Source organism: Nerophis ophidion, linkage group LG05 (assembly GCF_033978795.1).
Source record: "Nerophis ophidion isolate RoL-2023_Sa linkage group LG05, RoL_Noph_v1.0, whole genome shotgun sequence".
Taxonomy (NCBI): Eukaryota; Metazoa; Chordata; class Actinopteri; order Syngnathiformes; family Syngnathidae; genus Nerophis; species Nerophis ophidion.
The window spans coordinates 78,273,528-78,417,706 of NC_084615.1; the positions used below are offsets into that span (position 1 = coordinate 78,273,528).

A 144,179-nucleotide genomic window follows, 5' to 3' on the forward strand; every position below is an offset into this window, starting at 1 on the left:
TTGAAAAGGGTGTGGTGTTGGTTCATTTGCAATCTGGTAACGACTCCACAAATGTACATCTTGAAGACATACAGTCTAGTAGGCTTAGATTAAAATAATCATAGATCCTCTTTTATTAAAAGAGAAAACATGCAGCTAATAAAAATAATACAATGTTACAAAAGAGGTGCCTATTGCGGTGTACACTAGACCATAAATGACATTTTTTTTTATATGACACAAGGTTACTGACAATAACACCCTAATGATCATACATGATAGGTACGCTAAAAACACAATGGCTAACAATGACTGAACACAACACGGCTATTTACCCATCATTAATTTTGCAGTGTCGGTTACTTCTTCTGTACTTGTTTTCTCGTTCACTACTGTGCGAATCCCGCATCTTTCGTTTGCGAAAGTCCATTCTTTCCTCCCAGCTGTACTCGTCAAGCCAAACACCCGGTGAGTGCAGCTGTGTACAATGGCGCATCTGAAAAGAACACGAAACATTGGGGTCAGATTCTTACAAAATGGTATACACGATTGACAAAACCGTGACAGCAAAATATTTGGGGAGATTTTCATGGTCCAAAAAAAAAATCTTGAAAAACATGTAAAGTTGGTCTAATGCAGTGTTTTTCAACCTTTTTTGAGCCGCGGAAAAAAAATGTTTCATTGAAAAAAGTCCACCAGCAAAAAACATTTAAAAAATTAACTCAGCAGCCAATAGACAGTAAAAAGTTGTTCTTGCAATGATAGGATATTAATTCAAACCATAATCAACCATGCAGCACTGTAGCTTGTCTCAAAGTAGGTGTACTGCCAGGACCTGGCATATCACGCTGCGACTTATTTAAAGTTTGTTGGCGTTTTCCCATGTGTAGTGTTTTTAGTTCTTGTCTGGCGCTCCCATTTTGTTTATTGTCATGTACTTTGTGGATGCTGTCTGTTCCACGCGCTGCAAGTCTTTGTTGTCATACAGCATTCTGTATATGTTTACTTTGCAGCCAGTTCAGCCATCCCCAAGATTCAATGCCTACTGTTAATTTTTTTCTTTAAGCATTAGATACGATGGAAGAGGGGTCAGTGCGTCTGCCTCACAATACGAAGGTCCTGAGTAGTCCTGGTTTCAATCCCGGGCTCGGGATCTTTCTGTGTGGAGTTTGCATGTCCTCCCCGTGACTGCGGCTTCCTACCACCTCCAAAGACACGCACCTGGGGATAGGTTGATTGGCAACACTAAATGTGCCCTAGTGTGTGAATGTGGTCTATCTGTGTTGGCCCTGCGATGAGGTGGCGACTTGTACAGGGTGTGCCCCGCCTTCCGCCCGATTGTAGCGGAGATAGGCTCCAGCGCACCCCATGACCCCGAAGGGAATAAGCGGTAGAAAATGGATAGATGGCATTAGATACCTTATTTACCTGCACGCGGCCTCCCACTGTCATTTGCATGTTGTGATCAGACAAATCATGTTCCTGAAGACACTTGTGATTTAGGGCTATATAAATATTGATTGATTGATTGAAGTCTACAAAGTGATTGCCACCTACTGATATGGAAGAGTATTAGTTACTCTGCCGAGCTCTTGGCAGCACAATTACTGGTTTGCAAAAAAAATATGATTAACCCAATTAGGTGAAATTATACATAATTTCCCACGGAGCACCAAACAATATCTCACGGTACACTAGTGTGCCGCGACACAGTGGTTGAAAAACACTGCTCTAGTGGTATGTAGGGTTGGGTATCGTTTGAATCCGAACGATTCCGATTCTTTGTTTCGATTCCAATTCTTTGTTTCGATTCCAATTCCTGACGAATCTCGATTGCGATTCTTTCTTTAAAAAACAAAACAAAAAAAAGGCAGTCCAAAAAAAGTTTAGGATATTTTAAACGAGCGAGCTAACCTACAGTCATTCTGAATGAAATAGTCTGACATTCTCCATCAATTTTAATTCTATTAACTTTTTATGAACTTCACTATAAATTCCTCACAGGGCTGTTTTCAACTAGAATATAAATATCAAATCTATGAACTTGAATATAAATATTACAAATTATGAATACATTTTCACAGGGGTAGTACACTTTCATGAAGAGAGCTTTATTTTTGAAAACCTCATAAAAACACATTTACACGTAAGTGTGTGATGCTGCAGGTACTTAAACATGTTACCGTGCTCCCACTGATGGGCTAACCTGGTGCAGAAAAGCAAATAAACTAGGGATGCACCGATTAATCGGTAACCGAATATATTCGGCCGAATATGGGAACAAAAGCCACATTCGGCCTTCGGTGGAATGAGTTAAAAAGAAGGCCGAATAGTGGCGTGTGACGCAATTTTTTGACGCGGTGACGTTGGGATATGTTGTGTACCTGTATAAGTGTATGAGGTTACAAGCACACACTTATTGAGATTTACTTGAGCCTTCTGTTTACATTATTAGCATATCTACTGTGGCTAAGCAGACTTTTGCCAAAAGGACAATTCATTTGATTTGGGTTTATCCACTTTAATGCACTTTATTTTTTTTTTTGAATGCATGTTTTGTTTGAAGGCCTAATATAAATGAAAAACTTTGTGCTTTTGAAAAGCAAAGGCAACTGGATTATTAAAAAAATGTCAATATTCAATAAAAAATTACTTCATTTGAAAAACATGTCTAAATATTTATTCTAGGCTATTTATGCAATATAAAAAAAATTGTGAAAAACTACATTCATTATTCGGTATTCGGCCAAGCGTTTAAATTTTATCCGGCTTCGGCCACAAATTTTCATTTCGGTGCATCCCTAAAATAAACAATAAGAAACTTGCAAAACCCAGTCCAGATTAGCAGCAGGTACAGTATAAAATCAGAGACAGTTCTTGTTTAGGAAAATGACCATAACACGCTCAGGCAGGATGCGTGAGCGTTCTGGACAGATAGTGTCTCCTGCCGAAGACGGGACACGCATTTATTTGTACTCCATGAACTCAGAGGTGCTTCATCATGTTCGACGTGTACCCTCCTAAACACGAAACAGTCCTGTCGCACGTGTTACATTTCGCCGATATTTCATTTTTTTTTTGTAAAATAAAGCCACACTTTCGACCGCCGACGCCCGCTATCCATGCTTGACTGACTCGCTCGGCTACATAGGCTCGGCTATGCTAACACTTCCGGCAGTGGGCGCTTCTTCTTTGGTGTTCAGCGGCTTCTTCTTCCGTTTCGGGCGGACTGGGTATCGAAACTAGGAATCGAAATTTAAACTTTGGAACGATTTTGGGAGAATCGGAAAGTTAGTCCCGGTTCTAATCGATACCCAACCCTATGGGTATGTAATGTGAAAATATGTACATTTCCATAAAGGCACGTATAGTGCACTATAATTAAATACAAAAAATAAACTTCACGTCAAAATACGGTAAGTATCTTAAAGGCCTACTGAAAGCCAGTACTAGCGACCACGCAGTCTGATAGTTTATATATCAATGATGAAATATTAACATTGCAACACATGCCAATACGGCCGCTTTAGTTTACTAAATTGCAATTTCAAATTCCCCGCAAAGTGTCGTGTTGAAAACGTCGCGGTATGATGAAACGTGCGTTTTACGTCTCGGGTTGTGGCGGACATTACTTTCCAGCCCGATCCAAGCTATAAGTGGTCTGCTTTAATCGCATAATTACACAGTATTCTGGACATCTGTGTTGCTGAATCTTTTGCAATTTGTTCAATTAATAATGGAGACGTCAAAGAAGAAAGATGGAGGTGGGAAGCTTTTAGCCTTTAGCCACACAAACACAGCCGGTGTTTACTTGTTTAAAATTCCCGAAGATGAAGCTTTACTATGGATCAGAGCGGTCAAGCGAACATGGATCCCGACTACATGTCAACCGGCAGTATTCGGTGAGAAATTTGTGGTAATAAGTCGCCTCTTACCGGAGACATCAGCGGAGCTTCCGTCCTGCTGCAGCTGCCGGGACTTCCCTCAAGAGACTCTATCGTCAACACACCCTTCTGACTTTCAGGTACTATTTAATCTCACTAAAACACTAGCAACACAGTAGGCAGATAAGGGCTTTTTCAGAATTATCCTAGTAAATATGTCTAATAACATCTGAATCGCTCCCACTGCAATCTCCCCCCTCCCTCCCCGCAATCTCTCCCCCCCTCCCCTAGTCCATCACAAATCTTTCAACGTCGCTCAAATTAATTGGGAAATCGTCTATTTCTCGGTCCGAATCGCTCTCACCGCTAGTGGCCATGATTGTAAACAATGTTCAGATGTGAGGAGCCCTACAACCCGTGACGTCACGGGCACATCGTCTGCTACTTCCGGTAAAGGCAAGGCTTTTTATCTTAGCAACCAAAAATTGCGAACTTTATCGTCCATTTTCTCTACTAAATCCTTTCAGCAAATATATGGCAATATCGCGAAATGATCAAGAATGACACATAGAATGGACCTGCTATCCCCGTTTAAATAAAAATGTCTCATTTCAGTAGGCCTTTATCGACCACTGGGAGAACTGCGTGTTCTTTCTTCACAAAGACGGCCATGATACGCATGCTATGAACACCCTTTAACTGCAACACATATTGCGTTTGTCCAAAACACTCATGAGGCTTAGAAACAGAAATAAACAGTTAATAACTTTCGTAAAAAAAACAAATTAGCACGAATACAATCGTACTTATGTGGCGTGCTTGGAACTGGTTGAAACCTGATCGTGGCTGACGTCATCTATTTTCTAGGCCCACCTAGACCAGCACGACAATTTTATATTGTGCATTTCAACCCAATTTGTATAATTATTCGATGTTCAAACTACTAATATTAATGCACGTAAATAACTTACATAACGTCAATGTTGGCCGTTAGTATTTGTTGTAAACGCCACCATGTCGGGGCCTTGTCGTTAACGCTTGGAGAAGCTAACTGGCTACATCTAGCCGTCCCGAGTGAGCGTACATCATTAATTACAAAAACGGGTACTCAAAAAAATCATCGATGTGTCAACCTTACCTCTTTTAAATGGACACTATGTCCCGGGAATACACCTATCAGCGCTCCAAAGACAGGATTTCCTCAGACGTCGTCGACGAAAGTCTTATCAAAGATGGCGAATGCTGTGAACACCGACGGAATGCTTTTTATGGTCACGTGATTCAGGGACTAACCACGCCCATGACAAGTGACCCGAGTTGTAATACCCTGAGTTTAGTCTTCCAGGTCATTTCGTTTTCTGTGTTATGTTACAAGTTTGAGCAATAAAGTATTTTACAGTGTAGTACAGTGGTTCTCAAATGGGGGTACTTGTACCTCTGGGGGTACTTGAAGATATGCCAAGGGGTACGTGAGATTGAAATTATTTTTAAAATAGCAACAATTCAAAAATCCTTTATAAGTATAATTATTGTATAATACTTCAACAAAATATGAATGTAAGTTCATAAAGTGTGAAAATAAATTATATTCAGTGTTGAAAGCTAGATTTTTTGTGGACATGTTCCATAAATATTGATGTTAAAGATTTATTTTTTTGTGAAGATGCCAAAGAGGGCACTTTAAGTTGATGATTACTTCTATGTGTAGTTATTTTTTTTTTTTTCAATTCTATTTTTTATTGTTATTGTGATATTTCTCTATTGTGTTTCCATTTAAACCCCCATTATTTACTTTTTACTTTTATTTAGATTGATCTCAACTCTGTACACTGCTGCTGGAATTTTAATTTTCCTGAAGGAACTCTCCTGAAGGAATCAATAAAGTACTATCCATCTATCTATCTATCCATCTATCTATCTATCTATCTATCTATCTATCTATCTATCTATCTATCTATCTATCTATCTATCTATCTATCTATCTATCTATCTATCTATCTATCTATCTATCTATCTATCTATCTATCTATCTAGACATCTTTAGTTATAATTGAATCACTTGTTTATTCTTCAACAAGTTTTTAGTTATTTTTATATCTTTTTTCCAAATAGTTCAAGAAAGACCACTACAAATGAGCAATATGTTGCACTGTTACACAATTTGATAAATCAGAAACTGATGACATAGTGCTGTATTTTACTTCTTTATTTCTTTTTCAACCAAAAATGCTTTGCTCTGATTAGGGGGTACTTCAATTAAAAAAATGTTCACAGGGGGGTACATCACTGAAAAAAAGGTTGAGAACCACTGGTGTAATACTTAAAGGCCTATTTAACGGTGATAGCAGGTCCATTCTATGTGTCATACTTGATCATTTTGCGATATTGCCATATTTTTGCTGAAAGGATTTAGGAGAGAACATCGACAATAAAGTTCCCAACTTTTGGTCGCTAATAAAAAAGCCTTGCCTGTACCGGAAGTAGCAGACGATGATGTCACCTGTATGTGGGCTCCTCACATCCTCACATTGTTTATAATGGGAGCCTCAAACAAAAAGAGCTATTCGGACCGAGAAAGCGACGATTTCCCCATTAATTTGAGCGACGATGAAAGATTTCTGGATGAGGAAATATAGAGTGAAGGACTAGGGGGGAAAAAAAAGGAGATTTCTGTGGGAGCGATTCAGATGTTTTTAGACACATTTACTGGGATAATTCTGGGAACTCCCTTATCTTTCTATTGTGTTGCTAGTGCTTTACTGAGATTAAATAGTACCTGATAGTCGGAGGGGTGTGTCCACGGGTGTCTTGACGCCAGTCTCTGAAGGAATTAGTCACGGCAACAGCTGCACGACAGAAGTAGTTTTAACCACAATTTTCTCACCGAAACCTGCCGGTTGACAAGTGGTCGGGATCCATGTTCGCTTGACCGCTCTGATCCATAGTAAAGCTTCACCTCCGGGAATTTTAAACAAGGAAACACCGTGTGTTTGTATGGCTAAAGGCTAAAAGCTTCCCACCTCCACCTTTCTACTTTGACTTCTCTGTTATTAATTGAACAAATTGCAAAAGATTCAGCAACACAGATGTCCAGAATACTGTGTAATTATGCGATGAAAAGAGACGACTTTTAGCCGTAAGTGGTGCTGCACTAATATGTCCCCTCCAACCAATAACGTCACAAACACGCGTCTTCATTCCGCGAGGTTTTCAACAGGAAACTCCGCCGCAAATTTAAAATTGCAATTTAGTAAACTAAAGCGGCCGTATTGGCATGTGTTGCAATGTTAATATTTCATCATTGATATATAAACTATCAGACTGCGTGGTCGCTAGTAGTGGCTTTCAGTAGGACTTTAATAAGGAATGCATAATAGATTTTACTCAACAAAATGGGCTCTGTCACACCCAATGTCTTCCCCCCTACAAACCCCCCTCCCCCATTTACTTCCGGGGTCATTAATACAGACGTTTTGTTAACGCTTTATTATAAAAATCTAACGCTCTATTATAAAAATACAGACGTTTTGTTAACGCTATATTATAAAAATCTAACGCTCTATTATAAAAATACAGACGTTTTGTTAACGCTATATTATAAAAAAAAATTTAAAAAACAATTTACAAACACAAGCTATGGGATGACGTAAGAGGAAACGTGAGGAAACGTGACCCCAGAAGTAAATGCGTCATCCCATAGTTTGTGTTTGTAAATTCCATCCATCATCTTCCGCTTATCCGAGGTCGGGTCACGGGGGCAACAGCCTAAGCAGGGAAACCCAGACTTCCCTCTCCCCAGCCACTTCGTCTAGCTCTTCCCGGGGGATCAGCAGGGAGACATAGTCTTCCCAACGTGTCCTGGGTCTTCCCCGTGGCCTCCTACCGGTTGGACGTGCCTTAAACACCTCCCTAGGACACGAGGTGTTTAGGTGGTTCGGGTGTTTTTGTAAGTTGTTTTTGAAATTTTATTTTTTATAATACAGCGTTAACAAAACCTCTGTATTTTTATAATATAGCGTTATATTTTTTATAATATAGCGTTGATAAAACATCTGTATTTTTATAATATGGCGTTATATTTTTTATAATATAGCGTTAACAAAAACTCTGTATTTTTATAATATAGTGGTATTGTTTTATAATATAGCGTTAACAAAACATCTGTATTTTTATAATAGAGCGTTATATTTTTATAATATAGCGTTAACAAAACATCTGTATTTTTATAATATAGCGGTATTGTTTTATAATATAGCGTTAACAAAACATCTGTATTTTTATAATATAGCGTTAACAAAACATCTGTATTTTTATAATAGAGCGTTATATTTTTATAATATAGCGTTAACAAAACCTCTGTATTTATATAACATAGCGTTATATTTTTATAATATAGCATTAAAAAAACATCTGTATTTTTATAATATAGCGTAATTTTTTTATAATATAGCGTTATATTTTTATAATATGGCATTAACAAAACATCTGTATTTTTATGATATAGTGGTATTGTTTTATAATATAGCGTTAACAAAACATCTGTATTTTCATAATATAGCGTTAACAAAACATCTGTATTTTTATAATATAGCGTTATATTTTTATAATATAGCGTTAACAAACATCTGTATTTTTATAATATAGCTTTATATTTTTATAATAGAGCGTTAACAAAACATCTGTATTTTTATAATATAGTGTTAACAAAATATTTGTATTTTAATAATAGAGCGTTATATTTTTATAATATAGCGTTAACAAAACATCTGTATTTTTATAATATAGTGTTAACAAAATATTTGTATTTTTATAATATAGCGTTATATTTTTATAATAGAGCGTTAACAAAACATCTGTATTTTTATAATAGAGCGTTATATTTTTACAATATAGTGTTAACAAAACATCTGTATTTTTATAATAGAGCGTTATATTTTTATAATATAGCGTTAACAAAACATCTGTATTTTTATAATAGAGCGTTATATTTTTACAATATAGTGTTAACAAACATCTGTATTTTTATAATAGAGCGTTATATTTTTATAATAGAGCGTTAACAAAACATCTGTATTTTTATAATATAGTGTTAACAAAATATTTGTATTTTTATAATAGAGCGTTATATTTTTATAATATAGCGTTAACAAAACGTCTGTATTAATCATGACCCCGGAAGTAAATGAGGGGGAAGACATTTGAGGTGACAACTCCACATTTGCTCCTTGCAGACAGAATTCAGGACTTAATCACGTGCTGGCCTCGCGTTGCCTTGTGCTGCAAACATGGTGCGTTGAGGTACAGTTGAACCCACCGGACATTTTGTTTTTGAAGGTGTTTTCCAAACCTGGAGGATGTCGGACGACGACTTGCAGGAGAGCGTGGCGGCTAAGACGCACTCAAAGTCAGCGATCGCCCAGCTACTGGAAAACAATATTCAAAATCTGCCCTACTTCGAGCAGAACATCTTGTATTACGGACCTTTGTACATGGGCATGAATTCCGCTCTGTCGGGAATATTCACCAACAGTTTGTACCGCCGGGTCCTGAACATCACACAGGGGTCTTTGGCCTCCGGCCTGCCGATGGCCGTGTTCCCCTTCGTGTCCACGTGCGTCTTCTACAGCGCCGCGGTGACCGCCCCGCTCCTGTCGGGGGAACCGCAGTGCCCGGGCTGCGTGCTGCTGAGGGGCGCCCTGGTGGGGGTGGTCGGCGGCCTGTACCCCTTCATGGTGGCCCTGCCCCTCAACATGAGCCTGGCCTGCCGCTTCAACACGGCGCCCATGCCGGAGAAAGGCAACCGCCTCCGCTTCTGCATCGACCTCTCCAGGCCCGTGATGAGGAAGGCTAAGCCGGCTCTGATCCTCCAGGTCTTCTTTAGTATGTTCCTCAGCTCAAGGACCTTTGAAAGTTACCTCAAACTCTGTGAAGTCGCCTTGGGTTCACGGAACGCGGGACTGCAAAACTGAAATGTCAGATTTACTACTTCTATGCTTTTCCATACTATTGTGTGTTCTAGTACACAACTTCCAGACACTCTAAAGGATCAACACGCAACATTTGCAATGGAAAATATTCACAGAAATGACAAATAAAATGCATAAAAGATCATTTAGACTTTGTTCGCTCCTATGTTTTGTATCGTTTTCTTTACCTCAGTGGTGTCCACACGGAAATATTTAAAGGCCTACTGAAATAAATAAATGATAAATGGGTTGTACTTGTATAGCGCTTTTCTACCTTCAAGGTACTCAAAGCGCTTTGACACTACTTCCACATTCACACACACATTCACACACTGATGGAGGGAGCTGCCATGCAAGGTGCCAACCAGCACCCATCAGGAGCAAGGGGGAAGTGTCTTGCTCAGGACACAACGGACGTGACGAGGTTGGTACTAGGTGGGAATTGAACCAGGGACGCTCGGGTTGCGCACGGCCACTCTCTCCACTGCACCACGCTGTCCCTAAATGAGATATTCTTATCTAAACGGGGATAGCAGGTCCATTCTATGTGTCATACTTCATCATTTCACCATATTGCCATATTTTTGCTGAAAGGATTTAGTAGAGAACATCCACGATAAAGTTCGCAACTTTTGGTCGCTAATAAAAAAGCCTTGCCTGTACCGGAAGTAGCAGACGATGTGCGCGTGACGTCACGGGTTGTGGAGCTTCTCACATTGTTTACAATCATGGCCACCAGCAGCTAGAGCGATTCAGACCGAGAAAGCGACGATTTTCCCTCTAATTTGAGCGAGGATGATGGATTTGTGGATGAGGATAGTGTGAGTGAAGTACTAGAAGAAGAAAAAAAAGACGAGGGCAGTGGGAGCGATTCAAATGTTATTAGACACATTTACTAGGATAATTCTGGAAAATCCCTTATCTGCTTATTGTGTTACTAGTGTTTTAGTAAGATTATATAGTCATACCTGAAATTCGGAGGGGTGTGGTGACCGTCAGTGTCTCTGAGGGAAGCCATTGAGGAGCCAAAAAAGTCGCAGCCGCCTCTTTGACAGCTGCAGGAGGAACGACACAAGCTCCGCTCATGTCTACGGTAAGAGCCGATTTATTACCACAATTTTCTCACCGAAACCTGCCGGTTGACATGTGGTAGAGAACCATGTTCGCTTGACCGCTCTGTTCCATATTAAAGCTTCACAACAAACAAAGAAACACCGGCTGTGTTTGTGTTGCTACAGCTGGCTGGTATACACCGTTTTCCACCAACGGCATTCTTCTTTGACGTCTCCATTATTAATTGAACAAATTGCAAAAGATTCAGCAACACAGATGTCCAAAATACTGTGTAATTATGCGATGAAAAGAGACTACTTTTAGCCGTGAGTGGTGCTGGGCTAATATGTCCGCTACAACCAATAACGTGACAAACACACGTCATCATTCCGCGACGTTTTCAACAAGAAACTCAGCGGGAAATTTAAAATTGCAATTTAGTAAACTAAAGCGGCCGTATTGGCATGTGTTGCAATGTTAATATTTCATCATTGATATATAAACTATCAGACTGTGTGGTCGCTAGTAGTGGCTTTCAGTAGGACTTTAATGGAGAACATTATCAGCAGACCTATGTAAGCGTCAATATATACCTTGATGGTGCAGAAAAAAGACCATCTATTTTTTTAACCGATTTCCGAACTCTAAATGGGTGAATTTTGGCGAATTAAACCCCTTTCTGTTTATCGCGCTGGAGGCGATGACATCAGAATGTGACGTCGCCGAGGTAACACACCCACCATTTTCAACACCTTACAAACACCGGGTCTCAGCTCTGTTATTTTCCATTTTTTTGACTATTTTTTGGAACCTTGGAGACATCATGCCTCGTGGGTGTGTTGTCGGAGGGTGTAACAACACTAACAGGGAGGGATTCAAGTTGCACCACTGGCCCCAAGATGCCAAAGTGTCTGCCGCCAGACCCCCATTGAATGTGCCAGAGTGTCTCCACATTTGACCGGCGATGCTAAGACAGACATGGCACAGAGATGTATGGATAACCTGCAGATGCATTTGCAACGATAGTCAACAAAATCACAAAGGTGAGTTTTGTTGATGTTGACTGCCAGCTAATCGATGCTAACATGCTACGCTAATCGATGCTAACATGCTATTTACCGGCGGTGCTATAGCAGACATGGCACAGAGATGTATGGATAACCTGCAGATGCATTTGCAACTATATTACGTTTCCTTCCACCCACATTTAATGCGAAACAAACACTTACCAATCGACGGATTTAAGTTGCTCCAGTGTCAAAAGATGCGAAAGTCCTGATCGTTTGGTCCGCACATTTTACCGGCGATGCTAACGCAGCTATTCGGCCATGCTATGGCTATGAATAGCGTCAATAGCTATTCGCTCAATAGCTTCAGTTTCTTCTTCAATACTTTCATACTCCAACCATCTGTTTCAATACATGCGTAATCTGTTGAATCGCTTAAGTCGCTGAAATCCGAGTTTGAATCCGAGCTAATGTCGCTATATCTTGCTGTGGTATTCCCATTGTTTGTTTACATTGGCAGCACTGTGTGACGTCACAGGGAAATGGATAGTGGTTTCGAAGATAGCGAAAACCGAGACCGGTAAAATTTTGAAAAAAACTTAAAAAAATACAACAAGCCACTGGGAACTGATTTTTTATTGTTTTTAACCCGTTTGAAATTGTGATAATGTTCCCCTTTAACTTTCCTGCAGGGGTTCCAACACGCACCCGACGAGACAATAAATGTTAAAAAAACAAACAAACAAAAAAACTACAGGGAACAACCCAGAAAAAATACTCATTACCATAATTTTTTATATATCGTATACATTGTATTAAAATATAAACATATATTAAAAAAATATTGAGATAAAAATGATATAGTATATAATATATCAGTATATATTTTACACATTATATAAAATGTGTAACTATGTTATAGTTTAAAATCTTAGCAAAGTATATCTACATAGCGCTTTTCTCTAGTGGCTCAAATAACTTTACATAGTGTTTTGCCACACTTTGACTTTTACCATGAATTGATTAACGTGGACCCCGACTTAAGTTGAAAAACTTATCGGGGTGTTACCATTTAGTGGTCAATTGTACGGAATATGTACTGTACTGTGCAATCTACTAATAAAAGTTACAATCAATCAAAAAGTGAAACCCAATATCAAAGTTACATTTTTAAAGCAGTGTGGGTGGCACTGGGAGCAGGTGGGTAAAGTGTCTTGCCCAAGGACACAACGGCAGGGACGAGGTTGGCAGAAGCAGGGATCGAACCAGGAACCCTCATGTTGCTGGCAAATGCAGAGGATCATTTCAGCACACTATATTTAAACTTTTTAAATAAAGTTCTGGAGCAGTCAATCAGTGTTTACTTACATAGACACTTAATCACAAATGTCTCAAAGGGCTGCACAATCAATCGATCAATGTTTACTTTTACTTACATAGCCCTAAATGAGGATTGTCTCAAAGGGCTGCACAATCAATCGATCAATGTTTACTTTTACTTATATAGCCCTAAATGAGGATTGTCTCAAAGGGCTGCACAAGCCACAATGGCATCCTCGGCTCAGATCCCACATCAGGGCAAGGAAAAACTCAACCCAAAGGGACAATGAGAAACCTTGGAGGGGACCCCCCCAGGGGATTTAACATAATAGTGAGAGTCCAGTCCATAGTGGGGCCAGCAGGAGACCATCCCGAGGGGAGACGGGTCAGCAGAGCACAGATGTCCCCAACCGATGCACAGGCGAGCAGTCCACCCCGGGTCCCGACTTTGGACAGCCAGCGCTTCATCCGTGGCCACCGGACCTGTGTCCCCACCTCCACGAAGGAGAGGAGAGGAGAAACGGCAGATCAACTGGTCTAAAAGGGGGTCTATTTAAAAGCTATAGTATACAAATGAGTTTTAAGGTGAGACTTAAATGCTTCTACTGAGTTAGCATCTCTAACTGTTACCGGGAGGGCATTCCAGAGTATAGAAAACGCTCTATAGCTCGCAGACTTTTTTGGGGCTCTGGGTATCACTAATAAACCCTAATACGGAGTTCTTAGAACACAGATTTTTTGCCGTGACATATGGTACAATACAATCAGCAAGATAGGATTGTGCTGTGGACCTAGACGAGTGTTTGACTGTCCGCTTGGATGGATGGAACTTTATTTTTATTGCGCTTAAAAAGTACACCGAAATGACATTTTCACTACAAACCTGTCCAAGAACAGACATAAATTCAGTTGCAGGGTGGATAGAACGTAAATACTGATCTGTAAAAAAGGTTGGGGAATTGGTAAACATGGAGGAAGAAGAAGAGTACAAACAGCAAGTCCTAAACTAAACTTTGTGTTCTTTGATGTTTCCCTCCTAGACACATGTAAGAGGGATGTGTGCTATGACTATGAGTTGTTTTTTCCCTTGGCCTCAGTGTGGACCCCCTCTCCAGGGACCCAGGCTTAGACCGATTTTATTTCTTCTCACCACCCCCATTGTTTACCTGTATCTCACCTTTTCTGTAAGGGGCGCCGGAAGTTTGCAGACCCATCAGCGATCCTGTTCTGTCTCCCTGTAATGTTCGATCCTGTTCCGTCTCCCTGTAATTTTTGTCTGATCTTGAATGGGATTGTGCTGAAAATTTGAATTTCCCCTTGGGGATTAATAAAGTATTTCTGATTCTGATTCCAAACTCGTGTGGGGGCTTAATTTGAGACCTGGAAAAAAAACCTTCCATGTTGCAGTAGAATTGTTAGGCATTGCCTTGTTTTTTACCCAAACAGAAAAAGGCTGTGTACTTGCACTTCACCTTCCTTGCTTTGTGTCCTGCGGTCCAGACTAGAGAACATAACAGTTACCCTCTATCAAAGAGTGTTGTTAGCAAGAAGAGAGGGTAGACCCACACTGACCGCACCTTTTGTTTTTTGCCATTAGTTTTTCATTGAATTAAATAGTGTTTCTCAGCATTAATGTGCTGGCACTCACAACTTTCTCCGGCCCCACATGTACACGATAACACAGGAGTCTGAATTGAACCAAACCAATTGGCTACATTTTTCGTTAAATATGTTATCATACTAAAACTGGATGAAAACCAGGGACCGCTGTAACGTATCTACAGTGGGGCAAGAAAGTATTTAGTCAGCCAGCGATTGTGCAAGTTCTCCCACTTCAAAGGATGACAGAGGTCTGTCATTTTCATCATAGGTACACTTCAACTGTGAGAGACAGAATGTGGAAAAAAAATCCAGGAATTCACATTGTAGGAATTTTAAAGAATTTATTTGTAAATTATGGTGGAAAATAAGTATTTGGTGACTTCAAACAAGGAAGATCTCTGGCTCTCACAGACCTGTAACTTCTTCTTTAAGAAGGTCTTCTGTCCTCCACTTGTTACCTGTATTAATGGAACCTGTTTAAACTCGTTATCTGTGTAAAAGACACCTGTCCACAGCCTCAAACAGTCAGACTCCAAACTCCACTATGGTCAAGACCAAAGAGCTGTCAAATGACACCAGGAAAATAATTGTAGACCTGCACCAGACTGGGAAGAGTGAATCTACAATAGGCAAGCAGCTTGGTGTGAAAAGATCAACTGTGGGAATAAATATCAGAAAATGGAAGACCTACAAGACCACTGATAATCTCCCTCGATCTGGGGCTCCACGCAAGACTTCATCCCGTGGGGTCAAAATGATCATGAGAACGGTGAGCAAATATCCCAGAACCACACGAGGGGATCTGGTGAATGACCTACAGAGAGCCGGGACCAAAATAACAAAGGTTACCATCAGTAACACACTACGCCGACAGGGAATACAATCCTGCAGTGCCAGACGTGTCCACCATCTGAAGTTTGCCAGAGAGCACATGGATGATACAGCAGAGGATTGGGAGAATGTCATGTGGTCAGATGAAACCAAAATAAAACTTTTTGGTATAAACTCTACTCGTCATGTTTGGAGGAAGAAGAATACTGAGTTGCATCCCAAGAACACCATACCTACTGCGAAGCATGGGGTGGAAACATCATGCTTTGGGGCTGTTTTTCTGCTAAGGGGACAGGACGATTGATCCGTGTTAAGGAAAGAATGAATGGGGCCATGTATCCTGAGATTTGGAGCCAAAACCTCCTTCCATCAGTGAGAGCTTTGAATGGTTGACCAAATACTTATTTTCCACCATAATATACAAATAAATTCTTTAAAATTCCTACGATGAGAATTCCTGGATTTTTTTTTCACATTCTGTCTCTCACAGTTGAAGTGTACCTATGATGAAAATTACATAAGTGACATGACATTCTCCCATGTGCTCTCTGGCAAACTTCAGACTGGTAACAAAGGTTACCATCAGTAACACACTACGCCGACAGGGAATCAAATCCTGCAGTGCCAGACGTGTCCCCCTGCTTAAGCCAGTGCATGTCCAGGCCAGTCTGAAGCTTGCCAGAGAGCACATGGGAGAATGTCATGTGGTCAGATGAAACCAAAATAAAACTTTTTGGTATAAACTCAACTTGCCGTGTTTGGAGGAAGAAGAATACTGAGTTGCATCCCAAGAACACCATACCTACTGTGAAGCATGGGGGTGGAAACATCATGCTTTGGGGCTGTTTTTCTGCTAAGGGGACAGGACGATTGATCCGTTTTAAGGAAAGAATGAATGGGGCCATGTATCGTGAGATTTTGAGCCAAAACCTCCTTCCATCAGTGAGAGCTTTGAATGGTTGACCAAATACTTATTTTCCACGATAATTTACAAATAAATTCTTTAAAATTCTTACGATGTGAATTCCTGGATTTTTTTTTTCACATTCTGTCTCTCACAGTTGAAGTGTACCTATGATGAAAATTATATAGGTGACATGACATTCTCCCATGTGCTCTCTGGCAAACTTCAGACTGGAAACAAAGGTTACCATCAGTAACACACTACGCCGACAGGGAATCAGATCCTGCAGTGCCAGACGTGTCCCCCTGCTTAAGCCAGTGCATGTCCAGGCCAGTCTGAAGCTTGCCAGAGAGCACATGGGAGAATGTCATGTGGTCAGATGAAAACAAAATAAAACTTTTTGGTATAAACTCAACTTGCCGTGTTTGGAGGAAGAAGAATACTGAGTTGCATCCCAAGAACACCAGACCTACTGTGAAGCATGGGGGTGGAAACATCATGCTTTGGGGCTGTTTTTCTGCTAAGGGGACAGGACGATTGATCCGTGTTAAGGAAAGAATGAATGAGGCCATGTATCGTGAGATTTTGAGCCGAATACTTATTTTCCACCATAATTTACAAATAAATTATTTAAAATTCCCAAGAACACCACACCTACAGTGAAGCATGGGGGTGGAAACATCATGCTTTGGGGCTGTTTTTCTGCTAAGGGGACGGGACGATTGATCCGTGTTAAGGAAAGAATGAATGGGGCCATGTATCGTGAGATTTTGAGCCAAAATTTCCTTCCATCAGTGAGAGCTTTGAATGGTTGACCAAATACTTATTTTCCACCATCATTTACAAATACATTCTTTAAAATTCCTACAATGTGAATTCCTGGATTTGTTTTTTCACATTCTGTCTCTCACAGTTGAAGTGTACCTATGATGAAAATTACATAGGTGACATGACATTCTCCCATGTGCTCTCTGGCAAACTTCAGACTGGTAACAAAGGTTACCATCAGTAACACACTACGCCGACAGGGAATCAAATCCTGCAGTGCCAGACGTGTCCCCCTGCTTAAGCCAGTGCATGTCCAGGCCAGTCTGAAGCTTGCCAGAGAGCACATGGGAGAATGTCATGTGGTCAGATGAAACCAAAATAAAACTTTTTGGTATAAACTCAACTGGTGGTGTTTGGAGGAAGAAGAATACTGAGTTGCATCCCAAGAACACCAAACCTATTGTGAAGCATGGGGGTGGAAACATCATGCTTTGGGGCTGTTTTTCTGCTAAGGGGACAGGACGATTGATCCGTGTTAAGGAAAGAATGAATGGGGCCATGTATTCTGAGATTTTGAGCCAAAACCTCCTTCCATCAGTGGAGCTTTGAATGGTTGACCAAATACTTATTTTCCACCATAATTTACAAATAAATTCTTTAAAATTCCTACAATGTGAATTCCTGGATTTGTTTTTTCACATTCTGTCTCTCACAGTTGAAGTGTACCTATGATGAAAATTACATAGGTGACATGACATTCTCCCATGTGCTCTCTGGCAAACTTCAGACTGGAAACAAAGGTTACCATCAGTAACACACTACGCCGACAGGGAATCAGATCCTGCAGTGCCAGACGTGTCCCCCTGCTTAAGCCAGTGCATGTCCAGGCCAGTCTGAAGCTTGCCAGAGAGCACATGGGAGAATGTCATGTGGTCAGATGAAACCAAAATAAAACTTTTTGGTATAAACTCAACTTGTCGTGTTTGGAGGAAGAAGAATACTGAGTTGCATCCCAAGAACACCACACCTACTGTGAAGCATGGGGGTAGAAACATCATACTTTGGGGCTGTTTTTCTGCTAAGGGGACAGGACGATTGATCCGTGTTAAGGAAAGAATGAATGGGGCCATGTATCCTGAGATCTTGAGCCAAAACCTCCTTCCATCAGTGGAGCTTTGAATGGTTGACCAAATACTTATTTTACACCATAATTTACAAATAAATTCTTTAAAATTCCTACAATGTGAATTCCTGGATTTTTTTTTCACATTCTGTCTCTCACAGTTGAAGTGTACCTATGATGAAAATGACAGACCTCTGTGATCCTTTGAAGTGGGAGAACTTGCACAACCGGTGGCTGACTAAATACTTTCTTGCCCCACTGTAAATCATCCAGCCACACATTTCCTACATTACTTGTCCTCATTAGGATTTCAACGTGGATTTACACAGATCTCCGGCCTGTTGGGCTGACGGTTTAACCACTAGTCCACTCTACAGCCCATAATTCACCATAGTTTAGCTTTACTGACAACCATTGTGATGAGGTCTTTGGGCTTCTTCCCAGTGACATGTGACTGGGTAGGGTGACAAAAAAAAAAAGTGGCATCCAATTTCAAGATAGTTCAAAAAACTTTTCAATTTCTTTCAGTATGTTGGATAAAACTTACAAAAATGGAAACTTTTTAAAAGATGATGCATGAAATAATTCTTCACTTGCACTTTGCAAAACTTGAAATTAAAATGTCCCAACAGTCTTTCAAGGCTTGTTAAAATTCACACCCTGTAGAACATCGATGCATAATTGCTGACTTGCCGTTCTCCCTGACATGTTTGCCTCCTAGTCAAAAATTAAAAAAAAGGAGCAGGGTGCCGTGCATAAAGAGCAGACCGACAACTGAGCATGGCTTACTTTTATTAAAGGTTTTTTTTCTGAACACACATTTTGCAGCGATGCTCGTTTTGACCTCAGAAAAACACTGGAGCACGCTCAATCCTTCATATAGCGATGTCAAAACCAGTCAAACCGATGTTTCGTAGGCGATTGTCATCAGATAAATCGAGCGGAATCTGGACATCTTAGGTCATGTGTCATAATCTGCTGGCTTGTCATATACAGGGAACGTTTATGGATGAGGAGCAGATCCTTACTGGAAGGGAAAGGTGCTTCTTCAGAGATAATATTCGACATCAAGCTATTAGAATGATAAAATGCTTCTAAATACATCACTTCCGCACTTTCCAAACACCTCATAAATAACCCCGAAAAAGCACGGTAAAACGGCCCAAAACAAAGCTGATTGACTGACATACCTCACGTAAGATATGGGCCTGAATCGTCATGACAACCGGTAAACTCATATGGCACAACCCCCGCCCGATATGTAACTTTGTCCGACATCTTGTAACAGTAGTCAATACACGGTCCCCTTTCGGGACAAATAACCCATCGTAACATGCTGTGTCACTTCATATGCAGTCAAAGGACAAGGTACAAGAGAAACAATACATCTGTCAGCACAGAAATCTCCATAAATATAATCGTAATAACTGAACGTCAGTCGAGAGAGAACTTCCTGAAGGGCAGGAAGACGAGGGGACGAAGGGCTGCTAAACCACACGGCAAAAATGTTCAAATGAAGTAAGATGAAATATCTCAAATAAGGGTGATATTTGCTTATTTTCTGTCTGATAAGATCGTTCTTCTCGTTTAGCAGATATTATGTAGGAGTGTTTTACTTGTTTGAAGGGTTTTGGTCCTAAATGATCTCAGTAAGATACTACAGCTTGTTGCTGAGATTTGATGACCTACAGTGGGGCAAAAAAGTGTTTAGTCAGCCACCGATTGTGCAAATGTGAAGAAAAAAAAATCCAGGAATTTTAAAGAATTTATTAGTAAATTATGGTATTTGGTCAACCATCCAAAGCTCTCACTGATGGAAGGAGGTTTTGGCTCCAAATCTCAGGATACATGGCCTCGTTCATTCTTTCCTTAACACGGATCAATCGTAGCAGAGAAACAGCCCCAAAGCATGATGTTTCCACCCCCATGCTTCACAGTAGGTATGGTGTTCTTGGGATGCAACTCAGTATTCTTCTTCCTCCAAACATGACGAGTTGAGTTTATACCAAAAAGTTCTATTTTGTTTTCATCTGACCACATGACATTCTCCCAATCCTCTGCTGTATCATCCATGTATCCATTTTGGTATCAACTCAACTGCTGGTGTTTGGAGGAAGAAGAATACTGAGTTGCATCCCAAGAACACCATACCTACTGTGAAGCATGGGGGTGGAAACATCATGCTTTGGGGCTGTTTTTCTGCTACGATTGATCCGTGTTAAGGAAAGAATGAATGGGGCCATGTATCCTGAGATTTGGAGCCAAAACCTCCTTCCATCAGTGAGAGCTTTGAAGGGTTGACCAAATACTTATTTTCCACCATAATTTACAAATAATTTATTTAAAATTCCTACAATGTGAATTCCTGGATTTTTTTTTCACATTCTGTCTCTCACAGTTGAAGTGTACCTATGATGAAAATGACAGACCTCTGTGATCCTTTGAAGTGGGAGAACTTGCACAATCGCTGGCTGACTAAATACTTTTTTGCCCCACTGTATGTTGAGTAAAACATGCTTGAAACTATTTTTGTCCAAATGTCCAAAACACGCCCACCAATGGTGCACAGGAAGTCCCAATTTTGTCCAAAATAGCTCCCCGGGTTCCAGTTCCACGAGTCTCGCCGCCGGCTGCAGAGGTCCCAGGATGCAAAAAATGTCCAAAACGCAAAGTCCCACGGGAAGTGGGGGGGGGGGAAAGTCGGCAAAGTCCCAAAAATGTTCAAAATATCGACCCAGGTTCGAGTCCCACAAGTCCCGTCGCCGGCCGCGCAAGTCCCGGGATCCCCAAAATGCCCATAACACCCAGCCGAGGCCCACGGGGAGGGGGGGTAAAAGTTGAAAAAGTAGGCAAAAGTCCCCAAAATTTTCCAAATACCTACCCAGGTTCGAGTCCCACATGGGTTTTTGAACATTTTACCAACTTTTCTCTCTTTTTTTCCCCGCCTTCCCGTGGGACTTTGCTGGGTACAATTTGGACACTTTGGGCATCCCGACCGGCGGCGGGACTTGTGGGACTCGAACCTGGGTAGGTATTTTGAACTTTTTTGGGACTTTTTCCAACTTTTCCCCCCTCCTCCCCGTGGGACTCAGCTGGGTGTGTTATGGACATTTTGGGCATCCCAGGACTTATTTTTAGGTCCCGCATGGATTTTTGAAGATTTCACCGACTTTTCTCCCTTTTTTTCCGCGCCTTCCCGTGGGACTTTGTTGGGTAAGTTTTGGACACTTTGGGCATCCCGACCGGCGGCGGGACTTGTGGGACTCGAACCTGGGTAGGTATTTTGAACTTTTTGGGGACTTTTTCCAACTTTTACAACTTTTACCCCCTCCTCCCCGTGGGACTCAGCTGGGTGTGTTATGGACATTTTGGGCATCCCAGGACTTATTTTTAGGTCCCGCATGGATTTTTGAAGATTTCACCGACTTTTCTCCCTTTTTTTCCGCGCCTTCCCGTGGGACTTTGTTGGGTAAGTTTTGGACACTTTGGGCATCCCGACCGGCGGCGGGACTTGTGGGACTCGAACCTGGGTAGGTATTTTGAACTTTTTGGGGACTTTTTCCAACTTTTACAACTTTTACCCCCTCCTCCCCGTGGGACTCAGCTGGGTGTGTTATGGACATTTTGGGCATCCCAGGACTTATTTTTAGGTCCCGCATGGATTTTTTAAAAATTTTACCAACTTTCCTCCCTTTTTTTCCCCGCCTTCCCGTGGGACTTTGCTGGGTACAATTTGGACACTTTGGGCATCCCGACCGGCGGCGGGACTTGTGGGACTCGAACCTGGGTAGGTATTTTGAACTTTTTTGGGACTTTTTCCAACTTTTACCTCTTCCTCCCCATGGGACTCGGCTGGGTGTGTTATGGACATTTTGGGCATCCCAGGACTTATTTTTAGGTCCCGCATGGATTTTTGAAAATTTTACCAACTTTTCTCCCTTTTTTTCCCCGCCTTCCCGTGGGACTTTGCTGGGTACAATTTGGACACTTTGGGCATCCCGACCGGCGGCGGGACTTGTGGGACTCGAACCTGGGTAAGTATTTTGAACTTTTTTGGGACTTCTTCCAACTTTTCCCCCCTCCTCCCCGTGGGACTAAGCTGGGTGTGTTATGGACATTTTGGGCATCCCAGGACTTATTTTTAGGTCCCGCATGGATTTTTGAAGATTTCACCGACTTTTCTCCCTTTTTTTACCCGCCTTCCCGTGGGACTTTGCTGGGTAAGTTTTGGACACTTTGGGCATCCCGACCGGCGGCGGGACTTGTGGGACTCGAACCTGGGTAGGTATTTTGAACTTTTTTGGGACTTTTTCCAACTTTTCCCCCCTCCTCCCCGTGGGACTCAGCTGGGTGTGTTATGGACATTTTGGGCATCCCGGGACTTATTTTTAGGTCCCGCATGGATTTTTGAAGATTTCACCGACTTTTCTCCCTTTTTTTCCCCGCCTTCCCGTGGGACTTTGCTGGGTAAGTTTTGGACACTTTGGGCATCCCGACCGGCGGCGGGACTTGTGGGACTCGAACCTGGGTAGGTATTTTGAACTTTTTTGGGGACTTTTGCTGACTTTTCCAACTTTTACCTATCCTCCCCGTGGGACTCGGCTGGGTGTGTTATGGACATTTGGGGCATCCCGGGACTTATTTTTAGGTTCCACATGGATTTTTGAACATTTTAACAACTTTCCTCCCTTTTTTTACCCGCCTTCCCGTGGGACTTTGCTGGGTAAGTTTTGGACACTTTGGGCATCCCGACCAGCGGCGGGACTTGTGGGACTCGAACCTAGGTAGGTATTTTGAACTTTATTGGGACTTTTGCCGAATTTTCCAACTTTTACCCACCCTCCCCGTGGGACTCGGCTGGGTGTGTTATGGACATTTTGGGCATCCCGGAACTTGCGTGGCCGGTGACGGGACTTGTGGGACTCGAACCTGGGTAGGTTTTTTGAACTTTTTTGGGACTTTTGCCGACTTTTCCAACTTTTACCCCCGCCTTCCCGTGGGACTCAGCTGGGTGTGTTATGGACATTTTGGGCATCCCGGGACTTATTTTTAGGTCCCGCATGGATTTTTGAAGATTTCACCGACTTTTCTCCCTTTTTTCCCCCGCCTTCCCGTGGGACTTTGCTGGGTAAGTTTTGGACACTTTGGGCATCCCGACCAGCGGCGGGACTTGTGGGACTCGAACCTGGGTAGGTATTTTGAACTTTTTTGGGACTTTTTCCAACTTTTACCCCCTCCTCCCCGTGGGACTCAGCTGGGTGTGTTATGGACATTTTGGGCATCCCAGGACTTATTTTTAGGTCCCGCATGGATTTTTGAAGATTTCACCGACTTTTCTCCCTTTTTTTACCCGCCTTCCCGTGGGACTTTGTTGGGTAAGTTTTGGACACTTTGGGCATCCCGACCGGCGGCGGGACTTGTGGGACTCGAACCTAGGTAGGTATTTTGAACATTTTGGGGACTTTTGCCGACTTTTCCAACTTTTACGCTCTCCTCCCCGTGGGACTCGGCTGGGTGTGTTATGGAGATTTGGGGCATCCCGGGACTTGCGTGGCCGTCCGCGGGACTGGTGGGACTCGAACCTGGGTAGGTATTTGCAACATTTTTGAGACTTTTGCCGACTTTTCCAACTTTTACCCCCTCCTCCCCGTGGGACTCAGCTGGGTGTGTTATGGACATTTTGGGCATCCCGGGACTTGCGTGGCCGGTGGCGGGACTTGTGGGACTCGAACCTGGGTAGGTATTTTTAAAATTTTTGGGACTTTTGCCGACTTTTCCAACTTTTACCCTCTCCTCCCGTGGGACCTGCCTGGGTGTGTTATGGAAATTTTTAGGTATTTTTGGGTTCATTGAGGTTAGCTAATTTTACTTGTTTTGAAAAGTCTTGACAAGCCAAATGTTCTTGTTCTATTTGCAGATAATTTTTCTTACATCAAATAAAATACCCATCATCTTTGTATTTTTTCCCTTGTTTTTGAACACTGACTTTTTGCAGTGTAATTGGGAGTTGTCTTGCGTTCATGGCACAATACGTCTTAAAAGGAATAAGGAGTAAACACTTTTGCAACAGCTCATATCCCCCCCCCCCGATACGGCAAAATAAAATACAATAAATAACATGAATGCTCCACGCGCACAAACACGACAGAACCGTTCGAATGCTTCCCAGGCACACACTCAATCCTTCAGTAGACCTGCAAAAGTTAACAACGGGCTAGCCAGCGCCCTTAATGTCATTAAAGTACATTACAGAGTAAAGAGTCAAATAAAATATCTATCAAGGCTTTGGACCGAAGAAGACGAGAAAGGGGAGCAAACACAACAAAAAAAACAAAGGTGTTCAAAAGTGGTCTTCCCTGTAACTGCAATCTCCGTGGTCGTAAACGGGTCTTCACAGAGTAAACGCATCAGGGTGTTATGATTACATCATTTGTTCAGTAGCTTCATGACTTTTTCACATCGTAGGACCCCCCCCCCGTACACCTTCTCGATGAAACCTGTTCATCATTTTGTCTTCATAGAAAAAAACCACCTAAGTACCAGCTTGGTTCCTTCACAGTTCATGGTAGTGCAATGAGAGCGTGCGCTCCCTTCGCCGGCGTCAGCGCCTCATGTCTTCCCCAGAACGTTTGACCTGAGGGGGGAAGAGGATGGAGATGTCAGCGCCAGGGGAAGCGATCGCACTCGTTCGGATTTGAGTCGTTCACTGACCTGAGTGCTTTCCACCTGTCCTTCTCGACCTGGTTCTCTGGACTCTCGCTCTCGTAGGAAGCGAGGTAAAGTCCTAGGGGGAGGAAAAGGGATAAAGGATATATAGTCACCGGACACGTGCACTTGCGTCCATAGCTGGGCTGTACAAATCCGGCCCTGGATTGGTTCAGTTCAGATTTTGGGAGACAAAAATTATTGTAGCAAATTCCTACAAACACTAGAGTACTCTTGTTGTGTGGTTCTCAACCTTTTTTCAGTGATGTACCCCCTGTAAAAGTTTTTTTTAATTCAAGTACCCCCTAATCAGAGCAAAGCATTTTTGGTTGAAAAAACGAGATAAAAAAGTAAAATACAGCACTATGTCATCAGTTTCTGATTTATTAAATTGTATACAAAATATTGCTCATTTGTAGTGGTCTTTCTTGAAATACTTGGAAAAAAAAGATATAAAAATAACTACAAACTCGTTGAAAAATAAAAAAGTGATTCAATTATAAATTGAAGCTGCAAGCAGCGATGGACGGGACCTCTTTGGCTGCTGCCCCCGCGACCCAAGCCCTGATAAGTGTGTAGGAACATTTTCTTTTGAAGGGGTTTTTGCCAACTTCCTGTTGATTTTTGCTGAAGAATGTCATTTATGAAAATGTAGGTGTAAGTGAGACCTACATAGAGGTTTTTGTTTCATATCTCTTCGACATTCCTACTGGAAGTTATTAGATCGCAATTATTCGCCAGTCCTGATGTGTGTGTCCAGTTTGGTGAGATTTGAAGCATTTTAAGGGGGTCAAATTACAGCTCAAAGAGGCAAAAATGAATTTTTTGGGGGAAAATGTTTTTTTGAAGGGTTTTTTGACAACTTCCTGTTGAATTTTGCTAAGAGAAGTGAGTGTATGACATCTAGGTCTAAGTAGGACCTACATAGAGGGTTTTGTTTCTTGTCGCTACGACATTCCTAACGGAAGTTATTAGATCGCAATTTTCGCCAGTCCACATGTGTGTGTGTCCAGTTTGGTGAGTTTTGAAGCATTTTAAGGGGGTCAAATTACAGCTCAAAGAGGCAAAAATGAAAATTTTTTAGGAAAATTTAGTTTTGAAGGGGTTTTTGACAACTTCCTGTTGATTTTTGCTAAAAGAAGTGAGCGAATGACATCTAGGTCTAAGTCAGACCTACATAGAGGTTTTTGTTTCATGTCGCTACGACATTCCTAACGGAAGTTATTAGATTGCAATTTTCGCCAGTCCTGATGTGTGTGTCCAGTTTGGTGAGTTTTGAAGCATTTTAAGGGGTCAAATTACAGCTCAAAGAGGCAAAAATGAATTTTTGGGGGGAAAATTTTGTTTTGAAGGGTTTTTTGACGACTTCCTGTTGAATTTTGCTAAAAGAAGTGAGTGTATGACATATAGGTCTAAGTAGGACCTACATAGAGGGTTTTGTTTCTTGTCGCTCCGACATTCCTAACGGAAGTTATTAAATCGCAATTTTCGCCAGTCCTGATGTGTGTGTCCAGTTTGGTGAGTTTTGAAGCATTTTAAGGGGTCAAATTACAGCTCATAGAGGCAATAATGACATTTTTTGGGAAAATTTTGTTTTGAAGGGGTTTTTGACAACTTCCTGTTGATTTTTGCTGAAGAATGTCATTTATGAAAATGTAGGTGTAAGTGAGACCTACATAGAGGTTTTTGTTTCATATCTCTCCGACATTCCTACCGGAAGTTATTAGATCGCAATTTCTATCAGTCCTGATGGGTGTGTCCAGTTTGGTGAGTTTTGAAGCATTTTAAGGGGGTCCAATTAAAGCCCAAAGAAGAAAAAATGAAAATTTTTTCGGAAAATGTTGTTTTGAAGGGGTTTTTGACAACTTCCTGTTGATTTTTGCTGAAAGAAGTGAGTGTATGACATCTAGGTCTAAGTAGGACCTACATTGAGGGTTTTGTTTCTTGTCGCTACGACATTCCTAACGGAAGTTATTAGATCGCAATTTTCGGCAGTCCTGATGTGTGTGTCCAGTTTGGTGAGTTTTGAAGCATTTTAAGGGGCTCAAATTACAGCTCAAAGAGGCAAAAATGAAAATTTTTTAGGAAAATGTTGTTTTGAAGGGGTTTTTGACAACTTCCTGTTGATTTTTGCTAAAAGAAGTGAGCGTATGACATCTAGGTCTAAGTAGGACCTACATTGAGGGTTTTGTTCCTTGTCGCTCCGACATTCCTAACGGAAGTTATTAGATCGCAATTTTCGCCAGTCCTGATGTGTGTGTCCAGTTTGGTGAGTTTTGAAGCATTTTAAGGGGTCAAATTACAGCTCATAGAGGCAATGATGACATTTTTTGGGAAAATTTTGTTTTGAAGGGGTTTTTGACAACTTCCTGTTGATTTTTGCTGAAGAATGTCACTTATGAAAATGTAGGTGTAAGTGAGACCTACATAGAGGTTTTTGTTTCATATCTCTCCGACATTCCTACCGGAAGTTATTAGATTGCAATTTCTATCAGTCCTGATGTGTGTGTCCAGTTTGGTGAGTTTTGAAGCATTTTAAGGGGGTCCAATTAAAGCCCAAAGAAGAAAAAATGAAAATTTTTTCGGAAAATGTTGTTTTGAAGGGGTTTTTGACAACTTCCTGTTGAATTTTGCTAAAAGAAGTGAGTGTATGACATCTAGGTCTAAGTAGGACCTACATAGGAGTTGTTGTTTCTTGTCGCTACGACATTCCTAACAGAAGTTATTAGATCGCAATTTTCGCCAGTCCTGATGTGTGTGTCCAGTTTGGTGAGTTTTGAAGCATTTTAAGGGGTCAAATTACAGCTCAAAGAGGCAAAAATGAAAATTTTTTAGGAAAATGTTGTTTTGAAGGGGTTTTTGACAACTTCCTGTTGATTTTTGCTAAAAGAAGTGAGCGTATGACATCTAGGTCTAAGTCAGACCTACATAGAGGTTTTTGTTTCATGTCGCTACGACATTCCTACCGGAAGTAATTAGATCGCAATTTTCACCAGTCCTGATGTGTGTGTCCAGTTTGGTGAGTTTTGAAGCATTTTAAGGGGGTCAAATTACAGCTCAAAGAGGCAAAAATGATTTTTTTGGGGGGAACATTTAGTTTTGAAGGGTTTTTTGACAACGTCCTGTTGATTTTTGCTAAAAGAAGTGAGTGTATGACATATAGGTCTAAGTAGGACCTACATTGAGGGTTTTGTTTCTTGTCGCTACGACATTCCTAACGGAAGTTATTAGATCGCAATTTTCGCCAGTCCTGATGTGTGTGTCCAGTTTGGTGAGTTTTGAAGCATTTTAAGGGGTCAAATTACAGCTCAAAGAGGCAAAAATGAAAATTTTTTAGGAAAATGTTGTTTTGAAGGGGTTTTTGACAACTTCCTGTTGATTTTTGCTAAAAGAAGTGAGCGTATGACATCTAGGTCTAAGTCAGACCTACATAGAGGTTTTTGTTTCATGTCGCTACGACATTCCTACCGGAAGTAATTAGATCGCAATTTTCACCAGTCCTGATGTGTGTGTCCAGTTTGGTGAGTTTTGAAGCATTTTAAGGGGGTCAAATTACAGCTCAAAGAGGCAAAAATGATTTTTTTGGGGGGAACATTTAGTTTTGAAGGGTTTTTTGACAACGTCCTGTTGATTTTTGCTAAAAGAAGTGAGTGTATGACATATAGGTCTAAGTAGGACCTACATAGAGGGTTTTGTTTCTTGTCGCTACGACATTCTTAACGGAAGTTATTAGATCGCAATTTTCGCCAGTCCTGATGTGTGTGTCCAGTTTGGTGAGTTTTGAAGCCTTTTAAGGGGTCACATTACAGCTCATAGAGGCAAAAATTAAATTTTTTTAGGAAAATTTAGTTTTGAAGGGGTTTTTGACAACTTCCTGTTGATTTTTGCTGAAAGAAGTGTGTATGACATCTAGGTCTAAGTCAGACCTACATAGAGGTTTTTGTTTCATGTCGCTACGACATTCCTACCGGAAGTTATTAGATCGCAATTTTCGCCAGTCCTGATGTGTGTGTCCAGTTTGGTGAGTTTTGAAGCATTTTAAGGGGGTCAAATTACAGCTCAAAGAGGCAAAAATGAAATTTTTTTAGGAAAATTTAGTTTTGAAGGGGTTTTTGACAACTTCCTGTTGATTTTTGCTAAAAGAAGTGAGCGTATGACATCTAGGTCTAAGTCAGACCTACATAGAGGTTTTTGTTTCATGTCGCTACGACATTCCTAACGGAAGTTATTAGATTGCAATTTTCGCCAGTCCTGATGTGTGTGTCCAGTTTGGTGAGTTTTGAAGCATTTTAAGGGGTCAAATTACAGCTCAAAGAGGCAAAAAAGAAAATTTTGGGGGGGACAATTTAGTTTTGAAGGGGTTTTTGACAACTTCCTGTTGATTTTTGCTGAAGAATGTCATCTAACTTTGCTAGAAGACAGAGCACTATGGTCCAAACTTGTGAGTTACATAACTGAGGCGTTCCTCAAGGCACCCCTGTAAGTCCTCTCCTTTTTGGCAACTACAGAAAGATTCATGTGCCCTATTTTCCGTACTACAAGGCACACTTAAACTCCTTTTTTTCCCCCTCAAAACTCGACAGTGCGCCTCATAAACCACTGCGTTTAATGTACGGAATTAATTTTGGTTTTGCTTATCAACCTCGAAGCAAATTTGATCTGGTACATGATGTAATGATAAGTGTGACCAGTAGATGCCAGTCAAACATCAGAGATATGTCTGGACTGCAATATGATGGCAAAATGACTCAAGGAAACAACACCAACATTTTATATGTTCCATTGAAAATCTAGAACATTACACATGGCGCTCAAAAATCTGATGGGTGTTGAGGTGGGCGGGGTCGGGATTAAGGGGATGGAGTATTTTTACAACTAGAATTCACTGATAGTAAAGTATTTCATATACATACATATATACATACATATATACTAGGGGTGTGGGGAAAAAATTGATTCAAATACGAATCGAATCGTTTACGTTGTGCGATTCAGAATCGATTCTCATTTTAAAAAAATCTATTTTTTTTTTAATCAATCCAACAAACCACTACACAGCAATACCATAACAATGCAATCCAATTCCAAAACCAAACCTGACCCAGCAACACTCAGAACTGCAATAAACAGCAATTGAGAGGAGACACAAACACCACACAGAACAAACCAAAAGTAATGAAACAAAAATGAATATTATCAACAACAGTATCAATATTAATTATAATTTCTGCATCCCTCATTGACATTATCATTAGACATTTATAAAAATAAAAAAATTGTGTCACAGTGGCTTACACTTGCATGGCATCTCATAAGCTGGACAACACACTGTGTCCAATGTTTTCACAAAGATAAAAAATAAGTCATATTTTTGGTTCGTTTAATAGTTAAAACAAATTTACATTATTACAATCAGTCGATAAAACATTGTCCTTTACAATTATAAAAGCTGTTTTTTTTTTTTTTTTAAATCTACTACTCTGCTAGCATTAGGTCTCTGCTTTTTGCAGATGATGTGGTCCTGATGGCTTCATCTGACCGGGATCTTCAGCTCTCACTGGATCGGTTCGCAGCCGACTGTGAAGCGACCGGAATGAGAATCAGCACCTCCGAGTCCGAGTCCATGGTTCTTGCCCTGAAAAGGGTGGAGTGCCATCTCCGGGTTGGGGAGGAGACCCTGCCCCAAGTGGAGGAGTTCAAGTACCTAGGAGTCTTGTTCACGAGTGAGGGAAGAGTGGATGGTGAGATCGACAGGCGGATCGGTGCGGCGTCTTCAGTAATGCGGACGTTGTACCGATCCGTTGTGGTGAAGAAGGAGCTGAGCCGGAAGGCGAAGCTCTCAATTTACCGGTCGATCTACGTTCCCATCCTCACCTATGGTCATGAGCTTTGGGTCATGACCGAAAGGATAAGATCACGGGTACAAGCGGCCAAAATGAGTTTTCAGGTCTCTCCCTTAGAGATAGGGTGAGAAGCTCTGCCATCCGGGAGGAACTCAAAGTAAAGCCGCTGCTCCTCCACATGGAGAGGAGCCAGATGAGGTGGTTCGGGCATCTGGTCAGGATGCCACCCGAACGCCTCCCTAGGGAGGTGTTTAGGACACGTCCAACCGGTAGGAGGCCACGGGGAAGACCCAGGACACGTTGGGAAGACTATGTCTCCCGGCTGGCCTGTGAACGCCTCGGGATCCCCCGGGAAGAGCTAGACGAAGTGGCTGGGGAGAGGGAAGTCTGGGTTTCCCTGCTTAGGCTGTTGCCCCCGCGACCCGACCTCGGATAAGCGGAAGATGATGGATGGATGGATGGATACTCTGCTAGCATGTCAGCAGACTGGGGTAGATCCTGCTGTAATCCTAAGTATTGAATGAATACAGAATCGTTTGGAATCAGAAAAACATCGTTTTTGAATCGAGAATCGAATCGAAAAAAATCGATATACTATTGAATCGTGACCCCAAGAACCGATATTGAATCGAATCGTGGGACACCCAAAGATTCACAGCCCTAATATATACATACATATATACATACACACACACATATAATAATAATAATAATAATAATGGATTAGATTTATATCGCGCTTTTCTATTGCTAGATACTCAAAGGGCTCACAGAGAAGTGGGAACCCATCATTCATTCACACAATGGTGGTGGTAAGCTACATCTGTAGCCACAGCTGCCCTGGGGTAGACTGACGGAAGCGTGGCTGCCAGTTTGCACCTACGGCCCCTCCGACCACCACCAATCATTCATTCATCATTCATTCACCGGTGTGAGCGGCACCGGGGGCAAAGGGTGATGTGTCCTGCCCAAGGACACAACGGCAGCGACTTTGATGTCCATAGGTGGGAAGCGAACCTGCAACCCTCAGGTTTCTGGCACGGCCGCTCTACCCACTACTCCATGCCGCCCCTACTACTACTCTGCTAGCATGTCAGCAGACTGGGGTAGAGCCTGCTGTAATCCTATGTATTGAATGAATACAGAATTGTTTGGAATCAGAAAAATATCGTTTTTGAATCGAGAATCGAATCGAAAAAAATCGATATATTATCGAATCGTGACCCCAAGAACCGATATTGAATCGAATCGTGGGACACCCAAAGATTCACAGCCCTAATATATACATACATATATACATACACACACACATATACACATCCGCATGGACCTGGAGGGGGCGTGCCTTGTTGCCCGTCTGGAAATCGGGAGAAATTCGTGAGAATGAATGTCCCGGGAGAGGCACTGAAATTTGGGAGTCTCCCGGAAAATTCGGGAGGGTCGGCAAGAATGATTATGATGCGGTGCACTTGTACACCACTGCTTGCTACAACCACACTTGTAACATCTTCAATTATCGCACTACCTCTCTGTAAAGGTAGAACTGTCAAATACAGCTCTTGTATCGGTGCAGGTGTGCCAATGTTGTGCAGCAAACACTCACCATCCTCACTGAAGATGGGGGCAGTGTGGAGGTAGTGTAGGATGGCCTGGTCCTCCTCAAAAGGACACTCCATCTGCTTCCAGGTCATGAACTCCCCGACCTGTCTGCCCAGTTCCACAAATTTCTAAAACAAATTCAACGTATTGACACCCAGAAGGAGAAAATAGTTCAGCCACGCTGGCGCCGGGTCGGGGATCGTCTCACCTCAAAGTTGACGTGGCCGTTGGGCAGTCGGTTGGCGCATCCTTCGTTCAGGAAGTAAATGTCTTTGATTAGAAGGCTGAAGAAGGGAATGACGATCTGAGGGTGACAAACAAAGTGAGCGTCATTAAATAGTGACAAAACATATACAAAACCCAAAACCGGTGACGTTGGCACCTTGTGTAATTCGTAAATAAATACAAAATACAATGATGTGCAAATCCTTTTCGACTTATATTCAATTGAATAGACTGCAAAGACAACATACTTAACTTATTTTTTTTCCAATAATCATTAACGTAGAATTTAATGTCAGCAAGAAATTGCCAAAAAGTAGGCACAGGGGCATTTTTACCTCTGTGTTACATGGCCTGTTAAAAACACTCGGGCCAAGCCGGCGGCGTTTCTGGGTGTTGTTGATAAATGTCTTTCGCTTTGCATAGTAGAGTTTTAACTTGCACTTACAGATGTAGCGAAAATCTAAGGGCTTTTGAAGTGTTCCTGAGCCCATGAGGTGATATCATTTACACACTGATGTCGTATTTTTGATTGAGGAATCGAAGGTCACGGGCATTCAATGTAGGTTTTCAGCCTTGCTGCTTATGTACAAGGATTTCTCCAGATTCTCTAAAGCTTTTGATGATATTACAGACTGTAGATCATGGGTAGGGAACCTATGGCTCTAGAGCCGGATGTGGTTCTTTTGATGACTACATCCGGCTCTCAGATACATCTTAGCTGACATTGCTTAACACGGTAAGTGATGAATAATTCCGCTGGTAATCACAGTGTTAAAATTAACGTTCAAATTATAAAACATTCTCATGCATTTTAATCCAACCATTTGTTTTCTATCGCAACTGTTCAAGATGTCACATTAATAGTAAGAAGTAACATATTTATTATTGGTTAAATTTACAATAACAATGTTATTAAAAAGAATAAGAGGATTATTATACTCTTATTTAAAAATGCATGCATTTATTTGTATTCAGTGATGAAAAATATTATATGGCTCTCACGGAAATACATTTTGAAATTTCTGGCTTACATGGCTCTCTCCGCCCAAAAGGTTCCCGACCCCTGCTGTAGATGGTGAAATGCCTAAATTCTATGCTATTATACCCAATCATGGCACCCACCTGTTCCCAGTTAGCCTGTTCACCTGTGGGATCTTCCAAATAAGTGTTTGATGAGCATTCTGCCACTTTCTCAGTCTTTTTTGCCACTTGTGCCAGCTTTTAAAAAAAATATGTTGCAGGCATCCAATTACAAATGAGCTAATATTTGCAAAAAGTCACGTTTTCCAGTTGGAACATTAAGTGTCTTGTCTTTGCAGTCTATTCATTTGAATATGAGTTGAAAAGGATTTGCAAATCATTGTTTTCTGTTTTTATTTACCATTTTTGCCAACTTCGCTGGTTTTGGGTTTGGTAGAAGCAGCGACGCAGCGGTAAAGCTCCACCTTTTCTCTGTTGCTGTTGGCCGTCTGAGAGCGATGAGCGGCCCCCCTCAGGGCGGTTCTGTAGTTGTAAAAGTTTCCCGTCGGATCCATCTGATGCTGCCAAAGGAAACCGAAACGCTGTTAGCTTCATGCTATGGCGCGGTTAGTATTGCATGCTGTCAATTCTGGGTTAGTATGCGGGGTGGGGGAATAAGAATTTGGACTAACCCAGTTTGTAGAGCAAGATAAAGGAATATTTTTGGCAAGTGCAGTTCAGAGGGAAATGCACTTTTTTGGTATTTTGCCCATAATCCACAATCCCTATGTGAGACAAAAATACATGTCTTTCCCTTTCCTGTACATTCTAAATAGGAGGCTAACAATGCAGGTAATATCATTCATTTATTTTGACCATAAAGCCCTCTAAAAGGATTTTTTAAAACGCCATCACCGCTCCATTTAAATGCTGTGACCTGCTATAGCGACTTGTTATTGTATAAGAGCCAACATGGAGGAACTATAGTGGGGCAAGAAAGTATTTAGTCAGCCAGCGATTGTGCAAGTTCTCCCACTTCAAAGGATGACAGAGGTCTGTCATTTTCATCATAGGTACACTTCAACTGTGAGAGACAGAATGTGAAAAAAAAAATCCAGGAATTCACATTGTAGGAATTTTAAAGAATTTATTTGTATTTGGTCACTTCAAACAAGGAAGATCTCTGACTCTCACAGACCTGTAACTTCTTCTTTAAGAAGCTCTTCTGTCCTCCACTCGTTACCTGTATTAATGACACTTGTTTGAACTCGCTATCTGTATAAAAGACACCTGTCCACAGCCTCAAACAGTCAGACTCCAAACTCCACTATGGCCAAGACCAAAGAGCTGTCGAAGGACACCAGGAAAAGAATTGTAGACCTGCACCAGACTGGGAAGAGTGAATCTACAAAAGGCAAGCCCCTTGGTGTGAAAAAATCAACTGTGGGAGCAATTATCAGAAAATGGAAGACCTACAAGACCACTGATAATCTCCCTCGATCTGGGGCTCCAGGCAAGATCTCATCCCGTGGGGTCAAAATGATCATGAGAACGGTGAGCAAAAATCCCAGAACCACACGGGGGGATCTGGTGAATGACCCGCAGAGAGCTGGGACCAAAGTAACAAAGGTTACCATCAGTAACACACTACGCCGACGGGGAATCAAATCCTGCAGTGCCAGACGTGTCCCCCTGCTTAAACCAGTGCATGTCCAGGCCCGTCTGAAGTTTGCCAGAGAGCACACGGGAGAATGTCATGTGGTCAGATGAAACCAAAATAAAACTTTTTGGTATAAACTCAACTCGTCGTGTTTGGAGGAAGAAGAATACTGAGTTGCATCCCAAGAACACCACACCTACTGTGAAGCATGGGGGTGGAAACATCATGCTTTGGGGCTGTTTTTCTGCTAAGGGGACAGGACGATTGATCCGTGTTAAGGAAAGAATGAATGGGGCCATGTATCGTGAGATTTTGAGCCAAAACCTCCTTCCATCGGTGAGAGCTTTGAATGGTTGACCAAATACTTATTTTCCACCATAATTTATAAATAAATTCTTTAAAATTCCTACAATGTGAATTCCTGGATTTTTTTTCCACATTCTGTCTCTCACAGTTGAAGTGTACCTATGATGAAAATGACAGACCTCTGTCATCATTTGAAGTGGGAGAACTTGCACAATCGCTGGCTGACTAAATACTTTTTTGCCCCACTGTACTTATTTTTTTTTTAGAATTATAGGCAGAATTTTACTGCTATATCAGGGTATAGTCCAGTCCACACTCAGAGGTGCATTCTGAAATAGTTTAGCAATATAGCTCGGTTGGTAGAGTGGCCATGCCAGCAACTTGAGGGTTCCAGGTTCGAGCCCCGCTTCCGCCATCCTAGTCACTGCTGTTGTGTCCTTGGGCAAGACACTTTACCCACCTGCTCCCAGTGCCACCCACACTGGTTTGAATGTGAAAATTAGATATTGGGTTTCACTATGTAAAGCGCTTTGAGTCACTAGAGAAAAAGCGCTATATAAATATAATTCACTTCACTTTACTTATTGTAGGTGATACCCTGGGTTTTAGGTGATATTCCAGTTAAAACTCCATGGTCAATGCCGGTGAGAATTCGAGGCAGATTATTCCAGAGCGATACAGATCTATAAATAAAAGATTTCTGCAAAGCATTCTTCCTGGGACAAGGGAGTACAAAATGCCCCTCACTACACGCCCTGGTATTATGATTATGTGTAGTGCTACTGTAAACTATTTGGGCCATGAGAAAAGCAGCAGTTTTGCTACCGGTTACTAATTTGAGCAATATTAGAGTATTAGTTGACAACCTGTTCTGCACTGTTTAGTCAGGAAAGAGAAGCATGCATTTGGTTAACATTGGTTCTTGGTGAACAACCCACAACCAGTCTTGCTGCCCTATTCTGGACAATCTGGAGCTAATATACATTGTTTTATATAGACTGTTGAATTCACAGGAAAAACTTAACATTCACCAAATTTGACTGTAAAATATGTGACGTTTGGTGGGCATAGTGATGCCGGATTTGTTCTTCCGTGGATAAGTCGGGCAAGAAACAGCGTAAGGTAAGAAATAAAGATTTACTTAACTAATAAAAGGCTAAGAACAAAAACACTGGTGCTAGGCAGAAAAGGCAAACAAAAGGCGCTAGCATGGGAGCTAGGGAAACAAACACTCACACTTGGCACAAAGGCACAAAAAGGGAAAACAAAAACAACTAGCATGAGAGCTAGGGATAAACAGAGCGTAGCGTGAAAGCTAGCGAGTAAGTACATAGAAAGGCATACGTCACTTGTTGCATGTAAGGCAAATAGGATCCGAGACAGAATGAACAAAAGGGGCAGGCTTAAATAAGGCAGTAATCAAGAATAACAGGTGTGCGTAAACACAGAGTAGCAGGTGGAACTAATATGCAACCATGGTGACAGAATAAACAGGAAGTAAGGACGTCAAACAACAGAATGTGATACCAAAATGGAACAAAACAAAAATATGTGATGATCCGGGTAGCGGATCATAACAAAATAGTGTGTTTGAAATGTTTTTACACCATTTTACGGTAAATGGAAAAACAGTACCAGTGTTTTTTGGGGGTGTTTTATGAAAAAATCTGGCAGCTTAATTGCCAGAATTTTTGTGTTACATTTACATAGTTTTTTTTTAACATTATATTGTGAATGTAAAAACAGTACAAGTTATTTTTTAATTCTGGCAACTTAGCTGACAGTTTTTCTACCGTAAGAACACATGTATCGTTTTTTCTATTTACAGTAATACACCGGAGATTTTACAGTTAAAAACCGGAAGCTCAGTCAAGAGAACCGTATTTTTCGGACTACAATTCGCAGTTTTTTTCTTAGTTTGGCCGGGGGTGCGACTTATACTCAGGAGCGACTTATGTGTGAAATTATTAACACATTACCGTAAAATATAAACTAATAATATTTAGCTCATTCACGTAAGAGACTATACCAGTGGTTCTTAACCTTGTTGGAGGTACCGAACCCCAGCAGTTTTATATGCGCATTCACCGAACCCTTAGCTCGGTTGGTAGAGTGGCCGTGCCAGCAACTTGAGGGTTGCAGGTTCGATTCCCGCTTCCGCCATCCTAGTCACTGCCATTGTGTCCTTGGGCAAGACACTTTACCCACCTGCTCCCAGTGCCACCCACACTGGTTCAAATGTAACTTAGATATTGGGTTTCACTATGCGCTTTGAGTCACTAGAGAAAAGTGCTATATAAATATAATTAACTTCACTTCACACTTCTTTATTGAAAAATAAAATGTTTTTTTTTTTTTCAAATTCAAGACAAAGTTATATGTTTTTGGTAACACTTTAGTATGGGGAACATATTGTAAGTAATAAAGACTTAATTTAGAGTTTTTTGGACACTAGGGGAACATATTCTAAGTAATAAAGACTTAATTTAGAGTTATTTGGTTAAGGTTAGGGTTAGAGGGTTAGGGTTATAATAAGGCCATGCCGAATAAGGCATTAATTAGTACCTAAGGGCTAGTTAAGAGCCAATATGGTGCTAATTTGCATGTTAATAAGCAACTAATTAATCGTGAATAAGTTCCCCATACCAAAGTGTTCCCATGTTTTTTTTTACTGGTGCACAAAATCAACCGTACATGAACATCACCTTGTTCAAACAACAAAACTAAGACAGTACATAAACTCACAACAAATTACACACCTGCAAATCAATCAGCTGTTGCCGTATCTGTAATATGCCAACAGGGAGAAGTTTGTATTTACACGAAGAGTCGGGTGTGTTTTGATCTCCGCCGAACCCCTGAGCCCGACTCACCGAACCCCGAGGGTTCGATCGAACCCAGGTTAAGAACCACTGACCTAGACGTATAAGATTTCATGGGATTTGGTGATTAAGAGTGAGAGATAGTTTGGTAAAGGTATAGCATGTTCTATATGTTATAGTTATTTGAATGACTCTTACCATAATATGTTAGGTTAACATACCAGGTTTCTTCTCAGTTGGTTATTTATGCCTCATATAACCTACACTTATTCAGACTGTTGTTCACTATTCTTTATTTATTTTAAATTGCCTTTCAAATGTCTATTATTGGTGTTGGGTTTTATCAAATACATTTCCCCCAAAAATGTGACTTATGCTCCAGTGCGACTTATATATGTTTTTTTTCTTCTTTATTATGTATTTTCGGCCGGTGTGACGTATACTCCAGAGCGACTTATACTCCGAAAAATACGGTACTATTTTTTTTTAACTAAAATTAATATGCTGTAAAGAGCAACGTAAAATTTATTGTAATTTTTATTCATTTTATGGGTAGTTTGCTGTAAAGTATTTTTTATTTAGACGAATACATGTTTGGAAATATACTGTAGTATTTGTTGCAATAATGGATTCTATTAAAGTTTAAAAGGCATGAAATTTCAAGCAGTACATGTAATTTTTCTTTCAAAATTAAATAAATTAATTACATTTAGTGATAAATATTATTACCTCTTAAGCCCCAAGTAGTTGGTTTACATGCTTTTTTTATTTATCTTTGCTATTTGGGCTTATTGGACTCTAATTACAATAAAAACTAAGAATCATCTTTTAATATGATGTACTTAGTCCATAAGTAACAAACGTGTACTTCATGTTTAGTGACATGCTAATTCTTATTTTTACACTTTTTTTTTTTTAATTCCATTGTATGTTATACTCTTCTGACACCACCAGATGGCAGTATAAGTGTAAACATAAGCGGCCACAAGACCCCAATTCAGTAGTGTACACAATAGAGATGCGCGGTTTGCGGTCTCATCCGCGGATAAACCGCGAGTTGGGCGGTTGACATGACGAAAAAATAGATTTTAATTACATTCGGGCGGGTGGCGGTTGAACCATCCGGAAATATTTGATGTGCATGGTTCTGTGATCAGTATCCTTTGCCATTCAAAGAGCCATTTAAGACCCGTGTCATAAAGCGAAGAAGATAATAAGAGACGCTATTTTTCTCCAGAATGACTGCCGGCAGTCACCCAGATAATAAGTATTAGGGCGTGCTATGAAGCCATTGACTTTGTCGCCTTCTACAACATGTACGATCTGTTTGTCAGTCCAGCATCATGTTGTGTGTACAGAGTACACTAATGGTTGTGATATAAACAATTTTAACACTCTTAGTAATATGCGCCACGCTGTGAAGCCACACCAATTAATAACGACAAATACATTTCGGGAGAACATCCTCACTACAGTAACACAATATAAGCGCAATATAACAAATACCCATAATCCTTTGTATTCATGACAATTCCTGACTATTTCATACACCCCGCTAGCAGCAAACGCTATTGGTAAGTCGCAGGAACGTTAGCGGCTCCAATTGTCATCATTACTCTGTGAAACAGGTTTAAATAGCTCTATGAGTGGTAAAGGCGGACGACCTCTGATGTATTTCAGCGGGCGAGTACGGTCCAGATAAAATGTTGGTTCGGGTAGACGGCGGGTGGATGACGACTTTGGTGATGCGGATGATAATAATTGCCTATCCGCGCATCTCTAGTACACAATTTTTGCAATAAGAGCTAAAAGGTGCTGTCCACGTATGTGGCCAACTAAGGCCTTTAGAGGTTACCGTATGTTCCTTGAATTGCCGCCTGGTATATAGTATGCACCTGCCTAGAATTACTGCCGGGTCGTTTCGCAAAATAATTAGCGCATGCTTAGCTTTACCGCCGGCTCAGGATTAACGCCAGGTCAAACATGTTTCGCACAATATTATTTTTATTAGCGCATCTGGAGTTTCCGCCGGGTCAAACTCGTTTCGCAAAATAATTAGCATATGCCTAAAATTTCCGCCGGGTCAAACTCGTCACGTCACGAGTGACACTTCACCTGTCATCATTTTCAAAATGGAGGAGGCTGATTTCAATCATTTAAAATCGCATAAAGGGAAGAAGATGAAGAGCTATTCAGTAGGATTTAAGCTCTAAAATATTGAATATGCTAAAAAGAACAGTAAGCAGCTATGTTTTATTAATATACCGTAGCTGCGTGTGTCAAATATGAGTCATTAAATGACTCCCACCTCCTGGTGGTAGAGGGCGCTAGTGATCCTTCTTGCGACTACTCGGCTGCAGAAGAAGTGACAACAAGCAGTGATCGTTTATTTTTTCCTCTCGCTTGCACTTTTAACATGGAGGATTACATATCTAAAATAAAACCGTTTTCTAAACTGGACTTTCCATCGAAGCAGGAGGTAATAAAGGAAGATCTCCATCGAGACAGAGAGACTTTTAAAACTGAAGAAAGATAAGGAAGACTTCTATAAACAAGTTATCGATGCTTTTGATCAGAAGGAGCTGCACATGGACTTCATTTATAAGTAAAGGTAAGACCATAATAACGTTTTTTTTATGAATGTGCTTTTCATGATGGTATCCTTACATCACACTCAAATTTATAAGCGCAGGCCTAAATTTACTGCATGCCTTTGGTAAGTGCCGGAGTGAGAAGAGGTTTTAAATTAATTAGCGCCCCGGCGGCAATTCAAGGAAATACGGTAAGTACTTTATTGACACATTTTACCAGAAGTTTGCGGGCCAGATCCGCCCCCCCGGGCCTCGAGTTTGACACTTGTGATCGACATCAACACTATCATTTGTCGGAGTTGCTGGACAGGACAGGACTAAAACATTCTTTTGTTTTCATTAAATTGATCTTGGATTTATTTGACTCGATTAAAAATTGTGATTCCTTCGAAAAACTCGGTTTTTTGGACCACCCCGTAACTGTCATTACCTCCAAAATGAAGAACTTGGCCGTCTTCGCCTTGCCCCAAGTCTCTTCAGCCTGGACACTGGACTCATGTTCATTCCAGCTGAAGAGGAAGGAACAGCATTTGAATGATTCATGCGGTGCCAAGAAGTGATAGTCAATCAAGCATAAAGATCAGCGTGGACTCACAGATGATGGCCATGAGGGAGTTGAAGTTTCCGATGTTGAAACACTCCCTGGCCACGTCGATGAAGAACTCTATCACCAAGGCTCGCTGCTTCTTTTTCGCAGGCTGGAATTACAAGAAAAGACTTCGTTACACACTACATTACATCACGTAAAGTTATGTTCTTCATGGTATTTATTCCTCTAGAAGACAAGAGGGAAAGGTTTTGTTGGTTTAAAAAGCCACTCAGTGATGCAAGTGAATAATTCAAAGGCACTTTGGTGTTTTCAGCAAGTCAAAGTGCAATTACACAAGAAACCACCAGGGAGCGATAGAGCTCTGTGGCAGTTTTATTGTCAGCCACAGCAGAACACATCTTTATGGTTTAGGTCATGAATCTTATTATAAACGTGGACACACTGAACATCAGGGGTCAGCAACCTTTTTGAAAGCAAGAGCTACTTCTTGGGTACTGATTAATGCAAAGGGGTACCAGTTTGATACACACTTAAATAAATTGCCAGAAATAGCCAATTTTCTCAATTTACCTTTAATAAATAAATCCATATAAATAAAAAAATGGGTATTTCTGTCTGTCATTCCGTCATACATTTTTTTTCCTTTTACGGAAGGTTTTTTGTAGAGAATAAATGATGAAAAAAACACTTAATTGAACGATTTAAAAGAGGAGAAAAGAGGAACAAAATGAAAATTTAATTCTGAATTTCGACTCTTTAAAATTCAAAATTCCACCGAAAAAAAGAAGAGAACAACTAGCTAATTCGAATCTTTTTGAAAAAATTTAAAAAAGGAATTTATGGAACATCATTAGTCATTTTTCCTGATTAAGATTAATTTTAGAATTTTGATGACATGTTTTAAATAGGTTAGAATCCAATCTGCACTTTTTTAGAATATATAACAAATTGGACCAAGCTATATTTCTAACAAAGACAAGTCATTATTTCTTCTAGATTTTCCAGAACAAGAATTTTAAAAGACATTTAAAAGACTTTGAAATAAGATTTAGATTTGATTCTACAGATTATCTAGATTTGCCAGAATATTTTTTTTAAATTTGAATCATAATAAGTTTGAAGAAATATTTCACAAATATTCTTCGTCGAAAAAACAGAAGCTAAAATGAAGAATTAAATTAAAATGTATTTATTATTCTTTACAATAAAAAAAAAAAAAATACTTGAACATTGATTCAAATTGTCAGGAAAGCAGAGGAAGGAATTTAAAAGGTAAAAAGGTATATATAATCATTTGAAATCGCATAAAGGGAAGAAGATTAAGAGCTATTCAGTAGGATTTAAGGTCCAAGCTATTGAATATGCTAAAAAGAACAGTAAGCAGCTATGTTTTATTAATATACCGTAGCTGCGTGTGTCAAATATGAGTCATTAAATGACTCCCGCCTCCTGGTGGTAGAGGGCGCTAGTGATCCTTCATGCGACAACTCGGCTGCAGAAGAAGTGACAACAAGCAGCGATTGTTTTTTTCCTTTCGCTTGCACTTTTAACATGGAGGATTACATATCTAAAATGAAACAGTTTTCAGGTAAAAAGGTATATGTGTTTAAAAATCCTAAAATCCTTTTTAAGGTTGTATTTTTTTCTATAAAATTGTCTATCTGAAAGTTATAAGAAGCAAAGTAAAATAAATAAATGAATTTATTCAAACAAGTGAAGACCAAGTCTTTAAAATATTTTCTTTGACTTTCAAATTCTATTCGAGTTTTATCTCTCTTAGAATGAAAAATGTCAAGCTAAACAAGACCAGCTTGCTAGTAAATAAATACAATTTCAAAAATAGAGGCAGGGGGGGTCAGCGATTATGCAGCTGAGTGGATAAAGAGCTGCATGCGGCTCCGGAGCCACGGGTTGCCGACCCCTGGTTTAGATGAAGAATGACTCATAACCCTTGCATAGAAAAAAAACAGGATTTGGATGTCAAAATTGAGCAATTTGTCGGATTATATCCTCAGCCTTCTACTATCAAGGTGAAAGACTTTATTTATGACTAGAATAAACTTTCACAAGCTCCAAGGCAAGGAAGCAGCTCACCAGCCGATGATGTCAACATAGCAGCAACAAGCAAGTTTGCCACTTTTGCCAGCTTGTTTTAAACATGTTGCAGGCATCAAATTCCAAATGAGTTAATATTTGCAAAAAATAACAACATTGTCCAATTTGAACGTTAATTATCTTGTCTTTGCAGTTTATTCAATTGAATATAAATTCAGAAGGATTTGCAAATCATTAAATTTGTTTTTTTTACCATTTACACAACCTGCCAACTTCACTGGTTTTGGGTTTTGTATTTGCAATTATATCTTGTGATTAATTGCATTAGTTGAAACGTTATTAGGAATGTAGGAATTATTCCACAATATAATTGTTTTTATTACTAAAAATAGTTTGCCGCTTCAAATATCGCTCAAACTTGGTTAACATTCAGGCGAGGAAATGTAAATGCAGTATGGTTGGCGCTTTTGGGCTGGTTATTTAGGAGCTCCAATTGACTGCATTGCAAGATGACTTTTATTTACATTTATTTATGAGTAAGAATACATTGAAATAAAAAAAAATATACATATATATATATATTGTTCTCATATAGACAGTGAATTATAGGCTAAACTTAGAAAAAGTAGAGTTTCCCTTCAACTGCGGATGCTTTACTAGAATTATTCAGTGGAAACATGAGTGAGGAGTCAAAGGTGACTCCGACTGGGGTGAATCCTGCCAAATTTTACTTCAAAATGCACCTCGATGGGACTTTAGATAAAACTATTAACACCTTTTTAGAAAATAAGTGAGGTAAATCATTCCAAATCAAGTGAAACATTTAAAGGGGAACATTATCACAATTTCAAAAGGGTTAAAAACAATAAAAATCAGTTCCCGGTGGCTTGTTTTATTTTTCGAAGTTTTTTTCAAAATTTTACACCTCCCAGAATATCCCTAAAAAAAGTTTTAAGGTTCTTGATTTACGCTATTTGCGATGCGACTGTCCATTTCCCTGTGACGTCATACAGTGCTGCCAATACAAACAACATGGCGGTTACCACAGCAAGATATAGCGACATTAGCTCGGATTCAGACTCGGATTTCAGCGGCTTAAACGATTCAACAGATTACGCGTGTATTGAAACAGATGGTCGGAGTATGGAGGCAGATAGCGAAAAACGAAATTGAAGAAGAAACTGAAGCTATTGAGCGAATAGCTATTGACGCTAGTCGGCCATAGCGTGGTTGTACCTAATGAAGTGGCCCATAGCATGGCTGCCTTATTAGCATCGCCGGTAAAATGTGCGGACCAAACGATCAGGACTTTCGCATCTTGTGACACTTGAGCAACTTAAATCCGTCGATTGGTAAGTGTTTGTTTCGCATTAAATGTGGGTATCTAGTTTCAAATGTACATACAGCTAGCGTATATAGCATGTTAGCATCGATTAGCATCGCATGTTAGCATCGATTAGCTGGCAGTCATGCTGCGACCAAATATGTCTGATTAGCACATAAGTCAACAACATCAACAAAACTCACCTTTGTGATTTTGTTGACTTAATGGTTGCAAATGCATCTGCAGGTTATCCATACATCTCTGTGCCATGTCTGTCTTAGGATCGCCAGTCAAATGTGGAGACACTCTGGTACATTCAATGGAGGTCTGGCGGCAGATTTCTTGCCAGTGGTGCAACTTGAATCCCTCCCTGTTAGTGTTGTTACACCCTCCGACAACACACCCACGAGGCATGATGTCTCCAAGGTTCCAGAAAATAGTCGAAAAAACGGAAAATAACAGAGCTGAGACCCGGTGTTCTGACGTCATCGCTACAAGACGGATAAACAGAAAGGCGTTTAATTCGCCAAAATTCACCCATCGGAAATCGGTTAAAAAAATACACAGTCTTTTTTCTGCACCATCAAGGTATTTATTGACGCTTGCATAGGTTTGGCGATAATGTTCCCCTTTAAGACATGTTTTTGCATGACATTCAGACAATAAAATTGCATCCAAATACTTGGCTCTTTTTTCAGTTCATTAAAGCTGTGCAAGCAAGCAACAATCTGTGATAAATCATGAATAGTCCAAAAATAATCTGATCAAAAAATAACACGCACATACAATACATATTAATGTTTAAATCAGATTAATCACACTTTTGAATCTTTATTAATCACGATTACTCACAGTAAATATCCATATTGAATAAAAAAAAAAAAAAAGACCCCAATACCTGGACACAAATGCAATTTTATTGTCAGAATGTCATACAGGAGAATTTTTAAAACTTTTTATTCGAATGCACGTCATTTGTTTGTTCAAAACTTGCTAACAGTTTTATCAAAACCGTCAGGGTGTATTTTGAAGTGAAATTTGCCAGCAAGCACTCCTCACTCATCTTTGCACTGACAAACTCATTGACCTGATCACTGACCGTCTAACAACCTGCTCTGTCTTTCAGGTAACCATCTGCGATGAGATAAATGAGCTTGTACGCTCAAAATAAATATTGAGAATGTTCTGCGTTCATACAAAACCCAAAACCAAGCTGGCAGGTTGTGTAAATGGTAAATAAAAACAGAATACAATGATTTGCAAATCCTTTTCAACTTATATTCAATTGAATAGACTGCAAAGACAAGATATTTAATGCTCACCTTTCTGGGTGTTGTTGATAATAGGCTTTCGCTTTGCATAGTAGAGTTAGAACTTGCACTTACAGATGTAGCGATTAATTGTAGTTACTGACAGTGGTTTTCTGAAGTGTTCCTGAGGCCATGTGGTGATATCCTTTACATGAAAATGTCGCTTTTTGATGCCGTACCACCTGAGGGATCGAAGGTCTGTAATATCATCGCTTGCGTGCAGTGATTTGTCCAGATTCTCTGAACCTTTTGATGATTTTACAGACCGTAGATGGTAAAATCCCTAAATTCCTTGCAATAGCTCGTTGAGAAATTTTGGTCTTAAACCGTTCAACAATTTGCTTACAAAGTGGTGACCCTCGTCCCATCCTTGTTTGTGAATTACTTAGCACTTCATGGAAGCTGCTTTTATAGCCAATCATGGCACCCACCTGTTCCCAATTAGCCTGTACACCTGTGGGATGTTCCAAATAAGTGTTTGATGAGGATTCCTCAACTTTATCAGTATTTATCGCCACCTTTCCCAACCTCTTTGTCACGCGTTGCTGTCATCAAATTCTAAAGTTAATGATTATTTGGAAAAAAAAAAGTTTATCAGTTTGAACATCAAATATGTTGTCTTTGTAGCATATTCAACTGAATACGGCTTGAAAAGGATTTGCAAATCATTGTATTCTGTTTATATTTACATCTGACACAATTTCCCAACTCATACGGAAACAGGGTTTGTATAACTTGCACTTACAGATGTAGCGAAGAACTGTAGTTACTGACATTGGTTTTCTGAGGTATTTCTGAGCCCATGTGGTGATATCCTTTACACTTGTTGATGCCGTACTGCCTGAGGGATCGAAGGTCCGTTAAATCATTGCTTACGTGCAGTGGTTTCTCCAGATTCTCTGAAACTTTTGATGATTTTATGGACCGTAGATGGTAAAATCCCTAAATTCCTTGCAAACGCTCGTTGAGAAATGTTCTAAAACTGTTCGACAATTTATTTACAAAGAGGTAACCCTCGCCCCATCCTTGTTTGTGAAAGACTGAGCATTTCATGGAAGCTGCTTTTATAGCCAATCATGGCACCCACCTGTTCCCAATTAGCCTGCACACCTGTGGGATGTTCCATATAAGTGTTTGATGAGCATTCCTCAACTTTATCAGTATTTATCGCCACCTTTCCCAACTTCTTTGTCACGTGTTGCTGGCATCAAATTCTAAAGTTAATGATTATTTGCAAAAATAAAAAAACGTTTATCAGTTTGAACATCAAATATGTTGTCTTTGTAGCATATTCAACTGAATATGGCTTGAAAATGATTTGCAAATCATTGTATTCTGTTTATATTTACTGTACATCTAACACAATTTCCCAACTCATACGGAAACAGGGTTTGTATAACTTGCACTTACAGATGTAGCGAAGAACTGTAGTTACTGACACTGGTTTTCTGAGGTAGTTCTGAGCCCATGTGGTGATATCCTTTACACTTGTTGATGCCGTACTGCCTGAGGGATCGAAGGTCCGTAATATCATCGCTTACGTGCAGTGACTTCTCCAGGTTCTCTGAACCTTTTGATGATTTTACGGACCGTAGGTGGTGAAATCCTTCAATTCCTTGCAATAGCTCGTTGAGAAATGTTGTTCTAAAACTGTTCGACAATTTATTTACGCCCCATCCTTGTTTGTGAATGACTGAGCATTTCATGGAAGCTGCTTTTATACCCAATCATGGCACCCACCTGTTCCCAATGAGCCTGTTCACTTGTGGGATGTTCCAAGTATTATTAATGTTATGATCCGCTGCCCGGATCGTATTTTGATTTAGGTTTTTGAGTCTTTTTGTGTTTTCTGTTTGTTTCGTACTCTTTTGGTTCCTGGTTGTACTTCATTGTTTAGTCTGTCACCATAGTCACGCATTAGTTTCACCTGCCCCTTGCTTTTGACGCGCACCCTCTTTTCTGATTGCTGTCCTTATTTAAGCCTGCCTTTTCCGTTCATTCAGCCTTGCTTCCTAATTTGTGTTTTCACAACAGTGACGACTCTGATCGCAACCAGCTCGCTTCCATGCTAAGTATTTGTTTTTTCTCAAGCTCCCATGCTAGCGCTTTTTTCCCCTCTAGCTCCCATGCTAGTTCTGTTTGTTTTGCCTTTTGTGCCTTGTGCAAGTTTTCCTGTTTCATAGTCTGATTTAATTTGAAATAGATCATTATTTCTTACCTTCACGCCGTGTCCGAACCCGACTGCATCAAGAGTAGAACGAACCCTCATCACGATGCCCCGCAATCGTCACAGTTTAATGAGCATTCCTCAACTTTCTCAGTCTTTTTTGCCCCCTGTGACAGATTTTTTTCAAACATGTTGCAGGCATCCAATTCCAAATGAGCTAATATTTGCAAAAAATAACTACGTTTTCCAGTTTGAACGTTAAGTATCTTGTCTTTGCAGTCTATTTATTTGAATATAGGTTGAAAATGATTTGCAAATCATTGTATTCTGTTTTTATTTACCATTTACACAACGTGCCGACATCACTGGTTTTGGGTTGTGTATTTGCAATAATATCTTGTGATTAATTGCATTAGTTAAAGCGTTATTACCCCTGATGTAGGAATTATTCAACAATAGAGTTGTTTTTATCGTCTGAAAAAATACAGTGAGTGAGAAGCGGTGCTTTTGACAGCCATTACTCACCATGCAGATCTCAGTGGCCACCAGGTAACACAATCTGTTGAACCATCTGACATATGCCTCCAGGTTGGAGGTTTTCTTCTTCTGCTCGCTGAAGCATGGAGGCTGATGATGCACAAACAACAAGCAAACACGAGTGAGTAGAATGCTTCCATCGGGAATTCCTCTAACGCTGATTAGCTTCCTGTCTACAGGATGACCCCCAGCGCGGGTGCAAATGACAAAGACAGCGGCAGGCTGAGGGCAGAAATGAGACGATCAATAACGTGAGGAAGTCCATGCAGCGCTACTGAGACAGAAAGCAAATGAGTGACACGTACATTAATAATATGTATTTGTCCGCAGATTCCTGTGCCACACCAAGTACCGTCTTTATTACCGTATTTCCTTGAATTGCCGCCGGGTATATAGTATGCGCCTGTTTAGAATTACTGCCAGGTAAAAACTCGTTTCGCAATAATCATTTGAAATCGCATAAAGTAGGGATGCACCGATTAATCAGTAACCGAATATATTCGGCCGAATGTGGCAAAAAAAGCCACATTTGGCCTTCGGTGGAATGAGTTAAAAAGAAGGCCGAATAGTGGCGTGTGACGCAAGTTTTTGACGCGGTGACGTTGGGATATGTTGTGTACCTGTATAAGTGTATGAGGTTACAATGTTGTGTACCTGTATAAGTGTATGAGGTTACAAGCACACACTTATTGAGATTTAGTGGGGCCTCTGTTTACATTATTAGCCTGTTGTGTAGGCTACCTGTATAAGTGTATGAGGTTACAAGCACACACTTATTGAGATTTACTTGAGCCTTCTGTTTACATTATTAGCCTGTTGTGTAGGCTACCTGTATAAGTGTATGAGGTTACAAGCACACACTTATTGAGATTTACTTGAGCCTTCTGTTTACATTATTAGCCTGTTGTGTAGGCTACCTGTATAAGTGTATGAGGTTACAAGCACACACTTATTGAGATTTACTTAAGCCTTCTGTTTACATTATTAGCCTGTTGTGTAGGCTACCTGTATAAGTGTATGAGGTTACAAGCACACACTTATTGAGATTTACTTGAGCCTTCTGTTTACATTATTAGCCTGTTGTGTAGGCTACCTGTATAAGTGTATGAGGTTACAAGCACACACTTATTGAGATTTACTTAAGCCTTCTGTTTACATTATTAGCCTGTTGTGTAGGCTACCTGTATAAGTGTAAGAGGTTACAACAGGGGTCGGGAATCTTTTTGGCACAGAGAGCCATGAAAGCCAAATATTTTAAAATGGATTTCCGTGAGAGCCATATAATTTTTTTTAACACTGCCTAATGCGTGCATTTTTTAGGTGAAACCAACATTTTTAGAGTATAATAAGTCTCTAAATTATTTTTATTAACATTGTTATTTCTTGAACAGGTGCGGTAGAAAACAGTTGGATGGATTAAAATACATGAGAAAGTTTTATATTTTGAACGTTATTTTACCAGCAGAATTATTCATTACTTATCGTGTTAAGCAATGTCAGCTAAGATTCATCTGAGAGCCAGATGTAGTCATCAAAAGAGCCACATCTGGCTCTAGAGCCATAGGTTCCCTACCCCTGGGTTACAAGCACACACTTATTGAGATTTAGTGGGGCCTCTGTTTACATTATTAGCCTGTTGTGTAGGCTACCTGTATAAGTGTATGAGGTTACAAGCACACACTTATTGAGATTTACTTGAGCCTTCTGTTTACATTATTAGCCTGTTGTGTAGGCTACCTGTATAAGTGTATGAGGTTACAAGCACACACTTATTGAGATTTAGTGGGGCCTCTGTTTACATTATTAGCATATCCACTGTGGCTAAGCAGACTTTTGCCAAAAGGACAATAATTCATTTGTTGTAGGTTTATCCACTTTAATGCACTTTATTTTTTTTTTGGAATGCATGTTTTGTTTGAAGGCCTAATATAAATGAAAAACTTTGTGCTTTTTTTGAAAAGCAAAGACTACTGGAATATTAAAAAAATGTCAATATTCAATAAAAAATTACTTTATTTGAAAAACATGTCTAAATATTTATTCCAGGCTATTTATGCAATATTAAAAAAAATTGTGAAAAACTGCATTCATTATTCGGTATTCGGCCAAGCGTTTAAATTTTATTCGGCTTCGGTTTCGGCCACAAATTTTCATTTCGGTGCATCCCTAGCATAAAGGGAAGACGAGATAGACATATTTATTAGGTGGTGTGGAACCAACCGTCCAAGACACAGGAAATGGTTTTGGATCCGATTAATGTGACTGACCATGAGCCAGTGGTCATCAAAAATCAGGAAATCACCCAAGTATCCTAATATAAATATTTAGGGCTTCATATTGATAATCTTCTCTGCTGGAAGACACATATTGACAAACTGTGCAAAAGACTGCATCAGAGACTATATTTTTTTGCGAAGATTAAGATTGTACGGCGTAGGCAGCCACATCATGATGATTTTCTACCGTGCCATTGTAGAGAGCATCATTAGATATGGGATCACCTCATGGTTTGGCAACCTAACTGTTAAGCTAAAAAGCAAACTGGCCGGCATGCATAAAACGGCAATGAAAATCGTAGGGAAGAAAGAATATGAGTTCATACAGAGCATCTATGATATGGCAGTTAGGAAAAAAGATAAGAAAATTATTTCCAATTCACAACACCCACTCTTCCCTGAATATGGAACCCTGCCACACACACACACACACACATATACTGTGTATATATATATATATATATATATATATATATATGTGGGAAAAATCACAAGACTACTTCATCTCTACAGAAGTGTTTCATGAGAGGTTCCCTCAATCATCAGGAGATTTTAATGGAAGCATTCACATACAATGGTTTATATAGAGCACAGAGTGGGTGGGTACAGGCAGGCGTAGGGTGTGGTGATTGGCTCATGTGTTACCTAGGAGGTGTTTCCGTCTGTGACGACATGTTGATATGATTTCACTGCGCTTGTTGAGGGATGACGGGTCTGGATGATATATAATAAACAGTTTCTCTTTTAAGCATAGGTTGCATCTTTTATTACCACTGTTGTAAGGTGTGCTGGATGCAAGAATTTGCCATGTTATTGAATATTCAACATTATTGTCTTTGAGGTTCCAAATGTGCTTGCTGAGTTCTGTAGAATTCCGCAAAGTCTGGTTTCTAAAGAAGGCGTTGTGATTGTTCCATCTGGTTTTAAACGCTCCTTCGGTTAATCCTACGTACGTGTCGGATGTGTTAATGTCCTTGCGTGTTACCTTCGCTTGGTAAACGACTGATGTTTGTAAGCACCCTCCGTTGAGAGGGCAATCAGGTTTCCATCAGTCGTTTACCAAGCAAAGGTAACACGCAAGGACATTAACGCATCCGACACGTACGTAGGATTAACCGAAGGAGCGTTTAAAACCAGATGGAATAATCACAGGGCCTCCTTTAGAAACCAGACTTTGCGGAATTCTACAGAACTCAGCAAGCACATTTGGAACCTCAAAGACAATGATGTTGAATATTCAATAACATGGCAAATTCTTGCATCCAGCACACCTTACAACAGTGGTAATAAAAGATGCAACCTATGCTTAAAAGAGAAACTGTTTATTATATATCATCCAGACCTGTCATCCCTCAACAAGCGCAGTGAAATCATTTCAACATGTCGTCTCAGACGGAAACACCTCCTAGGTAACACATGAGCCAATCACCACACCCTACGCCTGCCTGTACCCACCCACTCTGTGCCCTATATAAACCATTGTATGTGAATGCTTCCATTAAAATCTCCTGATGATTGAGGGAACCCCTCATGAAACAGTTCTGTAGAGATGAAGTAGTCTTGTGATTTTTCCCACACCTACATATTGCGCTCTACCACGGTATCGAGCACTATTCTCTGGATAATCCAATCAAGATATACATATATATATATATATATATATATATATATATATATATATATATATATATATATATTACACCCCAATGCGCACCCGAACCAAAAAGTTTGGGGACCCCTGAAGTATCGGATCAGTATTGCTAATATCAGCCTGGATTTTACTCGGTATCGGGTTGTATAGAAAATCAGTGATATTTCTCTACATCCCTTTTTTATAGTGACCCACCTTTTGCATTGTGTTTTATTATCAACCAACATGCATTATCGTGCAGGCAGTTTTAATTAATAGCAACACCTGGTGAAAATATACCTGGGTTCCATCCAGGGGGTCTTTCTGGACAAAAGCTTGGACAAACTCCTCCGGCCCGATGTAACTCAAATGTTCCTGGAAAACACAAATAGTCCCGTTAATAATTATTTCATTTCAGTAATGGGAGCCAATCAATGAGGAAAAGTAACGACGTGAGCCCGCTGGATTTACGTTTCCTCAGAGGGGACGCCAAGATGTGTCCATAAAAAGCGATATTGTCAGTTTAACACACCAGGAAAAGGGAAGGCACTCCTTTGAGCCGTCTCATCATAATTAAAGCTATGCAATGCACACACATCATGAGATTAGGCATCGTTATCTCAAGGAAAAGAATGCAAGTCAATGAAATGTCCTCTGATGCAAGTGTGTGTGTGTGTGTGTGTGTGTGTGTGTGTGTGTGTGTGTGTGTGTGTGTGTGTGCTGTCACATCTAATACACTCACAGCAGTTTTATCCCCGTAGTTTGATGCCCCAGGCGCATGACTGACTTGTGGGGTGATGTCATCCCTCAGACAAGAGTACACACATGCTTACTCCAGCACTAACACAAACACAGCCGCCCACACCACATAACACACACACACACACACACACACACACGGATTAAATGCACCAATCAATGGTGGTCTTTTGCCATGTGGTGTGTCTAATTCAGGGGTCTCAAACAGGCGGCCCGCGAGACGTTATTTTGCGGCCCGCAGCTTAATATGAAAAGTTAATGTTGGTGCAGCCCGCGAGGTAATTATGAATGGCGCTTTACGTTATTTTTGTATACCTTCGATTTCCCCAGGAGACTGGCAGCTCCGTTGCCAGAATTCAAAAAACAGTAATACAAGTTTTTTTTTAACTTAAAGTAAAATGTTAAAAAAACACTGCAAATTTTACAGAACATTTCTGCCGACTACGCTGCAAGTTTTTCCCCGTAAAATAATAGCAGTGGGTTTTTCCATCCATCCATTCATTTTCTACCGCTTGTCCCTTTCCGGGTGGCGAGGGGGTGCTAGAGCCTATCTCAGCTGCATTCGAGCTGAAGGCGGGCTACACCCTGGACAAGTCGCGACCTTGTCGCAGGGTATCAAAATTGTTTACAGTTAAAAATAAAAAAACAACAACTTGTAGCTCAGTTGCCAGAATTCAAAGAAAAGTGGTACTATTTTTTTTTTTTTACTTAAAGTAAAATGTTAAAAAAAACACTGCAAATTTTACAGAACATTTCTGCCGACTACGCTGCAAGTTTTTCCCCGTAAAATAATAGCAGTGCGTTTTTCCATCCATCCATTCATTTTCTACCGCTTGTCCCTTTCCAGGTGGCGAGGGGGTGCTAGAGCCTATCTTAGCTGCATTCGAGCGGAAGGCGGACCACACCCTGGACAAGTCGCCACTTCGTCGCATGGTACCACAATTGTTTGAGTAAAAAAAACAGAAAAAAAAAAAACTGGCAGCTCAGTTGCTAGAATTCAAAGAACAGTAATACCATTTTTTTTTTAACTTATAGTAAAATGTTAAAAAAAACACTGCAAATTTTACAGAACATTTCTGCCGACTACGCTGCAAGTTTTTCCCCGTAAAATAATAGCAGTGTGTTTTTCCATCCATCCATTCATTTTCTACCGCTTGTCCCTTTCTGGGTGGCGAGGGGGTGCTAGAGCCTATCTCAGCTGCATTCGAGCGGAAGGCGGACCACACCCTGGACAAGTCACCACTTCGTCGCATGGTACCACAATTGTTTGAGTAAAAAAAACAACAAAAAACAACAACTGGCAGCTCCGTTGCCAGAATTAAAAAAAAAGTAATACCATTTTTTTTAACTTGAACTAAAATGTTAAAAAAAACACTGCAAATTTTACAGAACATTTCTGCCGACTACGCTGCAAGTTTTTCCCCGTAAAATAATAGCAGTGTGTTTTTCCATCCATCCATTCATTTTCTACCGCTTGTCCCTTTCCGGGTGGCGAGGGGGTGCTAGAGCCTATCTTAGCTGCATTCGAGCGGAAGGCGGACTACACCCTGGACAAGTCGCGACCTTGTCGCAGGGTATCAGAATTGTTTACAGTTAAAAATAAAAAATAAACAACTTGTAGCTCAGTTGCCAGAATTCAAAGAACAGTGATACTATTTTTTTTTTTTACTTAAAGTAAAATGTTAAAAAAACACTGCAAATTTTACAGAACATTTCTGCCGACTACGCTGCAAGTTCTTCCCCGTAAAATAATAGCAGTGTGTTTTTCCATCCATCCATTCATTTTCTACCGCTTGTCCCTTTCCGGGTGGCGAGGGGGTGCTAGAGCCTATCTTAGCTGCATTCGAGCGGAAGGCGGGCTACACCCTGGACAAGTCGCCACTTCGTCGCATGGTACCACAATTGTTTGAGTAAAAAAAACCAAAAAAAAAACAACTGGCAGCTCAGTTGCTAGAATTCAAAAAACAGTAATACCATTTTTTTTAAACTTATAGTAGAATGTTAAAAAAAACCACGCTGCAAGTTTTTCTCCGTAAAATAATAGCAGTGCGTTTTTCCATCCGTCCATTTTCTACCGCTTGTCCCGTGTGGGGTCGCGGGGGGGTTGCTGTAACCTATCTCAGCTACAATCGCGGCATAGCTCGGTTGGTAGAGTGGCCGTGCCAGCAACTTGAGGGTTGCAGGTTCGATCCCCGCTTCCGCCATCCTAGTCACTGCCATTGTGTCCTTGGGCAAGACACTTTACCCACCTGCTCCCAGTGCCACCCACACTGCTTTAAATGTCACTTAGATATTGGGTTTCACTATGTAAAGCGCTTTGAGTCACTAGAGAAAAGCGCTATATAAATATAATTCACTTCACTATAATTCACAATTGGGCGGAAGGTGGTGTACACCCTGGACAAGTCGCCACCTCATCGCAGAGCCAACACAGATAGACAGACAACATTCACACTCACATTCACACCCATTTAATGTTGCCAATCAACTTGTTGTAAAATGCACTGAATATTTTACAGTAAATTTTTGATGAGCTGCCACTTTTTTTTCTGTAAAAATACAGATTTTTTTTTTCGTAAAAAAAATGTGTGCAATAATCAAATGCATAAGAAAACTCATATATCGTTCGTGGTTCCAAGCAGCCACCACTGCGATGTGGCCCTTAATGAAAATACATTTGACAGCCCTGTTATAGGGGTGGGCATCACGGCGGTACAGGGGTTAGTGCGTCTGCCTCACAATACGAAGGTCTTGGGTTCGATCCCGGGCTCGGGATCTTTCTGTGTGGAGATTGCATGTTCTCCCCGTGACTGCGTGGGTTCCCTCCGGCTTCCTCCCACCTCCAAGAAACATGCACCTGGGGATAGGTTGATTAAATGGTCCCTAGTGTGTGAATGTTGTCTATCTGTGTTGGCCCTGACTTGTCCAGGGCCAACACAGCCCGATTGAAGCTGAGATAGGCTCCAGCACCCAATGACACCCCGAAGGGAATAAGCGGTAGAAAATGGATGGATGGTATAAGGCAGGGGTGTCCAAACTTTTTCCCCTGAGGGCTGCAGACTGAAAAATCTAAGTATGCGAGGGCTATTTTGATATTTTTCTTTTTTAAAGCAATACAATAGTTGTTTTTTTACCTTTATGGCTTTCCTCAAGTTTGGTCCCCAGTCTCCAGAAGGGTCTCAGTGAGGGATGCACCGAAATGAAAATTTGTGTCCGAAGCCGAAGCTGAATAAAAATTAAACGCTTGGCCGAAGGCCGAATACCGAATAATGAATGCAGTTTTTCATTATTTTTTTAATATTGCATAAATAGCCTAGAATAAATATTTTGACCTGTTTTTCAAATAAAGTAATTTTTTATTGAATATTGACATTTTTTCAATATTCCAGTAGTCTTTGCTTTTCAAAAAAAGCACAAAGTTTTTCATTTATATTAGGCCTTCAAACAAAACATGCATTCCAAAAAAAAATAAAGTGCATTAAAGTGGATAAACCCACAACAAATGAATTATTGTCCTTTTGGCAAAAGTCTGCTTAGCCACAGTAGATATGCTAATAATGTAAACAGAAGGCTCAAGTAAATCTCAATAAGTGTGTGCTTGTAACCTCATACACTTATACAGGTAGCCTACACAACAGGCTAATAATGTAAACAGAAGGCTCAAGTAAATCTCAATAAGTGTGTGCTTGTAACCTCATACACTTATACAGGTAGCCTACACAACAGGCTAATAATGTAAACAGAGGCCCCACTAAATCTCAATAAGTGTGTGCTTGTAACCTCATACACTTATACAGGTACACAACATATCCCAACGTCACCGCGTCAAAAAATTGCGTCACACGCCACTATTCGGCCTTCTTTTTAACTCAATCCACCGAAGGCCGAATGTGGCTTTTTTTGCCATATTCGGCCGAATATATTCGGTTACCGATTAATCGGTGCATCCCTAGTTTCAGTCATTAAAAAGTTAGAAATAAGTCATCATTTTTTTTTTTTTTTTCATTTAACGCTTGAATGTCGAGATAAAACTTCAGATCTGTCTGTCGTTATAACAATTTTTTAAATGTTGTTTTTTATGTTTATGGCCTTTATGTCCAAACCCTTATTTATATGGCAAACACACAAACTATGCAACATTTTCCCCCAAAACATTTCAAAGTGGAATATTTGAGGTGAAGTAATTGGAACTCTAAATAGTTCAATAATTCATAACAATAAAAAAAGAACAAGTGTTGAAAATAAGCCAAATTTATATTTGTATATTTTTTTTATTTTTAACACTTAAGTCTGTAGATCTCTTGATTATAAGATTTCATCATTTTTTTCATACTTTTTGTTTGTTTGAGGCCCTTTTTGTGAAAGAAATCTTTGTTTCGCACAAAATATGCAATATTATCCCCCCAAAATATTTGAGAGTGAAATAGTTCCAGTGAAGTAATTGGAACTCTAAATCGGTCAATAAATCATAAAAATAAAAAAAGAATAAGTGTTGAAAATAAGCCAAATTTACATTTAGATATTTTTTTTACTTTTAATGCTTAAGTCTGTAGATCTCTTGATTATAAGATTTTATAATTTTTTTCATACTTTTTTGTTTGTTTGATGCCCTCTTTGTGAAATAAAACTTTATTTCGCACAAAATATGCAAAGTAAAATAGTTCCAGTGAAGTAGTTGGAACCTTCAGCAGGTCAATAACAGTTTTGTCTTATTAGTGTCAACATTGCAACTTGTTCTTGTTACATTTCACTGTTTACTCTTTTATGTTTTACATTTTTATTATAGCATTTTTTAGAATGGGCCGGAGGCCATTAACAAATTAGCTGGGGGCCACAAATGGCCTTCGGGCCGCACTTTGGACACACCTGGTATAGGGGTTTAATTTGGTTATTTGCCTTTTATACAATTGCATGTTACTGGTTAATTTATAAATATTTTTTGCGTTTGTCATTGGACCATCTAAATATTTTACTTTATAATTATGTTTTTCAGAAACATACCGTATTTCCTTGAATTTCCACAGGGCATATAGTATGCACCTGCCTTTTATTACCGCCTGGTCAGACTCGTGATGTCACCAGTGACACTTCCCCTTGTCATCGTTTTCAAAATGGAGAAGGCTGATTTGAATACTGTTGATTTGAAATCGAATATCGGGAAGAAGATTAAGAGCTATTCAGTAGGATTTAAGGTCCAAGCTTACATCACACTCAAATTTTTACTGCATGCCTTTGGTAAGTGCCGGAGTGAAAAGAGGTTTTAAAATAATTAGCGCATGCTTACTTTTACCGCATGCCTTTGGTAAGCGTATGAGTGAGAAGAGGTTTGAAATTAATTAGCGCCCTGGCGGGAATTCTAGGAAATACGGTATATTTTTTAGCATATATGTATATTTTTTGGTATACCATCCATCCATCTTCTTCCGCTTATCCGAGGTCGGGTTGCGGGGGCAACAGCCTAAGCAGGGAAGCCCAGACTTCCCTCTCCCCAGCCACTTCGTCCAGCTCTTCCCGGGGGATCCCGAGGCGTTCCCAGGCCAGCCGGGAGACATAGTCTTCCCAACGTGTCCTGGGTCTTCCCCGTGGCCTCCTACCGGTTGGACGTGCCCTAAACACCTCCCTAGGGAGGCGTTCGGGTGGCATCCTGACCAGATGCCCGAACCACCTCATCTGGCTCCTCTCCATGTGGAGGAGCAGCGGCTTTACTTTGAGTTCCTCCCGGATGGCAGAGCTTCTCACCCTATCTCTAAGGGAGAGACCTGGAAACTCATTTGGGCCGCTTGTACCCGTGATCTTATCCTTTCGGTCATGACCCAAAACTCATGACCATAGGTGAGGATGGGAACGTAGATCGACCGGTAAATTGAGAGCTTTGCCTTCCGGCTCAGCTCCTTCTTCACCACAACGGATCGATACATCGTCCGCATTACTGAAGACGCCGCACCGATCCGCCTGTCGATCTCACGATCCACTCTTCCCTCACTCGTGAACAAGACTCCTAGGTACTTGAACTCCTCCACTTGGGGCAGGGTCTCCTCCCCAACCCGGAGATGGCACTCCACCCTTTTCCGGGCGAGAACCATGGACTCGGACTTGGAGGTGCTGATTCTCATTCCGGTCGCTTCACACTCGGCTGCGAAACGATCCAGTGAGAGCTGAAGATCCCGGTCAGATGAAGCCATCAGGACCACATCATCTGCAAAAAGCAGAGACCTAATCCTGCGGTCACCAAACCGGAACCCCTCAACGCCTTGACTGCGCCTAGAAATTCTGTCCATAAAAGTTATGAACAGAATCGGTGACAAAGGACAGCCTTGGCGGAGTCCAACCCTCACTGGAAACGTGGTATACCGTATTTCCTTGAATTGCCGCCGGGGCGCTAATTAATTTCAAACCTCTTCTCACTCCTGCACTTACCAAAGGCATGCAGTAAAAATTTGAGTGTGATGTAAGCTTGGACCTTAAATTCTACTGAATAGCTCTTAATGTGATTTCAAATTACCGTTATTGAAATCAGCCTCCTCCAATTTGAAAATAATGACAGGGGAAGTGTCACAAGTTTGACTCGGCGGTAATTCAAGGAAATACGGTATTTGAAAAATCGAAGCAATTTTCAATGTAAAAATGTAAAAACAGCTGTTACATGGAAGAGGACTGAACTCAACTGAACTCCATGTATCATCGCATCACCAAGCCTGCACGTGTGATGTTACCTTGGCCGCCTTCTCTCCTCATCTATCCTCGTTATCCTCTCCGTTTCCTGACCCCCTCCCCCCGTCCAACCCTGCTCCCCCGCAGCCCACCATGCCCCCCCCTCTCTCACCAGCTCGACATGGGTGAGCTGCTGTGCCAGTGTGTAAGGGTCGTTGCAGATGGAGAGCATGTCCTTCTGGATGGGCGGAGACTTGGTCTTGAAGGCCACGAGCTTGTCGGAGATGGAGGAGGCGTTGAGGGAGACCCGGACGATGCTTTCCTCCCCCCGAGTCATCAAGGCCAGCCTCTGGCTCAGTTTCTGCAACACCTGGTTTAGAGTCTTCCAGTAGGCCTGCACATAGACGACAATTAGGGTCAATCAATAATTAATCTTTTCAGTATTTTAACATAAAAGTGTTTGATCAAAAGCCACGAAACGCGACGGGTCCATCAGACCCACAAACGCTGGCTGAGTAACAACAATATGAACATTACACAAGGGTTGAAATGGATCAGAGGAAATGTTGGCTTTCCTGACTGTCAATCACATATTTTTTCATAGATGTACATATTTTCTAAAATAAAATAAAAACATTTATAAAAGGGAGTTTGTGAAATATCTATCCATCAGTCCATTTTCTACCGCTACTCCCTCTCGGAGTGATTGACTTTAATTTTATAATAGTATGACTTTTTTCTTTATATTTGTTTTCATTGTGGCTTTGATGCATCTACTTTATGTTGTGTCATAAAACCAAAGTTGAAAGAGTTTAGACCAGGGGTCAGCAACCTTTTTGAAACCAAGAGCTACTTCTTGGGTACTGATTAATGCAAAGGGCTCCCAGTTTGATACACACTTAAATAAATGGCCAGAAATGGCCAATTTGCTCAATTTACCTTTAATAAATAAACCTATAAATATAAAAATATGTATTTCTGTCTGTCATTCCATCGTACATTTTTTTTTCCTTTTATGGAAGGTTTTTGCAGAGAATAAATGATGAAAAAAACACTTAATTGAATGGTTTAAAAGAGGACAAAACACACAAAAAATGAAAATTAAATTTTTAAACATAGTTTAATCTTCGATTTCGAGTCTTTAAAATTCAAAATTCAACCGAAAAAAAGAAGAGAAAATCTAACTAATCTGAATCTTTTTGAAAAAATGTAAAAAAGAATTTATGGAACATCATTAGTCATTTTTCATGATTAAGATTAATTTTAGAATTTTGATGACGTGTTTTAAATAGGTTAAAATCCAATCTGCACTTTGTTAGAATATATAACAAATTGGACCAAGCTATATTTCTAACAAAGACAAATCATTATTTCTTCTAGATTTTCCAGAACAAAATTTTTTTAAGAAATTCAAAAGACTTTGAAATAAGATTTACATTTGATTCTAAAGATTTTCTAGATTTGCCAGAATAATTTTTGGGAATTTTAATCATAATAAGTTTGAAGAAATATTTCACAAATATTCTTCGTCGAAAAAACTGAAGCTAAAATGAAGACTTAAATTAGAATGTATTTATTATTCCATCCATCCATCCATCCATTTTCTACCGCTTATTCCCTTTCGGGGTCGCGGGGGGCGCTGGCGCCTATCTCAGCTACAATCGGGCGGAAGGCAGGGTACACACTGGACAAGTCGCTAGCTCATCGCAAGGCGTATTTATTATTCTTTACAATAAAAAAAAATGTACTTGAACATTGATTTAAATTGTCAGGAAAGAAGAGGAAGGAATTTAAAAGGTAAAAAGGTATATGTGTTTAAAAATCCTAAAATCGTTATTAAGGTTGTATTTTTTTCTCTAAAATTGTCTTTCTGAAAGTTAGAAGAAGCAAAGTAAACAAATAAATGAATTTATTTAAACAAGTGAAGACCAAGTCTTTAAAATATTTTCTTGTATTTTCAAATTCTATTTGAGTTTTGTCTCTCTTAGAATTAAAAATGTCGGGCAAAGCGAGACCAGCTTGCTAGTAAATAAATACAATTTAAAAAATAGAGGCAGCTCACTGGTAAGTGCTGCTATTTGAGCTATTTTTAGAACAGGCCAGCGGGCGACTCATCTGGTCCTTACGGGCACCGCGTTGGTGACCCCTGGTTTGGACAGAAACATTTTCCGTTATGTAATATCTTTTTTTCACATATTTTGCGCACAGTGATGATTCATTTGATGCGTTTCACACAATTGCAGAGATGTGGTGAATAAGTGTTTTGGTTCGTCCCCCCCAAATGCCGGTCACCGAGGCTGTAGGGTCACGGTGCCACACAAATGACCCCGAGCACGCACACACACACACACACACACACACACACACAAATAGAGCGTAAATAGCAGCACATTCATCACTGCCAGCTCTTCCCTTCTTTCTGTCCTCTCATCCACTCCCTCCATCTTCCTGGGTCGTCCACTCAGACTCCTTCTTCTCTTCTACCTTTCCCCTCTGCGGCCCATCCCCCCCGTGTTCTCCATCCATCCACTCCTTCTCCCTGGAGGCTGCAGATAAAGCCACTCCTCTTCACATCCTTCCTCTGTCCTGCCATGCGAAGATTGTGTAACATGGCGCTGTGGCCACTCACCCTGACACAGTGCTAGTCGTTTAGCGGAATTTAATGTCCCATCACTGCATTCCTCACTCACGCTTGGACTTATGCACACATGTAGGAACCCCAAAACCAGTGAAGGGTCACCACTTTGTGGAAAAATGCGTGAGCAAATTGTCGAACAATTTAAGAACATTTCTCAACAAGCTTTTGCAAGGAATTTAGGGATTTCACCAACTAGGGTCTGTAATATCATCAAAATGTTCAGAGAATCTGGAGAAATCACTGCATCCATCCATCCATCCATTTCCTACCGCTTATTCCCTTTCGGGGTCGCGGGGGGCGCTGGCGCCTATCTCAGCTACAATCGGGCGGAAGGCGGGGTACACCCTGGACAAGTCGCCACCTCATCACAGGGCCAACACAGATAGACAGACAACATTCACACACTAGGGCCAATTTAGTGTTGCCAATCAACCTATCCCCAGGTGCATGTCTTTGGAGGTGGGAGGAAGCCGGAGTACCCGGAGGGAACCCACACATTCACGGGGAGAACATGCAAACTCCACACAGAAAGATCCCGGGCCTGGATTTGAACCCAGGACTGCAGGACCTTCGTATTGTGAGGCAGACGCACTAACCCCTCTGCCACCGTGAAGCCCGTGCATCACTGCATGTAACATTTAATGCCTGTGAGCTTGGATCCCTCAAGCGGTACTGCATCAAAAACCGACATCAGTGTGTAAAGGATATCACCACATGGGCTCGGGGAACGCAAAACACGGTCAGTTTATACAGTTCATCTCTACATCTGTCAGTGCAAGTTAAAACTCTATTATGCAAAGCGAAAACAATTTATCAACAACACCCAGTGTTGTAACTTATGGGTTATATAGTTCATGGGTGATGGTCATTCCATAATTTGCATGCTAGATTTATTGCTGATAAATTGATCTGTTATTATTTACAGCTAAAAAGAGTTAAAAGTGAATTGATTTGATTTATACATGTATTTGATATTGATTATTTGAGAAACGCTGATACTGGATTGATTTGTTTTCTATGTTATAGCCTAACAAAGGGTTAACTAAAATACCACATGTTCCACAATGCATTGCGGCAAACCGGATGTAATGAAAGGAGAGGGAGCAGGTGCATTGTGGTTGATGAGACTGAGCGTTACGAGCCTTCGGGTGATGAATGGATGACAGATAACAAGATATAAGGATTGTTTTGTACTGTTTGTATCCGCACATTTTTCTTATATAAAGTACAACTTTATTTACACATTTCGACGTCCTGTCCAATACTTTGATCGTAGTTAAACTACACCCAGAAACGCCGACATGGCTTCGCTGGGCCCGAGCGTTCACGGATCGTTTATTGTTTTGCTTTGGATATGTTTTGATCACGTTCGGACTCTGCCGATTCCTCCAGTTGAACACTTCCTTGTTTACATTCGTCACCATGGCTACTGAATTACACGCACTCCCGAAGCACACCTGTTTTGATTTATTGTGTTGTATTTAAGACCGCCTGCTACCTCAGTTCCTCGCCGCCAGTTTGTTTGCATCACGCAACAGTTACGTTACTTTTGTCTTTCTGTATTCTCTCTGCTAAGTATAGCTTAGCCTCCGCGCGCTCGGCTAGCGCTGTATGGACTTTTAGAACTCTGCCTTTTGCTCACGTTTGTGTTCTGCTTCCCGTGCGTCGGCACACCTTTTCTTTCCGTTTGTACAAGTGTTACTTTGGTTATTTATAATAAAACCTGTTCCTACCTTGAATTCTGCCTGCTGTGATCCCGTGTATCGAGGGGTGACACTCCCCGCACATCCGCCATGCGGCGCGACCGTAACACGAGCTCGTCTAAGATGGACTGATGCAAAAGGTAAAAGTGTTCTGTGGTCTGGCAAGTCCACTGTGGAGAGGCGGCGCCGACGGGCCGACAGCGGGATAGGACAAATCATGGTCCTACCCAAGATGGCGGCCAGGAGGCGGAGTATGCAGCGGAATGACAGGCGGGGGTCAGAGCGATCAGAGCCAGGTGCGTACTCCACACACCTGCTCTCAATCTGTGCATTTTCTCCTGCTGTATAAAAGGGGAGAAGGAGGAGCAATCGGGGCAGAAGACGGTGGAGAGAGAGTGCCTCGCCATCCGGTGGGCGGTCGGGGTCCTCCAGTATTAACTGTTGGGGCGCCCCTTCAGCCGCTCCAGTGGCTCCACCGCATGAAGGATGCCAACGCACGGATCACCCGGTGGTACCTCGCGTTGCAACCCTACAACTTCCGGGTGGTCCACCGGCCGGGTACGCAGATGGCCGTGGCCGACTTCCTCTCTCGCCCATCTACGGGGGTGGGTGGGAGTGGTCGCGGCCGGACGGCTGCCCGCCCTCAAACTGGCGGTGGAGGCATGTGGTCGACGTGTCCCCTGCGGGCGTGGCATGAAGTGACGACAGGTGAAGAGATTTCTCAGATGGAACGAGTTGTCTCTTTATCAGGAGCGCCGGAGACCATGAGAGGGGGCTGAAAACCCCACAGGAGAGGCGCTGGCCAGAACGCCTAAAATAAAATATTGCTGAAAAGCAAAGGACTGAGAAAAGAAAAAGACTTTGAGAGCAAGAAGAATATTGTGTTGGAACGAATCAATCAAAGACTTTGTTAAACTTGGAAGCAGCCTGGCTGTGCTCTCGCGTGCCAACAACACACCTCCACGGCTCTAGGCCTTCCACATCCACATTGCAAATTGTTTTTGGGAAAACTGGATGTTGTGTCGTCCGGAACAAAGAGGGAAAATAACCATCCGGATTGTTCTAGGCGCAAAGTTGAAAAGCCAGCATGTGTGATGGTAAGGGGGTGCATTAGTGCCCAAGGCATGGGTAACTTACACATCTGTGAAGGCACCATTAATGCTGAAAGGTACATACAGGTTTTGGAACAACATATGCTGTCATCATGGACGCCCCTGCTTATTTCAGCAAGACAATGCCAAGCCACGTGGCTTCATAGTAAAAGAGTACTAGACTTGCTTACCTGTAACCCAGATGTGTTTCCCACTTAAAAAGTGGAGCCCATTAGGAAGCCAAAAATACGACAACGGAGATCCCGGAATGTTGAACAACTTAAGCCGTACATCAAGCAAGAATACCAACTTTATTTATAAAGCCCTTTAAAAACAAACACAGTTGAAGAACAAAGGGCTGTACACCTCAAAAGCTTCAAAAATGTGTCTCCTCAGTTCCCAAACATCTACTGAGTGTTAAAAGGAAAGGCCATGTAACACAGTGGTAAAAATGCCCTTGTGCCAACTTTTTTGAAATGTGTTGCTGCCATTAAATTCTGAATTATTGATTATTTGCAAAAGAAAAAATGTTTGTCGGTGCGAACATGAAATATCTTATCTTTGTATTGTATTTTGATTTTATTTACGATTTTATTTACGAATTACACAACGTGTCCACTTCACTGGCTTTAGGTTTTGTATATACCGTTTTGTATTTACCGCCATAACCACAACACCAGGGGGAGCTCAACAAACCCAGATTCCAATCTAACAACGGTCTTGACTCATTCTCCTTCAATATGAATGCACTCCCAGCAGGTGTAAAAGAAAATGCATCTTTATCCTCCTTCAAAAACCGTGCTAAAATAACACCTCCCCCCACCTCCCCGGATTGGAAATAATCAAACATATATACTTGTTGTTATCCGTTCTGAACTCACTATGTTCACTGCTTGCTGTACATATCCTACTAAATAAGACCTACACTGTTTCAATGTCCATTTCTCAGGTGATAAACTTGTATGATGACTGAAATATGCCAATAGCAACCGAACTTACCGCCCCCGACCCCCAACACCCTCCACATCCCACCCCCGGAATGTAAATAATTCAATGTATATACTCTGATGATTAACTTGTGTGATGACTGTATTATGCTGATAGTATATATTTGTACCATGAATTGAGTAACGTGGACCCCGACTTAAACAAGTTGAAAAACTTATTGGGGTGTTACCATTTAGTGGTCAATTGTACGGAATATGTACTGTACTGTGCAATCTACTAATAAAAGTTTCAATCAATCTACATAGGTATATATATATATATATATATATATATATATATATGGGCTGGGCAACGATTAAAAATTTTAATCGAAGTTAATCGCACTATTTCTCCGATTAATCGCGATTAACTGCATTGTATACGCAAAGCCCAATAATGAATTCCAAAGTAGTGTGTAGTGCACCTTTATTGGAATATTCTCCCACATGAACAAAAGCGCCAAAACATTTGTTGTGCAAACACAATTTAAATCAGTCCTTGTTAAACAGTAGCAGTTAAATAGCATATTTGATGAAAATCAACTCCAAAAATGTAAATACAAACATTTAAGCTTATTGCCACTGCCAGGGTATTTAAGTTATCCTGTTTGTTATGGAAAATAAATATAATCTACATACAAATCTCTGAGCCACAATCATAACATCTGAACAGGCAATTTCTGAGGTAACAGCAGAAACATTTTTTTTATTATGTTTAAAAAACCTATATTATAGGTAGTGGGCTGTTTTAGGGAATTTTGGATCAAATTATCCGTAGTAGCAATATTAATAATGTTGTGTTTATTCTGCGTAGTGCACTTAAAATAATTATGACCATATCTAGGAATTGATATGATGGGAATTTTCCGATTGTTTGCTTGGTGCTTTGATAAACTGAAGGCATCATATACATGGTACTATATTGTGATGTTATGAGCCAGGGAAAAAAAGAACTACCCTACCCAGCATGCAACAGGAGTGAGGAGCATGTATAGGTTGTGTCGCCATGACGACATCTTGTATGTTGTGATATGCACGCTCTGAAAGCAAACGTTAAGAAGTCAGCCAACACTCCTGGTCTGCATTATTCATAAATAGACAGACAACACATATACTCCGCTGCTTCACAGGCCGCTGGATGTAGCCGGCAAAGTATTCCCATGCTAGCTAGCCGCTCTAGCAAGCACGCCTCATTCAGTCCAAAACGGCCCGATCTATCCACATTCAGAATTGTCTGGCGGTCGTAAGTGATCCCGGAGTGACCACGCTGTAAGCCAGCCAGGACATTTGCAGAATTGTCCGGTATTTTTGCCAAATGTTCCATCTTTACCAAGAGCCCCTCCACGCCGGGCGACGCCATCTTGTTAAGAAAAGGCGTTAACAAAATAAAAGCATGTAAACAACATACGCAAATGTGCGATAAAATAATTGTCGGCGTTAATAGATTGATGAGTTAACTCGTAATTAACGCATTAATTTGCCCACCCCTAATATATATTTATATACTTGGTCAACAGCCATACATGTCACACTGAAGGTGGCCGTATAAACAACTTTAACACGGTTACAAATATGCGCCACACTGTGAACCCACACTAAACAAGAATGACAAAAACATTTCGGGTTAACATCCTCACCGTAACACAACATAACAAATACCCAGAATCCCTTGCAGCACTAACTCTTCCAAAATACACTCCCGCTACCACCATCTCCCGAATTTGGAGCTCTCAAGGTCGGCAAGTATGATTTTATGTGATGATGGCTGCAGCAACAACGTGGATCTAACTTGCGCCTGAGTCGTACTAACTTCCGAGAAGCGTTCCACCAACAAAGAGGGCTTGTCACACGATGTTAAGTACCTCATCGCAGGGAGCTATCCTGTGGATGATGTCCTTAAGTAGTCCAACCATCTTCTCGTCCTTGAAATCAGAGGGGAACGTCTCCGTCCACTCCGTGAGCAGCTGCAAGATCTTGGGACCAAACTTGCGCACTTTTGCCTGGATGAAAGCCAGCGGGAAGAAAGGTGGTAAGCACCCGAGCACGCAGGCGCTGTGTTTGGGAGTGTGGGCGCAGTGCTGACCGTATCGAGCGGGCTCTGGTCCAGCTGCTGCTGCTTGATGCACTGCTCACACACGCGGGCCAGCAGCTCCGGAGGAGGGATGAACAGACGGGCGCTCAGCAGGAACGTAAACACATAGGCTTTCTGGCAATGGACAGGAGGAGACAATTACCATCAAGTCAACAGGAGCACTCACGGACCTCAAACATGTAATACATCTGTCAACCCAATGTGGTTTTGATATTTATTGTTTTGGATTCAGCTGGAATGTTTTCGTGTTTTTTTTTTTTTTCATCAAATTGAAGTAGAAACATCCTTTGAAGGACACCATATGAAAACTGGAAGCAGGAAGCTGCAGATACTTTGCGGCAGTGTTGGCAGCATCCGCACTATAAATTACTGCATGACTGAGGGAATCATGTGGTGTCGCAAGAAGTTAACAAAAGTGCACAAGCATGAACTGTTTTTAGTCCTGTTTGCTTTGCATGGCCTACTTATCTTAAAAGGGGAACATTATCACCAAACCTGTGCAAGCGTCAATATATACCTTGATGGTGCAGAAAAAAGACCATCTATTTTTTTAACCGATTTCCGATGGGTGAATTTTGGTGAATTAAACGCCTTTCTGTTTATCAGTCTTGTAGCGATGACGTCAGAATGTGACGTCACCGAGGTAACACAGCCGCCATTTTCATTTTCACATTACAAACACCGGGTCTCAGCTCTGTTATTTTCCGTTTTTTCGACTATTTTTTGGAACCTTGGAGACATCATGCCTGGTGGGTGTGTTGTCGGAGGGTGTAACAACACTAACAGGGAGGGATTCAAGTTGCACCACTGGCCCCAAGATGCCAAAGTGTCTGCCGCCAGACCCCCATTGAATGTGCGGGAGTGTCTCCACATTTACACATTGCAAAAAAGGTGGCACAGAGACATTTTTACCACTGTGTTACATGGCCATTCCTTTTGACAACACTCAGTAAAAATTTGGGAACTGAGACCAATTTTTGAAGCGTTTCCGGTGGAATTCTTTCCCATTCTTGCTTGATGTACAGCTTAAAGGGGAACATTATCACCAGACCTATGTAAGTGTCAATATATACCTTGATGTTGCAGAAAAAACACCATGTATTTTTTTAACCGATTTCCGAACTCTAAATGGGTGAATTTTGGCAAATTAAACGCCTTTCTGTTTATCGGTCTTTTAACGATGACGTCAGAACGTGACGTCACTGAGGTAACACACCCGCCATTTTCATTTTCAACACATTACAAACACCGGGTCTCAGCTCTGTTATTTTCCGTTTTTTCGACTATTTTTTGGAACCTTGGAGACATCATGCCTGGTGGGTGTGTTGTCGGAGGGTGTAACAACACTAACAGGGAGGGATTCAAGTTGCACCACTGGCAAGAAATTTGCCGCCAGACCCCCATTGAATGTACCAGAGTGTCTCCACATTTGAGCGGCGATGCTAAGACAGACATGGCACAGAGATGTATGGATAACCTGCAGATGCATTTGCAACCATTAAGTCAACGAAATCACAAAGGTGAGTTTTGTTGATGTTTTTGACTTATGTGCTAATCAGACATATTTGGTCACGGCATGACTGCCAGCTAATCGATGCTAACATGCTACGCTAATCGATGCTAACATGCTATTTACGCTAGCTGTATGTACATTTGAAACTAGATACCCACATTTAATGCGAAACAAACTCCAGTAACCGTAATGGGCCGACGATCCATCAAGCGGTGCGGCTTCAAAGTCATATTAAAACATTTTGACAGATTTCTGATCGCCGTGTGCAATGTTCTTTATTTTCAATGGAACATTTAAAGTTTTGGTGTTGTTTACTGGCGTCAAATTGCAGTCTACACGTATCTCTTATGTGTGACTGCCATCTACTGCTCACACTTATCATTACACCATGTACCAAATAAAATTGTTTTGAGGTCGGTAAGCATAACCAGAATTATTCCGTACATAAGGCGCACTGTCGAGTTTTGAGAAAATAAAAGGATTTTAAGTGCGCCTTAAAGTACGGTAAATAAAATAAAATAAATTCAAAGTAAATCACCAATATTTATTGACATTTTTTTTCAATGGGAAACTAAAGGGGGCCAGGGTGGGGACATGCAACTCCAGAGCCGCGGGTTGGAGACCGCTTGGTACATTGTTATGTTACCGTTGTGTCCAATAATGGCTTTTTTCCCGATATCCGATTTTTCGATATTGTCCAACTCTTAATTACCGATTCCGATATCAACCGATACCGATATATACAGTCGTGGAATTAACAAATTATTATGCCTGATTTTGTTGTGATGCCCCGCTGGATGCATTAAACAATGTAACAAAGTTTTCCAAAATACATCAACTCAAGTTATGGAAAAAAATGCCAACATGGCGCTGCCATAGTTATTAATGAAGTCACAAAGTGCATTATTTTTTTAACATGCCTTAAAACAGCAGCTAGGAATCTGGGACATGCTCTCCCTGAGAGAGCATGAGGAGGTTGAGGTGGGCGGGGTAAGGTTATGGCGGGGGGTGTAAATTGTAGTTAGTGCTGCAAGGGGGTTCTGGGTATTTGCTCTGTTGTGTTTATGTTGTGTTACGGTGCGGATGTTCTCCCGAAATGTGCTTGTCATTCTTGTTTGGTGTGGGTTCACATATGTTTGTAACAGTGTTAAAGTTGTTTATACGGCCACCCTCAGTGTGACCTGTATGGCTGTTGACCAAGTATTGCATTCACTTGTGTGTGTGTAAGGCCTTAGATATTATGTGATTGGGCCGGCACGGAAAGGCCTTGCCATTAAGGTTTATCGGTGCTCTGTACTTTACGTCTGTGTACACAGCGGCGTTTTAAAAAGTCATACATTTCACTTTTTGAAATAACTTTGGGGCTTCACGGTGGCAGAGGGGTTAGTGCGTCTGCCTCACAATACGAAGGTCCTGCAGTCCTGGGTTCAAATCCAGGCTCGGGATCTTTCTGTGTGAAGTTTGCATGTTCTCTCCGTGAATGCGTGGGTTCCCTCCGGGTACTCTGGCTTCCTCCCACTTCCAAAGACATGCACCTGGGGATAGGCCCCTCCCACCTCCAAAGACATGCACCTGGGGATAGGCCCCTCCCACCTCCAAAGACATGCACCTGGGGATAGGTTGATTGGCAACACTAAATGGTCCCTAGTGTGTGAATGTGGGTGTGAATGTTGTCTGTCTATCTGTGTTGGCCCTGCGATGAGGTGGCGACTTGTCCAAGGTGTACCCTGCCTTCCGCCCAATTGTAGCTGAGATAGGCGCCAGCGCCCCCCGCGACCCCGAAAGGGAATAAGCGGTAGAAAATGGATGGATGGATGGAAATAACTTTGAAACAGATACCGATAATTTCCGATATTACATTTTAAAGCGTTTATCGGCCGATAATATTGGCAGTCTGATATTATCGGACATCTCTAGTTACTGTGCTTTTTCTCATTAATTTTGCTTTGGTATTTACTCAGCATGTTATTTTTTAGAGATGATCTCCATTTTTTAATTTTTTTTTTATTACAGATACTTAAAAAATGGCAGTTAAAAGGAATAAAAAAAATTCTGAATTGAATCAAAATCTACATTTTTCCTACGCTTCTTACCTCTGGATAGTAGTCAGCGGTAGGCACCAGATTCTGGATGAGGGTTTCCAGTGAGGCGGAGGTGATGGGCGGCCCGTCCGCCAGGCAAGCGGGGGTTCCCTGGCCCTCCTGCGTGTTCTCCTCTTCCTCCTCCTCCCCAGGCTCAGCGCAGGCCAGATGGGGGCTGAAGCCACTGGGAGTGGTGAACATGGTGCCAGAGCACGCAGTCTGGGGCATTCCTGGCTGGGGTTGAATGGAAACACACATTAAACATATTGTCAGTGAAAAAAAACAACAAAAACGCGATGGACGGGACCGCTTTTGTTGCTGCCCCCGCGACCCAGACCCAGATAAGCGGTAGAAGGTGGATGGATGGATTATTACACAGGGAAAAAGTTCGATACACATGTGTTATACATCAGTCTCGTAGTAATAACACTTGTAAGGACGCCTTGGTGCCGCCCTTTTGAGACTAATGCATGGTGAATGTAATGCAGTTGTTGTATTGAAGTGGGAATAGCAAACTTCCTGTTGATTTTAGTGGGGGGCGGTCAGTGTGTGAAATATAGGTCTCAGTGAGACCTACATTGAGGTTTTTGTTTCATGTGTGGAAGACAGTCCTACAGTTTTGTCTGAGCAGAAAGCCGCCATTTTGTGACAACAATGGTTCTTTGCGGGCTCATAAAATCCAATTAATTAATACTCTTTTTTTTAATTTTTAAACCAGAAGGGTTCAATCTCTCTTCTGTGCTTATTTGAAGCCAAAACGACAAACGGCCTCAGAGGAGATAAGGTTTGAAAAAAAAGCGACATTTTTTTAGCCAACTTTTGAAGTGGGAATAGCAAACCTCCTGTTGATTTTAGTTGGGGGCGGTCAGTGTGTCAAATATAGGTCTCAGTGAGACCTATATTGAGGTTTTTGTTTCATGTGTGGAAGACAGTCCTACAGTTTTGTCTGAGCAGAAAGCCGCCATTTTGTGACAACAATGGTTCTTTGCGGGCTCATAAAATCCAATTAATTAATACTCTTCTTTAAAATTTTTAAACCAGAAGGGTTCAATCTTTCTTCTGTGCTTATTTGAAGCGGAAACGACAAACGGCCTCAGAGCAGATAAGGTTTGAAAAAAAAGCGACATTTTTTTTGCCAACTTTTGAAGTGGGAATAGCAAACCTCCTGTTGATTTTAGTTGGGGGCGGTCAGAGTGTGAAATATAGGTCTCTGTGAGACCTATATTGAGGTTTTTGTTACATGTGTGTAAGACAGTCCTACAGTTTTGTCTGAGCAGAAAGCCGCCATTTTGTGACAACAATGGTTCTTTGCGGGCTCATAAAATCCAATTAATTAATACTCTTTTTTCAAATGTTTAAACCAGAAGGGTTCAATCCCTCTTCTGTGCTTATTTGAAGCCGAAACGACAAACGGCCTCAGAGGAGATAAGGTTTGAAAAAAAGCGAAATTTTTTTAGCCAACTTTTGAAGTGGGAATAGCAAACCTCCTGTTGATTTTAGCCGTGGGGTCTCAGTGGATGAAATATAGGTCTAACTGAGACCTACACTGGTTTTTGTTTCATGTTTCTACGACATTACTACTGGAAGTTACAGACACTTGTGTCTGTGTTTTCACTGGCTCTCTGTGCATTATCGAATCAATTTTAAACGCCTTCTATTTGCTTTTAAATGTCTAAAACATATCTCTCCGACCTCCTTCAGCCTTACTGCCCCACTCGATGCCTAAGATCAGCTGATCAGCTGCTACTGACGGTCCCTGACACAAGGCTGAAGCTTAGAGGTGACAGAGCTTTCGCCGCTGCTGCTCCCAAGCTCTGGAACGACCTACCTCTGAGTGTTAGACAAGCCTCCTCTCTTCCTGTTTTTAAATCTTTCTTAAAATCATACTTTTATTCCTTGGCTTTTAACACATCCTGCAATGGCGTCCCATTATACACCTGCTGTGAACCTGTTTTTGTGTTTTATTTATTTATTTTTTATCATGTTCTGTTTGTGTTGTGTTGTTTATCTTTTAACCTGCCCATTGTACAGCACTTTGACTAACCCTGTGGTCAATTTTAAATGTACTTTATAAATAAAGTAGATTTTTGCAGATGATGTGGTCCTGATGGCTTCATCTGACCGGGATCTTCAGCTCTCACTGGATCGGTTCGCAGCCGAGTGTGAAGCGACCGGAATGAGAATCGGCACCTCCAAGTCCGAGTCCATGGTTCTCGCCCGGAAAAGGGTGGAGTGCCATCTCCGGGTTGGGGAGGAGACCCTGCCCCAAGTGGAGGAGTTCAAGTACCTAGGAGTCTTGTTCACGAGTGAGGGAAGAGTGGATCGTGAGATAGACAGGCGGATCGGTGCGGCGTCTTCAGTAATGCGGACGTTGTACCGATCCGTTGTGGTGAAGAAGGAGCTGAGCTGGAAGGCAAAGCTCTCAATTTACCGGTCGATCTACGTTCCCATCCTCACCTATGGTCATGAGCTTTGGGTCATGACCGAAAGGATAAGATCACGGGTACAAGCGGCCCAAATGAGTTTCCAGGTCTCTCCCTTAGAGATAGGGTGAGAAGCTCTGCCATCCGGGAGGAACTCAAAGTAAAGCCGCTGCTCCTCCACATGGAGAGGAGCCAGATGAGGTGGTTCGGGCATCTGGTCAGGATGCCACCCGAACGCCTCCCTAGGGAGGTGTTTAGGGCACGTCCAACCGGTAGGAGGCCACGGGGAAGACCCAGGACACGTTGGGAAGACTATGTCTCCCGGCTGGCCTGGGAACGCCTCGGGATCCCCCGGGAAGAGCTAGACGAAGTGGCTGGGGAGAGGGAAGTCTGGGTTTCCCTACTTAGGCTGTTGCCCCTGCGACCCGACCTCGGATAAGCGGAAAATGATGGATGGATGGACGGATGACTTGTTTTCTTCCTAGGGGGCGCTAGAGCGCAATTTTGTGTTTTGGGGTTTGGTTTTTTTTATTAAATCGCAATTTTCGCCAGTCCTGATGTGTGTGTCAAAGTTGGTGAGTTTTGAAGCATGTTAAGGGGGTCAAACTACAGCTCAAAGAGGCGGTGGTATAAAAATAAAGAATAAATAATAATAATAATAAAACCTTAGAAATTCAATAGGTTCCTCTGTCCCAAAGGGACATGGGTCCCTAAAAATCAGGTGCATGTGTGTTTTGCTTGTGGTCACGCGGTTCTCTCTTCATCCTTCTCAGTGCATCATCCACTGCTCAGTAATGTCATCGTTTGGGGATAAAAGACAGCTGTGCCATGTCTCCCACAAGACAACTGAAAATGTGGGTCACTCCGTCGCTAAGGAAACCGCTTGTAAAGCGAGCGTGTGGCTTCAGTTTCTGCCCCGTATATGTCTTTCACTGTAGGTATTGGGGTTGCACCCTTTAAATATTCAACATGCTGCTTTCCTGACACTGCAGCTGAGTACTCATTGAAGGAAGAGGAGAACCGTGCACGGATACACACAAACAGATGGCATTATGTTCCTCAAAGGAAATACACACACAAACACACACACACACACACACACACACACACACACACAAGCTGAGAAAAGAGCTATTAAGCAACATGTCGGAAGTTATTTAAGATGCTGACAATGCGTATTATGCTGCTGTCTGTCAGCCAGACGCAGAGCCTTGAATGAATGCATGAGAGCACATAAACAAAACCACAAATCAGAAGCAAAGTCGACTGCATTTCAACTTTAACTAACTAAAGTAAATGCTTTCTGATTTTGTTTAGTTGTTCATACTCTGTCCGTACACTACTCTGGGCAACCGTGTTTTCCGGACTATAAGGCGCAGTTAAAATCCTTTTATTTACTTAAAACTCGACAGTGTGCCTTATAACCCGGTGCGCATACTGTACCGAATAATTCTGGTTTTGCTTACCGACCTCGAAACAATTTTATTTGGTATATGGTTAATGATAAGTGTATAAGAAACAAAAAAAAATATGAAAGTGTCGATTGTATGTGGCTTGTATGTATGCATTTTTATAAAAGGAATAAAAATAAATATTGATGATGATGAAGTGTGACCAGTAGATGGCAGTCAAACATAAGAGATACGTGTAAACTGCACTATGAAGGCAATATGACTAAGGTAAACAACACCAACATTTTATATGCCCTCCATCCATCCATCTTCTTCCGCTTATCCGAGGTCGGGTCGCGGGGGCAGCAGCCTAAGCAGGGAAGCCCAGACTTCCCTCTCCCCAACCACTTCGTCTAGCTCTTCCCGGGGGATCCCGAGGCGTTCCCAGGCCAGCCGGGAGACATAGTCTTCCCAACATGTCCTGGGTCTTCCCCATGGCCTCCTACCGGTTGGACGTGCCCTAAACACCTCCCTAGGGAGGCGTTCGGGTGGCATCCTGACCAGATGCCCGAACCACCTCATCTGGCTCCTCTCCATGTGGAGGAGCAGCGGCTTTACTTTGAGTTCCTCCCGGATGGCAGAGCTTCTCACCCTATCTCTAAGGGAGAGACCCAAACTCATTTGGGCCGCTTGTTCCCGTGATCTTGTCCTTTCGGTCATGACCCAAAGCTCATGACCATAGGCGAGGATGGGAACGTAGATCGACCGGTAAATTGAGAGCTTTGCCTTCCGGCTCAGCTCCTTCTTCACCACAACATCCGCATTACTGAAGACGCCGCATCGATCCACCTGTCGATTTTACGATCCACTCTTCCCCCACTCGTGAACAAGACTCCTAGGTACTTGAACTCCTCCACTTGGGGTAGAGTCTCCTCCCCAACCCGGAGATGGCACTCCAGCCTTTTCCGGGCGAGAACCATGGACTCGGACTTGGAGGTGGATTACATATAAAATGGACTTAGAGTCCATTTTATATGTAACATTGAAAATATAGAACATTACACACGGAGCTCAAAACTCTATCAAAATGTTTTAGTAGGACTTTGGTAATCTATGAAGCTGCACCACTTGATGGATTGTCGGGGAATTAAACATACAAGTATCATTGTGGTGTGTGTATAAGGTAAGACAAATTATCTGCCGTTTTGTTTCACAATTTTATGCAAAAGAAACTTTTCTTACCTTCTGGTACCTGCTGATCTGTATTTGGGATCTGCATAAAAAAATCTGAAAGATTGCGTGTGTCCGCCTTTGTATTACGTGCCGACACCGTAGTCGATAAGCTTCTTCTTTTCCTCTATTTTCTTGTTAAGGGACAATAATCCTCCGCTGTTGCCATTTCTAACATAAAGTAGTGTAAAGTTCTTACTTATATGGTCAGTAAACTCGCCATGAAAGCGCTAAAACATACTGGTGTAATGAGTTTACATTATTCACCCAAGGGACTTTACTTTTTAGAGAGTTCCGGTCGGGATGCATTTCCGGCCTTGTTGGTGTTTCCGGATGAGGAGATGCGGCTCCAATATTGATTGAAGTAAATTCTGAATGTCATTAAAACAGTTCGCTCCATCTTTTGACAATTCTTCCACTCCCATCCTTGCACGCTACACCGCTACAACAAAGATGACGGGGAAAAGACCCTGTCAAAGGTGAGCCACGTAAATAAGACCGCCCACAAAACGGCACATCCTGAAGCGACTGTCAGAAAGCGGCTTCAACATGATCTGTAAAACATCATCTATCCAACCTTTGTATCAAAGAACCACCATCACATGTTATGTAGACCAGTGGTCCCCAACCTTTATGGAGCTGCGGACCGGTCAACGCTTGATAATTTGTCCCGCAGCAATTTATTTATTTTTTGTCATGAAAAAGGGAGTTTTTTTGGGTTGGTGCACTAGTTGTAAGTGTATCTTGTGTTTTTTATGTTGATTTAACAACAAAAAATTTTATAATAAAAATAAATAAAATAAAAATAAAAATAAATAAACAGAAACAATTAAAAATTCTTCAGTGGCCGGTACCAATCGAGCCGCGGCCCGGTGGTTGGGGACCACTGATGTAAACCACAAAGAAGTGTTTTACATTTAGAAAAAATATATATATGACTCTTTTAATGCAACCTATAATCAGGTGTGCCTTGTATAAGAAAAAGGAACGAAAATAGACCATTCATCGGCAGTGCGCCTTATAATCCGGTACGCCCTATGGTACCAAAAATATGTTAGTTTTTGCCATGAAGTTGGTGTTACCATTTAGTGGTCAATTGTACGGAATATGTACTGAACTGTGCAATCTACTAATAAAAGTATCAATCAATCAATCAATCAATCATATACCCATATTCAGTTGAATATGCTACAAAGACAACATATTTGATGTTCAAACTGACAAACATACATTTTTTTTGCAAATAATCATTAACTTTAGAATATGATGCCAGCAACACGTGACAAAAAAGTTGGGAAAGGTGGCAATAAATACTGATAAAAGTGAGGAATGCTCATCAAACACTTATTTGGAACATCCCACAGGTGTGCAGGCTAATTGGGAACAGGTGGGTGCCATGATTGGCTATAAAAACAGCTTCCCAAAAAATGCTCAGTCTTTCACAAGAAAGGATGGGGCGAGGTACACCCCTTTGAAGTTGGATCCGCCGTTTTGTCGGCGGTCTTATTTACGTGGCTACACCTTCCCCGTCATCTTCGTTGTAGCGGTGTAGCGTGCAAGGACGGGAGTGGAAGAAGTGTCAAAAGATGAAGCTAACTCTTTTAATGACGTTCAGGCTTTACTTCAATCAATAACGGAGCAGCATCTCTTTATCTGTGGCTCACTAGTGCAACAACAACACCGGAAATGTGTCCCATGATAAACTGTCCTTCCTTGGGTGAATTATGTAAACTCACTACACCAGTAGTTTTTAGTACTTCCATATCGAGATATAAGTAAGAAAACACTACTTTATATTAGAAATGGCAACAGCAGAGGATGAATGTCCCATAACAAGAAGATAAGAGAAAAAGAAGAATCTTATCAACTACGGTGTTGGCACGGACTACAGTGGCGGAAGTGTGCAAATTTTCAGGACTTATGCAGATCCCAAATACACATCAGCAGGTACCAGAAGGTAAGTGAAGTTGCTTTTACATAATATTGCAAGACAAAACGCCAGATAATGTCTTACCTTAAACACACACCATAAAAATACTCGTATGGTGAAGCACAGTACAAACCATCAAGCGGTATGGCTTCATAGCTTACCAAAGTTGTACTAAAACATTTTTATGGATTTTTGAGCGCCGTGTGTTATGTTCTATATTTTCAATGGAACATACAAAATGTTGGTGTTGTTTACTTAAGTCGAGACCCAGGATGGACCGCTCGCCTGTGTATCGGTTGGGGACATCACTACGCTGCTGATCCGCCTCCGCTTGGTATGGTTTCCTGTGGACGGGACTCTCGCTGCTGTCTTGGATCCGCTTTGAACTGAACTCTCGCGGCTGTGTTGGAGCCACTATGGATTGAACTTTCACAGTATCATGTTAGACCCGCTCGACATCCATTGCTTTCGGTCCCCTAGAGGGGGGGGGGTTGCCCACATCTGAGGTCCTCTCCAAGGTTTCTCATAGTCAGCATTGTCACTGGCGTCCCACTGGATGTGAATTCTCCCTGCCCACTGGGTGTGAGTTTTCCTTGCCCTTTTGTGGGTTCTTCCGAGGGTGTCGTAGTCGTAGTGGTTTGTGCAGTCCTTTGAGACTTTTGTGATTTGGGGCTATATAAATAAACATTGATTGATTGATTGATATTGCAGTCTACACATATCTCTTATGTGTGACTGCCATCTACCGGTCACACTTATCTTCACACCATGTACAGAAATAAAATAGCATCAAGGACTGTAAGCAAAACCAGAATTATTTCGTACAATAGGCACACCGGGTTATAAGGCGCACTGTCGATTTTTGAGAAAATTAAAGGATTTTAAGTACACCTTATAGTCCAAAAAATATAGTAATTTAAATAAGACAGTCTTTTTTTTTTTCTAATATGTGATATTTGGATATTAATAAAATCAGGCCCTTAGTGTCTATTTACCAAATAAGTCTTTCTGTTTTGGTTAGCAATGAAATCAGCAATATAGTTCAAATGGACTTATGTCCCGGCAAGAAATCTGTGTTCAAAGGACTCCGGCTTATTAGTGATTCCCAAAGCCCCCAAAAAAGTCTGCGGGCTATAGAGCGTTTTCATTTCGGGCTCCAGTACTCTGGAATGCCCTCCCGGTAACAGTTCGAGATGCCACCTCAGTAGAAGCATTTAAGTCTCACCTTAGACCAGTTGATCTGCCGTTTCTTTTCTTTTTCTCCTATGTCCCACTCTCCCTTGTGGAGGGGGTCCGGTCCGATCCGGTGGCCATGTACTGCTTGCATGTGTATCGGCTGGGGACATCTCTGCCTCCGCTTGGGATGGTTTCCTGCTGGCTCCGCTGTGAACGGGACTCTCGGTGCTGTGTTGGATCCGCTTTGGACTGGACTCTCGCGACTGTGTTAGATCCATTATGGATTGAACTTTCACAGTATCATGTTAGACCCGCTCGACATCCATTGCTTTCCTCCTCTCCAAGGTTCTCATAGTCATCATTGTCACCGACGTCCCACTGGGTGTGAGTTTTCCTTGCCCTTATGTGGGCCTACCGAGGATGTCGTAGTGGTTTGTGCAGCCCTTTGAGACACTAGTGATTTAGGGCTACATAAGTAAACATTGATTGATTGACTTAGAATGAGGCTTCTTTAAGAAGAAGAACTATAATACATAAAGAACATATTTTTGGGTAATTTAATTATTTTTCATGGCATTGATTAAAAATGATTATAACTGGGAAAATCTTCACTTTTGGATCGAGGTCAAAACAAACATCCTTTGTGGTAAACAGTCTCGGATCAGCTCAATTACAGCCCTCTGTTACTGGAAGAAACCTGAGAAAGGCATTGTTTAATTCATGGGTGACCTTCTGGCTCCCTCACCCCCCCCGATCAACCACGTCGATAAGACAACACCCGGGACCCTGGGGTGAAAGGTCAAGCGCTCAGTGGCGCGCAGAAGAGCGTGTCTCAAGTTTCCTTTATGAGAGCGGCTCAGTTTCTCTTTGTTCTGCTGCACTTCTTAGTTCTTAGTGCATGGGCGCACACCTCCACCCAAACACACGCAGACAGGCAAACAAAAGGCTAAAGGTTGGAGGATGGGTGGTGTTGCTATAGTGGGTCAACGGCTGGCTTTCTGAAACCTGCAAATGTGTGGAGACTAACGTAGCTTCTACAAAACCCCGTTTCCATATGAGTTGGGAAATTGTGTTAGATGTAAATATAAACAGAATACAATGATTTGCAAATCCTTTTCAAGCCATATTCAGTTGAATATGCTACAAAGACAACATATTTCATGTTCAAACTCATAAACATTATTTTTTTTTGCAAATAATCATTAACTTTAGAATTTGATGCCAGCAACACGTGACAAAGAAGTTGGGAAAGGTGGCAATAAATACTGATAAAGTTGAGGAATGCTCATCAAACACTTATTTGGAACATCCCACAGGTGTGCAGGCTAATTGGGAACAGGTGGGTGCCATGATTGGCTATTAAAAACCCTTCCCAAAAAAATGCTCAGTCTTTCACAAGAAAGGATGGGGCGAGGTACACCCCTTTGTCCACAACTGTGTGAGAAAATAGTCAAACAATTTAAGAACAACCTTTCTCAAAGTGCAATTGCAAGAAATTTAGGGATTTCAACATCTACGCTCCATAATATCATCAAAAGCTTCAGAGAACCTGGAGAAATCACTCCACGTAAGCGCCATTGAATGACCGTGACCTTCCATCCCTCAGACGGTACTGTATCAAAAACCGACATCGATCTCTAAAGGATATCACCACATGGGCTCAGGAACACTTCAGGAAACCACTGTCACTAAATACAGTTGGTCGCTACATCTGTAAGCGCAAGTTAAAGCTTTACTATGCATAGCAAAACCCATTTATCAACAACATCCAGAAACGCCGCCGACTTCTTTGGGCCCGAGATCAAAGATGGACTGATGCAAAGTGGCACCATTAAATCTAAAAGGTACATACAGCTTTTGGAACTCAATTACATTTAACCAACCCTTTTTTTTTTTGGGATGGTTTTAACATAAAATGTATTGCACGTTTTCCCTTCAAAATAGGAGGGGTAGGCAACCTTCAGCATACAAAAAGCCATTTGAGCCCACCAAAGAAAATCCAACTAGAACCGCAAACTCTGTTCGATTACTAAAATGACGATAACACCACTAATAGTTTTGTCACTCGTATGCTGTAGAATTTATGAAATCAAACATTTGACAGCGATTCACATTTTTTCTCTGGGTACAAAAAAATCACCAAATTATTTTGAACATTCAAAAAAAAATACACTGGTCCTTCCCTTAATTAATGAATTTGGAAAAAAATCAAGTAGCCCCTTAGGGGTGATGGACAACTGGGCAGTGCCAGAGGAGCTGCAGCCTGCCACCGTAGCCCCCACTCCCTCCCCTCTGTTGCAAGTCTCGAGATGTACGTTGTAATATGTATATGTGCTTTGCTATGGAGCGTTTTTTCCCACTCCAGACTAGGCCCTCTTGAGAGCCCAGGCTAGATTGTATTTTTTTACTCATCCTCCCCCAGCGTTTACATTTTTCCCATTTTTTACGGGGCGCCTTGCGGCAACCCATCAGCGTTCCCTGTACACGGTTCGATTGTCTAATCTTGAACAGGTTTGTGCTAAAAACAAAGTTTCATTGTATTTGTGCAATGACAATAAAGACCTACCTAGTTACTGTCGGAGTTAGTTTGTGACGAACCCCAAGATGCAGAGACTGAGGCAGGCATTGAACAAGAAAACAGAGAGCTAGCATGGGAGCTAGAAAACAAAAGCAACTTAGCATGGAAGCTAGCAAAAACAAAAAGGGGCCTAGCGTGGAAGCTAGCGTGTAGCGAGCAGGGAAACAGAAGTCGTACTTGTAATATGAAAACAAACTGGAAGCAGGGAACAAAAAACAGTAAGCTACAAACATCTAACAAATATAGCTTACCGCTACGCTGCAAAGACACGACACGGTACGACACGACAGGAGCGATAATACATGACAATAATCCAGCATTGACTGGAGGAGTGAAGTGAAGTGAATTATATTTATATAGCGCGTTTCTCTAGTGACTCAAAGCGCTTTACATAGTGAAACCCAATATCTAAGTGACATTTAAACCAGTGTGGGTGGCACTGGGAGCAGGTGGGTAAAGTGTATTGCCCAAGGACACAACGACAGTGACTAGGATGGCGGAAGCGGGAAACCGAACCTGCAACCCTCAAGTTGCTGGCAATGCCATTCTACCAACCGAGCTATACCGGAACAAAGCAGGTAAAGTAGGAGCGGGCTGATTGACACCAGGTGTGGCCAGGTGCCAATCAACTGCAACTGAGGGGAAATCAGCGCACAGGGAAAAAAACAGGAAAAAAAACAAAATAAGAGCGCTGACAGGAACTTAAAACAGGAAATACTAAACACACCCAGAGGAACAAACTGTCAGTGGCAAGCCTGACAACTACCTTCGATCGGCAATATTTCAAAATGTTTTATTATTATATGATAAGATATCCGAACTCTCCAAAATAACAACTGTTAGATTAAAAATAACGAAATAAATTCAAGTAATTAAGTGACCGATAATTGTTGCCATTTTGTTTCAAAGCCAAAGGCAGCCACGGCGGTGGCATGAAAGAGCCGCAAGTGGCTCCAGATCCGCGGGTTGCAGACCCCTGAAAATAAGATTGTCAAGATGGAAAATTTAATTTTAGAAGTCGGTTGCAGCAGGGGGGGGGGGGGACTGAAACTGGAAGGAAGTGTTCTGTGTAATAGGTCAAGCAGAAGGAGCAGAAACTGCTTTCGTAAAATCTCCAAGATCTACAAATCATTTCAAGCATGCAAACCCTTGTACACACACACACACACACACACACACACACACACACACACACACACACACACACACACACACCCTCAATTAATTTTTCAAGTCAGTTTTATTGCACGTGCAACGACTTCCTGTATCGCTTGAGATAATCTTCCCTTTTATTTCTCCCCAACGCTTCCTGCTCGGTGCCAGCAGCTGTCTGCATGCATGTGATTCATCCTTGCGTCACACACACACTTCCAGCCAATATCTCCCCGAGTCTGGTTAGGCGGGAAGCTACACTGCACCGTGCGGGGTGTAAGTCAAAGAGCCATACTGGACCAACAGTACAAAAAACAAATCTGTCTGCAGCCGCAACATTTTAAAAGCCTTATGTACTGTAAATGTCATAATGGAGGCAACACATTAAGTACGGTGGGGCAAAAAAGTATTTAGTCAGCCAGCGATTGTGCAAGTTCTCCCACTTCAAAGGATGACAGAGGTCTGTCATTTTCATCATAGGTACACTTCAACTGTGAGAGACAGAATGTGGGAAAAAAATCCAGGAATTTTAAAGAATTTATTAGTAAATGATGGTGTAAAATAAGTATTTGGTCAACCATTCAAAGCTCTCACTGATGGAAGGAGGTTTTGGCTCCAAATCTCACGATACATGGCCCCATTCATTCTTTCCTTAACACGGATCAATCGTAGCAGAAAAACAGCCCCAAAGCATGATGTTTCCACCCCCATGCTTCACAGTAGGTGTGGTGTTCTTGGGATGCAACTCAGTATTCTTCTTCCTCCAAACACCACCAGTTGAGTTTATACCAAAATGGATACATGGATGATACAGCAGAGGATTGGGAGAATGTCATGTGGTCAGATGAAACCAAAATAGAACTTTTTGGTATAAACTCAACTGGTCGTGTGGATGGATGGATGGATGGATGGATGGATGGATGGATGGATGGATGGATGGATGGATGGATGGATGGATGGATGGATGGATGGATGGATGGATGGATGGATGGATGGATGGATGGATGGATGGATGGATGGATGGATGGATGGATGGATGGATGGATGGATGGATGGATGGATGGATGGATGGATGGATGGATGGATGGATGGATGGATGGATGGATGGATGGATGGATGGATGGATGGATGGATGGATGGATGGATGGATGGATGGATGGATGGATGGATGGATGGATGGATGGATGGATGGATGGATGGATGGATGGATGGATGGATGGATGGATGGATGGATGGATGGATGGATGGATGGATGGATGGATGGATGGATGGATGGATGGATGGATGGATGGATGGATGGATGGATGGATGGATGGATGGATGGATGGATGGATGGATGGATGGATGGATGGATGGATGGATGGATGGATGGATGGATGGATGGATAGATAGATAGATAGATAGATAGATAGATAGATAGATAGATAGATAGATAGATAGATAGATAGATAGATAGATAGATAGATAGATAGATAGATAGATAGATAGATAGATAGATAGATAGATAGATAGATAGATAGATAGATAGATAGATAGATAGATAGATAGATAGATAGATAGAAAGAAAGAACTTTATTGAGTCCTTCAGGAAAGTTCCTTCAGGAAAACTTAAATTCCAGCAGCAGTGTACAGAATGCTGATCGAATTTAAAAAGTAAATAATGGGTGTATAAATGGAAACAAAATACAAAAAAATATTACAATAAGAATAAAACAAGAAAGCAACAATGAGAATAAAAACGTAACAGTAAAATAAGAATATAACAAGAGAAAATAGGCAGTAGTGACATTGTTTGGAAAAAGTACTGCACTGTTATTGTTTTGTATCCCCTGTCATCCTAGTAACCCTCGTGGCGTTGTAAAAAAAAAAGAGTTCGGATACATTCCTGGCCCGCCTGCAGTCCAGACCTGTCAATCATCGAAAATGTGTGGCGCATTATGAAGCATAAAATACGACAGCGGCGACCCCGGACAGTTGAAGGACTGAAGCTCTACATAAAACAAGAATGGGAAAGAATTCCACTTTCAAAGCTTCAACAATTAGTTTCCTCAGTTCCCAAACGTGTATTGAGTGTTGTTGAAAGAAAAGGTGATGTAACACAGTGGTGAACATGCCCTTTCCCAACTACTTTGGCACGTGTTGCAGCCAGGAAATTCAAAGTTAATTATTATTTGCTAAAAAAAATTAAGTTTATGAGTTTGAACATCAAATATCTTGTCTTTGTAGTGCATTCAATTAAATATGGGTTGAAAATGATTTGCAAATCATTGTATTCCGTTTATCTAACACAATCTCCCAACTCATACGGAGACAGGGAATGTTTCCTTCCAACGTGACCAAGATGTCAAACACAGGTCTGACTGTACAAGTGTTGTCACTGCACTCCCTCAAAGACGGTCGCCCTGCAGCAATTCCGCATGCAAACACGGCCAAGAACAGGTGAGTATGGCGGCGTGTGCTCAAAACCCACCCCAGAGACCCCCGCTGGCGAGACACAGCTGCCCTGCTCTCCGCCCACTCTCCACTCTCATTGTTCAAGACACTCGTGCTGAACTTCAGTCAAGCTCTTATCGTGGCCATCGGCGAGATCCGCCTGCTTTGTTCCATGGTGATTAAGACCAGAGACACAGCACCCCTGTCTGTCTAGCTGTGTGTGTGTGTGTGTGTGTGTGTGTGTGTGCGTGTGTGTGTGTGTGTGTGTGTGTGTGTGTGTGTGTGCGTGTGTGTGTGTGGAGGTGTGGCGTCGCAGTGTTGCTGAAACAATGGCCTTATTCAGAGTCCATCCCGAAGCTGTCCTACAGCTTCACACACATCGTCTAGTCTGAAACCTGTTTCACCGCATAGAACTAGACGACACGCTCCACCCACGCAGGTGTGACCATTTTCTCCGCCACTAAGGACCGAGGTTCAAAAGCAGCAGCAGACACTAGGCCACCTACTCAGTGGTTAGTGCAGGGGTCGGGAACCTTTTTGGCTGAGAGAGCCAAAAAGCCAAATATTTTAAAATATATTTCCGTAAGAGCCATATAATTTTTTTCTTAACACTGAACACAACTAAACGCGTGCATTTTTAAGTAAGACCAACATTTCTAGAGTATAATAGGTCTCTTATACTTTGTAATAACATTGTTATTCTGAAGCTAACTGTGGAGGGGGTGTGGCCTGCGGGCCTGCAGCGACAGGTGCGTAGACGGCACACCTGGGCCTTGTTATCTAATCACCTGTCGCTCTGTTATAAACAGCAGCCGGGAGGAGAGACGGGGTTGGGGCTGGAAATACAATTGCTGGAAAACAACTGAGAGACTTATTGGACGGGACTCTCGCTGCTGTCTTGGATCCGCTTGAACTGAACTCTCGCGGCTGTGTTGGAGCCACTATGGATTGAACTTTCACAGTATCATGTTAGACCCGCTCCACATCCATTGCTTTCAGTCCCCTAGAGGGGGGGGGGTTGCCCACATCTGAGGTCCTCTCCAAGGTTTCTCATAGTCAGCATTGTCACTGGCGTCCCACTGGATGTGAATTCTCCCTGCCCACTGGGTGTGAGTTTTCCTTGCCCTTTTGTGGGTTCTTCCGAGGATGCTGTAGTCGTCCTGATTGTTTGGTCCTCACATTTTACCGGTGATGCTAACGCAGCTATTCGGCCATGCTATGGGCCACTTCATTAGGTACACCCATGCTATGGACGAATAGCGTCAATAGCTATTCGTTCAATAGCTTCAGTTTCTTCTTCAATTTCGTTTTCGCTATCTGCCTCCATACTCCAAGCATCCGTTTCAATACATGCGTAATCTGTTGAATCGCTTAAGCCGCTGAAATCCGAGTCTGAATCCGAGCTAATGTCGCTTTATCTTGCCGTGCTATTCGCCATTGTTTGTTTACATTGGCAGCACTGTGTGACGTCACACTAGGAAAATAGACAGTGGCTTCGAGAGAGCGAAAATCAAGCACTTTAAAGCTTTTTTTAAGGATATTCCGGGACGGGTAAATTTTTGAAAAAAACTTCAACAAATAAAATAAGCCACTGAGAACTGATTTTTATTGGTTTTAACCCTTTTGAAATTGTGATAATGTTCCCCTTTAAGATGCTTAGTCGGGACAAATCACACCCCACTTTGACCTTTTTCACTACAGTGTCAAGGGTCAAAGGTGAAGCTCGGGTGGGGTGGGGGGGTAGCTAGAGTATAGTGGTTGTTTTGTTACCATTACTTTGAGGTAGAGATGTCCGATAATATCGGACTGCCGCTGATAAATGCTTTAAAATGTAGTATCGGAAATATATCAATATCGGTTTCAAAAAGTAAAAATTGCTGACTTTTTAAAACGGCCATGTACAGAGTGGTACACGGACATCATACCTGCAAAACCTCCCGATATTCCCGGGAGACTCCCGAATTTCAGTGCGCCTCCAAAAAATCTCCTGGGGCAACCATTCTCCTGAATTTCTCCCGATTTCCAGACAACAATATTGGGGGCTTGCCTTAAAGGCACTACCTTTGCATGATATCTACGGCTTTTCACGCGCACACACACACACACACACACACACACACACACACACACACAAGTGAATGCAGGGCATTCTTGGTCAACAGCCATACAGGTCGCACTGAGGGTGGCCATTAAAACAACTTTAACACTGTTACAAATATGCGCCACACTGTGAACCCACACCAAACAAGAATGACAAACACATTTCGGGAGAACATCCACACCGTAACACAACATAAACAAAACAGAACAGATACCCAGAATCCCTTGCAGTACTAACTCTTCCGGGACGCTACAATATACACCCCACCCATCTCAACCTCCTAATGCTCTCTCAGGGAGAGCATGTCCCAAATTCCAAGCTGCTTTTTTGAGGCATGTTAAAAAAAAAATAATGCACTTTGTGACTTCAATAATAAATATGGCAGCGTCATGTTGGCATTTTTTTTCCATAACTTGAGTTGATTTATTTTTGGAAAACCTTGTTACATTGTTTAATGCATCCAGCGGGGCATCACAACAAAATTAGGCATAATAATGTGTTAATTCCACGACTGTATATATCGGTATCGGTTGATATCGGAATCGGTAATTAAGAGTTGGACAATATCGCATATTGACAAAAAAAGCCATTATCGGACATCTCCACTTTGAGGTACTAATATGTTGGTATAGGTACCAACATTATTTTGATACATTTCGGTACTTTTTCTAAATAAACGTGACCAAAAAATTGCATTATAGAATAGAATAGAAAATAATAGACTTTATTGTCATTATATTTGCGTACAACGAGATGAAGGACTCCAACTTGAGGTGTAATAGTGGAAACAAATAGGAATAAAAATAAATCACACAAGTAGTAATCAAGATAAAAAATAAGCATTTAAATAAATAGACTACTACTCAATAAAAAACAATAAGCAATCCTGTACAACATGGAAAATGTCGTACGATATACAGAACAAAACAAGAGTACCAGAGTAATAAAGTAATAACGATCAGTGGCGGACATATTGCACTCGAAGGGTAATATTGCACAGTAGGATATTAGAGTAGGATATTGTATAGAGGTGAATTATTTATTACCAGGTTGTTTACAAGTTTATTATTGGCTTTATTTAAAAAGTACATGAAACATGTTTCTTATTGCAAGATTGTCCTTAAATAAAGTAGTAAACATACTGGACAACTTATATTTTAGTAGCAAGTAAACAAACAAAGGCTCCTATTTTAGCTGATGATATATGCAGTAAAATATTGTGTCATTTTCCATTCTATTATTGTCAACTTTATTAAGGACAAGAGCTAGAAAGTGAATTATTCATCTACTTGTTCATTTGCTGTTAATACTTTTCTTTCAACATGTTCTATCTACACTTCCGTTCAAATGTAATAATCACTTATTCTTCTGTTGTTTGGATGCTTTACATTAGTTTTGGGTATCAATCCGATACCAAGTAGGTACAGGATCATACATTGGTCATATTCAAAGTCCTCATGTGGCGGACCGGTACTTTTCAGAGGCGGTATAGTACCGTGTATGATTCATGAGTATCCCGGTACTATACTAGTGCCAGTATACCTTACGTACAACCCTACTTTGAGGTCACTTGTCATTTTTGAGAATCTTTGCAGAGTATGAAGGCTACATATGTGCTTTATCTACGATCGGAAATGTGTGGAATCTGGAATTTTTTCTTAGTTATTTGTGGTCATCACATTTTATTTGGTCTATCCGTATTTTCAGGGTTGTTTCAACAATACCTGAATCCTGACAAAAATGTATTTGATACAAATCTAAAGCAGTACATTCCATAAACATCCATCCATCCATCCATTTTCTACCGCTTATTCCCTTTTGGGGTCGCGGGGGGCGCTGGCGCCTATCTTATCTGGAATATAATTGTAAAAATGCATATTTTTCTGATATTTTTATCTACATAAAATGAACCTTAAGAAATATAAAAAAATAATATTTTTTCTTTGTTGATGAAGCAATTCTGTCATTTTTTTAATAAATACTTCACCTTAATTCAAAGCAGGGACTTTTATACATTGTTGTGCCTGGAGCGCTCAGTTGTAATACACAATTCCACCCCTTGTGGCAGTAATGACAATACCGAACAATCAGAAGAAGTTTGGATCTTAAGTCATTAGGAAGTTTCTTTCTTAAGCGCAAAAATTATGACAAAATTGGTAAAGCTATATTTTCATTTGCACTTTACTTTTATGGACGTTTTTTTTCTTAGCAAACGTGTATTTAGTTATTATTACTGTATTTAGAATTTTTTTATTTTAGCACTACATAATTGTATGTACATTTATTTTCATCATTAGTATGAGTCAATTATTTTTCAGTATATTTAATTAGATCCCCCCGGAGTTCCTTAAGGCTCTGGATGCTGTGGGGCTGTCTTGGTTGACAAGAATCTGCAGCATCGCGTGGACATCGGGGGCGGTACCTCTGGATTGGCAGACCGGGGTGGTGGTTCCTCTCTTTAAGAAGGGGGACCGGCGGGTGTGTTCCAACTATCGTGGGATCACACTCCTCAGCCTTACTGGTAAGGTTTATTCAGGTGTACTGGAGAGGAGGCTACGTCGGATAGTCCAACCTCGGATTCAGGAGGAACAGTGTGGTTATCGTCCTGGTCGTGGAACTGTGGACCAGCTCTATACTCTGGGCAGGGTTCTTGAGGGTGCATGGGAGTTTGCCCAACCAGTCTACATGTGCTTTGTGGACTTGGAGAAGGCATTGGACCGTGTCCCTCGGGAAGTCCTGTGGGGAGTGCTCAGAGAGTATGGGGTATCGGACTGTCTTATTGTGGCGGTCCACTCCCTGTATGATCAGTGCCAGACCTTGGTCCGCATTGCCGGCAGTAAGTCGAACACATTTCCAGTGAGGGTTGGACTCCGCCAAGGCTGTCCTTTGTCACCCATTCTGTTCATAACTTTTATGGACAGAATTTCTAGGCGCAGTCAAGGCGTTGAGGGGTTCCGGTTTGGTGACCGCAGGATTAGGTCTCTGCTTTTTGCAGATGATGTGGTCCTGATGGCTTCATCTGACCGGGGTCTTCAGCTCTCACTGGATCGGTTTGCAGGCGAGTGTGAAGCGACCGGAATGAGAATCAGCACCTCCAAGTCCGAGTCCATGGTTCTCGCCCGGAAAAGGGTGGAATGCCATCTCCGGGTTGGGGAGGAGACCCTGCCCCAAGTGGAGGAGTTCAAGTACCTAAGAGTCTTGTTCACGAGTGAGGGAAGAGTGGATCGTGAGATCGACAGGCGGATCGGTGCGGCGTCTTCAGTAATGCGGACGTTGTACCGATCCGTTGTGGTGAAGAAGGAGCTGAGCCGGAAGGCAAAACTCTCAATTTACCGGTCGATCTACGTTCCCATCCTCACCTATGGTCATGAGCTTTGGGTCATGACCAAAAGGATAAGATCACGGGTACAAGCGGCCCAAATGAGTTTCCAGGTCTCTCCCTTAGAGATAGGGTGAGAAGCTCTGCCATCCGGGAGGAACTCAAAGTAAAGCCGCTGCTCCTCCACATGGAGAGGAGCCAGATGAGGTGGTTCGGGCATCTGGTCAGGATGCCACCCGAACGCCTCCCTAGGGAGGTGTTTAGGGCACGTCCAACCGGTAGGAGGCCACGGGGAAGACCCAGGACACGTAGGGAAGACTATGTCTCCCGGCTGGCCTGGGAACGCCTCGGGATCCCCCGGGAAGAGCTAGACGAAGTGGCTGGGGAGAGGGAAGTCTGGGTTTCCCTGCTTAGGCTGCTGCCCCCGCGACCCGACCTCGGATAAGCGGAAGAAGATGGATGGATATTTAACTAGTATCTATGTTTTTAAACAACGTGAGATAAGAGTTGATAATAATCTTTGAGATTAACACTTGCTTTCATATCATTTGTCAAGGTTTGCCTGGTAAACGGTAAATAGTTTTGAAGTAATTATTAAAGACAATTAAAATCAAGAGTGTATTATTTTTTATATTGATGTATAAATATTATCACTTTTCATTCAGTGTTACATACTTGAGTGTTGTGGAAATGTTGGGTCCCGAAGTCAAAACAGATTAAAAAAAAAAAAAACTGATTTAAAGCATTTATAAGGAAGTATTATTAATACCAGTGATATTCCTTATCAGACATTTTTTGAAAATTAAAAGGAATATAAAAAGCTTTTTTTAATTTTTTTAATTTAATTTGTCTGCCATTTGCAGCGTGTTATGCAACTAAATCCTAATATGTACTTGCCGCAGTTTCACAATATATCAACAACAAAACGCCTTCCTCTTTCTTTGAATAAACCAAACTGTTATAAGTGACCCAAAAAAAAAACCCGCCCATTTTGAACATGACTAAAAAAAATGAAGTGCTGTTTTATTGGCTGACTTTAACAGTGTGTGCTGCTATTCCATTTTCATGATCATGACTAGACAGTAAAAAGGGGAAATTTGTACAGTATTCTCTCTGCATAGGGTGCCGGTTTCACAATGTTTGACTATAAACAACAAAGGCACCTTCCTCTTTCTTTTTTTATCAGCTGTGCAAATGACTTCCTGTCCTGGAGCGCTACAGCAAATGCTCCTCATATTTAGTACTCAAAAGCGCTTATACACTATTGCTGTGCAATATCATATCTATTGTAGTACACCATACTAAAGTTTATAACGTAAGTGTATCAATGGGCATAGGAACCAGAGGCATTTGTCCCACCCAATAAATATACATGCTTTTATTTTGAAAGTGTACCACAGCATCATTTGGCTTCCTTCTCTGAGCTCTGAGTGTGAGGGCGGGAGAGAGAACAGACTGTCTGTTGAGAACGTTGCCATGAATATTGTTTGTTTACAACTTCTGGCTGTTTGCATACGTTTAGAAACCATGTTTTTGGACTTAAGTCATCTTCATTCCGGCATGGTCACTTGTCCATTATTTAATTGCTAACTTGGTCAATAATTCCAAGTAAAATAAATACAAGTTATGTTTTGTCATCCCTTTCCAGATAACAAAATACCATCACTAAAAAAGAATGGAACAGCGGGACTAAAAAGGTGAATGTCACAAGTTAGACTACAGTTGGAGGCGTGTCTTAATGAAATTAAACAATGGATGTCCGCTAACTTTTTGCAACTTAACGCCCAAAAAAACGGAAATGCTGATTATCGGTCCTGCTGGACACCGACCTCTATTTAATAATACAACTTTAACATTTGATAACCAAATAATAAAATAAGGTGACTCGGTAAAAAATCTGGGTATTATTTTCGACCCAACTCTCTCCTTTGAGTCACACATTAAAAGCGTTACTAAAACGGCCTTCTTTCATCTCCGTAATATCGCTAAAATTCGCTCCATTTTGTCCACTAAAGACGCCGAGATCATTATCCATGCGTTTGTTACGTCTCGTCTCGATTACTGTAACGTATTATTTTCGGGTCTCCCCATGTCTAGCATTAAAAGATTACAGTTGGTACAAAATGCGGCTGCTAGACTTTTGACAAGAACAAGAAAGTTTGATCACATTACGCCTGTACTGTATATACCTTTATATACATATATACATACATATATACCTGTACTGTATATACCTTTATATACATATATACATACATACATACCTATACTGTATATACCTTTATATACATATATACATACATATATACCTATACTGTATATACCTTTATATACATATATACATACATATATACCTATACTGTATATACCTTTATATACATATATACATACATATATACCTATACTGTATATACCTTTATATACATATATACATACATATATACCTATACTGTATATACCTTTATATACATATATACATACATATATACCTATACTGTATATACCTTTATATACATATATACATACATATATACCTATACTGTATATACCTTTATATACATATATACATACATATATACCTATACTGTATATACCTTTATATACATATATACATACATATATACCTATACTGTATATACCTTTATATACATATATACATACATATATACCTATACTGTATATACCTTTATATACATATATACATACATATATACCTATACTGTATATACCTTTATATACATATATACATACATATATACCTATACTGGCTCACCTGCACTGGCTTCCTGTGCACTTAAGATGTGACTTTAAGGTTTTACTACTTACGTATAAAATACTACACGGTCTAGCTCCATCCTATCTTGCCGATTGTATTGTACCATATGTCCCGGCAAGAAATCTGCGTTCAAAAGACTCCGGCTTATTAGTGATTCCTAGAGCCCCAAAAAAGTTTGCGGGCTATAGAGCGTTTTCATTTCGGGCTCCAGTACTCTGGAATGCCCTCCCGGTAACAGTCCGAGATGCCACCTCAGTAGAAGCATTTAAGTCTCACCTTAAAACTCATCTGTATACTCTAGCCTTTAAATAGACCTCCTTTTTAGACCAGTTGATCTGCCGCTTCTTTTCTTTCTCCTATGCCCCCCCCCCTTCTGGAGGGGGTCCGGTCCGATGACCATGGATGAAGTATTGGCTGTCCAGAGTCGAGACCCAGGATGGACCGCTCGTCGGGACCCAGGATGGACCGCTCGCCTGTGTATCGGTTGGGGACATCTCTACGCTGCTGATCCTCCTCCGCTTGAGATGGTTTCCTGTGGACGGGACTCTTGCTGCTGTCTTGGATCCGCTTGAACTGAACTCTCGTGGCTGTGTTGGAGTCACTATGGATTGAACTTTCACAGTATCATGTGAGACCCGCTCGACATCCATTGCTTTCGGTCCCCTAGAGGGGGGGGGGGGGGTTGCCCACATCTGAGGTCCTCTCCAAGGTTTCTCATAGTCAGCATTGTCACTGGCGTCCCACTGGATGTGAATTCTCCCTGCCCACTGGGTGTGAGTTTTCCTTGCCCTTTTGTGGGTTCTTCCGAGGATGTCGTAGTTGTAATGATTTGTGCAGTCCTTTGAGACATTTGTGATTTGGGGCTATATAAATAAACATTGAAGACAAATACAGCACCTAATTATATCCGACCATTTACTGTATCAACATGTATACATTGTGCAATCAAGCCTTAACAGTAGAATTATGCTACATCGAGTAGTAAGGCATAGTATCTAGTGATGTTGGGATGTTGTGTAATTCCTAAATGAAACAGTGGTTTGCAAAAGTGTTCCGGAGCCCATGTGGTGATATCCTTTACACACGGATGTCGGTTTTTGACGCGGAACCGCCTGAGGGAATCGAAGGTCGCGGGCATTCAATGTTGGTTTTCAGCTTTGCCGCTTACGTGCAGTGATTTCCCCAGATTTTCTGAACCTTTTGATGATGTTACGGACCGCAAATGGTGAAATCCTGAAAACCCTTGCAATAGCTCGTTGAGAAATGTTGCTCTTAAACAATTTGCTCAGGCATTTGTTCACAAAGTGGTGACCCTCGCCCCATCCTTGTTTGTGAACGACGGAAGTTGCTATTATAGCCAATCATGGATATAATAGCAGTTTCCCAATTAGCCTTTTAACCTGTTGGATGTTCCAAATAAATTCGTGAACTTTCTCTGTCTTTTTTGCCACTGGTGTCAGCTTTTTCGTAACATGTTGCAGGCATCAAATTCCAAATGAACCGATATTTGCGAAAAAATATAAAAATTTACCAGTTCGAATGTTAAGTATCTTGTCTTTGCAGTCTATTCAATTGAATATAGGTTGAAAAAGATTTGGAAATCATTGTATTCTGTTTTTGTTTACCATTCACACAACGTGCCAACTTCACTGCTTTTGGAGGAACTGAGGAAGCTCAGCCTCGTATTACGTTTTAAACGGTTTAATTTCAGCATGAGAATAACTAAAACAGTCAGGGAACAGAAGGGAGTGTCAGGTGGAGCTTAAGGGTGGAATAAAACAACTTCAAATCATGTTATTGACTATAAGAAAAAAGGAGAACAGCTAACGACTGACGTCAAGTGGATTTTCAGGATACATTTCATTCAATATGATAACTATTAAATCATTTCTACGGTATTATAGGGCTTGCATGTAAAATCAGAGCCCATTTTGATCCCTTTTGGATTTAGAAATTGGGGGATATATAAAGCTATAGAAAAATTTAGAGGAGAGGAATATAGTCATACACATGGACATGCTGCCTTTGGGACTGCACAAGAAAGTCAACTTAAAATACAAACAACAAGCAGGCAACAGGCACTGTCTGGTGAAAATTGTATATGTACAAACCCCGTTTCCATATGAGTTGGGAAATTGTGTTAGATGTAAATACAGAATACAATGATTTGCAAATCCTTTTCAACCCATATTCAGTTGAATGCACTACAAAGACAACATATTTCATGTCCAAACTCATAAACTTTTTTATTTTTTTGCAAATAATAATTAACTTAGAATTTCATGGCTGCAACATGTGCTAAAGTAGTTGGGAAAGGGCATGTTCACCACTGTGTTACATCACATTTTCTTATAACAACACTCAATAAACGTTTGGGAACTGAGGAAAGTAATTGTTGAAGCTTTGAAAGTGGAATTCTTTACCATTCTTGCTTGATGTACAGCTTAAGTTGTTCAACAGTCATATTTTACGCTTCAAAATGCGCCACATATTTTCGATGGGAGACATGTCTGGACTGCAGGCGGGCCAGGAAAATACCCACACTCATTTTTTACAAAGCCACGCTGTTGTAACACTTGTCTTGCTGAAATAAGCAGGGGCGTCCATGATAACGCTGCTTGGATGACAACATATGTTGCTCCAAAACCTGTATGGACCATTCAGCATTAATGGTGCCTTCACAGATGTGTAAGTTACCCATGCCTTGTGCACTAATGAGAAGTGAAATGAAGTGAATTATATTTATATAGCGCTTTTCTCAAGTGACTCAAAGACTTTACATAGTGAAACCCAATATCTAAGTTACATTTAAACCAGTGTGGGTGGCACTGGGAGCAGGTGGGTAAAGTGTCTTGCCCAAGGACACAACACCAGTGACTAGGATGGCACAAGCGGGAATCGAACCTGCAACCCTCAAGTTGCTGGCACGGCCACTCTACCAACCGAGCTATACCGCCTCAATACACCCCCATACCATCACAGATGCTGGCTTTTGAACGTCGCGCCTATAACAATCCGGATGGTTATTTTCCTTTCTGTTACGGAGGACACCACGTCCACAGTTTCCGAATATAATTTGAAATGTGGACTCGTCAGACCACAGAACACTTTTCCACTTTGCATCAGTCCATCTTAGGTGAGCTCGGGCCCAGAGAAGCCGTCGGCGTTTCAGGATGTTGTTGATAAATGGGTTTTGCTTTGCATAGTAGTTTTAACTTGCACTTACAGATGTAGCGACCAACTTTAGTTACTGACAGTGGTTTTATGAAGTCTTCCTGAGCCCATGTGGAGATATCCTTTACACACTGATGTCGGTTTTGGATGCAGTACCGCCTGAGGGATCAAAGGTCCGTAATATCATCGCTTACGTGCAGTGATTTCTCCAGATTCTCTGAAACTTTTGATGATTTTACGGACCGTAGATGGTAAAATCCCTAAATTCCTTGCAATAGCTCGTTGAGAAATGTTGTTCTTAAAATGTTCGACAATTTGCTTACAAATTGGTGACCCTCACCCCATCCTTGTTTGTGAATTACTTAGCATTTCATGGAAGCTGATTTTATAGCCAATCATGGCACCCACCTGTTCCCAATTAGCCTGCACACCTCTGAGATGTTCCAAATACGTTTTTGATGAGCATTCCTCAACTTTATCAGTATTTATTGCACCTTTCCCAACTTCTTTGTATTCTAAAGTTAATGGTTATTTGCAAAAAAAAAAAAAAAAAAAATGTTTATGAGTTTGAACATCAAATATGTTGTCTTTGTAGCATATTCAACTGAATATGGCTTGAAAATGATTTGCAAATCATTGTATTCTGTTTATATTTACATCTAACACAATTTCCCAACTCATATGGAAACAGGGTTTGTATATATGTATATGTATGTGTATGTGTATGGATATATGTATATGTATGTGTACGTGTATGTATATATGTATATGTATGTGTACGTGTATGTATATATGTATATGTATGTGTACGTGTATGTATATATGTATATGTATGTGTACGTGTATGTATATATGTCTATGTATGTGTACGTGTATGTATATATGTATATGTATGTGTATGTGTGTGCACGCCATGTTGAAGCTTTTCCCACGCCCCTGCATTTATCGTCTAGGTGACGGCTAATATAACTGCAGCAGCACTGCTATTTCTTACAGAACGTCACTTGACAGAACTTTGCAGTGAGGAGCAGGCGGAATCGTGTACGTCATATTTGCCAGAAAACACAATGGAAGCCAAACCCGCAAAACCCAAAAATGAACTGTTGCTAAAAAAAAAAAAAGAACGATGAAATGTTTTGTTTGGCTTAAAAAAGCCAGACAACGACCACACAACTGTAGGCAAAACATGACAAAAACAATGAGTGACTAGAAAACAATCTCTATTGTTTTCTCTCGCATGAAGACAATACTAGAAAACAGTGCAAAGATGGTCTTAAAATGCATTGTACAAACTTTTCAATTTAAAGGGGAACATTATCACAATTTCAAAAGGGTTAAAAACAATAAAAATCAGTTTCCAGTGGCTTGTTGTATTTTTTGAAGGTATTTTCAAAATTTTACCGGTCTCGGAATATCCCTAAATAAAGCTTTAAAGTGCCTTATTTTCGCTATCTTCGAAACCACTCTCCATTTCCCTGTGACGTCATACAGTGCTGCCAATGTAAACAAACAATGGGAATACCACAGCAAGGTATAGCGACATTAGCTCGGATTCAAACTCGGATTTCAGCGACTTAAGCGATTCAACAGATTACGCATGTATTGAAACAGATGGTTGGAGTATGAAAATATTGAAGAAGAAACTGAAGCTATTGAGCGAATAGCTATTGACGCTATTCATAGCCATAGCATGACCGAATAGCTGCGTTAGCACCGCCGGTAAAATGTGCGGACCAAACGGTCAGGACTTTCGCATCTTTTGACACTGGAGCAACTTAAATCCTTCGATTGGTAAGTGTTTGTTTCGCATTAAATGTGGGTGGAAGGAAACGTAATATAGTTGCAAATGCATCTGCAGGTTATCCATACATCTCTGTGCCATGTCTGCTTTAGCACCGCCGGTAAATAGCATGTTAGCATCGATTAGCGTAGCATGTTAGCATCGATTAGCTGGCAGTCAACATCAACAAAACTCACCTTTGTGATTTCGTTGACTATCGTTGCAAAGGCATCTGCAGGTTATCCATACATCTCTGTGCCATGTCTGCCTTAGCATCGCCGGTCAAATGTGGAGACACTCTGGCACATTCAATGGGGGTCTGGCGGCAGACACTTTGGCATCTTGGGGCCAGTGGTGCAACTTGAATCCCTCCCTGTTAGTGTTGTTACACCCTCCGACAACACACCGACGAGGCATGATGTCTCCAAGGTTCCAAAAAATAGTCCAAAAAACGGAAAATAACAGAGCTGAGACCCGGTGTTTGTAATGTGTTGAAAATGAAAATGGTGGGTGTGTTACCTCGGCGACGTCACATTCTGACATCATCGCCTCCAGCGAGATAAACAGAAAGGCGTTTAATTCGCCCAAATTCACCCATTTAGAGTTCGGAAATCGGTTAAAAAAATAGATGGTCTTTTTTCTGCACCATCAAGGTATATATTGACGCTTACATAGGTCTGCTGATAATGTTCCCCTTTAAAAACCACAAACTGGATAAAACATGCTTTGTTTTATGAACCTTCTCCCCATGGACGAACGTTTCATCCACCCAAATTAAACATTAATCCTAATCGGTGAAAGACAAAGTTGGACTTATTGGTGCATCGCTAAGTCATGTCTGCAGTTGTTTTTATGGCGTGAAGTTCATATTTTTTCTTATTAGCTGTAGATGTCCTTGCTGTTCAGCAATGTTTGCTAGCGACATCAAGGTTCAGTATATGCTGTTGAGCCTAGGAGACATTTATTCATCTACTTTATTAATACCAATAAAGATATTTTCTTATATTTCTATAATGTGGTCATCCGTTTCAAATAAAGCACTTAGCTTTCCTGCACAACAACAACTATGTTTGTGGTTTATGTTATGAAAATCGACAAGAAAAATATGATGGAATGGACCAACAATCAGTATATTTATTACTAGGACAAATTAACATTTGTTAATTTGCCCAACCAGGTCTTCACAAACAAATGCGATCTATTGTCCTTTTGTATGTTAAGGTCTGCTCTCAAACACTACAAATATAATAGAAAATAAACTTGATTGCATCACAGAAAGTTTCTCAAACAAATTAAATGTTCAAAAAAACATTTTCCAAAGTGATCACTGCAGACACAAGCACGGTCCGATTGTATTCCGCAAGATGGTGAAAGGAGCCATTTCCTTCCCCAATTTTGTTTTTTTGCTGACTTTATGACCTTTATTTTATTTAATTTTTTTAACTCAATCCAACAAAACAAATCACAGCAATACCATGACAATGTAATCAAATTCCAAAACCAAACCTGATCCAGCAACACTCAGAAAAGCAATAAACAGAGCAATTATTACCTTTACGAACAACTTATTTTGCAACTCTATGAAAGCTCTTTCTTACCTTTCTATTTGAACAACTGCAACACCCAAGAACAGAACAGCAAAACTGCATTTTCTGCTCAAACTCTACACCCACCTGTTTTAATGCTACCCTCAAGCTGCTTTACCATCGCCTGAATTAAGCCGCAAAGAAGAAAAAACAGATATGATGTCATATGCAACCCTCCTATGCTTTCAGTTTCACAAATTCCTTTAGTAGATCCACCAAAACGTCACCCTGGAGTTATTGAGTCTGTTATGCTGAATTCAGACCTAGTTTCCGTGGCAAGTGGGTACATGACGAGGACTTCTGTTTTGTTTAATCAGCCGTTTTACTGCCGCGTGACAGACACAGTTTGGAAACAATTAAGGTATGTAAATAAACATTTACAAAATATGTTTATGTAAATAACTTGTTTCACAATAAATACAGTATATCTGCGGCTAATGCAAGATATGTAAAGATATTATATTACATACCGGTGCACCCTATAGTCCGGAAAATACGTTAGTTTTGTCTACCGTATATTGCATATTACTACTCTACACATACCGTATTTCCTTGAATTGCCGCCGGGTATATAGTATGCGCCTGTTTAGAATTACTGCCAGGTAAAACTCGTTTCGCAAAATAATTAGCGCATGCTTAGCATTACCACCGGGTCAAACTCGTTTTGCAAAATATTATTTTTATTAGCATATGCCTAGAATTTCCGCCCGGTCAAACTCGTCACGTCACGAGTGACACTTCACCCGTCATCATTTTCAAAATGGAGGAGGCTTATTTCAGTAATTTGAAATTGCATAAAGGGAAGACAATTAAGAACTATTCAGTAGGATTTAAGGTCCAAGCTATTGAATATGCTAAAAAGAACAGTAAGCAGCTATGTTTTATTAATATACCGTAGCTGCGTGTGTCAAATATGAGTCATTGAATGACTCCCGCCTCCTGGTGGTAGAGGGCGCTAGTGATCCTTCTTGCGACTACTCGGCTGCAGAAGAAGTGACAACAAGCACCGATCGTTTATTTGTTCCTCTCGCTTGCACTTTTAACATGGAGGATTACATATCTAAAATGAAATGAAATTAAATGAATTATATTTATATAGCACTTTTTCTGTAGTGACTCAAAGCGCTTTACATAGTGAAACCCAATATCTAAGTTACATTTAAACCAGTGTGGGTGCCACTGGGAGCAGGTGGGTAAAGTGTCTTGCCCAAGGACACAACGGCAGTGACTAGGATGGCGGAAGCGGGGATCGAACCTGCAACCCTCAAGTTGCTGGCACAGGCGCTCTACCAACCGAGCTATGCCGTTTTCTAAACTGGACTTTCAATCGAAGCAGGAGGTAATAAAAGAAAATCTCCAATGAGACAGAGAGACTTTTAAAACTGAAGAAAGATAAGGAAGACTTCTATAAACAAGTTATCGATGCTTTTGATCAGAAGGAGCTGCGCATGGACTTCATTTATAAGTAAAGGTAAGACCATAATAACGTTTTTTTTTATTAAATGTGCTTTTCATGATGGTATCCTTACATCACACTCAAATTTTTAAGCGCAGGCCTAAATTTACCGCATGCCTTTGGTAAACGCCGGAGTGAGAAGAGGTTTTAAATTAATTAGCGCCCCGGCGTCAATTTAAGGAAATACGTTAGTGCGTCTGCCTCACAATACGAAGGTCCTGCAGTCCTGGGTTCAAATCCAGGTTCGGGATCTTTCTGTGTGGAGTTTGCATGTTCTCCCCGTGAATGCGTGGGTTCCCTCCGGGTACTCCGGCTTCCTCCCACTTCCAAAGACATCCACCTGGGGATAGGCACCTCCCACTTCCAAAGACATGCACCTGGGGATAGGTTGATTGGCAACACTAAATGGTCCCTAGTGTGTGAATGTTGTCTGTCTATCTGTGTTGGCCCTGCGATGAGGTGGCGACTTGTCCAGGGTGTACCCTGCTTTCCGCCCGGTTGTAGCTGAGATAGGCGCCAGCGCCCCCCGCGACCCCAAAAGGGAATAAGCGGTAGAAAATGGATGGATATATGAAAGCAAGACTGAAGTCTAAAATGTACTGCAGCAAACTTCTTTGAGGAGCACAAAGCAGGATTTTCTTGAAGGGATGTTTTGTTTCTTCTGCTGCTTCCTGGCTCCTGGATGCAGTTAAGTATAGCAGTCAGACGCCAAAGATGGGGAGGAAAAGGGAGGAGGTTGAGAAACCAACTATTTCTGCTCCCCTAACACTTCCTTTCCAATTTAGAACCCATGTGATCGCCCTTTTTACACACCCCAATTTCCTCTATTTCGGGAGCCCGCTCTAAAAACGTGCTTCCTTGTGTATTTCTGGTCCTGACACCGTTCTATAAGCCCCCGTGAGGCCAGAAAATCCCCGCAGTGTTCTTTGAAAGCCACAAATACGCAGGTTTACCATTTCATTCAGCACGTCGGCAGCCAAGAATGCGGGGTTCCTATTGGGAGACTTTAGTGCCCCCCCCCCCCCGCCGAGTCTGAATGCTAAAGTCAAACATGGCTGGCACACGTTAATGTGGACACATAATGCAGCCATATGTCCACCCGGCTCACCATTGCGGTCCAGGGTGTGTGTCTACTGGGGAGGAGCATAGCACACAAACAAATGGCTTCGTTGTGCCTTGAAGGAGGAGAAAAGAAACCACTTGTGTGCACACTCGCACCCACACAGCAGCCCGACCTAGGGTTGAGTTACCGGAGAGGCATTTCTGCCCCACCCCCGCCCCCACCCATTCTCCTCCCACGGCGGTGGTACGACACATGTTGGCGAATGATCTGGGTGGGACACCCCATCCCTGAGTCCCTTTATTTTCATGAGCAGGTTGACACTCGTGCCACCTGTTGCACATTCACCGGCGCCACCCATCCGAATGTAAAGACCACCGGGGGATACTCCTCCACGCCCTGCCGACACATCCTCATTCCTGGGCGAGTATGGACAGACGTTTGTGTTCACGCTTGTGTGCACGGGCTTGTGTCAGGCTTTGATAAAAGGATTTGGACTCAGATGCAGATTCGGGACTTTAGACAGGCTTTTACTTTGACAATTTCCTTTTACCTCCCGAGTCAAGGAAAAACATCTATAATTAAAGCTGCAAGCAGCGTTGGTCGGGCCCTCCTTTGGCTGCTGCCCCCGCGACCCAAACCCGGATAAGCGGGAGAAGCATGGATAGTAGCTACTATTATTATAGGGTATTGTGTGTAGAATTTTGAGGACAAAAAAGATTTAATTCCATTTCACATTGTCATTGTCTACTGTTAGTCCTAAGTGGACCAATACTTTTGTCCAGTGGTAGTAGCCATCTTGAGACAACACCAGCGCAGCAGCATCAGCGCAGTGGTTCTTTGAAGGGTCATAAAATCAAAACCGGAGCAGTAATCACAACTCTTTCAATAACTTTTAATCAGAAGGATTCAAACTCTCTCCTGTGCGAGTTTGAAGCCGAAACGACAGACGCGCTCAGAGGAGATAATGTTTGAAGAAAGGGGACGGGTTTTTACAAAACTTTTGTTTGGAAGGGGTAATTGCCAACTTCCTGTGGATTTTTGCTGAAGGATGTCAATTAGTAAAATGTAGGTCTAAGTGAGACCTACATAGAAGTTTTTGTTTCGTGTGTTTCCGACATTCCTACCGGAAGTTACAAGCAGTTTTGTCTCTGTTTTCTTCCCAGGAGCAGTTTTTTCTGTGTTTTAATCAAAAATTGTGCTGGGAGCGCAATTTTTAAGTTTTTTTTTTTAGATTGCAATTTTTGCCAGTCCTGATGTGTGTGCCAAGTTTGGTGAGTTTTGAAGCATTTTAAGGGGGTCAAATTATAGCGCAAAGAGACAAAAAGTGCATTTTTTTTGGGCAAATTTTGCTTTGAAGGGATTTTAACGACATTTTTGTTGATTTTTGCCCTAGAAGGTATCATTATGAAATGTAGGTCTAAGTCGGCCCTACATAGAGGTTTTCGTTTCATGTCTCTACGACATTCCTAACAGAAGTTACAAGCAGTCTGTTTTTTTTTTTCCTAGGGGGCGCTAGAGAGCAATTTTAATTTTTGGGGTTTGGTTCTTTAATAGGTTGGGAAGGTTTGCCGGACCGATGTGTGCGTCAAATTTGGTGAGTTTTGAAGCATGTTAAGGGGGTTGAATTACAGCGCATAGGTGCGAAATAATAATAAGAAAGAAAGAAAGAAAGAATAAAACGCACAAAATTCAATAGGTCCATGCGGGCCCTGATCACAAAAATAAACTACTCGGCGAAAAGGTTCCAGAAAAAGAAGGAACAACCGAAAATCACTCCTAATGGAGGAAAACACAAAAGTAAAGACGAACTATAAACAGTATTTAACAAAAAGTGAAGTGAAGTGAATTATATTTATATAGCACTTTTCTCTAGGGACTCAAAGCGGTTTACATAGTGAAACCCAATATCTAAGTTACATTCAAACCAGTGTGGGTGGCACTGGGAGCAGGTGGGTAAAGTGTCTTGCCCAAGGACACAACGGCAGTGACTAGAATGGCGGAAGCGGGAATCGAACCTGCAACCCTCAAGTTGCTGGCACAGCCGCTCTACCAACCGAGCTATGCCGCCCCCCCAAAAAAAGCGCTCCAACAGGAGGACCAAAACAACATCTATGAAAAATTCTACACTAACTAATCTAATAAAGTATTTAACAAAAATAGTCACTCCAAAAAGTTGAGGAATGACCAAAAAACTTAACTGAAACTTACCACTGCGGCTGAATAACGAAATAACCATAATCACTCTGCTTAGGAGGAAAAAAGGAAAACTCAAAATATTCATGAAGGGGTTCAGGATCAAGGGACAAGACAAGGCAAGGCATGGACAAAGACATGAATAAACCAGACAATCTGGCACAGAACAAAGGGAGGAGTGAGCTTATAAACACATGAAGGTAATAGTGAACAGCTGGAAACAATCAGAGAACAAGGATGACGTCAGACTGATGACACAAAAGGAAGGGCAAGTGACCTGAAACCAGAGAATTACTTTTCAAATTAAAACCATAAGACAAAAAACCCAAAACAAGACATCCCTCAGCTTGTGTGAAAGCACCAAACACCTTCCCTCTCAGTGCCGCCATCTGTGCTACTATTCAGCAAACACAATGCAAAGACAACCCGGGTGACTTTATATCAGGGGTCGGCAACCCGAAATGTTGAAAGGGCCATATTGGAGCAAAAATACAAAAACAAATCCGTCTGGAGACAGATTGTGCAAGTTCTCCCACTTCAAAGGATGACAGAGGTCTGTCATTTTCATCATAGGTACACTTCAACTGTGACAGACAGAATGTGGAAGAAAAATCTAAGAATTCACATTGTAGGAATTTTAAAGAATTTTTTTGTAAATTATTATCACTGGATCGGTTCGCGACCAGAATGAGAATCAACACCTCCAAGTCCGAGTCCATGGTTCTCGCCCGGCAAAGGCTGGAGTGCCATGGAGACCTTGCCCCAAGTGGAGGAGTTCAAGTACCTAGGAGTCTTGTTCACGAGTGAGGGAAGAGTGGATGGTGAGATCGACAGGCAGATCGGTGCGGCGTCTTCAGTAATGCGGACGTTGTACCGATCCGTTGTGGTGAAGAAGGAGCTGAGCCGGAAGGCAAAGCTCTCAATTTACCGGTCGATCTACGTTCCCATCCTCACCTATGGTCATGAGCTTTGGGTCATGACCAAAAGGATAAGATCACGGGTACAAGCGGCCCAAATGAGTTTCCAGGTCTCTCCCTTAGAGATAGGGAAGTATCCTGTTGAAAATGCCGCGGAATGATGACGCGTGCGTTTGACGTCACTGGTTGTAGCGCACATGTTCTTCCAGCACCGCTCACGGCTAAAAGTTGTCTCTTTTCATCGCATAATTCCACAGTATTCTGGACATCTGTGTGGCTGAATCTTTTGCAATTTGTTCAATTAATAATGGAGACGTCAAAGAAGAAAGCTGTAGGTGGGAAGCGGTGTATTGCAGCTGCCCTTAGCCACACAAACACAGCCGGTGTTTCCTTGCTTACATTCCCCAAGGTGAAGCTTTACTATGGAACAGAGCGGTCAAGCGAACATACTTCTCTACCACATGTCAACCGGCAGGTTTCGGTGAGACAATTGTGGTAATAAGTCGGCTCTTACCGTAGACATGAGCGGAGCTTGCGTCCTCCTGCAGCTGCGGACACCTACCTCCTCCCACCGGAGACACTGGCGGTCACCACACCCGTGGCCACACCCCTCCGACTTTAAGGTACCATATAATCTCACTAAAACACAAGTAACACAATAAGCAGATAAGGGATTTTCCAGAATTATCCAAGTAAATGTGTCTAATAACATCTGAATCGCTCCCACTGCCCTTGCCTTTTTTTTTTCTAGTCCTTTACTCTCACTTTCCTCATCCACGACTCTTTCATCCTCGCTCAAATTAATGGGGAAATCGTCGCTTTCTCGGTCCGAATCGCTCTCGCTGCTGGTGGCCATGATTATAAACAATGTGAGGAAGTGAGGAGCTCCACAACCCGTGACGTCACGCGCACATCGTCTGCTACTTCCGGTACAGGCAAGGCTTTTTTATTAGCGACCAAAAGTTGCAAACTTTATTGTCGATGTTCTCTACTAAATCCTTTCAGCAAAAATATGGCAATATGGCGAAATGATGAAGTATGACACATAGTATGGACCTGCTATCCCCGTTTAAATAACATCTCATTTCAGTAGGCCTTTAACTCACTAAAACACTAGCAACACAATAGAAAGATAAGGGACTTCGCAGAATTATCCTAGTAAATGTGTCTAAAAACATCTGAATTGCTCCCAATGCACTCTAAAGTCCTTCACTCTAAATTTTCTCATCCACAAATCTTTCATCCTCGCTCAAATTAATGGGGAAATCGTTGCTTTCTCGGTCCGAATCGCTCTCGCCGCTGGTGGCCATGATTGTAAACAATGTGAGGAAGTGAGGAGCTCCACAACCCGTGACGTCACGCGCACATCGTCTGCTACTTCCGGTACAGGCAAGGCTTTTTTATTAGCGACCAAAAGTTGCGAAGTTTAACGTCGATGTTCTCTACTAAATCCTTTCAGCAAAAATATGGCAATATGGCGAAATGATGAAGTATGACACATAGAATGGACCTGCTATCCCCGTTTAAATAAGAACATCTCATTTCAGTAGGCCTTTAAGAACCACTGGGCTAATGTATGGAAAAATATGTTTTCTTCTATCATTTTGTGAGTGCAGCTTATCACCGGGTGTTTACTATCGTCCGGAAAATACGGAATTTTAAGGAAAACAAGACCTAAAGAGCCTATTTGTCAACATATCTGCTCCTCCACACAGCCGAGGTACACAATATGCTGCAGAGACAGTTAACAGATGCATATCTAATAATCAGACATCTACCGGAGTCATCAAGGCTGTCTCCTCTGGTGCAGATAGTGCATCCATCTCCTCATTACAACCGGCGTGGGCAGATTCCGTGCAGCGTGTCACTCCTGATGTATGATGTCATCGCACACTAATGAGTGCCGGGAGAATACGCCGTCTGCTCTGATCTGCTTCACGTAAATATGCTGGGAGAAAGCCAGATCAATTCATTCCTTGGTCATAATCAGGTGACAATAACTCCATATATTGTTTGTATTTCTGCTACTCAACATGGTGAGGGACGTACAAACCATGGATGTCTGACACAAGTGTTTAGAGGTTTCTAGAAGAGTCTAGTGCAGGGGTCACCAACCTTTTTGAAACCAAGAGCTACTTCTTGGGTACTGATTAATGCGAAGGGCTACCAGTTTGATACACACTTAAATAAATTGCCAGAAATAGCCAATTTGCTCAATTTACCTTTAATGAATAAATCTCTATATATAAAATGGATATTTCTGTCCGTCATTACATCCTAGATTTTTTTTCCTTTTACGGAAGGTTTTTGATGATGAAAAAAACACTTAATTGAACGTTTTAAAAGAGGAGAAAACACGAAAAAAATGAAAATTAAATTTTGAAACATAGTTTACCTTCAATTTCGACTCTTAGAAATTCAGAATTCAACCGAAAAAAATGAAGAGAAAAACTAGCTAATTCGAACCTTTTTGAAAAAATTAAAAAAAGAATTTATGGAACATCATTGGTAATTTTTCCTGATTAAGATTAATTTTAAAACTTTGATGAGATGTTTTAAATAGGTTAAAATCCAATCTGCACTTTGTTAGAATATATAACAAATTGGACCAAGCTATATTTCTAACAAAGACGAATTATTATTTCTTCAGATTTTCCAGAACAAGAATTTTAAAAGAAATTCAAAAGACTTTGAAACAAGATTTGAATTTGATTCTACAGATTTTCTAGATTTGCCAGAATATTTTTTTTGAATTGTAATCATCATAATTTGAAGAAATATTTCAAAAATATTTTTCGTCGAAAAAACAGAAGCTAAAATGAAGAATTAAATGAAAATGTATTTATTATTCTTTACAATAAAAAATAAAAAAATACTTGAACATTGATTTAAATTGTCAGGAAAGAAGAGGAAGGAATTTAAAAGGTAAAAAGGTATATGTGTTTAAAAATCCTAAAATCAATTTCTAAGGTTGTATTTTTTCTCTAAAATTGTCTTTCTGAAAGTTATAAGAAGCAAAGTAAAAGAATAAATGAATTTATTTAAACAAGTGAAGACCAAGTCTTAAAAGTATGTTCTTGGATTTTCAAATTTGAGTTTTGTCTCTCTTAAAATTAAAAATGTGGAGCAAAGCGAGACCAGCTTACTAGTAAATAAATACAATTTAAAAAAATAGAGGCAGCTCACTGGTAAGTGCTGCTATTTGAGTTATTTTTAGAACAGGCCAGCGGGCGACTCATCTGGTCCTTACGGGCACCGCGTTGGTGACCCCTGTTCTAGTGGGATCTATTCATATTCCATTGCTTTTTTATTGAGCGAGCCACTCCATAAAGACATCTGGTCATGCAGAGTTGTGCAGCTACTGTATGCTGGCTTCTGCACGCGTGTGGAGCGTTACCATGGAGACCAACCTCCTGTTGGGAGGTAATTAGATGCCTGTTGAATTCCCTACTGTGCACCCCCCACTTTTCTGTTTTTATTCCATCAAAATTCCTTCTTGTTCCTGCCTTCTTTCCCTCGTCCACACAGGGGGTCTTTGGCCCTGGTGACAGATTGACTCCATATGTGAACTTTGACCTGTCAGGCACATCATCAACATTGTCACCAAAGGCCTGAAGGTCCATTTGTCCATTTTCCTGTTCTCTAGACCAGGGGTCACCAACGTGGTGCCCGTAAGGACCCAAATGAGTCGCCCGCTGGCCTGTTCTAAAAATAACTCAAATAGCAGCACTTACCAGTGAGCTGCCTCTATTTTCTTAATTGTATTTATTTACTATCCTAGTCTAGTGACTCAAAGCACTTTTACATAGTGAAACCCAATATTTAAGTCACATTTAAACCAGTGTGGGTGGCACTGAGAGCAGGTGGGTGAAGTGAAGTGAATTAGTGAAGTGAATTATATTTATATAGCGCTTTTTCTCTAATGACTCAAAACACTTTATATAGTGAAACCCAATATCTAATTTTTACATTTAAACCAGTGTGGGTGGCACTGGGAACAGGTGGGTAAAGTGTCTTGCCCAAGGACACAACGGCAGTGACTAGGATGGCGGAAGCGGGGATCGAACCTGCAACACTCAAGTTGCTGGCACGGCCACTCTACCAACCAAGCTATACCGCCCGCATATATAAAAGGGGAGAAGGAGGTGGAAAGCCCGCAGCAGTGCACGAGGAGCGAAAACAACAGAGAGCAAGACGACGACGACGACGACGGCTGAAAAGCAACCGAGGAGCGAGCAGCAGAGAAGGAGCCGAAAAGAGACCAGACCTGAAGACAAGCTGTATTAAAAAATAAAGCGAGTCAAACCTGTTCGAAAGAAATGTCCTTCCTTGATGGTCCGTGGAACCCGCACGACAACAGCAAGCGACTGTCACAATCAAATAATATTATTGATCTCATTCGCGGAAGAGACGAAGAAAATGCCAGCAATCGTCACACACACGTCAACCAATAAGAATTTGGAGGTGGAAAGCCCGCAGCAGTGCACGAGGAGCAACAACAACAGAGAGCAAGACGACGACGACGAGGGCGGCTGAAAAGCAACCGAGGAGCGAGCAGCAGAGAAGGAGCTGAAAAGAGACCAGACCTGAAGACAAGCTGTATTAAAAAATAAAGCGAGTCAAACCTGTTCGAAAGAAATGTCCTTCCTTGATGCTCCGTGGAACCCGCACGACGACAGCAAGCGACTGTCACAATCAAATAATATTATTCATCTCATTCGCGGAAGAGACGAAGAAAATGCCAGCAATCGTCACACACACGTCAACCAATAAGAATTTGGAGGTGGAAAGCCCGCAACAGTGCACGAGGAGCAACAACAACGGAGAGCAAGACGACGACGACGACGAGGGCGGCTGAAAAGCAACCAAAGAGCGAGCAGCAGAGAAGGAGCTGAAAAGCGACCAGACCTGAAGACCTGAAGAAAAGTCTGCTCAAGGACACAACGGCAGTGACTAGGACGGCGGTAGCGGGGATCGAACCTGGAACCCTCAAGTTGCTGGCACAAGCCTAAAATCACTACTGTGTCTATTTTAATGTAAATTGCACCTGTGGATATATTGTTTAGGTCCAGAACTAAGAGATGAGTGTCAGTATTAGTGAGGCCCCTTTACAGTTCCAATTACATATTAGCCTGACTGATTCCTTAATTGATTAAAAGGTGTCCTAAGATCCTTTTGGGTGTACGCCCGGTTAGGCTGTCTGCTATATTCCCGCTTTGATTGCCCGGAAGGGAATTATATCATGTCTGCGGAATACACAATTGGAATTCCCGCGCACCCCCGCCCTTTATTCTTCACGGCACCATAAACCTTGCGAGCGCCGATAAAGCTGTCACCGCAAGCACACTAACAGCAACTGTGTCTGCCTGCCTGCCCCCAGACAGACAGACAGGACCTTTTCCGACACAAACGCTCTGCAACCCCGCGCTCGTACTCTCGCTGCCAGCACACCTGGAATCCTACGCAGTATTGGAAGGAATGTGTGTGACTGTACCTGCACACCTGTCTGACTCAACCCGGCTCACTCTCACAATCTACACTGGAAGCTACCAGAAGTCGCAGAACACGCGGTTGACAAGATGTTCTTTTACCGCAACGCCAACACACTACACCAGGGGTGTCGAACTCAAACGGAAGAAAGCCGCGGGCCAAGGTTGAACAAATGAACCTTTTAATAGGGACCCAAACAAGTTTTGCATTGAATATTGAACAAGAAAGGGTTATATAACTTAATAATGACACGCAAAATCAAGTTTCAAAGAATAATTAAAGCTACAAGCAGCGTTGGTCGGGTCCGCCTTTGGCCGCTGCCAAGCCCTGGTCTAAGTCAGAGCTACATAGAGGTCTTTGTTTCATGTCTCTACGACATTCCTAACAGAAGTTACAAGCAGTTTTGTCTGGGTTTTTACCTAGGGGGCGCTAGAGCGCAATTTTGACTTTTGGGGTTTGGTTTTTTTATTAGATGGCAATTTTCACCAGTCCTGATGTGTGTGTAAAATTTGGCGAGTTTTGAAGCATGTTAAGGGGGTCAAATTACAGATCGGCGTTTCTGGATGTTGTTGATAAATGGCTTTCGCTTTGCATAGTAGAGCTTTAACTTGCACTTTGAAGCATTTTAAGGGGGTCAAATTACAGCTCAAAGAGGCAAAAATTACATTTTTTAAGAAACTTTGCGCAGAGGTTCTTTGAAGGCGCGTAAAATCAAAACCGGAGCAGTAATCAAAACTTTGTTGGATAGTTTTAATCAAAAGGGTTCAATCTCTCTCCTGTGCGAGTTTGAAGTCAAAACGACAAACGCACTGGGAAGAGTTTACGTTTGAAAAAGGTGACGGGTTTTTACAAAACTTTTATTTTGAAGGGGTCATTTTTAACTTCCTACTGATTTTGGCCAAAGGATGTCAATTATCTAAATGTAGGTCTAAGTGAGACCTACATAGAAGTTTTTGTTTCATGTGTTTCCGGCATTCCTACTGGAAGTTACAAGCAATTTTGTTTGTGTTTTCTTCCTAAGAGCAGTTTTTGCTGTGTTTTATTCAAAAATTGCGCTAGAGCGCATTTTATAATTTTCGCGTTTGTTTTTTTCATTAGATTGCAATTTCTGCCAGTACTGATGTGTGTGCCAAGTTTGATGAGTTTTGAAGCATGTTAAGGGGGTCAAATTACAGCTCAAAGAGGCAAAAATTGCATTTTTTTGCGAAAATTTTGCTTTGAATGACTTTTTGCAAAATTTCTGAATGAATCAAACATTCAAGCCTTGAAGTAGCAAGAGAAAGTGCATGAATAAAACGTTAATTATTGCTCAGTTTGCTACACTGATTTGCTTTAACATAGGGCTGGGCGATAAAACAATAACAATATACATCACGATAGAAGTGTGAAGTGAATTATATTTAAATAGCACTTTTTCTCTAGTGACTCAAAGCGCTTTACATAGTGAAACCCAATATCTAAGTTACATTTAAAGCAGTGTGGGTGGCACTGGGAGCAGGTGGGTAAAATGTCTTGCCCAAGGACACAACGGCAGTGACTAGGGTGGCAGAAGCGGGAATTGAACCTGCAACCCTCAAGTTGCTGGCACGGCCACTCTACAAACCGAGCTATGCCGCCCCATATTGCCATCATAGTGCAGCCTACACTGTCTTATGTTTGTCTGCCATCAACTAGTCACACTTATCATTACACCATGTACCAAATAAAAAAACTTTGAGGTGGGTAAGCTCAACCAAACTTATTCCTTACATTAGGCCCACCAAGTCGAGTTTTGAGGGGGAAAAAAAAATATTTTAGCTGTGCTGTCAGGTTCAAACACTGATGACAATATCAATAGAAAATGGGGTCGATAGAACGTTCGATAATTTCACTGAGTTCTGTTAGAAAAAAAGAGGAAGACAGGCCGATGCGCAACCGCACGGCATTCTGGGGGGTGTAGGCGGAGGAAGGCAATCTGGGAAATGCTAACAGGAAAAAAAAAAGGCAACAACGGCTAGCTGACGACGAGGAGTGATACGAAACGGGAATATGAGTGCGGCAGCACGAGAGGAAATTGTAAATAAAAAAGGAAACGTCACGTCACCAGTTTGGCAGTATTTTGTCACAGAAATACTTTGTATAGTTAAAGATGTCACAGTTATTAGTTTGTGATGAACCCCAAGATGCAGAGACAGAGGCAGGCATAGAATATGAAAACATGATTTAATTAAAACTAAACAAGAACAAACAAAAAGCACGCACGTGGACGGAATGACAAACTAAGGGAGCTAGCACTGGAAGCTAGAAAACAAAAAGGAAATTTAGCATGGAAGCTAGTGGAGGGCAAACAGAAAAACTGGAAATAACTAATGGCTAACAAGAACGGCTTACGGCGACCAGGACAAAATGTAGCACGACAGGTAATAGCTGAAAAAAATCACATCGACAAGACAAGAGCAACATGTGGCAACGACAAATCCAGCAACTGACACAAGACAAAGCAGGTACAAACAGGAGCGGGCTGATTGGCAACAGGTGTGGCCAGGTGCCAATCAGTTGCAGCCGAGGAGGAACACAGCACTCAGGGAACAAGACAGGAAGCTGACAAAATAAGAGCACTAGACAGGAACTAAAGACAGGAGATACTAAACGCAGAGGAAAAAACTAAAACATAAACAAACTGTCAGGGGAAAGGCTGACAAAAGACTTACGGTCATTAGAAAACATGACTGCACATCATAATGGCAGCTACACTTTCCATCTTAAAGATCTAAAAAAAATTATTTGGGAATGTCCGGCGGGCCAGATTGAAAAGCTCAACGGGCCGCATGTGGCCCCCGGGTCTTCATTTGCCCAGGGTCTGATTTAGATCATTATCAGATAGTCATGGAAGTTTGCCTCATCTTTAGAGTTCTAAATAAACATGCTCCCCCGCCCTTGGAGAGATTTTATTATTGAAAAAAATAGCAGTTAGGTAAACACCAGAGCCCAGAGGGACTACAACGTACAAAGGCTCAGGACTAAATTTGGCCAAATGTTGGGGTCTATCAGAGACTTACAGTCATGGAACCGACCTGTTCAACATTTAAAACTGCACTGAAAGGCCTACTGAAATGAGATGTTCTTATTTAAACGGGGATAGCAGGTCCATTCTATCCGTCATACTTCATCATTTCACCATATTGTCATATTTTTTGCTGAAAGGATTTAGTAGAGAACATCCACGATAAAGTTTGCAACTTTTGGTCGCTAATAGAAAAGCCTTGCCTGTACCGGAAGTATGTGCGCGTGATGTCACGAGTTGTAGGTCTCCTCACATCTGAACATTGTTTATAATGTGAACCACAAGCAGTAAGAGCAATTCGGACCGAGAAACCGACGATTTCCTCATTAATTTGAGCGAGGATGAAAGATTTGTGAATTAGGATATTGATAGTGAAGGACTAAAAAAAAAAAAAAAAGAAAAAAAAAGCGACGGCTCCGGGCAGCGGCAGTGAGAGCGTTTCAGATGTAATTAGACACATTTACTAGGATAATTCTGGTGGAGTGCCATATCCGGGTTGGGGAGGAGACCCTGCCCCAAGTGGAGGAGTTCAAGTACCTAGGAGTCTTGTTCACGAGTGAGGGAAGAGTGGATCGTGAGATCGACAGGCGGATCGGTGCGGCGTCTTCAGTAATGCGGACGTTGTACCGATCCGTTGTGGTGAAGAAGGAGCTGAGCCGGAAGGCAAAGCTCTCAATTTACCGGTCGATTTACGTTCCCATCCTCACCTATGGTCATGAGCTTTGGGTCATGACCGAAAGGATAAGATCACGGGTACAAGCGGCCCAAATGAGTTTGGGTCTCTCCCTTAGAGATAGGGTGAGAAGCTCTGCCATCCGGGAGGAACTCAAAGTAAAGCCGCTGCTCCTCCACATGGAGAGGAGCCAGATGAGGTGGTTCGGGCATCTGGTCAGGATGCCACCCGAACGCCTCCCTAGGGAGGTGTTTAGGGCACGTCCAACCGGTAGGAGGCCACGGGGAAGACTCAGGACACGTTGGGAAGACTATGTCTCCCGGCTGGCCTGGGAATGCCTCGGGATCCCCCGGGAAGAGCTAGACGAAGTGGCTGGGGAGAGGGAAGTCTGGGTTTCCCTGCTTAGGCTGCTGCCCCCGCGACCCGACCTCGGATAAGCGGAAGAAGATGGATGGATGGATGGAATTCTGGAAGATCCCTTATCTGTGTCACACCTGGACATGGACTGGTTTTGCTTCTTCCACACAAAGGATGATTGGCACGAGCCAGACGAGAGTGTAAGTACATATTTATTTATTTAAACACTATAATAAAAAATAAACAAACTAACGGCGTTCACAAGGAGGTATATTACTAGACTACAAAATACAAACAGGAAAACAAAAACACTTGCGCGATGGCATGAATGAACTATGGACATGAAGAAAAAGACTTAGCACAAAAGCATTTAACTATGACTATATACAACAACTTACTTGACATGGAACTATGGACGAGGGCATGAAGGAGGTGTGTGAAGGCATGAAGGTAAGCAGGCAAGCAAAGTTCCCAGAACGATGAACAGAAAGCAAATGACTTAAGTAGTAGCAGTGGTAATGAGAAACAGGTGTGAGAGCTGAGGGACGGGGCGTGACTAGGATGGCAAGGTGAAAATCAATGGGTTGGCATGGAAACAAACAAAACCAGGAAATGCAAAACGTGAAACAAGAGTCCAAAAACAAAACAAAACTTGACAAAACATAAACCTTGCTTAAAAGGCATGAGAATCTGCTTATAGTTTTAATAGTGTTTTAGTGAGATTTTAAGGTTGTAAAGGCATACCTCAAGGTCGGATGGCTGCGGTAACAAACGAAGTGTCTCAGAGAGAAGCCGAGGAGCCAAGCTCGCAGCTGCCTTTTAAACAGCTGCTGCAGGACGACGAATAATCCAATGATTTCTCCGGTAAGATATATATCACCATTTCACCATCCAAAAACATGCTGGTTGACGTAGAGAAAACATCTTCGCTTGATCGCTCTGTGTTAAAGCTTCACAACAAACGAAGAAACACCGGCTGTGTCTCGGTGCTAAAGACAGCTGCAATCCACCGCTTTCCACCAACAGCATTCTTCTTTGACGTCTCCATTATTAAATGAACAAATTGCAAAAGATTCAGCAACACAGATGTCCAAAATACCGTGTACTTACGCCATGAACAGAGCCGACTTTTAGCCGGGTTTAGTGCAGCGCTAATATTTCCTTAGTCATCATTCCGCGACGTTTTCAACAAGAAACTCGTAGGAAATTTAAAATTGCAATTGAGTAAACTAAAGCGGCCGTATTGGCATGTGTTGCAATGTTAATATTTCATCATTGATATATAAACTATCAGACTGCGTGGTCGCTAGTAGTGGCTTTCAGTAGGACTTTAAACAGTGGTTGAAAACTAAACACAGTTAGATTTTTTTTGTTAAAGGTCTGTGCATATAAGGCAGGGGTCAGGAACCTTTTTGGCTGAGAGAGCCAAAAAGCCAAATATTTTAAAATGTATTTCCGTAAGAGCCATATAATATTTTTCTTAACACTGAACACAACTAAACGCGTGCATTTTTAAGTAAGACCAACATTTCTAGAGTATAATAGGTCTCTTATTCTTTGTAATAACATTTTTATTCTAAAGCTAACTGTGGAGGGGGCGTGGCCTGTCGGCCTGCGGTGAACTGGGGAGTGCCAGGACCGGCCTCTAAATCAGCGACAGGTGCGTAGATGGCCCACCTGGGCCTTGTTATCTAATCACCTGTTGCTCTGTTATAAGCAGCAGCCAGTAGGAGAGACGGGGTTGGGGCTGGAGCCAGAGCGCGAACGAGGACGAAAGAGAAAAATACAATTGCTGGAAAGCAACTGAGAGACTTATTGAAAAATAAAACAATATTGTAACCCTGAAACAGGCTCTCATGTCGGTGTTTGGTGGTCTGAAGAACCCCCAGGAGGGCAAGCCCCACACTAACCAATAATAAATAAAGAACTTCTTATCATTAACGCAACTTCTTGAACTGGTGCGGTAGAAACGGATGGATGGATTAAAAATGCATGAGAATGTTTTATATTTTGAACATTATTTTTAACACTGTGATTACAAGTGGAATTATTCATTATTTATCGTGTTAAGCAATGCTAGCTCAGATTTATCTGAGAGCCAGATGCAGTCGTCAAAAGAGCCACATCTGGCTCTAGAGCCATAGGTTCCCTACCCCTGATATAAGGTATGCTTGTAATATGTAACGTCTTGTGATTTATGTTTTATTTTGTATCATGACCTGTTTACTGTATTAACCTGCCTTAGGACAACAGATGAAAATGAACTATTGTGCTAACTCCGGCATATTTACATTGTTGCTCTGTGTTGATGAATATGCATCGTCCCAATTCAAATAAATAGAAAAATTAAAATTATTTCCGATTTACACAACATGCCAACGTCACTGATTTTGGGTTTGTACGTAGTTTTATCCCAAACTATTCCTAACAGTGCATGACGAATGGGAGAACCCTAAATCCAATCCACTTTATTTATATAGCACATTTAAACAACAATAACGTTTCCAAAGTGCTGCAAAGCCATGTTAAAAACAATTGTAAAAAAAAAAATAATAATAAAATAAAATAAAATAAAAAATATTTTTTATATATATTATGCTCCACCAATGACTGAATAAAAACAAAAAATAAATAGATATAAAACCAATAAAAACAAATATGATTAAAAACTATTTTAAAGGGTAAAATCAATTAAAACAGTAAAATAGAAATCAAAGTGTATAAAACACAGAGAACAGAGGACCACACAACTCACGTAGTGTTAAAAGCCAAAGAACAGGGGTGCCCACACTTTTTCTGCAGGCGAGCTACTTTTCAATTGACCAACTCGAGGGGATCTACCTCATTTATATATATCATTTATATTTATTTATTTATGAAAGAGACATTTTTGTAAACAAGTTAAATGTGTTTAATGATAATACAAGCATGTGTAACACATATAGATGTCTTTCTTTCACAAAGACAAGAATATAAGTTGGTGTATTACCTGATTCTGATGACTTGCATTGATTGGAATCAGACAGTAATGATGATAACGCCCACATTTTCAAATGGAGGAGAAAAAAAGTTGTCCTTTCTGTACAATACCACATGAAAGTGGTTGCTTTTTGGCATCTAATTCATCCAGCTTCCATACACTTTACAAGAAAAACATTGGCGGCAAATTCCGTAGCTTGCTTGATTGACATTCACGGCACCCGAGGGTCTTGTGAGATGACGCTGGCTGCTGCCAGTTCATTATTATGAAAAAATGACAGAGAGGAAGGCGAGAAACACTTTTTATTTCAACAGACTCTCGCGCCGTCCCTTCCGTCAAAACTCTAAAGGCCGACTGCACATTTCCTATCTTCACAATAAAAGCCCTGCTTCATGCTGCCTGCGCTAACAAAATAAGAGTCTCGGAAAGCTGGCGTGCACAAGTGATGTGCACGCCAGCTTTCTGAGGGGTCGCTTGTGCACGCCAGTTTTCCGAGACTCTGTATTTAGTTAGCGCAGGCAGCATGAAGCAGGGCTTTTATTGTGAAGATAGGAAATGTGCAGTCGGCCTTTAGAGTTTTGACGGAAGGTACGGCGCGAGAGTCTGTTGAAATAAAAAGTGTTTCTCGCCTTCCTCTCGGTCATATTTTCATAATAATGATCTTGCAGCAGCCAGCGTCATCTCACAAGACCCTCCGGTACCGTGAATGTCATTTAAGTGACGTCTTGGTGAAGATTGATGATCACTCATTTTTAGGTCTATTTTTTTTAAAAGCCTGGCTGGTAGCTCGCGATCGACGTAATGGGCACCCCTGCCAAAGAATAAAAGTGGGTCTTAAGACGAGACTTAAAACACTCCACTGTGGAAGCAGTTCTAACATGGAGGGGCAGAGTGTTCCAGAGCTTAGGGCCGACCACAGAGAAGGTCCTGTCTCCCCTGGTCTTAAGTCTGGTCTTGGGCACCACGAGCTGGAACTGGCTCTCGGACCTCAGAGCGCGCGCAGGAATGTAAATTTGGATGAGGTCCGAGATATATTGAGGTGCCAGTCCATGTAAAGATTTAAAAACAAGGAGAAAGGTTTTAAAATCAATTCTAAAATGAACATGGAGCCAGTGCAAACTCTGAATAATTGGGGTTCTATGCTGGCGTTTCCTGGCCCCTGTTAAAAGTCCTGCTGCCGCGTTCTGGACTAACTGCAACCGGGAGAGAGCTTTTTGGCTAATGCCAGCATAAAGTGCATTGCAGTAGTCCAGGCCACTTCAAATAAAAGCATGCACCACTTCTTCAAAAAGGTTAAAAGTTAAAAACGGTTTAACTTTTACTAAAAGACAAAGATGATAAAAACACGATTTTAAAAGGCCATTGACTTGTTTGTCTAGTTTAAAATGGCTGTCTATAGTAGAGCACACAACAAAGCCCTGATCCGTTTACTTATTGACTACCGACGGCGTGGCAAAGGTCATCGCCATTTAAAAGTCGGTGCTGTTGTCATCAACACAGGCCGAAATCCATTCGCCGAGCAAAAAGAAACTCCCTGGAAGCACGCGGCAGAGCAAACATCTCTCAACAGAGCGGCATTTTTTTCTTTTAAAAGTCCACAAACGTGAGGAGCCGAGGGCGTGGGAACGACGCTCGCAAGTCGCTTGACTGGTAACGTTGGCAAACCCCAAATTAAAATCCCTCCCACCTAACTGGTTTGTGACGTTGCAGTAAGCTGCTAAAAAAACAACAACAAAAAACACACACACAAAAAAAAGACTATAACAAATCCTTCTGGCCACTTTGGTGCAACATTGGCATTCCTTTAAGGCATGGGGGTCCAATTCTGTAAATTACTTTGGCCCTTAAGGCAATATCAATTTATCATTAGAGCTGGCCCGCGTCTGTGCCGCTGTAACACCGCATTCACCGCTAATACTCATACTTGCCAACCCTCCTAATTTTCCCGGTAGACTCCCGAAGTTCAATGCCCCTCCCGAAAATCTCCCGGGGCAACCATTCTCCCGAATTTATACCGATTTCCACCTGGACAACTATATTGGGGGCGTGCATTTAAGGGACTGCCTTGAGCGTTCTCTACAACCTGTCGTCACGTCCGCTTTTCCTCCATACTAACAGCGTGTCACATAATATTTGTGGCTTTTACACACACATAATTGAATGCAGTGCATACTTGGTCAACAGCCATACAGGTCACACTGAGGGTGGCCCTATAAACAACTTTAACACTGTTACCAATATGCGCCACACTGTGAACCCACACTAAACAAGAATGACAAAAACATTTCGGGTTAACATCCTCACCGTAACACAACATAACAAATACCCAGAACCCCTTGCAGCACTAACTCTTCCAAAATACACTCCAGCTACCACCATCTCCCGAATTTGGAGGTCTCAAGGTTGGCAAGTATGACAGACACATCCGCACCGAACACAACATACAGAACAAATACCCAGGATCCCTTGCAGCACTAACTTCTTCCGGGACGCTACAATATACACACCCCGCCCCCCGCCCCAACCCCGCCCACTTCATTGTTATTTTATTTTCAAATTTATTAGCCTGTGAAAACGTTAATGTTGATAGGCATCAAATTCCAAATGGGCGAAATTTTGGCCAAAAAATAACAATGTTTTCCAGCTCGAACATTAAGTATCTTGTCTTTGCAGTCCATTCAAATGAGTTTAGGTTGAAAAGGATTTTTAAATCATTGTATTCGTTTTTTATTTACGATTTGCAAAGAGTCGGAGGCGTTTCTGGGTGTTGTTGATAAATATTTGGCTTTCGTTTTGCATAGTAGAGTTTTAACTTGCACTTACAGATGAAGCAACAAATTGTAGTTACTGACAGTGGTTTTCTGAAGTGTTTCTAAACCCATGTGGTGATATCCTTTACACACTGATGTCGGTTTTTGATGCCGGTTTTACCAAGATCATTGCTTACGTGCAGTGATTTCTCCAAATTTTCTGAAACTTTTGATATTACGGACCGTAGATGGTGAAATCCCTAAATTCTTTCCAATAGCTCGTTGAGAAATGTTGTCCTTAAACTGTTCGAAAATTTGCTCACGCATTTGCTCAAAATGTGGTGACCCTCGCCCTTTCCTTGTTTGTGAATGAATGAGCATTACATGGAAACTGCTTTTATGGCAACCACCTGTTCCCAATGAGTCTGGATGTTTGATGAACATTTCTCTTTTTTGCCACTTGTGCCAGCTCTTTTGAAACCTGTTGCAGGCATCAAATTCCAAATGGGCAAACATTTGGCCAAAAAATAACAATGTTTTCCAGCTCGAACATTAAGTAGCTTGTCTTTGCAGCCCATTCAATTGAGTTTAGGTTGAAAAGGATTTTTAAATCATTGTATTCGTTTTTTATTTACGATTTGCAAAGAGTCGGAGGCGTTTCTGGGTGTTGTTGATAAATGGCTTTCGTTTTGCATAGTAGAGTTTTAACTTGCACTTACAGATGTACCAACGAATTTTAGTTACTGACAATGGTTTTCTGAAGTGTTTCTAAACCCATGTGGTGATATTTTTTACACACAGATGTCGCTTTTTTGATGGAGTACAGCCTGAGGGATCCAAGGTCCGTAATATCATCGCTTACGTGCAGGGATTTCTCCAGATTCTCTGAACCTTTTGATGATACTACAAACCGTAGATGGTGAAATCCCTAAATTCCTTGCAATAGCTTGTTGAGAAATGCTGTCCTTAAACTGTTCGACAATTTGCTCACTCATTTGTTCACAAAGTGGTGACCCTAACCCCATCCTTGTTTGTGAATGACTGACCATTACATGGAAACTGCTTTTATGGCAACCACCTGTTCCCAATGAGTCTGGATGTTTGATGAGCATTTCTACACTTTCTCAGTCTTTTTTGCCACTTGTGCCAGCTTTTTTGAAACCTGTTGCAGGCATCAAATTCCAAATGGGCAAAAATTACCAAAAAAATAACGCTTTCCAGTTCGAACATTAAGTATCTTGTCTTTGCAGTCCATTCAATTGAGTTTAGGTTGAAAAGGATTTTTAAATCATTGTATTCGTTTTTTATTTACGATTCGCAAAGAGTCGGAGGCGTTTCTGGGTGTTGTTGATAAATGGCTTTCGTTTTTGCATAGTAGAGTTTTAACTTGCACTTACAGATGTACCAACGAATTGTAGTTACTGACAATGGTTTTCTGAAGTGTTTCTAAACCCATGTGGTGATATTCTTTACACAGATGACGCTTTTTTGATGGAGTACCGCCTGAGGGATCAAAGGTCCGTAATATCATCGCTTACGTGCAGGGATTTCTCCAGATTCTCTGAACCTTTTGATGATACTACAGACCGTAGATGGTGAAATCCCTAAATTCCTTGCAATAGCTTGTTGAGAAATGTTGTCCTTAAACTGTTCGACAATTTGCTCACGCATTTGCTCAAAATGTGGTGACCCTCGCCCCATCCTTGTTTGTGAATGACTGACCATTACATGGAAACTGCTTTTATGGCAAACACCTGTTCCCAATGAGTCTGGATGTTGGATGAGCATTTCTCCACGTTCTCAGTCTTTTTTGCCACTTGTGCCAGCTTTTTTGAAACCTGTTGCAGGCATCAAATTCCAAATGGGCCAAAATTAGCAAAAAAATAACACTTTCCAGTTCGAACATTAAGTATCTTACCTTTGTAGTCCATTCAATTGAGTTTAGGTTGAAAAAGATTTTTAAATCATTTTATTCGTTTTTTATTTACGATTTGCAAAGAGTCGGAGGCGTTTCTGGGTGTTGTTGATAAATGGCTTTCGTTTTGCATAGTAGAGTTTTAACTTGCACTTACAGATGTACCAACGAATTGTAGTTACTGACAATGGTTTTCTGAAGTGTTTCTAAACCCATGTGGTGATATTTTTTACACACAGATGTCGCTTTTTTGATGGAGTACAGCCTGAGGGATCCAAGGTCCGTAATATCATCGCTTACGTGCAGGGATTTCTCCAGATTCTCTGAACCTTTTGATGATACTACAAACCGTAGATGGTGAAATCCCTAAATTCCTTGCAATAGCTTGTTGAGAAATGCTGTCCTTAAACTGTTCGACAATTTGCTCACTCATTTGTTCACAAAGTGGTGACCCTAACCCCATCCTTGTTTGTGAATGACTGACCATTACATGGAAACTGCTTTTATGGCAACCACCTGTTCCCAATGAGTCTGGATGTTTGATGAGCATTTCTACACTTTCTCAGTCTTTTTTGCCACTTGTGCCAGCTTTTTTGAAACCTGTTGCAGGCATCAAATTCCAAATGGGCAAAAATTACCAAAAAAATAACGCTTTCCAGTTCGAACATTAAGTATCTTGTCTTTGCAGTCCATTCAATTGAGTTTAGGTTGAAAAGGATTTTTAAATCATTGTATTTGTTTTTTATTTACGATTCGCAAAGAGTCGGAGGCGTTTCTGGGTGTTGTTGATAAATGGCTTTTGTTTTTGCATAGTAGAGTTTTAACTTGCACTTACAGATGTACCAACGAATTGTAGTTACTGACAATGGTTTTCTGAAGTGTTTCTAAACCCATGTGGTGATATTCTTTACACAGATGACACTTTTTTGATGGAGTACCGCCTGAGGGATCCAAGGTCCGTAATATCATCACTTACGTGCAGGGATTTCTCCAGATTCTCTGAACCTTTTGATGATACTACAGACCGTAGATGGTGAAATCCCTAAATTCCTTGCAATAGCTTGTTGAGAAATGTTGTCCTTAAACTGTTCGACAATTTGCTCACGCATTTGCTCAAAATGTGGTGACCCTAGCCCCATCCTTGTTTGTGAATGACTGACCATTACATGGAAACTGCTTTTATGGCAAACACCTGTTCCCAATGAGTCTGGATGTTTGATGAGCATTTCTCCACGTTCTCAGTCTTTTTTGCCACTTGTGCCAGCTTTTTTGAAACCTGTTGCAGGCATCAAATTCCAAATGGGCCAAAATTTGCAAAAAAATAACACTTTCCAGTTCGAACATTAAGTATCTTACCTTTGTAGTCCATTCAATTGAGTTTAGGTTGAAAAAGATTTTTAAATCATTTTATTCGTTTTTTATTTACGATTTGCAAAGAGTCGGAGGCGTTTCTGGGTGTTGTTGATAAATGGCTTTCGTTTTTGCATAGTAGAGTTTTAACTCGCACTTACAGATGTACCGACGAATTGTAGTTACTGACAATGGTTTTCTGAAGTGTTTCTAAACCCATGTGGTGATATTCTTTACACAGATGACGCTTTTTTGATGGAGTACCGCCTGAGGGATCCAAGGTCCGTAATATCATCGCTTACGTGCAGGGATTTCTCCAGATTCTCTGAACCTTTTGATGATACTACAGACCGTAGATGGTGAAATCCCTAAATTCCTTGCAATAGCTTGTTGAGAAATGTTGTCCTTAAACTGTTCGACAATTTGCTCACGCATTTGCTCAAAATGTGGTGACCCTCGCCCCATCCTTGTTTGTGAATGACTGACCATTACATGGAAACTGCTTTTATGGCAAACACCTGTTCCCAATGAGTCTGGATGTTTGATGAGCATTTCTCCACGTTCTCAGTCTTTTTTGCCACTTGTGCCAGCTTTTTTGAAACCTGTTGCAGGCATCAAATTCCAAATGGGCCAAAATTAGCAAAAAAATAACACTTTCCAGTTCGAACATTAAGTATCTTACCTTTGTAGTCCATTCAATTGAGTTTAGGTTGAAAAAGATTTTTAAATCATTTTATTCGTTTTTTATTTACGATTTGCAAAGAGTCGGAGGCGTTTCTGGGTGTTGTTGATAAATGGCTTTCGTTTTTGCATAGTAGAGCTTTAACTTGCACTTACAGATGTACGGACGAATTGTAGTTACTGACAATGGTTTTCTGACGTGTTTCTAAACCCATGTGGTGATATTCTTTACACACAGATGTCGCTTTTTTGATAGAGTACCGCCTGAGGGATCCAAGGTCCGTAATATCATCGCTTACGTGCAGGGATTTCTCCAGATTCTCTGAACATTTTGATGATATTACGGACCAGCCAACCAATCATGGCAACCTCAGGACTTGCAACAAAATATTATAGGTTTGCCTCCACGACCCACACTCATTAATGATTACAAGAACAATCAAAAGGATGAAAGAGTGGGCTTTTTTTCCCACGCCCTGCACACTCACAGCAAACACGTTAAAGTGCTGCAATTATGTCAATGTCATCGCCATGATTCCACGCTGGATGACACGCCTGAGCAAAAATAAAAAAATACAAAATAAAATAACCTTGCAACTTACCGCCACTACTCTGTGATCCCCATCCTTCAAGTGATATCCCTCAAAAAAAAAAAAAAAAAAAAAAAAAAAGAGGCGTCCACGCGGCAGCACAACCACGCAACCAAGGCGTGATTTTGATGTAAGACAAAAAAATGTTCCTCTTTAAAAAAAAAAAAAAAAAAAAATTCCTGCCCAGGTGGAGAGCACCGGCGGTCACTAGAGGAGAATGACGCCGGGTTAAAGTGTCTCCCCGAAGGCGTGGCGACCGTCTCGTAGTCCGCGGAGGGGAAGACGAGACACGAGCGAGGTTATCAACACGTCCACGCAGTGAGAGGAGACACTCGGGAGAGGAGAAAGAAGTACGGCGGTCAAGCCGGAGGAAGCGAGCAACTCCTACACTTCCGGTTGTCACTTTCAAAATAAAACACCAGCGAGGGACATATCGCTTTGGTGTCCAACCGGCTTTTTTTTTTTTTTATTATTATTAATCAATCCAACAAAATAATACACAACGATGCCATAGTAATGTAATCCAATTCCAAAACCAAACTCGACCCAGCAACATTCAGAATAGCAATAAACAGAGAGGACACACAAACATGACACAAAAATCAAAAAGTAGTGAAACAAAATCCATCCATCCATTTTCTACCGCTTATTCCCTTTCGGGGTCGCGGGGGGCGCTGGCGCCTATCTCAGCTACAATCGGGCAGAAGGCGGGGTACACCCTGGACAAGTCGCCACCTCATCGCAGGGCCAACACAGATAGACAGACAACATTCACACTCACATTCACACACTAGGGACCATTTAGTGTTGCCAATCAACCTATCCCCAGGTGCATGTCTTTGGAAGTGGGAGGAAGCCGGAGTACCCGGAGGGAACCCACGCATTCACGGGGAGAACATGCAAACTCCACACAGAAAGATCCCGAGCCTGGGATTGAACCCAAGACTGCAGGAGCTTTGTATTGTGAGGCAGACGCACTAACCCCTCTGCCACCGTGAAGCCCGTGAAACAAAATATTAGTAACAATTTCAACATAGCAGGGATAAAAATATATACAAATAGAAAAAATCCTCATCGATATTATCATTACAGACATTTACAAAAAATAAAAAAAGGAAAAAAAATTACATTTTCAAACATAGTTCATCTTCAATTTCAAACTCTTTAAAATTCCAAATTCAACCAAAAAATGAAGAGGAAAAACTAGTTAATTCGAATCTTTTTGAAAAAATTAAAAAAATAATTTATGGAACATCATTATACATTTTCCTGGTTAAGATTAATTTTAGAATTTTGATGACATGTTTTAAATAGGTTAAAATCCAATCTTCACTTTGTTAGAATATATAACAAATTGGACCAAGCTATATTTCTCACAAAGACAAATCATTATTTCTTCTACATTTTCCAGTACGAAAAGTTTAAAAGAAATTTAAAAAACTTTGAAATAAGATTTAAATGTGATTCTACAGATTTTTCTAGATTTTTGGGAATTTTATTCATAATAATTTTGAAGAAATATTTTACAAATATTCTTCGTCGAAAAAACAGAAGCTAAAATGAAGAATTAAATTAAAACATATTTATTTTTCTTTACAATAAAAAAAACAATACTTGAACATTGATTTAAATTGTCAGGAAAGAAAAGAAAGGAATTTAAAAGGTAAAAAGGTATATGTGTTTAAAAATCCTAAAATCATTTTTAAGGTTGTATTTTTTTCTCTAATATTGTCTTTCTGAAAGTTATAAGAAGCAAAGTAAAAAAAAAAATGAATTTATTCAAACAAGTGAAGACCAAGTCTTTAAAATATTTTCTTGGATTTTCAAATTCTATTTGAGTTTTGTCTCTCTTAGAATTAAAAATGTCGAGCAAAGCGAGACCAGCTTGCTAGTAAATAAATACAATTTAAAAAATAGAGGCAGTTCACTGGTAAGTGCTGCTATTTGAGATATTTTTAGAACAGGCCAGCGGGCGACTCATCTGGTCCTTACGGGCGACCTGGTGCCCGCGGGCACCGTGTTGGTGACCCCTGTTCTACGCCTTGACTGCGCCTAGAAATTCTGTCCATAAAAGTAATGAACAGAATGGGTGACAAAGGACAGCCTTGGCGGAGTCCAACCCTCACTGGAAACGTGACCGACTTACTGCCGGCGATGCGGACCAAGCTCTGACACTGATCATACAGAGAGTGGACCGCCACAATAAAACAGTCCGATACCCATACTCTCTGATCACTCCCCACAGGACTTCCTGAGGGACACGGTCCAATGCCTTCTCCAAGTCCACAAAGCACATGTAGACTGGTTGGGCAAACTCCCATGCACCCTCAAGAACCCTGCCCAGAGTACAGAGCTGGTCCACAGTTCCACGACCAGGACGAAAACCACACTGTTCTTCCTGAATCCGAGGTTGGACTGTCTGGCATAGCCTCCTATCCAATACACCCGGGAAGTTGGGTCGTACGTTTGACACCCCTGATCTAATATGTTGAATCAATCGCACAAAAGACGTGAAAATGAAGACACTTGTTTAACATCATACTCTCATGGTGAGGGCTTTTAATTTGAAGGTGCAACTGACTTCCAGTAGAGCGTAGTTTGAGGCTACTGCTCACACACAGGCTAAGGCATTGGCATTTACGGCCACATAATAAAAAAGTGACTCTTTGATTTTAAACACAGCAAACTTTCCCGGAAAGATGAGAAAAAATATTATTTTATATGCGAGTCCTATAGTCAAGCTTCCGCGAACACATCCTGAGTGACATTAGCGTGCGTGAAGTGGGGGGGGGTCATCTCTCCCAATGACACTTTGACATTCAAAGCCTGGAAGCGGAGTTAATGAATAGCATCAACCTCATTTAAAGACAACAATGGAGGATGAAGCATCCTTCCAGAGAGCAGAGGGGAGAAGCTGGAGTGACAAGTTGAGGGAGTCGGGTGTCGAACGGTTTCAGGCTGGCAGCGACTGTGACGCTTGGCGGGTTTGTTGGATTGGACACGGCGTGAAGGTGAGGAATGATGATTTATTCAACACTACAAAAACAGAATACGAACAGAAAACACTTGCACAAGGCACTAAAGACAAAACAAACAGAACTAGCATGGGAGCTAGAAAGAACTGAAAGCGCTAGCATGTGAGCTAGGTAAAAAAAAAACAGAGGAATAGCGTGGAAGCTGGCGAATACAAAAAGTTCTTTACCACAATCGGGGATAGCAACGTCACCTCTTGCATCGGACAGCAAACTAGACTGCGAGAGCCATCCATCCATCCATCTTCTTCCGCTTATCCGAGGTCGGGTTGCGGGGGCAACAGTCTAAGCAGGGAAACCCAGACTTCCCTTTCCCCAGCCACTTCGTCTAGCTCCTCCCGGGGGATCCCGAGGCGTTCCCAGGCCAGCCGGGAGACATAGTCTTCCCAACGTGTCCTGGGTCTTCCCCGTGGCCTCCTACCAGCTGGACGTGCCCTAAACACCTCCCTAGGGAGGCGTTGGGGTGGCATCCTGACCAGATGCCCGAACCACCCCATCTGGCTCCTCTCCATGTGGAGGAGCAGCGGCTTTACTTTGAGTTCCTCCCGGATGGCAGAGCTTCTCACCCTATCTCTAAGGGAGAGACCTGGAAACTCATTTGGGCCGCTTGTACCCGTGATCTTATCCTTTCGGTCATGACCCAAAGCTCATGACCATAGGTGAGGATGGGAACGTAGATCGACCGGTAAATTGAGAGCTTTGCCTTCCGGCTCAGCTCCTTCTTCACCACAATGGTGAAGACGCCGCACCGATCCGCCTGTCGATTGACTGCGAGAGCGAGTAACGAAAAAGGCAGGCTTAAATACGGAACGTAATCACAAGGCAGGTGTGCGTAAAAACCAAGACGCAGGTGACACTAATACGTAACTATGGCAACGGAAACAAACAGAAAGTGCCACCAGGAACTAAGGAAGACAAATACTAAACAGGATGTGATACAAAGACGGAACAAAAACAGAATATGACATGATTTTTTTTTGTACTGTCCAGCTTCTCAGAATAGATTATAATATGATAGAGTTTTATTGTCATTATTACAATGAACAGGTTCAAAGAACAACAAAATTGGAGCAGATCCCCTAAGGTAACATGAATTGATTAACGTGGACCCCGACTTAAACAAGTTGAAAAACTTATTGGGGTGTTACCATTTAGTGGTCGATTGTACGGAATATCAGAATCAGAATCATTTTTATTTGTAATATGTGAAATCTACTAATAAAAGTTTCAATCAATCTATCAATCAAAGGTGCATACATAATAATTTGGTTGTATAAATAGTAAAAAAGAAGATAGGTATGTATATATATATGTATACATATCCACACACATGCATATATCCATACTATGCATATATATACATATACACATATAACATTTTTGCACATTATAGTCACAAAAAAACAATAAAAAGACATGGCACATGATGGACAGATCAGGCAAATCATATAGTTGATGTACATGTAAATATTTACTTTACAAAAGCAAAGTGTGGGAGACTTCTCTTGTTGCCTTATTTGTATATGACTTTATTAAAAGTATTTATATTATCGTTTGGTGCAGCCGGGCCGGAGCAGGAAAGGATAGAAAGAGAAAAAAAAGGAAGACAAAGGGAGGGAATTGTGGGGACAAGAGAGACACAAACAACAACAGCAAACACAACAAGTAGTGAATTGAAGTGAATTATATTTATATAGCGCTTTTTCTCTAGTGACTCAAAGCGCTTTACATAGTGAAACCCAATATCCAAGTTACATTCAAACCAGTGCGGGTGGCACTGGGAGCAGGTGGGTAAAGTGTCTTGCCCAAGGACACAACGGCAGTGACTAGGTTGGCAGAAGCGGGAATCGAACCTGCAACCCTCAAGTTGCTGGCACGGCCACTCTACCAACCGAGCTAAGTACAATAGAGCAACATCAGCAAATAGGATTTATGTACAAATATGATGGTAAAAGTCATAGCAAAGAAGCAGTCACTGAAATAAATAATAATACAGAAAAGACAATGAGCGTTTTTACACTACAACTGGAGCAATACAAATACCAATAAAAATAGCGCTATTGATAATGAACAATACCAATAATTTACATCTATTAACAACAAAAGAGTTGTTGAAATGCAACAATACATATATGTAATGATAACCAGAGATACAGAAGAAAGCAGAAAAATGGAGGGGAAGAAAGAGAAGCCAGCTATATTAACCTTGTAGATTGTTATAGTAACAATAGATTAAGTGAATTATATTTAAATGCGCTTTTCTCTAGTGACTCAAAGCGCTTTTACATAGTGAAACCCAATATCTAAGTTACATTTAAACCAGTATGGGTGGCACCGGGAGCGGGTGGGTAAAGTGTCTTGCCCAAGGACACAACGGTAGTGACTAGGATGGCGAAAGCGGGAATCGAACCTGCAACCATTTAAGTTGCTGGCACGGCCACTCTACCAACCCAGATGAAGCTTTGTGTGCCATGTGTTACCCAGTTTACCCAAGGGCAGGGGTAGGGAATCAATGACTCTCGAGCCAGATGTGGCTCTTTTGATGACTGCATCTGGCTCTCAGATAAATCTAAACTGACATTGCTGGACACGATAAGTAATGAATAATTCCGCCGGTAATCACAGTGTTAAAATAATGTTCAAAATATAAAACATTCTCATGCATTTTTAATCCATCTATTAGTTTCTACCGCACCTGTTGAAGAAGTCGCATTAACGGTCAAAATTATTGTATTTATTATTGGTTAGCTTTAGAATAACAATGTTATTAAAAAGAATAAGAGATGGAAAGTCCGAATGAAAGAGGAGGCGTAGAATTCTCTGGTCAGAACGTGGGCTGACACTGTACAAGAGTACAGGTCTACGGGTTTCTCTACATTGAGCTAAATTGAATCCAGTCTCTGTTTAATTCCTTGCTTCTTGTCTGTTTAATAAATGTCATCAGTGTTTGAACCTGACAGTTGTATTCAGTGTTGAAAATATTATATGGCTCTCACGGAAATATATTTTAACATTTTTGGCTTTCATGCCAAAAAGGTTCCTGACCCCTGCCCTAGGGCAGTGGTTCTCAACCTTTTTTCAGTGATGTACCCCCTGTGACCATTTTTTTAATTCAAGTACCCCCTAATCAGAGCAAAGCATTTTTGGTTGGGAAAAAAAGAGATAAAGAAGTAAAATACAGCACTATGTCATCAGTTTCTGATTTATTAAATTGTATAACAGTGCAAAATATTGCTCATTTGTAGTGGTCTTTCTTCAACTATTTGGAAAAAATATATAAAAATAACTAGTGATTCAATTCTAAATAAATATTTCTCCACATAGAAGTAATCATCAACTTAAAGTGCCCTCTTTGGGGATTGTAATAGAGATCCATCTGGATTCATCAACTTCATTCCAAACATTTCTTCACAAAAATAGAAATCTTTAACATCAATATTTATGGAACATGTCCACAAAAATCAAGCTGTCAACACTGAATATTGCATTGTTGCATTTCTTTGCACAGTTTATGAACTTACATTCATGTTTTGTTGAAGTATTATTCAATAAATATATTTATAAAGGATTTTTGAACTGTTGCTATTGAAAAATCTCAAGTACCCCTTGGCATACCTTCAAGTACCCCCATTTGAGAACCACTGCCCTAGGGTAAAAACGTTAACTTATGTTTAATGACAGCATTTCTTACGAGTACGAGATTTAAATTGTGTAAATAATGTGCACTGTGAGCGGACAATGTGAGAGGATTAATGAAGCATGAGATATTCTTTACAGCAGAGGTCCTGGTTAGGACATATTGGACCTTGAGTTAAAAAAAACTCACTAAACGTGCTCGATGTTAAATCACATGAGGTCCTTTGGACCTATTAAGACTGACATTTACATACAGTACAGGTTGTATCACATCAGGTGACTTTTCAATGGAAGTAAACAAAGTGCTGGCTCACCTAATCAACCAACTGAGTACGCAAGGAGCCTGGATCTCAATCAATCAATCAATGTTTACTTATATAGCCCTAAATCACTAGTGTCTCAAAGGGCTGCACAAACCACTACGACATCCTCGGTAGGCCCACATAAGGGCAAGGAAAACTCACACCCAGTGGGACATTGGTGACAATAATGACCCAGTGGGACGTCGGTGACAATGATGACTATGAGAACCTTGGAGAGGAGGAAAGCAATGGATGTCGAGCGGGTCTAACATGATACTGTGAAAGTTCAATCCATAATGGATGCAACACAGTCGCGAGAGTCCAATCCAAAGCGGATCCAACACAGTCGCGAGAATCCCGTCCACAGGAAACCATCCCAAGCGGAGGCAGATCAGCAGCGTAGAGATGTCCCCAGCCGATACACAGGCAAGCAGTACATGGCCACCGGATAGGACCGGACCCCCTCATTCACACTCACATTCACACACTAGGGACCATTTAGTGTTGCCAATCAACCTATCCCCAGGTGCATGTCTTTGGAGGTGGGAGGGGCCTATCCCCAGGTGCATGTCTTTGGAGGTGGGAGGAAGCCGGAGTACCCGGAGGGAACCCACGCATTCACGGGGAGAACATGCAAACTCCACACAGAAAGATCCCGAGCCTGGATTTGAACCCAGGACTGCAGGACCTTCGTATTGTGAGGCAGACGCACTAACCCCTCTGCCACCGTGAAGCCCCTCCTTTTAGGAAATCACTTAGGAAGAAAGATAAGTGGCAAAGTTAGGAACTTATTGCTGAATGGGGCTCATGTTTAGCTGTAGGAGAACTGAACTTCCGGCCAAAATGTGGAGAAAACATAAAAAGAAATGAGGTGTCAGTCAAACAGCGGTAATCCTCTTTAAGTGACAAAACGCTTGTCGACGAAGACAAAGACGTCCTTTTTAGTTCTTTTCAGGTGGCATGACCTGCGCCGTGCTAAGCAGGACAGACGCGTTCAGGGAGAGAGGAAGGAGATTGGCGCACTAAAAGGCTTGCAAAGATTTCTGAGCGAGGAAAGACCTTCAACATCTCCTGCCACTTGTTGGGAGGACAAGGTGGTTGAAGAAGTACTCGCGCCATGCAGCCGGGTCTGGACCGACACCCTCGGACATTCATTCCTTATTTCCCCAGGCGCCTCTCTGTCGCCCAATGTCCTCGCTTTCAAAAGGACGGCGGGACAAACAGGGCTATGTGACAAGAGAGTCCTCTTTTGTGGTGGTTGACGAGGAAAGGCCAGGTTGGGCGAGTCTGCCAGCCGGGCAAAGTACTTTGGATTTAGTCGTCTGAAAAACCAGGCTGGACAAAACACAAGAGGAGTCAGAATGTGAGAATGTGTTCGCTGCTACTATGAGCCATGTCTTGTTTTCCAAAATGGGAAAACATGGCTAAAAGTGGAAGTTTTAAATGCATGGATGTGCATCACAACCAAAACTACAATGGTAGATTAATATACTTTACATATCACTTTGTGTTGAGCAGAAGGATTGAGTTTGAGTTTATTTGGAACATGCAAGCATACATGATTGGTCATGATTTCCACTTTCTCTTTTCAACATGTTCGAAAAGGAGGAGGAAGAAGCAGAGCTCATTTAATCTTACATATCCATCCATCCATCCATCCATCTTCTTCCGCTTATCCGAGGTCGGGTCGCGGGGGCAGCAGCCTAAGCAGGGAAACCCAGACTTCCCTCTCCCCAGTTATTTCGTCTAGCTCTTCCCGGGGGATCCCGAGGCGTTCCCAGGCCAGCCGGGAGACATAGTCTTCCCAACGTGTCCTGGGTCTTCCCCGTGGCCTCCTACCGGTTGGACGTGCCCTAAACACCTCCCTAGGGAGGCGTTCGGGTGGCATCCTGACCAGATGCCCGAACCACCTCATCTGGCTCCTCTCCATGTGGAGGAGCAGCGGCTTTACTTTGAGTTCCTCCCGGATGGCAGAGCTTCTCACCCTATCTCTAAGGTGGAGGAAACTCATTTCGGCCGCTTGTACCCGTGATCTTATCCTTTCGGTCACGACCCAAAGCTCATGACCATAGGTGAGGATGGGAACGTAGATCGACCGGTAAATTGAGAGCTTTGCCTTCCGGCTCAGCTCCTTCTTCACCACAACGGATCGATACAACGTCCGCATTACTGAAGACGCCGCACCGATCCGCCTGTCGATCTCACAATCTACTCTTCCCTCACTCGTGAACAAGACTCATAGGTACTTGAACTCCTCCACTTGGGGCAAGGTCTTCTCCCAAACCCGGAGATGGCATTCCACCCTTTTCCGGGCGAGAACCATGGACTCGGACTTGGAGGTGCTGATTCTCATTCCGGTCGCTTCACACTCGGCTGCGAACCGATCCAGTGAGAGCTGAAGATCCCGGTCAGATGAAGCCATCAGGACCACATCATCTGCAAAAAGCAGAGACCTAATCCTGCGGTCACCAAACCAGAACCCCTCAACGCCTTGACTGCGCCTAGAAATTCCGTCCATAAAAGTTATGAACAGAATGGGTGACAAAGGACAGCCTTGGCGGAGTCCAACCCTCACTGGAAATGTGTCCGACTTACTGCCGGCAATGCGGACCAAGCTCTGGCACTGATCATACAGGGAGCGGACCGCCACAATAAGACAGTCCGATACCCCATACTCTCTGAGCACTCCCCACAGGACTTCCCGAGGGACACGGTCCAATGCCTTCTCCAAGTCCACAAAGCACATGTAGACTGGTTGGGCAAACTCCCATGCACCCTCAAGAACCCTGTCCAGAGTACAGAGCTGGTCCACAGTTCCACGACCAGGACGAAAACCACACTGTTCCTCCTGAATCCGAGGTTCGACTATCCGGCGAAGCCTCCTCTCCAGTACACCTGAATAAACCTTACCGGGAAGGCTGAGGAGTGTGATCCCACGATAGTTGGAACACACCCTCCGGTCCCCCTTCTTAAAGAGAGGAACCACCACCCCGGTCTGCCAATCCAGAGGTACAGCCCCCGATGTCCACGCGATTGTGGACATCGCGACAACGACATAACAGTTGTTAAAACTTTTGTTAATTTCCTGTTTTCAGTGTATTCACAATATACTCCATCAGTAATCACAATAAAAATAAATAAATACAAATAATTGGTGAAGTAAGTAATATTTTATATGATGAGATAAGTAAAACTACTTTGAGAATGAATGAATGGATAAATACATTCAGGGGTGAGTTGTTATGTTTAACTAATGGGAGGTGACGGCAGACTGACACCAGGTGGCAGTAGTGTCCCAACATTATTTAATATATATATTAACCATACGTATATATATATATATATGATAATCCAACAATAGAAAGTAAACTAAGGAAATGGAGAGTGGACGAGATCCAAAAGTCTATGTGGTGTGAGGCTATGTGTGTGATTAGCTGAGGTGTGTCTTACCAAAGTGTTGACGAGAGAGCGAAGGAACGCCGAAGTCCGTGGGGCAGTCAGGGGATCCAGGACGAACGAGAGGCGTCCAGAGAAAAGGTGTCCAAGCGGGAGGTCGAGAATCCAAAGGGCAGTCCGGGAGGCAAGGGGAACAACAGGAGAACAGGGGGAGCATCAGGTACAGGAGACTATAATCCGGCGAGTGATGGCAGGTTGTCCAAGCCTATGAAGGCAGCTCCGTCATTACGGTCAGGTGTGACGATTGCCGGTGATTGATTGCAGATGGCGGCTGCTGCAGGGCGGCTCCTTCCTGAATGTTCGCGCCCGAGGTGCCCACAGACGGATGAGCGGCGCTGGCAGGAGTCTGAACCGTAATATGAGTATTTACAAACCCCAAAACCTGTGAAGTTGGCACGTTCTGTAAATCGTAAACGAAAACAGAATACAATGATTTGCAAATTGTTTTCACCTTATATTCATTTAAATAGACTGAAAAGACAAGATATTTCATGTTCCAACTGATAAACATTGTTATTTTTTGCAAGTAATAGCTCAATTGGAATTTGATGCCTGCAACATGTTTCAAAAAAGCTGGCACGAGTGCCAAAAAAGACAGATAAAGTTGAGGAATGCTCATCAAACACTTATTTGGAAAATCCCACAGGTGAACAGGCTGATTGGGAACTGGTGGGTGCCATGATTGGGTATAAAAGCAGCTTGCATGAAATGTTCTGTCGTTCACAAACAAGGATGGGGTGAGGGTCACCACTTTGTGAGCAAATGCATGAGCAAATTGTCCAACAGTTTATTAAGAACAACATTTCTCAACGAGCTGTTGCAAGGAATTTAGGGATTTCACCATCTACGGTCTGTAATATCATCACAAGGTTCAGAGAATCTGGAGAAATCACTGCACGTAACCAGCAAGTCTGAAAGCCAACATTGAATGCCAGTGACCTTTGATCCCTCAGGTGGTACTGCATCAAAAAGCGACATCAGGGTGTAAAGGATATCCCCATATGGGCTCAGGGAAAGTTAAAAAAACACTGCCAGTAACAACCGTTGGTTGCTACATCTGTAAGTGCAAGTAAAACTATACTATGCAAAGCAAAAGCCATTTATCAACAACACCCAGAAACGCCGCCGGCTTTGCTGAGCCTGAGCTCATCTAAGATGGACTGATGCAAAGTGGAAAAGTGTTCTGTGGTCTGACGAGTCCACATTTTGAAACTGTGGATGTTGTGTTGCAAAGTTCAAAAGCCAGCATCTGGGGTGTATTAGTGCCCAAGGTATGGGTAACTTACACATCTGTGAACGCACAATTAATGCTGAAAGGTACATACACGTTTTGGAGAAACAAATGTTGCCATCCAAGTTACATCTTTTTCAGGAACGCCCCTGCTTATTTCAGCAAGATGATACTAACCCACATTCTGCATGTGTTACAACAGTGTGGCTTTGTAGTAAAAGAGAGCTGGTACTAAACTGGTCTGCCTGCAGTCCAGACCTGTCCCCCATTGAAAATGTGTGGCGCATTATGAAGCCTAAAATACCACAACTTAAGCTGTACATCAAGCAAGAATGAGAAAGAATTCCACCTGAAAAGCTTCAAAAATTGCTGTCCTCAATTCCCAAACGTTTACTAAGTGTTGTTAAAAGGAAAGGCCATGTAACACAGTGGTAAAAATGCCCCTGTGCCAACTTTTTTGCAATGTGTTGCTGCCCTTAAATTGAAAATAAAATGATTATTTGCAATTTAGTTTCTCAATTCGAACATAACAGAAGTGTAGATAGAACATGTTGAAACAGAAAATAAGCAGATAACAGTAAATAAACAAGTGGGTTATTAATACATTTTTACAGCTTGTCCTTCATAATTTGGATGAAATAATAGAAAGACAAATGACACAATATGTTACTGCATATGTCAGCAGACAAATTAGGAGCCTTTGTTTGCTTTCTTACTAATAAAAGACAAGATGTTTTGTATTTTCACTATTTTATTTAAGGACAACATGTCAGACTTGGACTATGAGGTGGTTTGTTTTTCCGAGGTAAAGGAAAGTTGGCACGAGCAAGACGTAAATGTAAGTACATTCTTTATTTTTAACACTATAGCTACTAAAAAAAAAGGCAAACAAAAGGCGCACACAATGGGGGAGAACAAACCTGATTATGAAAACAGAAACTAGCACCATGGCATGATGATGGACAAAACACAAAACTCAATAACTGTGACATAAAAAAACAAAAATTTACATGGCATGGGCAGGAGGGAAACTGGACAGAATGATTAAACAGGCATGGCATGGCATGAAAGAAGTGTAGGTAAAGTCACCAGGCTGACCACCTGGCAACTACAGGTTTAAATAATGGACATGATTAGTACAAACAGGTGTGAGACATGAGGACAGGGTGAAAACTAATGAGTAGCTATGGTAACAAAACAAACCACGAAGTGCAAAAACAGGAACTGACTGTCCAAAAAAACAAAACCGAACATGACCAAAACTAAACATGATCCCATAGACGTGACACAACATTGTTCTTGGATTGCAATAATAAAACATTTGTTTAACGTACTGTAATTTTTTTGTTAAAATAAAGCCCGAAAGGGAATAAGCGGTAGAAAATGGATGGATGGATGGATAAAGCCAGTAATGCAATTTTTTGTGGTCCCCTTCATTTGGAAAAATATCGAAAAGTATCGAAATACATTTTGGTACCGGCACCAACCCTAGTTGGACATTTACTTCAAGCAAGTTCTATCTGGATCCTCTGCACCAGAAGCCACTAATTAGCGGTACCAGATAGCCGTATTGCTTTTTGTACGAATTCCAACTAAGTTGGCATTAAAAAGTTAGAAAAAAGAAAGAGAAACGACAGCGACTATTATGAACGAAAGGACTGACTTGTCACACGTTATTACCTCCAATGTGCCTCAACAATGACGGCACGCTGACTTTTCAAGCAGAGGTTCTAATTCTCTTGTTTTCCCGCGGGATCCCCGTGGTGAGCGACTATGTTTGGTGCTCCGTGGGCCGAGACCGGAGCTGCTTTCCCTGCAGCTGTGAGACCAGCGTGGGGCAGGAGATTACAAAACCACGTCGAGGCCAAAACTTTTTCACTGAAAGACACAAGAAAGAGTATGTATGAGGAATCTTAAAGTCCTACTGAAAGCCACTACTAGCGACCACGCAGTCTGATAGTTTATATATCAATGATGAAATATTAACATTGCAACACATGACAATACGGCCGCTTTAGTTTACTAAATTGCAATTTTAAATTTCGCGCGAAGTATCCTGTTGAAAACGTGCGTGACGTCACGGATTGTAGCAAACATTTCGTTCCAGCCCCGACCCCAGCTATAAGTGGTCTGCTTTAATCGCATAATTACACAGTATTCTGGACATCTTTTTTGCTGAATCTTTTGCAATTTGTTCAATTAATAATGGAGACGTCAAAGAAGAAAGATGTAGGTAGGATGCGGTGTATTGCGGACGCCTTTAGCAACACAAACACAGCCAGTGTTTCCTTGTAGAAGCATTTAAGTCTCACCTTAAAACTCATTTGTATACTCTAGCCTTTAAATAGACCTCCTTTTTAGACCAGTTGATCTGCCGCTTATTTTCTTTTTTCTCCTATGTCCCCCCCCTCCCTTGTGGAGGGGGTCCGGTCCGATGACCATGGATGAAGTACTGGCTGTCCAGAGTCGGGACCCAGGATGGACTGCTCGCCTGTGTATTGGTTGGGGACATCTCTACGCTGCTGATCCGCCTCCGCTTGGGATGGTTTCCTGTGGACGGGACTCTCGCTGCTGTCTTGGATCCGCTTGAACTGAACTCTCGCGGCTGTGTTGGAGCCACTATGGATTGAACTTTCACAGTATCATGTTAGACCCGCTCGACATCCATTGCTTTCGGTCCCCTAGAGGGGGGGGGGGGGGGGGGGGGGGGGTTGCCCACATCTGAGGTCCTCTCCAAGGTTTCTCATAGTCAGCATTGTCACTGGCGTCCCACTGGATGTGAATTCTCCCTGCCCACTGGGTGTGAGTTTTCCTTGCCCTTTTGTGGGTTCTTCCGAGGATGTTGTAGTCGTAATGATTTGTGCAGTCCTTTGAGACATTTGTGATTTGGGGCTATATAAATAAACATTGAAGACAAATACAGCACCTAATTATATCCGACCATTTACTGTATCAACATGTATACATTGTGCAATTAAGCCTTAACAGTAGAATTATGCTACATCGAGTAGTAAGGCATAGTATCTAGTGATGTTGGGATGTTGTGTAATTCCTAAATGAAACAGTGGTTTTCAAAAGTGTTCCGGAGCCCATGTGGTGATATCCTTTACACACTGATGTCAGTTTTTGATGCGGAACCGCCTGAGGGAATCGAAGGTCACGGGCATTCAATGTTGGTTTTCAGCCTTGCCGCTTACGTGCAGTGATTTCCCCAGATTTTCTGAACCTTTTGATGATATTACGGACCGCAAATGGTGAAATCCTGAAAATCCTTGCAATAGCTCGTTGAGAAATGTTGCTCTTAAACAATTTGCTCAGGCATTTGTTCACAAAGTGGTGACCCTCGCCCCCGTCCTTGTAGTCGTAATGATTTGTGCAGTCCTTTGAGACATTTGTGATTTGGGGCTATATAAATAAACATTGATTGATTGATTGATTGATCAAGAAAAAAACGGGAAATAATTCCACCTGAACAAACTAAAAAATTGGTTTCCTCAATTCCCAAACGTTTACTGAGTGTTGTTAAAAGGAAAGGCCATGTAACACAGTGGTAAAAATGCCCCTGATTATTTGGAAAATTAAATATCTTGTCTTTGCAGTCTATTCAACTGAATATAAGTTGAAAAGGATTTACAAATCATTGTATTCTGTTTTTATTTACCATTTCCCCAAGGTGCCAACTTCACTGGTTTTGGGTTTTGTGTTATCTTCGGCCGTGAGTGTGTTGAGAAGGCATTTCTGTGCCTGACAGTTTCTGACATGTGTCAGGTCTGTGCTTGACACGCAGACGGAGGGGCAAAGGAAGACTGGATCATGCAAGGTCATGGCGGAATTCTCACAATCCACGTTGGCATCTTTCATCCATCATGTACCCCCCGAGACATATGAACATGCGGCCGTTAAGTCCCAGTGGCGTTTATTGAACATCACAGCTTATGTTCAAGCTCAGGGTTTCTCCGCCATGCGTGAAATGTGCTCCTTGGGACAGAAGAAGGCAACATTTCGACACTTGGGTTGTCCGAACTTTTTGCCTTCAAGAGCCAAAGTGAAAATGTAGGCGGGCCAAACACGGAATGTGTGAAGCATTAAGACCAGGGGTGTCCTAAGTGTTGCCCGTAGCAAATCACAATCACATTTTAATACAAACCCCGTTTCCATATGAGTTGGGAAATTGTGTTAGATGTAAATATAAACAGAATACAATGATTTGCAAATCCTTTTCAAGCCATATTCAGTTGAATATGCTACAAAGACAACATATTTCATGTTCAAACTGATTAACTTTTTTTTGTTGTTGCAAATAATTATTAACTTTAGAATTGATGCCAGCAACACGTGACAAAAAAGTTGGGAAAGGTGGCATAAAGTTGAGGAATGCTCATCAAACACTTATTTGAAACATCCCACAGGTGTGCAGGCTAATTGGGAACAGGTGGGTGCCATGATTGGCTATAAAAACAGCTTCCCAAAAAATGCTCAGTCTTTCACAAGAAAGGATGGGGCGAGGTACACCCCTTTGTCCACAACTGCGTGAGCAAATAGTCAAACAGTTTAAGAACAACCTTTCTCAAAGTGACATTGCAAGAAATTTTGGGATTTCAACATCTACGCTCCATAATATCATCAAAAGGTTCAGAGAATCTGGAGAAATCACTCCACGTAAGCGGCATGACCAGAAACCAACATTGAATGACCGTGACCTTTGATCCCTCAGACGGCACTGTATCAAAAACCGACATCAATCTCTAAAGGATATCACCACATGGGCTCAGGAACACTTCAGAAAACTACTGTCACTAAATACAGTTCGTCGCTACATCTGGAAGTGCAAGTTAAAGCTCTACTATGCAACGCGAAAGCCATTTATCAACAACATCCAGAAACGCCGCCGGCTTCTCTGGGCCCGAGATCATCTAAGATGGACCGATGTAGTGTGGAAAAGTGTTCTGTGGTCTGCAAAGTCCACATTTCAAATTATTATTGGAAATATTTGACATCGTGTCATTCAGACCCAAAGGGGAAGCGAACCATCCAGACTATTATCCACGCAAAGTTGAAAAGCCAGCATGTGTGATGGTATGGGGGTGCATTAGTGCCCAAGGCATTGGTAACTTACACATCTATGAAGGCACCATTAATGCTGAAAGGTACATACAGGTTTTGGAACAACGTATACTGCCATCTAAGCGCCGTCTTTTTCATGGACGCCGCTGCTTATTTCAGCAAGACAATGCCAAGCCACATTCAGCACGTGTTACAACTAGTGCTTCGTAAAAAAAGAGCACGGGTAATTTCCTGGCCCGCCTGCAGTCCAGACCTGTCTCCCATGGAAAATGTGTGGCGCAATATGAAGCATAAAATACGACAGCGGAGACTCTGGACTGTTGAACGACTGAAGCTCTTCACCCACATCTGCGGTCCTCTCCAAGGTTTCTCATTGTTATCCCACTGGGTTGACCTGATGTGGGATCTGAACCGAGGATGTCGTTGTGGCTTGTGCAGCC

At 41.5% G+C, this 144,179-nt stretch overlaps 3 protein-coding genes across 3 annotated transcripts in view; 1 reads left to right on the forward strand and 2 right to left on the reverse strand.

Annotated features, from left to right (window-relative positions):
• LOC133553639 (dual specificity protein kinase CLK4-like) overlaps nucleotides 1-5,161 on the reverse strand; it is an 11,361-nt gene extending 6,200 nt beyond the window's left edge. Inside the window, exons 1-2 of the mRNA XM_061902089.1 lie at nucleotides 5,002-5,161; nucleotides 315-475 (exon numbers count right to left, since the gene is read on the reverse strand). Of these exons, the coding sequence (XP_061758073.1) occupies nucleotides 315-475 (161 nt within the window). The 5' untranslated portion in view covers nucleotides 5,002-5,161. The remainder of the gene's footprint in view (nucleotides 1-314; nucleotides 476-5,001) is intronic.
• Nucleotides 5,162-9,060: 3,899 nt separating this feature from the next.
• On the forward strand, nucleotides 9,061-9,974 carry tmem126a (transmembrane protein 126A). The gene has a single exon (XM_061899613.1). It carries the CDS (start codon nucleotides 9,218-9,220, stop codon nucleotides 9,830-9,832), a length of 615 nt encoding a protein of 204 aa, XP_061755597.1. The 5' UTR covers nucleotides 9,061-9,217; the 3' UTR covers nucleotides 9,833-9,974.
• A 10,705-nt stretch (nucleotides 9,975-20,679) lies between these two features.
• Nucleotides 20,680-112,039, reverse strand: LOC133553644 (ras-GEF domain-containing family member 1C-like). Its single transcript, XM_061902096.1, is given in 15 exon segments — nucleotides 20,680-25,071; nucleotides 25,149-25,221; nucleotides 32,589-32,712; nucleotides 32,793-32,888; nucleotides 34,255-34,350; nucleotides 41,579-41,622; nucleotides 41,625-41,657; nucleotides 41,744-41,846; nucleotides 49,080-49,181; nucleotides 53,298-53,372; nucleotides 60,580-60,801; nucleotides 68,688-68,825; nucleotides 68,909-69,031; nucleotides 72,524-72,745; nucleotides 111,496-112,039. Coding segments are annotated over 15 exon segments (1,569 nt in total). The 5' UTR covers nucleotides 111,589-112,039; the 3' UTR covers nucleotides 20,680-25,046.
• Between the last annotated feature and the right edge of the window lie 32,140 nt (nucleotides 112,040-144,179).

Bases quoted from the DNA above. Each gene is read 5' to 3' on its own strand.
- tmem126a (XM_061899613.1), top strand. From the start codon at position 9,218: ATGTCGGACGACGACTTGCAGGAGAGCGTGGCGGCTAAGACGCACTCA.